At 37.9% G+C, this 144,179-nt stretch overlaps 7 protein-coding genes across 10 annotated transcripts; 6 read left to right on the forward strand and 1 right to left on the reverse strand.

Annotated features, from left to right (window-relative positions):
• The first annotated feature begins 2,985 nt into the window (after window positions 1-2,985).
• amotl2a (angiomotin like 2a) lies at window positions 2,986-12,161 on the forward strand. The gene is made up of 11 exons (XM_079431340.1): window positions 2,986-3,116; window positions 3,843-4,638; window positions 4,732-4,924; window positions 6,483-6,627; window positions 6,722-6,808; window positions 8,316-8,611; window positions 8,702-8,901; window positions 9,009-9,110; window positions 9,222-9,388; window positions 9,882-10,049; window positions 10,396-12,161. Exons 2-11 carry the CDS (start codon window positions 3,914-3,916, stop codon window positions 10,464-10,466), a joined length of 2,154 nt encoding a protein of 717 aa, XP_079287466.1. The 5' UTR covers window positions 2,986-3,116; window positions 3,843-3,913; the 3' UTR covers window positions 10,467-12,161.
• A 23,756-nt stretch (window positions 12,162-35,917) lies between these two features.
• On the forward strand, window positions 35,918-60,747 carry sap130a (Sin3A-associated protein a). 4 transcript variants are annotated; one of them, XM_079431417.1, is made up of 21 exons: window positions 35,945-36,013; window positions 36,801-36,911; window positions 37,345-37,616; window positions 37,961-38,116; window positions 38,224-38,344; window positions 45,952-46,076; window positions 47,179-47,303; window positions 47,392-47,536; window positions 48,755-48,845; window positions 48,932-49,036; window positions 49,490-49,631; window positions 49,921-50,039; window positions 50,837-51,121; window positions 51,293-51,470; window positions 51,700-51,798; window positions 53,661-54,016; window positions 55,773-56,024; window positions 58,138-58,263; window positions 58,379-58,482; window positions 58,713-58,826; window positions 59,573-60,747. In XM_079431417.1, exons 2-21 carry the CDS (start codon window positions 36,815-36,817, stop codon window positions 59,729-59,731), a joined length of 3,171 nt encoding a protein of 1,056 aa, XP_079287543.1. In that variant the 5' UTR covers window positions 35,945-36,013; window positions 36,801-36,814; the 3' UTR covers window positions 59,732-60,747. The 4 variants fall into 4 exon arrangements, with proteins under 4 accessions (XP_079287546.1, XP_079287543.1, XP_079287544.1 ...); XM_079431418.1 differs by having other exon boundaries at window positions 37,348-37,616; XM_079431420.1 differs by lacking the exon at window positions 51,700-51,798 and having other exon boundaries at window positions 35,918-36,013; window positions 37,348-37,616.
• Window positions 60,748-62,351: 1,604 nt separating this feature from the next.
• LOC306878785 (unconventional myosin-VIIa-like) lies at window positions 62,352-85,980 on the forward strand (the record flags this gene model as incomplete). Its single annotated transcript, XM_079431309.1, has 47 exons — window positions 62,352-62,369; window positions 62,960-63,061; window positions 63,146-63,292; window positions 63,709-63,893; window positions 64,771-64,892; window positions 64,994-65,136; window positions 65,260-65,373; window positions 65,604-65,757; window positions 65,855-65,931; window positions 66,011-66,130; window positions 66,220-66,362; window positions 66,886-67,096; window positions 67,253-67,388; window positions 67,480-67,643; window positions 67,785-67,922; window positions 67,997-68,155; window positions 68,903-68,992; window positions 69,072-69,166; window positions 69,243-69,327; window positions 69,420-69,638; window positions 69,733-69,942; window positions 70,037-70,246; window positions 70,344-70,511; window positions 70,733-71,029; window positions 72,847-73,004; window positions 73,085-73,211; window positions 73,340-73,459; window positions 73,865-74,038; window positions 74,130-74,357; window positions 75,047-75,214; window positions 75,327-75,444; window positions 77,862-77,988; window positions 78,139-78,293; window positions 78,396-78,577; window positions 78,719-78,837; window positions 78,918-79,074; window positions 79,341-79,492; window positions 80,871-81,026; window positions 82,130-82,235; window positions 82,513-82,626; window positions 82,890-82,977; window positions 83,461-83,570; window positions 83,682-83,867; window positions 83,961-84,077; window positions 84,166-84,249; window positions 84,474-84,593; window positions 85,506-85,980. 47 exons carry the CDS (start codon window positions 62,352-62,354, stop codon window positions 85,593-85,595), a joined length of 6,663 nt encoding a protein of 2,220 aa, XP_079287435.1. The 3' UTR covers window positions 85,596-85,980.
• Window positions 85,981-87,123: 1,143 nt separating this feature from the next.
• Window positions 87,124-93,453, forward strand: gpr17 (G protein-coupled receptor 17). The gene is made up of 2 exons (XM_079431733.1): window positions 87,124-87,156; window positions 90,681-93,453. Exon 2 carries the CDS (start codon window positions 90,689-90,691, stop codon window positions 91,706-91,708), a length of 1,020 nt encoding a protein of 339 aa, XP_079287859.1. The 5' UTR covers window positions 87,124-87,156; window positions 90,681-90,688; the 3' UTR covers window positions 91,709-93,453.
• Window positions 93,454-95,817: 2,364 nt separating this feature from the next.
• On the forward strand, window positions 95,818-115,207 carry inpp5d (inositol polyphosphate-5-phosphatase D). The gene is made up of 27 exons (XM_079431694.1): window positions 95,818-96,149; window positions 96,827-96,890; window positions 100,504-100,639; window positions 100,822-100,987; window positions 101,140-101,280; window positions 101,388-101,478; window positions 102,047-102,124; window positions 102,214-102,291; window positions 102,687-102,810; window positions 103,195-103,301; window positions 103,471-103,573; window positions 104,528-104,724; window positions 104,909-105,026; window positions 105,138-105,234; window positions 105,338-105,476; window positions 106,853-106,961; window positions 108,345-108,433; window positions 108,540-108,621; window positions 108,713-108,802; window positions 108,920-109,030; window positions 109,164-109,243; window positions 109,325-109,412; window positions 111,841-111,987; window positions 112,105-112,168; window positions 112,265-112,477; window positions 113,957-114,393; window positions 114,611-115,207. Exons 1-27 carry the CDS (start codon window positions 96,010-96,012, stop codon window positions 114,661-114,663), a joined length of 3,342 nt encoding a protein of 1,113 aa, XP_079287820.1. The 5' UTR covers window positions 95,818-96,009; the 3' UTR covers window positions 114,664-115,207.
• A 2,148-nt stretch (window positions 115,208-117,355) lies between these two features.
• On the forward strand, window positions 117,356-118,894 carry smx5. Its single transcript, XM_079432530.1, has 5 exons — window positions 117,356-117,445; window positions 117,867-117,934; window positions 118,049-118,079; window positions 118,167-118,226; window positions 118,469-118,894. Exons 1-5 carry the CDS (start codon window positions 117,443-117,445, stop codon window positions 118,592-118,594), a joined length of 288 nt encoding a protein of 95 aa, XP_079288656.1. The 5' UTR covers window positions 117,356-117,442; the 3' UTR covers window positions 118,595-118,894.
• A 7,892-nt stretch (window positions 118,895-126,786) lies between these two features.
• Window positions 126,787-133,124, reverse strand: bcl6aa (BCL6A transcription repressor a). The gene is made up of 9 exons (XM_079431976.1): window positions 133,072-133,124; window positions 129,954-130,125; window positions 129,630-129,851; window positions 128,535-129,506; window positions 128,029-128,210; window positions 127,776-127,943; window positions 127,560-127,690; window positions 127,344-127,481; window positions 126,787-127,250 (listed from the first exon to the last, which is right to left on the reverse strand). The coding sequence occupies exons 1-9, from the start codon at window positions 133,100-133,102 to the stop codon at window positions 127,107-127,109; spliced, it is 2,160 nt and encodes a 719-aa protein (XP_079288102.1). The 5' UTR covers window positions 133,103-133,124; the 3' UTR covers window positions 126,787-127,106.
• Window positions 133,125-144,179: the final 11,055 nt, after the last annotated feature.

Below are 144,179 nucleotides of genomic sequence, written 5' to 3' on the forward strand. Positions count from 1 at the left end.
TAACCTTCAGTCTTGTTCTTTCTGAAGAAAAATGCCTCTCTAGATATTACACATTCACCTTGGTGGAAAAGCAATGCTAATGTTTAAAGCCTGCATATAATTGGAGAAGAAACTGATAGTTCACATTGAAAGCCCACAATGGCAGCTACTGACACATTTTGATGGTAATTTGTTTCTGACTGTAAAAAAAAAAAAAACTTTTTCATTTTATAGCTGCACCTGGAACTAAATAATAATAGAAAATAATGAAAAATAATATGATATTGATATCTAAATTGGTGAATAGGCAAATGTAAAAAATAGCATAACCTGCTGTTTTTGCAACTGCATGCAAATTAGCTATTTTTACCATTCTAAATAAAAAGTGTGTTTATGTCTTTGCATATTTCCATAAAAAGAGACATATCTGTGCATGTGATATGAATGGAGTCCAACTGTCTACTCAACAAGTGTAGGCTTGATTTTTGCACACAGCTGCCACTCACAATATGCAGGGACTTTCTAACTTTCCAATGTGTCTTTTCCAAAGCAGGTGCTGGTGTATTCAACACACATCTGCAAAACATACTTAGGCCCGATATTAAAGATTATATAGGGTTGCATATACAATTTTCATTCATTTGGATTACAGAGTTTTAACCTCAACTAATAAACTTAATTTTGAAACAAAATGAATGATAATATATAAATGAAAGTAAGAATAGGATTTATGATATACGAATAAACCAAATGTGTTTGAAATACACAATAACCAGGTTTCTATATTTATCTCCACTAAATTACATTTTATTATATATAAACCAATCTCATAAATTTTTCATTGGATCTTGCTTGTTCCATACTTTTTAACTGATTAAATGTTAACAGATTAATGCTGATTCTGTGTTATATTTTGATGATTTTAATGATTTGTTTGTTTGGTTTTAATCTATTTTATTAATAAAAAACACAGATAATAGTAAATTAGGTGACACGTGATTAGTACATCATAAACCATAGAGTTAAAAACAGAAATGCCATAGTTAATGTCTCTTCTCTCACTTGAATACCTGCAAGCTGTACCTGTATTCAAACTAAATGGAAAACATAGAATGAAATTTGCAAATTCACAATAACATACTGACATTTCGCTAATAAATACACAACCTGTCGTAGATATATGCAATGAATTCTTCAAAAGCTGTTAGTATTTTGCTAATCACACACAAACCTTAAACTTTGTGTTTCTTTATGAACGGATCTGTCGTCTACAGCATTATGGCTTTCTACGTTATCTCATTTTGTCGTTATATCTGTTTGTACACCAAAATTGGAGCTACAATTAATAAATGTGTCATATGTGTGGTATGGTGCGTGATAAAACGAGGGTGTGCGCTGTGTGAGACAGGGTCAGGCGTGTGTGTTTGTGAATAGAGTGTTTGTGTAAAGTGTATAAGGGAGGTGTAGGGTATACGAGCAGATGGTAGACCTCTCCCCTGTAATGTCTGCTTCAGAGAGAACAATACATCTCTCTTTCTGAGGCATGATTAAGGGGTGGAAGAGGATTGCTCTCCATGGACAGCTGGTTGGCAGCATGCCTCAAACACATATACAGACACCCCCTCCCCATCATCCACACAGACACACTCAGCAATTAACTGGCACGGGCCACGGCTTAAATATTCACCAGCCCAGAGCAAACAAAAGACCTTCAAATACATTCTTCAATGGCTCATGGTCTATATTTCTCTTATGCATTTTCTGTTTCGTTCTGCTGCTTGTCATATATGTGACCCTGGTCCACAAAACCAATCATAAAGGTCTTTTTTTTTTAATTTATAGTTTCAATTTTGTACTGAATAAATAAGCTTTCCATTGATGTATGGTTTGTTAGGATCGGACAATATTTGCAAGAAAGTCTAAATATTGAGAAAATGGCCTTTAAAGTTGTCCAAATGAAGTCCTTAGCAATGTATATTATTAATCAAAAATTAAGTTTTGATATATTTATGGTAAGAAATTTACAAAATATCTTCATAGAACATGATCTTTACTTCATATCCTAATGATTTTTGGCATAAAATAAAAATTGATCATTTTGACCCATACAGTGTATTGTTGGCTATTGCTACAAATATACCCCAGCCACTTAAGACTGGTTTTGTGCTCCAGGGTCACATATTTTTAGCACATATACTTCACAACACTTCTCTTATAAAGCATCTGGTGTGTCTTAGAAGAGTAGTTCACACAAAAATGAAAAACTCATCCTAATGTTGTTCCAAACCTATATGACTTTCTTCTTCAAAAAGAGAATCACAGCATCACTTTCTTTACAGCCCCCCCCCCCCCCCATTCAATGAAAGTGGATAGTGGCTAGTCCCTATACCTGCCTAACATCTTTTGTGTTCCATAGAAGGAAGTCGTGCTTTTTTATTATGAATAAAAACTTACTACATTGTTATACAGTCTTATTTATTTATTTTAAGATAACTATCCCTTTAAGACTTGCAAATCAGGCAATATAACAATATAGTAGGTGGGTACCAGTAAAGTGAAAAATCATCTCTGTCAAACTAACACATTCATAAAAGTACAAATTGTCCATGATATTTTGTGTACATAAATCAAGTAGAATTAATGAGCGCACTGAAACATCAAAAGAAAGCGTAGTAAAACAGAACAACAAAGGTTACAGATCTCTGCGACGTTTACTGCATTCCTCTCACCGTTACAAACAAAAACGCCTTTAAGAAGCAGGACAAATGCGCACGGGGCTGAGAGTGAATGCCGTTCCGCTTGTGCCGCGCACTGACCCCTTCAGCAGCGCGCTTCTCCCTGCGCTCGCCGAGAGGAGGCGGGCCGAGCGACAAGCGGAACTGCTTTGATCCCCGAGGGACTCGCAGCCTTCACATTCCGCGCATTCCAGGGGCCGTGAACAATCGGAGCTCGGTCATTTATTAGCAGAGCCCCTCCCCTCCTGAGCTCAGTCTGCTGGAGGAGCTCTCCAGACGCACACTCAGCTCAAACATACGCATGGAAATAAAAGCCGTACCCAACGAATTGCCTTAAGGATTATAGATAAACGAGTACAGAAAGTCGTACATAACTTTTGTTCGTGATGCGATTGTGATTTGGTGAGTTTTTAAAACATTTTAAAGTAGCTTGTTGTTGTAAACTGTCATTTTTTATGACACATTGCTTGGTGTCTAGCAGTGAAGGATGCTTTTATATTGTGTGGTTTAATGTTTATTTAATACACTGAACTTATACGATAGGATTTTATGAATTTCTTTGTGAGCTATATGCTGTAAATCCTACGGTTTTGACTTATAGAATACATAAATGTTTTGTGGAAGATACAACATCTGTGGTGCCACATTCAGGTTTGACTACAATAAAAAAGAGGAGCCAACCAACTTTTATTATATCCCCTTGTTTATAATGCTCCATTTGGCATATTTCAATGTAGCTATTACTACAGTTGTGATTGTAAAATAAAGGTTAGACACTAGATAGGAATTTGTCTTTGTAGCAGGAAATACTTTTGGCAACTTTGGAAAGTTATTGGATCCTACCCAATTTTCCTTCACTTTTAATTCTAATCAAAATGTATAAACTTAAGAGGAAACCCAGTGCATATTGGGGGTTTTAGGATGGTGCCAGTGGTATTTTGGGTAAACGTGGTGTTGCTATGGGTAAAGGCAGTCAGCCTAGAAGCATGTGGAGTGAGGCACCACTCACTGGTGTTTGCTGTTGTAGAGTGTTGCAATATAGAGGAGCAATAGCAACGATTGCATTTGAAATCATTATTTAAGTATATATATATTTATTTATCTATTTATTTATTTTTTTCAAACCAGGTTCACAGTCTTGCCCAAAAAACTCTTCTTACACAGTATCATTGATTACTATCTACAAAACAAAGACTGAAATGAGAACGGCAGAGGATTCGTCCGGCACAGTGCTGCACCGACTGATTCAAGAGCAGCTCCGTTATGGGAACCCTACTGATCCTACTCTATTGGCCATCCAGCAGCAGGCTCTGCGTGGAGGCAGCAGCGGTGGAGGTGCAGGAAGCCCTCGTTCGTCTCTAGAAAGCCTAACGCAAGAGGAATCACTTTCTCCCCAGTTGTCCACCCGGCAAGAGCCCCAGGGCCAAGAGCACCAGGGGGACTACCAGCATTCAGAGAGTCCCATCTGCCACCTCTATCAGCTCCACACAGAGGAGCTGCCTACTTATGAGGAAGCAAAGGCTCACTCACAGTACCTGGCCTACCAGAGAGGTCAGGTCGGGCTTCAGCACGGCAGCCTGGAGACCCCTAGTGTGGTTGGAGGAGGCGAGCAGGAAGAGAGAATGTGGGATATGAAGCGAGAACATGCTCGCTCACTTAGCGAACACCTCATGCAGCTCTCTCTGGAGAGGAACTGTGCCCATGACAGTATTCCCATGAGCTCATCGCATAGCTACCCCCAGCTCTCTAATAACCACTCTGGTCCTGTTGTAAATGAGAGGTCGATGCATGAGCCAGACCAACGCGGTCCACCCCCGGAATACCCCTTCATGGTCAGATCCCCTGGATATATGCTTAGTCATTCACAGGAACATGGGCAGTATTACAAAGAGCCTCCCCCTGCTTTCCATTCACAGCATAACAGGTACATTCAACCGATATTTTGATCATTTGTACTACATATAGGTACATTGTAGGTGGTTTGGCATAGTAATTGTTTATTTTTTTTCTCTATCAGGTTATTTCCAACCCAATCACAAACGCCCCGCCACAGCGGCCTGCCCACGTTGACCCCTGCTGGTCAGGATGTCATTGTTGGAGGATACAGCTTCCCGGTGAACAACTGCCATGTAGAGCTGCTCATTAAAGAGAACGAAAGACTGAGAGGAGAAGTGGAGAGCTACAGCGAGAAGGCAGCAAGGCTGCAGAAGGTAAGAGAGGGCTCTTTGTTCCTTCTTAGAAACCTCCCAAAACTATTCTATTCTTGGTATGACCCCCACATTTTGCCATTGATGCAAAAGAGGCAGCCGTGGCCTTTGATTTTGATCTCAGAAAGGACTTACAAAGCATATGGAAACAAGAAATCATTGTGCGCTGGTGTCTTCTAGCTGCCTAAGGAGATTAGCCCTCTCACCGTGTAGGAATGCATGCAAGGGAGAAGATCACTACGATTTCGATTTAATTTGAAAAGCACTCATTCCTAGTGACTGAGTTCAAATTCCCAGTAACTTATTTGGCATGTGAAACAACACTGAATTTACCCATTCCTGCAATGCCAAGCATTTTTTTGGAATGTGATAATGTCATCACTTAAATACCAGAGTGTCATGCCAGAACAAGGGGAAAAAACGGGTTTCATTTGTTTGTGCGTTTGTTTTGGAAAGGTTTACGGAGCATTGCATATGTCATTAGTGGTGTAACATAGACTGAATTTCAGTTTAGATTCCACATAGTTCTTGGAATCAGAACAACTGCATTAGAACTGTGGATCATGAAGATCAAGTCGACTTCATACGAAGCAATAAATTGTAAATCAGACAACTCCAAAGGGGGAGGCCTCCCTGTGTTGTTCTGTTGCCCTCTTTGCTAGGATTCCAATGGGATGCCAATGGGAGCAGATGTCTTCGCTCATCTCAGTGTCCGTGAATGGTGAATGAAGAAGGGGCTTTGCGTAGCCCACAGCTGACGGACTGGACTGCAAAGAGCAACAACCAGACCCCACAGCTGTGGATTCCCTGACTGAATGGCACCTTTCACTTTCACTCTTGAACAGAACCCCACATGGCACCCAGGGTCCTGCTTAAGAATTTAGCTACCTACATGAAATGAATGTGTTGTTGAAGTAAAAACTTGAACTGTGATTCAAGGAAATCAGTGATATTTCCCACCTTAGTGTTTTGTAATGACAGTTTAAACCGTTGTGGAAAAATGTGCTCTTTCATGAGCCATTTTCTGCATCACAAATGCTATTCAGGTGCATATAGTGTGAAGTACTGTTCTTGTGTGTCACTTTTCCTTTGTTTCCCACGTTTGCCTTTGGCATCCCGCCCTGTAGGGAGATGAATGTGCAGACACCTGGGACTCATAAGTGTTCTTTCTGGAATGTTGATTCAATTCCCAGTCGCTGAAGAGCTCTGTGAGTGTGATTCACTTGTGGGCAAGCACCAGGAAGAGCTCAGCCAAGCACATTCCTCTCTCTTTCCCTTTCTTTTCTGAGTTGTTTTTGTCTATCTGTCATTCTTGCTCTCTGATCATTGTCTTATAATGTTTAGGTATATGAAACACAGAATAGTTGACCCAAAAATGGAAATTCTCTGGTGTACTCACCCTCATGTTGTTTCAAATCCGTATGACATCCGTCCTTAGCATAATACTTAGCACAATGCCCAACTTGTTCTTTTCCATACAGTGAAAGTGAATGAGAACCAGAAACTGATGTGTTCCTTTAGGTTAAAGATATTAAAATGCCCCCTCCCCTTTTTTTTTCAGCTCGAACAGGAGATTCAGAGGATATCGGAGGCCTATGAGACTCTTATGAAGGGATCTGCAAAGAGAGAAGCCCTTGAGAAAACCATGAGGAACAAGCTTGAGAGTGAGATCAAGCGACTTCATGACTTCAACAGAGATCTCAGAGGTAAGATGGTTCACATAGCTGAGTAATTGTCTTAAATATGAGCTACATGTTTAGGTATGAGGCGATAAATACTAATTGTTGACTCCCACATTAGACCGCCTGGAAACAGCCAGCAAACAGAGAGCAGCCATGGAAGTTGAAGACAAGAGTCGGCATGCCTTCGCCAAACTGGTTGAGCAAAGTAAGAATTCCCCTTTGCTTCACCATAAATTATCTTTCACCCAATGTGCGGACAGTGCGGTCAACCATGTGAGCAGCCCCAGCTATTCCCACTGACTTTTTATGTTTATGTTGTAGGCATAACGATGCATTCCTCTAACAATAATGCACTGCGTGGTTATCATTGATGTGATTCCTGACAAAGCGTTTGGTTTGATATATTTCTTGCTAAGCTGAAATGCTCCATAGCAAAAGACTTTTTATATTAACCAAATTAAGTGCCATTTAGGGTTCAGTGAATAGCTGGTGGGGTACATGCTGTATTCTGCATCTCAGATAGTTGCTTTTAGAATTCGACCACCAACCATTATTAACACTGGAAGTAAATGTGACCTGGATTCCAGAAATATTTTCAGGTATTTTGGGATATTCCGTCCTCCTGGAATGCTTTCCAACAGCCCCCACCTCTAGTTCAGCTTCTGAGGCCCTAAGCACCCCTTCTGATGGCCTATGCACTAGCTCTCCATTTTTGGGCATATTAGTGCTAAAGAATTTAGAGCTGTGTTAGGGTAAATTTGATTTGTTTTGCTAATCCAAATAGGGATTGTTGTTGTTCAGTATTTGAGTTGACCCTTTTGGAATGGTCTTTTTTTTATTAATCCCCAAGGATAGATGTATGAAGTGATCTTTCATTTTTGTGTATTAAAATTAGTTTACCTCCAAGTCTGAAACAGAATAGTTTTGTGCAAACAAAAAGCCTGGATGTTTAAATGTTTAAAATTTCTTGTGAGCCAACAAATAAGCATGTCCAAGCCACGATTCAGCATTTCTAATGACTTATAACGATGTAAAAGTTAACATTTATGACCTTGTGGAGCTATTTGCTTTACATGTTTACTGCCTGCCTCAGAGGCATTCCAGAGATTCAGTTGGTACAAAGACGTGCCTGTGTGTGTAAGTGGATAAGAGGAAGTCTACATTCCATCCAAAGGCATTTGTTTTGGGTTGTATAATCAGAGTAGGAGCGGAATGGAAGACTAATTGCTGTCTAATTTGTTTTCCATCTCGCAAGGCATTCAAAGTGACCTAGAAACAAGTGAGCTGGGCTTTAGTATGTCCCTTTTCAGTGAGCCAAGTCATCATGGAGCATTTCGGAATTCAACATCCCAAATGGGAATTCATTAAATCGCTTTTGTAATCTGGGAATTCTAAAGCAGTCTGCAGTGTAGGTCAAAGGACACACAGAAACTCGGCCACTCCCCTGCAAACCCAGACAGACATGTGTAAATCAAGCATGCCTCTTTTGTTCCAGACTCTTGTGGGAAGCTTATCCCCTGGTAATTGGCTAGAATGAGACTACAGCCCAGAGAATGCTCTGGACACACCCCAGTCCTACAGCATGGTCATTTATTTTGTGGCCTGTCTAACAACTAGGCATGATGAGTGAACAGCAAGCATTGCTTGTACCCTTACTGTAGTAAGTTGTCGTAGTACATCGTGGTACAATGTTTGTCTCTTTCTCTCCATAGATGAGGATCACCTTAGAGAGCGGGAACGTCTGGAAAAAGAGCTGCAGCATCTGCACGTCTCAGGAGAAGAATGGAAGAGGCGCAGAGACGCCTTGGAGCAAGCGCTGATGTCTGCTCAGACACGAAATAGGCAGCTAGAAGAAGAGTTACGAAGGAAAAGAGCTTACGTTGAGAAGGTGGAGAGAATGCAGAGCGCCCTGGCACAGTTGCAGGCAGCATGTGAGAAGAGGGAGGTGCTGGAGTTGAGATTGAGGACCAGACTGGAGCAGGAGCTGAAGAGCCTGAGAGCACAGCAGGTAAAAAAGAAGAGACATTCTTTTGTGCACCAAACTGGTGAGAAAATTATGTTTTGGGCTCGACAAGTAAACCTTTCCTTTGTCTTTCAGTGGCAGTCTCAAGCCCAGCAAACAAGTCCTGGGTCCTACTCTGACCTTAACATGCCATCTCTGCATCAGCAGCTGAGGGAGCGAGAGGAGCAGGTTCTGGCCCTGGAGGCTGACATAACCCGCTGGGAGCAGAAGTATCTTGAGGAGAGCACGATGCGTCAATTCGCCATGGATGCCGCTGCCACTGCAGCAGCTCAGAGGTGAGCAGAAGCAAGTGATCGAAGCCCTGTCTAAAAGGACAGGAAATTGGAATTAATTTGAGATGAAGCTTGTATAATCTCTTATATAACTGTAATGCTCTTTTCAGGGATACAACAATCATCAACCATTCACCTCGCCATTCACCCAATAGCAGCTTCAATGAGGACCTGCCGTCCCCTAACCACAGACATCAGGAGATGGAAAACCGGTATGTCCACCATTAAATTCTCTATCCACAAGTGGAAAGTCAATAAAAATGTGTTTACAACAATTCCAATAGTCTCCATGTGCTGTATCTCAAAGAAGTCTGTTTTGTCAGGATTCGGGCGCTTTATGCTCAACTTTTGGAGAAGGATGCCATTATAAAGGTTATGCATCAGCGGTCACGACGGGAGCAAGGCCGACCTGAGTCGCAAGGCCTACGGCCTGCTCGATCTGTTCCCTCCATCAACACGGTTGCCACAGCTAGCAGCACCCCAACCAAAGGTGAGCATAGTAGCCATAGCCAGTGGTTTCCAATCCTGCAGAGTTTAGCTCCAACCTACCTGCCTGAAAGTTTAAAGCAATCCTGAAAACCTCGATTAGATGGTTCAATTGTGTTTAATTAGGGTTGCAGCTAAACTCTGCAAGACACTGACTCTCCAGGAGCAGGATTGGACACCCCTGCTGTATGTCTATAACAAATCTGAACTAAAAATTACATACACTTTCAACTGGACAACTGGCAGCTTCTTTACTTAGCGTCTATGTAATGTCGCCAAGCAAGAATGTGCCAACTGAAATAAAATGAGTGCTGCGACTAGCCGGTGTTCTTGAAATAGTCTACATCTTTTAAAATGGAATGCATTTTGCTGTTCTCTAGAATAGATCCTCCAGAATAGTAAAGGGAGTTTACAGGATGGCAAATGTTTGGAATGTGGTGGAATGCCTATGATGGAACCGATAACTAAACTGTTTCCTTTTCCATCTGCGATTTTAGGGAAGAGCCTCTCAGATGACCAGACGGCAGCCGCGTCATTGCCCCCGTTGCCCCATCCGCTAGCTAAAACCCAGTGTCGAGACAGCAGCACCCAGTGTGAAGAACCTTCAGATGAGACCAGCTCTAAAACAGAACCTGCTCCACAATCTTCCATTGCTCCCAGTCCTGGTGTGTAAACTTGTGCATAAACTCATCTTTTCTTGTGTCACTTACTGTATTTATTTGGTATTTCTGGAGTAGTTCGATAAGTTCTGTTGATTGACACACAATGTGATAATTCTAATATGTAGTATCAGGTGACAAAGACAATGCTTAACGGTTAGAACTTATGTAATGATGGTGCACACTTGCCCTTTTGAACCAGGGTGGTTAAAGAGTAACCTGAGCACCATGTCAAAGCATCGATTGGGGAGTGAATTCAAACAAAACATAGTCAAAGTTTTGTAAAACCTCCCGCCTTGTTTGCTCTCCAGGCATTAGCCAACAAAGCTGAAGATCTTGTATTTCATTGCAGATTCCACTGCTTTCCACACACACCAGATCAGCAGCGCTGTTGAAAACGACATGGTGGAGATTCTCATCTGAAATGAAAGGGTTTTCAGCTCAATGCTGCCTGCTGTTCTTACACACAGAAGATTCTCATTGGATGTCCATCTGAGGACCAACCATATCAAGAGAATCTGTGCTTGCTATGAGAACGAGCTCGCCATTGAAGCATCAGACAGAGAGAAGAACGAATAGTGAGAGTAACCTAAAACTGATCCTCGGTGGAGGAGAGCTGAGCTCTCCTGACAGTTCCTCCACACGTTAAAGGACCGTGTTCATTCTCAGCTGGTGGCTCTCAACCTGGACTGTGAGATGTATGGTCTGAATGTGAGGTACTTGGACAGTACTCTACAGAGCTCTAATAAGCTACCACGAGACATCTTAAATGCTTATAAACACATTATATATGTTCTTTTGTATTTAAGAGTATTGCTGCTGACTGTGTGACAGAATGGAGAAATAGGAAGAAATATCCCACTGTTGTGAAACTTTTGTTTTTGCATTTGCTTTTCATTTGAGGAACAACCAAGGGCAGTGTTGTTGTTTTTTTTTAACCAACTAAGTATACCTACCCATGTAAGACTATATCCCACATTCCTAGATAAAAGCACAGACAAATATATCTCTAACTTTATGTGCTCTATGTATAGTAGATATACCATCGCAACTGCTTCATCCTTAAATATCAAGAAAATAATAGTTTGGATTGTAGGAGGCCAAATACAGTTTGAACATGTAGGCCTGGGATTAGACAATTTACCAGAATAGTTGGGTAAATACCTTCACTAGCACTCCCTTTGACTAAATTATCATTACAGTTGGCGTTCTTACTATAACTGACTGGCAGCGGGTGCTTCTCGATCCCAGATTTAAGTAGAGGAATTGGAAGCCTCCTTTTGGGGACAGTGGATGAGTACATGCTCTTTTAGTGACACTTAAGGAAGTATTACCCTTAGGAGGGACAGCGGGCTGATTTTTCAGATGCCATATTATTATTATTATTATTATTATTATTATTATTATTATTATTATTATTTTGCGCCCAGAACTGCAACCACCACACTTGCCACTGCCTCGCAGACAAGCTGGAGCTAATCTTCCCACATTCCTCCGTGGTGGAATGCCCCTGCTCAGAGGAAAAATGCTATCTGCAGTCTGACCTTTGGCCTTGTTCAAAATGGCTGGCATTTAGACTACCATCCTCTTTTTAGGATCTGTTTATTTGTGTAATGCTGCAGTAGCTGGTTCTACTGTAAGCATATGACGCTAGTTTGATTTTGTGACTCAAAGGTTTTCCAATGTAGCGACTGTGACTTGCCTTGATTTCTGAGACAGAAACTTTTCTGCCTGTTCGCAATCAAGACTACACGTGCATTATGGTGGGATAATGATATAAAAGGTTACCATGAAAACAAACATATGTCTTATATATATGGGTAATAATTATCATATCATGTTAATTTAACCTTTCTCGCTATCATTAAATGCTACTTTTATTTTCCTACTGGCTCTGATGCAATGCACTTGCTGGTCAATGCTTTGTAGTGGAGTCATGCTTGTTTTGTTCACTACTTGGACTGTTTACAGAAAGGGCTGTTTTGAAACGAGAGAATTTAATATATTTTGTGTATTATTTTACTTTTTGGTATTTAGTAATGTGAACATGCCAAAGATTTGCATTACGATTAAGTTATATAATAAAATATGAGCATTAGCAACGTGAAATGTAGATACGCAGTTCAAACTGGTTGACCCATATTTGGATGTTGCTGTGAACTTCAAGAATGGGGAATTGTTTTGTATGTCATTTAACATTTCAGTAATTTGAATAAAATTTTAATATATATCTTTACAAAGACAGTGTGTCGGCTGGTTTGTGTCTTAAATGGAAAAGACAGATGCATTTAAAGGGAAGTATGAGTGGTGTGTCCTCTTGAGATGTTTCACATGTGCAAGTCTGCGCAAGCTGCTCTTATCGGTGTCCCTTCTTTGGCATGAATGCCATCTTTCTTTCAGAGCACAAGGGAGCCTTATTCACAACAGCAAAACAATTCTGCCACCTGCTTCACTGTCTTCATGAAGAGAGGCCACATTCCAGCTTTGCTCTCAAAGCCGCAAAAAGAACATTCCTCTCATCAGGGGATGGTTAGAGAGTCGGACTCGTAATCGAAAGGTTGCGGGTTCGAGTCCCCGGCCGGCAGGGATTGTAGGTGGGGGGAGTGAATGTCCAGCGCTCTCTCCACCCTCAATACCACGACTGAGGTGCCCTTGAGCAAGGCACCGAACCCCCAATTGCTCCCCGGGCGCCGCAGCATGGCTGCCCACTGCTCCGGGTGTGTGTGTGTGTGTGTGTGTGTGTGTGTGTGTGTGTGTGCATTTGTTCACTACTCACTGCTGTGTGTGTGTGCACTTGGATGGGTTAAACGCAGAGCACCAATTTCGAGTATGGGTCACCATACTTGACAATACGTCACGACTTTACTTTACTTTATCAACCGTGCAATTGTTAAAATGGAAGACGTGGAAAAAAATTGCAACACAGACCAAACTGCTATAAATACATAATGAAAACACAATGATTAACAAAATGCTTAGAAAACAATTATGGAAGTACTACTAGCCTACTGTTTTGTGGTTTTGCATAGACATCATTTTAGCCTCTGTGAGCTCGCTTTCAACTTGAGAGGTGCATCCAAAATTGCTTACCGAGTAGGTACTACGTTTGAGGTGAAACAAACAATGCTTCTCTGCTATTCACAACTCCACTCTAATGGCATCAGATGTGCTCTTTAGAATCTCGGTGGAAGTAGTAGGTCATCTGGGTATTTTCACCTTCTTGATTTTGATTACTATGAATTCTCTTTTCATATACTGTTTTTGACCTACTATATAGTAGGTAAATAGGCATATTCGGATGCAGGTAGGATATTTAACTGCCAATTAGAGCAAATTAGAGCAAATTAGAGCTAACCAGACAAGGGTCGATCTGAACAGTTTGGAACGCTTTGCAAGCCAAATTGATTCAAAGCTTCATAGCTCAACATCAAGAGGAATTTTCCCCCGGTAGAGTAAAACATGTTAAAGCATTCCATTCCAAATGGGGCAGAAGAGAGATATCTGACTTTTCAGATAAGAAGTAGAGCTGAAATGCTGTTCTTTCCTTTTTTTTCAGCACCCAGAGGAAAATTCTTTACCTCAGATGTTGATCTTTCATAACTCATAGGCGTAGTGGAATTCTCAGTTCAGTTATATATCTTTAAATGATCAGTTTTGTCTCGAATGTTTCTCCAAATAAATGAATGTGGAGAAATAAAAACAGCCAAATGAGAATGCTGATAAAATTAAATATAGCAATATTAAATAGTTAAGTTACTAACACAGCTAGACAATTTAATGCAAATTTTTCATACTTAAAACTTGCAGGCTTCAATCTCAACACATGTTTCAGACAATATTGCAAGGTTGCTCAACTATCCCCCTTCATGGTCCTGCGGAATTTAGCAACAAACTTACCTGCCTGTAATTTTCTAGTAATCCTGAATACCTTGATTAGCTTGTGCAGGTGTGTTTGATCAGGTTTGGAGCTAAACTCCAGGATCTCCAGAGCCAGAGATGAGAAACCATGCATCACTGAGATCTTATTTAAAACCACAAGAGCAGGGTTCCTCAAATCTGGCCCTGCTCTGCAAAGCTTTGCCCCAACTCTAATCAAAGACACCCGAGCAAGCTAATCAAGGTCTTCAGAGTTACTTGAAAAGTACAGGTAGGTGATTTTGATCAGGGTTTGAACTCCAAGACTACTTGGGTCTTTTCAGAAACATTTTGAGATACCGGAGCTTCATGCAGAAGTCTCGCTTTTCATATTTAATCTCATTGCGAGTGGGTTTGTATAAGGCACAAACCTATATGAAAAATGTGCCTGGCAGAGTTTCACCTTTCTTCCCTGCTTCATCAGCAGCATTAATCTCTTAAGAACTTTGACTCCCAAGTTCTGTTCCTCAGCTGCATTTTTAAAATAGTTTTCTAAAGAATGCAGACATATGATTCACTGTAGAAGAGCAGCCTTTTTGCTGTTGGTTCCAGCCTGCCAACTCAATGCATGAATGTTTCAGGATAAACTACTTCGTAGTAGCCTATGCATTAATACGATGATCCTCACACACACCCTGAGCAACGTGATTACTTAAAAGCTGCAGGACACCTAACAGTGTTAAATAAGTCCAATGAGAAGAGGTCTGTGTGTGTTTTTCAGTGGGTTTCTGTTTCCAGAATAAATATTTTGCCTCACATACCTCCCAGGTGTGAGCTGGCATTCCATAAATGCTTTACGAGATACCTGGCTGATGGGTTTACTTGTGACAGATCAGTGTGACTTTTCTCAGCTGAAGGAGTACGCAAGGAATGCTCCTGCTGGAATGTCTCACTCCTCAGGGGGCTCCAGTACACTTCAAGGTCAACCAATGGCCTGGTGTGTTAGCAGTCACCTCCTTCCTCTACCAGAACCATCACTGTCCTTGCACAACAGCAGGTTGCTGGGCTTATAAATCATTTGTATACCACTGTGTCTTTTTTGTAACTGAAAGCTTTTCTTGTCTCACTTGAACAGTCTTGTTCATTTCTGGTGTTCTGTCTAGGTGAGAGGTCAGATTGGTGCACTGAGAGCTTCAACATCTGTTAGTGTGCATACTAAGATCTCACGCTGGTTCCTTGAAGATATCTGCAGTTTCTTCAGATGAACATGTAGTGCAATCCTATTGCTATAGGTGATGTTCATAGAGAATTGTCAGTTGATAAGTGACAGTTCACCCAAAAACGAAAATTGTCGTCATTTACTTACTGAATGACTTTCTTTCTTCTGTGGAAAATATTTTAAGAAATCTCTTGTTTATCCATACACCGAAAGTCAGTAGGCTCCAACGTTGTTTATTTCCAAACGTTGTTCAAAATATCTTTTGTGTCCCGCTCTTTACATGATTAAGTATGATAACCATCATGAAAAATGGTTCCCATTAGTGTTCAGAATAGTTTTTTCCAGTGATGCCCTCACTGACTCAGCAAATGAAAAGCACATTGTTGCTGGCCTTAACAGATGTTCCAAAGATCTTAGTAACATGTTCTTGGTCAAGGACCTTAGTAACACATACCTAGAAAAACAATTCAATAAGACAAATGTTGTGTTTTCCATCAGTTCCCAAGGAGACTCGCTGAGATTCCAAAACCTCCAGGAGTGTGGATGGAATAAATTTCCCTCACCAACTCTTTCCCCTTTCCTTTCCAAAGAAGGTTACGGCCGTCTAATTTTAAAGCCATCCTATTATGCCTCTTTTACAAGCTATAATATAAGTCTCAGGTGACCCCAGAACATGTCTGTGAAGTTTCAGCTCATAATACCCCACAGATCATTTGTTATAGCCTACCAATCTGGAACAGAGCTTTTTGAAAAACCTTTTTCAGAGGTTTTTTGGTGCGGTTTGCTTGCTGCGACTCTCTTATATGTGGAATTTCTATACAGCATCATGTGTATAGTTTTTCACGATGTATTCTGCTACTAAGTGCAATTATTTTAAAAATTTGTTATATTAATGTGAACAGATGAGCTCAACAAAACCATATAGAATTGGTTAACAACCAGTTGGTTATGTCTGTGAACATAAACAGCAGCGTTAGATCTGCGGAATGGTGGATACAACACACTACTAACGCAACTCAAGCAGGCCTGCCCAGGCCTTATATTATTTAAGAATGCTTTGGGCAGGAATTATTTAAATTCAGGATTTTGTGACATGTACGTTCAAGAAAACTCAGGACTATAATTGAAGCATTTGAGGGAGTTCAAAAACAGTTTTTACTGATATACAGAATAACTCTCATTTGGAGTGGAATTTTCCACATCTTTTTCATGCACAAACAGTACATTCTCCACTAAAGGAAGTTGAAAGTGCAAAAAAAGCATAATAGTACCCCCTTAAATTAGGTTTATGATGGAAAATACCTTTTTTTTTTTGCTGAGTATTTTTGGCACCTGTTTGAAGCCCATCTGTTTTGAATCACAAATAACATAAATGTAACGTAAAATCATTTCAACTTAAATACAGTTGAACAATCAAAACTAAGAGAGTGTAAAATACATCCATAGAAATTGAGATTAGATAGCAAACTAACAAAATAACACCGTTTGTTTTATCTGCTTTGAAACCAATTGTAAAGTCGGGTTTTGACTTACCCGACTGTACAAAAGGGCTCCACAAATGGAGGGTGTGGTGTTACTGAGTCAGGATAATCTTTTCAGACAGATGCATCTCTCCTATCTGCTATTTGAAAAGTGAGTGCTGAAGGTGGAGCAACAGGAAGTGCAAACGTATCATCTTCCTGTCATTGGGATCTGAATCCGACACCCAGCTGTTTTGTCATGTTTTATGCAATGTTCAGCTCAGAATGTGAATCTTACTAGTCACAGTGAGGTGTATTTGGGTGAGGTAAGTTTCTGTGCAGTCCGCTGTTATTAAACAACTTTAAATATTAGGTATAACAGAAGAAAGTGAAATTGCTTATTAGTCCAATTATGAAAATTTTTACTTCAAAGAAAAATGCATTAATGCATTTTGTATTTAAATAACATAAATACAAAATGCATAAATGCCATGTCCACAGTCAAATAAATACTATATAAAGACTAAAGAATAAAAACTAGATGAGGCAAATTCTAATCTCTGTCACTGTGACTCTATTCTAAAGATAGCCTAATTATGATCTGTTATTGTGCCTCCAGTCTAGAGAACATCCATCGACTTATATCAAGAGCTCCACAGGAAGGTCAGACATGCCTGATGGATGCCAGACTGATGAAGTGTTCAAATTACCTGGCAAAAGACTCAAAGCGTCTATGTTGCTGCATTGCAAATATGAATGTCATCGTGAAGCATCCGTCACCTGTATTTACGTCTATGTGTTATGAGCTGGCTTATGAAATAGCAATCAGTTTTCAAATGTTTTCATGTTTGTCAGAAACCTCTTCAGAATTCCATGCTTTCACTGAAACATGTTTATTCTCAGATACGGTTTGATTTACCCAGCATGTGATGATTTTTTTCCCCAGTAACAGCATACCATGTTAACCCAGAAAAGGTCCTTGCACTGCTATGTAATGCATGCTGTAGACAGGAATGTTCACTATGCTGTTTCACAAGAGCTCAATCCCAGTCACATACTGACAGGTGAGGATGGACAGTGTCATTTATTTAGTAGCGCACATGATATCGCCTCATGTTTGCACATGGCATGGAGAGAAAATGTGGAGAAATGGCTGCTTCTAATTGCCCCCTCAGCTTAATCTTTAGTAGGCCTACATACACATTAGAAGCCACATGCACATGATGAGTTGGATGGATATTTATGTCTTGTTGCCAATTTGCTGCATATGAGCCACAGAAGAATCCAGAATGCTCTGCAGCTGAAAAAAAAAAAAAGTTTTCCTGGGCCTGTCAAATGTGAATTACTACACACAACAAACAATTTAGGCAATGTCTGAATAAGTATAAATACCATCTACCCTTTTAAACTTGTAAATAAGCTGCTGTTTGTACTTTACCTTTTGGTACTTAATTTTGGAGTTACACTTGTGATCCTGGAGGTCAAAATTGACAGAAGACAATAAGCATAAAAAATTCTTTATCGCCTTTTTCTGTACCATGGCTTAATTTTTTTTTAACATATTTATAGAACACTGTTTTTAACTAAGAACTGAAAACTTCTGAGTTTTGGCCATTTATTTACATGACAATAGCTTTTGAGGGGCCTGAAAATGAAAACGGTTTCAAAGTGCAAAAACACAAAATAAAAACACAAATGTAGTCTATGAAAATAGTGATGTCAAGTGCATGAATTACGTTTTCAGTGCGCAGGCACGTAGTGTCTTTACAAAGGCCCAGACATCGCCAACTACTGACCTGGCATGCGTAATACAGCATTTTTAGTCGTTTTCATGCATCCATCAAGGGATAGGCTACAACATTGTTGTCTGTATGCAAAACTGCCTTTGCAAAAACACAAAAGAAAATCTTTTCCATTTTTAGTGTATCTTTGTTGTGTAAACATACCCTAAGTGGCTTAAAACTTAAATCCACGCATTTTCAGTCCTGTACACAATTTTGTTTTGTACTAACATAGCCAGTGCCACAAAAATCTCGTACCATTCTCATAAAAAAAAAAAAAAGTTTTACTGCCTGAAATGCCCATGGACTACCAGAGGCTTAATTTAGTAAATAACTAAATGATACAAGTTAATTTTCTGAAGTAAAAAAAACAACAACATTTTGTCACATATACTTCTAAAGGATGGTTGTCTTGTTTTCTGCAGCTGCCAGAATGATCTACATCTCTGAACTAAAGAACAAAGACTGAGAGTGATATCATCCCTTTTCTGACATTGATTTTGAATACTTTTCCAGGGTAAACAGACGAGAAACGCAGAGCACAAATATAATTTTTCTTGACATTTATGGATCCCTACTAAATCTGCTTTCTAAGATCGGACATACTATCGATGTACATTCCCTATCGATACTTTACTCGTACTGCGTCTGCTAAGACGCTATTAGAGAAAACTCCTTTTTTCTCCGATGATTGAAGCCTTTTCAATAACGCAGTGTAACTGCACGGCCATTGGTTCATGCAGTGAATAAAAAATGAACCAATGGCTCGTCAGAGGAGCTGCATGAGGCAACGAAGCCCAGCAGAGCCCGCCAGAAGGGGCCATCTGGCTATATAAGCGGGCATTTCACCATAGGAGGATCCTCAGATTTCTTCTCCTTCAGTGACAACTGCAAGATCTTCGTTCTGCGAGACTCAAGCCTTCGCCGTGAACAAGTCTCGCAGCGGATCAAGACCCCTTCCTGCTTGGCTGACTTCACCGCCACCCAGCCACCTTCAGCGTCTGCAGCAGCTGCGGTCTTCTGGTCCACTGCCGCTACTTGCTGAATGTCACTTCACTTCACTATCCGGCGATTCTATCAGAGCTAGGGGTGTTCGGTTCCAGGTTTTTCGGAGTCGACACCAACTCCATTTAGCGTGACTGTCCAAATTACTCTAATTTAACGGTGACATTACCTTTAAATGAGCTATGAATTTATCACATTATAATGGTCACGGGATGGCGCTATTGCCTTAAACAGCATTGATATTAAAAATACATTTACATTTAGTCATTTAGCAGACGCTTTTATCCAAAGCAACTTACAAAAGAGAAAAATATGGAAGCAATCAAAATCAACAAAAGAGCAATGCAAGTGCTATAACAAGTTTAATTTAGCTTAACGCAGTACAAGTTTTTTTTTTTAAATTAGCCTATATAATAAATAAAAAGAAAACCGATAGAATAGAAAAAGACTCAATGTTTACTTCTGTTTATTGTTTAACTGTTTATTGTGCAGGATCTTTACTTCTCACTCCTGGAAAAAGAGTTAGTACGCATGGGTCAGAGTTTGCGTGCAGGTATGCAAATTTTCCCATCAAGTTTGTTTTTATAAATCCCACCTTTTGCGTAGGAAATGGCGTACGCCTCTTTCAGGGCAGGTTTTGTGCGTACGCAACGGTTATAAATGAGTCCCCAGGTCTTTCCGCTGCATGGACAAGTCTGGCCCAGACCCCACAGCTTTTAAGGAGCTGCGCAGCACAACTGACCTGGCTTTGCGTGCCACTAAGATGATGGCTCAGGTGATCGGCAGATCTATGGCCAGCCTAGTGGTCCTCTAGTGCCACCTATGGTTGACCCTTACAGAGATCAAGGATGCGGATGAGGTCCCTTTCCTCGACTCCCCGGTCACACCTACTGGCCTGTTTGGTCCTGCGGTCGAGGATTTCGCAGAGCACTTCTCTGCTGCGCAGAAGTTGTCCCAGGAAATGTGACACTTCTTGCCAAAACGCTCCAGTCTGCAGCTGCCTCCAGTTGCCCCAAGACAGCGCCGACTCAGCAGCCCGCGAACCCCCCACCTCCAGCACCACCAGCCTCTAAGCCTGAGCCCTGTCATCGCTCCCGCTCGACCAGACATTACCCATTACCTAAACTCCAGGGACCCCGGCTCAAAATAGCACTGGACCCGGCGCCTCAGGCATCATCCTGATCTGTGGGACAGGAAGAGGAAGGGGCCAAGTCTCGCCACAGCCGGGCCACCCCCCAAGCAGCCTCTGTTGTGACTCCAAGCACCCCGTTCAGCTCCGGGTGCCGATGGCAATATGTTTGGGGTATATCCTGTTGTGAACACTGGGCCCGTTCAAATCGCGCCCACACAACCACTCATGGCGACCCACCACCCGAACTAATTCGACCCCTCACCACATGGGCAGAGGCCTGGCAGGTCATCCCCGGAGTGTCAGATTGGGTTTTGGGGATTTTAAAACGAGGCTACTCACTTCAGTTCGCTCGAAGACCCCCGCGATTCTGTTGCGTTGTCCCCACCATATTACAGAGCATGGATGCTCATTTCCTGCTCTCAGAGGTGATGAATTTACTGGCAAAAGGAGCTGTAGAGACGGTTCCACTAGCTCAGAACGAGTCCGGCTTCTACAGCGTTACTTCCTCGTCCCCAAAAAGGATGGCGGCCTAAGGCTCATCCTCAATCTCAGGCCCCTGAATCGCGCCCTCATGAGACGGCCATTCAGAATGATTACACTGATCCTCTCGCAAGTATGCCCAGGGGACTGGAACTTTTTGCTGGATCTGAAAGATGCCTACTTTCACATCCAGATAGCCCCCCATCACAGACGATTCTTGAGATTCGCCTTCAAGGGAGTGGCATATCAATACACGGTCCTCCCCTTCAGACTGTCCCTAGCTCCTCGCACTTTTACGAGGTGCATGGATGCCCTCATACTATGATGAACCCTCTCGCCCTCTCAAAGCATTTCAGAGGATGCTGGGCCTTATGACCTCCATGTCTCCAGTACTTCAGTTGGGCCTGCTTCGCATGCGGCCCCTTCAGTACTGGCTGAAACCACGAGTTCCGTCCCACGCCTGGCGTCTCAGATGCCTCCGCGTCAAGGTGGGAGCATGGCAGCTCTGGCCCCTTGGAAAGGCACTGAGTGGATGGAACTGGGCATTCCCCTGGGAATGGTCTGCAGAAGGAAGGTGGTCTCGACAGACACTTCCAACACAGGTTGGGGAGCGCTGTGCTATGGCAAACCGGCTTTCGGTCACTGATCGAAAGAGGAAGATCGGCTTCACATCCACTGCCTGGAAATGCTGGCAGTATGTTTGGGCCTTCCACTTGGACAGCATGATGGTGACGTCCTATATAAATCGCCAGGACGGTCTCTCCTCGAAGCACCTCTTCATTCTGGTACCTGGTTCATACCTCTTGGAATGGGCTCAGCTCAACTTGCATTCACTTGGTCTACAGCCCGCGGCGCAGACCCAATTTCCTGTGACATATTTATGACATTGTCCTTCCTGCAAGAGCTGTTGGATAAGGGTCGTTCCCCTTCCACGCTCAAGGTCTATGTAGCAGCCATAGCAGCCTCTCATGCTCCTATAGCTGGCCAATCGGTGGGCAGGAACAACCTAGTTGTTTTGAAGGGGTCTAGGAGGCTCAACCTGCCTCGCCGCCATTACTGCCCACGGCGTTGAGGGCTCTGAAGAGCCCTCCTTTTGAGCCGCTACAGTCCATTGACCTTCGTTCCCTGATGTTAAAAACCGCTCTGCTACTAGCGTTAGCATCGGTAAAGCATATGGGAGATCTGCAGGCGCTCTCTGTGAGCCCCTCCTGCCTTGAATTTGGGCCCAGCGACTCTAAAGTCGTCCTGACGCCAAGGCATGGTTACATACCCAACGTGCTCTTGACTCCGCTCAGAGCGCAGATAATAACTCTATCGGCACTTCCTCCTTCGGACCAAGACCAAGACTTGAATTCATTCTACCCCGTCAGGGCATTGAAAGTTTATATTGAGTGTTCCGCCCTCTTCAGGCAGTCGGAACAGATCTTTGTATGCTTAGGCGGCCGCACCAAGGGGTCTCCGGTCACGAAGCAGAGACTTTCCAAATGGATAATTGATGCTATTGCACTTGAATACTCTTCTTTAGGCCTACAATGCCCCATGGGAGTAAGAGCCCACTCAACTAGAGTCGTCGCCTCTTCCTGGGCTTGGTCTAGCGGTGTGTCCATTGCAGAGATTTGTGTGGCGGCTGGCTGGGCCTCACCATCCACATTTGCCAGGTTTTATAATCTGGACACCCGGGCCTTTCTGCATGGACGGGCAAACTCTTGTCATATAACAAAGCAGTATTTGGCATTTGCCTTCTTGTATGTTCTTGGCCCTCACTGAGTTCCGAGGCTGTACAAAATTCTCTTGGGACGATTACTCAAGGCCGGGTTGACCTCTGTGAGTTTGGCCCTATTGCCTCCTGCAGGGCTTCCCTGCACAATACTTTTGGTGCTTAAGGCGAGTTCAAGTATTAGTCGTTCCTCTAGCATAGCACGGTGGGATTGTACTGGTTCCCCCATAGCGTATTAGCAGACCCAGTACCAGTGAAGTATCGATAGGGAACGTATTCGGTTACTAACGTAACCTCGGTTCCCTGAGATACGGAAACGAGTACTGCATTGCTGGTCGTGCTATGTTGTTTCAGTCGAGGTAATCTGGGGATCCTATAGCGAAATGCCTGCTTATATAGCCAGATGGCCCCGCCCATTCTGGCGGGCTCTGGAGGGCTTCTGAGCCATTGGTTCAGTTTTTATTCACTGCACGAATCAATGGCCGTGCAGTTACACTGCGGTACTCGTTCCCGTATCTCAGGGAACCGAGGTTACGTTAGTAACGAGTATGTTTTCATTTCAGGGTTATGTATGTTTTCAAACTGTCACAAAATAAATTATTTTACTCTTGCATAACCTCTGGAACATTTGCACTGTAGCATGTGTAATGCATAACCTAACCCCCTGTCCTCATCTCATGCTTGCACATTTTAAGTTGTGATTTCTGCCCTCTCCAGGCCTTTACCACAGTTTAGAAAATTTTATTGATTTCATTAATACAATACTTTCATCTTTGATACCAACAGGGCAAATGAAGTCATGAATGTTTCAGTAGTGACACAAGAGTTTTTAACTGTTTATTGTGCAGGATCTTAGTGGATTTTTAACATGCAATCAAGCATTGCACAAAAGACCGACATTAAGCAACACTACAAGCAGAAGCTATAGATAATAATTCCTAGTTGCTTAAATACAGCCAGCAAAAGTAGGGCAAAATAAAATGTCTGGCATCCATCACCTCCCTTTCTATTTTGCAGCAGCTTTAATGTAAAAGTGAAGCCATTCATGGAAAAATCCAGAGATTACACACTGGTGGGAGACAGTACAGTGATTACAGTACAGTACAGTACTTAGTGAAGTCAATGCTCCAATTGTATGATTAAAAACTAAATGATAAGATACAATTTTGTAGATTAAGAGAAGGAGATTTCATTGATCCAAATATAGTCCCAACACATGCCTGAGATTTTGCAAGAAGCTCCTTACTTGACTGACAAAAATAGCCTCGCTCTCATCCAGGAAAACAGTTTTGACTCATGAGAGCACAGCAATGTTGCCAAACATCCTGGGTATCCTGTGATGTAATGCCCCATATGTGTGCTAGTAACATGAAGCTAAAACCATGGGATTGTTATCCATGCACTAGGATTTTTCAGGTCTAAAACAGTCTGTTATGCCTCCTAAACCCCGTTCTGGGCGTTTGTTTATGCAGACTTTATTGCCTCTTTCTAAGGAGAATAAAATAACATGACACTAACATGAGGTATTGCTTCAGCCCCAGACATATTATAGCATGAACATTTCAGAAGGGGCAAACAGCTTTAACAGCAGAGTAGAAAGTAACTGTTAAATTGTGTGGTTAATTTCACAAAAATATGAAGAAAAATTCTGTATTTTAACACTTGTTGTGGGGTTCTACAGGTCCGTAAACTTAACAGATAATGTCCTGGCAGAAACTTACCAATAACTTTTCCATTTTTCTTTGGCAAGTCAAACAGCAAGAACATGTAATTGCTAAATATCTGCTCCCTTGCAGTTTTGAATACTGTAACCTGAAGTCTATTGAGGGCTAATCATATTAAGCAATTACATTTAAGCCATTTAGAAAAAATAGTATCTAAATAGTAGTTAAAGAGTTTAATGGAGCCCACTTGATAGTTTAGACCATAACCCCTTTTGTTGGAAAACTTGATGCCAAAATCAGACTTCATTACAAACAAAATATCAGCACATGACTCTGGCTGCACATAAAAAGATATGATTGGTGAAATAAAAAAACCCAGATAACAGTTGTGTTTTATTTTGTAATATCCTTATGAGGGAACAGTGAAAAATGTCAAGAAAATCAAATAAAAAAGTAGAGTGTGTGATGCTGTTTGTCAGCCTTAAGCTCAGTTGCACAAGTATTTTCAGGAATGAAATGAATTGAGAATGATTAGCACGGCTTTATTCTGAAAATCTGTAGGAATTTTCCTAGACTTGGGCCAGACATGAAACCTGAAGCATTTGTTTTTCTGCTCCAAATTTCCATCACCAATCAACTTGAGATATTTTTGGAACATTGAACATTGCTACTATACCGCTGACACTCCAAGGTCAGGAGAAAAAAAAAAACTCCAAATCAAAATAGAGGTTAATTTTATGGAGTAGCCTAACTAAGTCTAAAATGTCTTTCAGTGAGTTTTAGCAATTGCAAAATATGTAATGCTTTATGTAACTTGTAAGGCAGTAATCCATTCTTTGTCGTTGTTTTGACATTTTTATGGCAACTACATAAATAGTGAAATGTCACAAGGGTGGTTTACAATTAAATTTTTATTACTGTACAAATTGCTATACTTCTGCAGGATTTGAACTGCTGAGTTTTTTTAATAGAATTGTTGACATATGTAGTATATATATACTGTATATAGGGTATATGGATCTATTTTAAGGAGCTTGATGATTGTGGGTGTTGAAATGTAGCCCTGAGTAATGTTTGATTATTCAGTATAGTTGTGCCATCTGGTGGACAGCATAAAATACCTTTCCACAAATAGAGTAAAAATATGGACCTTAAAATGGGGCCTAAATCTAGGTACTCTGTACATCTGCTATAGAAGTTATATGTGCCACTTGCATTTGATTTATCATATTTTGTGATACAATTTGTTTTAGAATATGTATTATGACACTTTGAAATGTTTAATGCCCCATTGAATGAAATTCTCACTCAATACAGCAAGACAACTGGTTGGTTTGGAGCAACTGTCTTATTTTACAGTTAAAGTGCAAAAAACATTTGATGGTAAACTTTATTTTAGGACTTCTATAGTAATGTAGTAAATTTACAAAATATCTTCATGGAACATGATCTTTATTTCATATCCTACTGATTTTTGGCATAAAAGAAAAATCAATCATTTTGACCTATACAATGTATTTTTGGCTAATGCTACAAATATACCTGTGCTACTTATGACTGGTTTTGTGGGCTAGGGTCACATATGGGAGGCAGAGAACATTAGCTTGTCAGTTTGTGCAAGAATACTATTTTGCTACTAGCTGTGACTATTGACTGTGTTTGCTATTTGTGTTTATTATTTGTGAATGCAAAAACAAAATGCCAACACAATGATATATCATTAATTACATACACAAACGCAGGCCTATAACATAAATATTATTGTATTATTATAAGCAAATTAAAAATAGGAGAGAATCACATGACTTACTACACCCCGAATTCCGGAAATGTTGGGAAGTTTTTTAAATTTGAATAAAATGAAAACTAAAAGACTTTCAAATCACATGAGCCAATATTTGATTCACAATAGATGGTGGTCTTTGGACCCTCAGACGACACTGCATCACTCATCGTCATGATTCTGTTATTGACATTACTAAATGTGCCCAGGAATACTTCCAGAAACCACTGTTGGTAAACACAATCTGCCGTGCCATCTGCAGATGCCAACTAAAGCTCTATCATGGAAAAAGGAAGCCATATGTGAACATGGTCCAGAAGCGCCGCTGTGTCCTGTGGGCCAAGGCTCATCCAAAATGGAAAAGGTTGAAAAGTGTTCTATGGTCAGACGAGTCCAAATTTGACATTCTTGTTGGAGATCACGGATGCCGTGTCCTCCGAGCTAAAGAGGACCTTCCAGCGTGTTATCAGTGTTCAGTTCAAAAGCCAGCATCTCTGAAGGTATGGGGGTGCATAAGTGCATAAGGTATGGGCAGCTTGCATGTTTTGGAAGGCACTTTGAATGCTGGAAGGTATATAAAGGTTTTAGAGCAACATATGCTCCCCTCCAGACGACGTCTATTTCAGGGAAGGCCTTGTTTATTTCAGCAGGTCAATGCAAAACCACATACTGCCGCTATTAAAACAGCATGGCTTTGTAGCAGAAGAAGAGTCCGGGTGCTGAATTAGCCTGCCTGCTGTCCAGATCTTTCACCTATAGAGAACATTTGGCACATCATTAAACGAAAAATACGTCAAAGACGACCACAAACTCCTCAGTAGCTGGAAACCTATATCAGGCAAGAATGGGACCAAATTCCAACACCAAAACTCCAGAAACTCATAACCTCGATGCCCAGACGTCTTCAAACTATTTTGAAAAAAAGAGGAGATGCTACACCATGGTAAACATGCTTGCCTGTAGCAGGCATCAAATTTGAAATGAGCTCATTTTGTGCAGAAAATTTTACAATTTCCCAGTTTAAACATTTGTTATGTTCTCTATGTTCTATTGTGAATAAAATATTGGCTCATGTGATTTTAAATTATTTTAGTTTTCATTTTATTCAAATAAAAAAAAAAAACGTCTCAACATTTGCAGAATTCGGGCTGTAAAAAGTGTTTTTTGGCAGTTTACCCTAACCATATAAATGCCTTTAGCAACATCAGTACTTACTGTACTGTAGAGGTGGTGATGGCGCAGTGGATAAGACACATGCCTTTGGTGTGAGAGACCCGGGTTCGAATCCACTGTGAGACACCAATGTGTCCCTGAGCAAGACACTTAACCCCTAGTTGCTCCAGAGGCGTGCGACCTCTGACATATATAGCAATTGTAAGTCGCTTTGGATAAAAGCGTCAGCTAAATGAATAAATGTAAATGTAAAATGTACTGTAATTAATTTCTTGATCTGTTTACTCTGATGATCTTGTGCTCTGTCTAGGTGCCAGTGACTGACAAAGAGATGTTTCAAGGCCAGATTTTTCCAGGGGAGAGAATTCTGCTTTTCAGTGTGCTGGTTATGGTCAGCGTTAAAATAAGAAAATTCACTGATTCAAATAATTAAATTGTTGCATTTTATTTGCAAATTATTTATTGGCAGTCAGATGGTGTATGACTTCTGGGTTTTCTTTGGATTTATTTTGATATTGATCATGTAAATACAGTATATCTTTTATTTTTTGATTATTAGACTGGCAGTTCAGATTGTAGTAGACCAACCATGAGATGGTTCTCAAGGAAATGCTCACACATCTTCACTCTCTTACTCTGTTCTCTTTTCTTTTTCTTGCTCTTTGAAACTCATTTTGTCATGTTCTCTGTCTCTCTGCAGAATGTGGCTGTCTATATTGGTTGTCCTCCTGGTATCCAATTGATGTTTGAAGTCAGTACCACTCTGCAGGAGTCTGTACATCTCTCCGTGCTCTTGCGCTAGATGTTAATTCTTTTCACACCTGGATTAAACGTCAAAAATTATCAACCAATCAGATTTTTCTACGACTGGCTCGATGAAAATACTAGGCCTACGTGAAGAGGGAACTGATCTTGGAATTTCTCTTCAATTTAATAATATTTAGTCATATCAAATGTATTTTAGAAATGGCTAGGAATCGGGTGCTTGGATGATTTATATAAAAAAACCCCAAAAGAAACTAGTTTGTCTAAACCCCTCTGAGCTTATCTAAACAAACAAACAAACAAACAAAAAAGTATATGATTCTTAAAGTTCATGTGGCCATACATGTATTGTGTACTTAGGTTTAAATAAGCATATATATGTATATATATATATATATATATATATATATATATATATATATATATATATATATATATTATATCAGAATGAGCTTTATTGGCCAAGTATGTTTACACATTTGAGGAATTTGTTGTAGTGACAGAAGCTCCACAGTGCAACAGAAAGACAGCAACAGGACAGGACACAGATAATAAAGATAATAAATATACAGTCCCCTCCATAAGTATTGGAACAGTAAAGACAAAATTGCTCTGTTGGCTGTGGAGTCAAGACATTTGCAAATATGATTAAAAGATGAATATGAGACAAAACTACAGAATGTCACATTTTATTATTAGCCGTTTCAACACATACATGTTTTAACAAATAAAAAGATCAGCACTTTTAGAGTTCATCCCACTCATTGATGTGAGCATAAGCATTGGGACAGTTAAACATAAGGCAGATATAAAAGATTAAAAGCTATTATTTAGTTGCAGGTCCCTTGCGCACAATCACAGCAGTGAATCTGTGACCCATGGGCATCACCAGACTCTTGGTCTCATCCTTTGAAATGCTTTTCCCAGCCTTTAATGCAGCCAATTCCAATTGTTGCTTGTTTTGGGGAGTTTCTGCCTTTACTCTCCTCTTCAACTGGTGAAATTCATGTTCAATCGGATTTAAATCTGGAGATTGACTTGGGCAATCTAAGACTTTCCATTTCTTTGCCCTTATAAATTCCTTGACTGAACTGGCAGGGTGTTTTTGGTCATTGTCCTGATGCAATATGAAGCACTTCCCAATGAATCTGGTGGCATTTTCTTGAATATTGGTAGGCAAGATGGTTTTGTACCCTTCCAAATTCATTCTGCTACTGTCATCATACATTAAGTCATCAGTAAAGTTGAGAGGGCCTGTTCCAGAGGCAGCCGTGCATGCCCATGCCACGACACCACCTCCATCATGCTTTACAGATGAGGCTGTATGCTTGGGATCATTGCAGTTCCCTTTTTTTCTCCACATTTTTGCTTTTCCATCACTTAGATAAAGGTTCATCTTTGTCTCATCGGTCCATAAACACAGTTCCAAAACTCTTCTGGCTCACCTTTGTGCTTTTTTTGCAAACTCTAATCTTGCCTTTCTATTTTTGGTGCTGGTCAGAGGTTTGCATCTTGCTGTGTAGCATCTGTAATTGTGTGTCAAAGTCTCCTGAGGACAGTAAATTGTCAGAGCATCACCCCAGCTTTCTGGAAGTTGTTGGGGATTTTACAGAGACGTCTTTTAGGATTCGTTTTCACAGCTTTTATGATTTGTCTGTCATCAACTACTGTTGTTTTCTCAGCCGATCAGGTTGTTGTTGGTTGCTGGTGTCGCTGGTGGTTTCCAAACTCTTGATTTCTCCATGACCTTTGTTTTTGCTAGAGCTCTAACTGACTTCTTATTTTCTTTTAGCATCCAAATTGCTTGCTTTTCTCTCAAAGTCAGCTCCCTTGTCTTCATCCTGGTTTGTGTGTGTCATCATCAAATGCAAGATTCAGAATACAGAAATAATGGATATAACTGATACGACACATTCCTTGCTTGTATCTGAAGAATTAATGCAACAGGACACAGCTGATCACTTAGAAAGGCATGTGAGGCAACTTTTCCAATACTTATGCTCACATCAGATAGGGGGATGAAACTCTAAAAGTGCTGAACTTCTTAGCTGGTAAAACATCTATGTGTTGAATCACCCAATAATAAAATGTGACATTCTGTAGTTTTGTCTCATATTCATCTTTTAATCATATTTATAAATGTATTGACTCCACAGCCAACAGAGCAATTGTGTCTTTACTGTTCCAATACTTTTGGAGAGCACTGTATATATCTTCTGATTTAAAACAGAACTAAGGTCAGATGCACTATTCCCTAAATAGCCTACTTAAGGGGAAAAGGAAAGGGAAAGGGAAGTGGTGTGTGGCCAAGTATGGTGACCCATACTCGGAATTTGTGCTCTGCATTTAACCCATCCAAGTGTACACACAGTAGTGAACATACATCCGGAGCAGAGATGTGGAGACCAAATATAACACTATAATGAATTCATCATATTTGTGATAACATCACTACAGTGTATTCTATGGGTTTAATGCATTTGCAGACAAGTGTCATTACCTATAACTGTCAACTGTATATTCACTTTTTAGAGGAGAGAGTCATTGAATGTGTTGCTAATATGAAGTGAGTTTTCATGAAAAGATAATCTAATTAAAATCAGAATTGAAAACAAAAACTGCATTAAAAAAAAAAAATTGATAAAAAAAAAAACTCCCAATAAATGTCCAAACAGCGATTCTATCAGAGCATTTAGTGTGTTATGATATCATTGTTTACAACTATTTTTGCATTTGATGTTGTTTGATTGGGATTGTTACTTACTATTGTCAAAAACTGAGAATTTATTGCAATGATTTTAAATTCAGTTGAGATATCTGACATAATATGACATAACATTGACCTTTTATATGAAGTCTTTAGAGCCATGGGCTGTTTTTAGATAAATCGAGGGGTTTGACCAACCATAGTTGGACAGAGGTTATTTATATGTACAAATCATCCAAGCACCTAATTTCTAGCTTTTTCAAATATACATTTGATTAACATTGCTAAATATTATTAAACTGGAAAGAGATGAAAGATCCATGAAAGATTCTTTGATTGTCAAAATATATCACAGAAAAGAACAAAGGCAAGGCAAGGCAAGTTTATTTATATAGCACATTTCATACACAGTGGTAATTCAAAGTCCTTTAAAAGAAAGTGAATTAATTGTCATTAAAAATAGCAATAAAAACAGGGAATTAAAAAATAATAATAAAAACAAGGAATTTTAAAATGATATAGAAATTGATTTAAAATGAATTTAAAACAGTTAAGAATAGAAAATTATTACATAAAATACAGTGCAGTCAGTTCGGACGTAGCACAGTGCTCATTCAACAAATGCACAGCTAAATAGAGTTTTGAGTCTGGATTTAAATGTGGCTAATGTTTTAGCACATCTGATCTCTTCTGGAAGCTGGTTCCAACTGTGGGCAGCATATTAGCTAAAAGCGGACTCCCCTTGTCTTGTGTGAACCCTTGGTATTTCTAACCGACTTGATCCTAATGATCTGAGTGGTCTGTTAGGTTTATATTCAGTGAGCATATCTGCAATGTATTTAGGTCCTAGGCCATTGAGTGACTTATAAACAAGTAAAAGTAATTTAAAATCAATCCTAAATGTAACTGGAAGCCAGTGTAAGGACCTGAGGACTGGTGTGATATGCTCAGGCAGCAGCGTCCGGTGAAGAGACCATTACAATAATCCACCCTGCTGGTGATAAAGGCATGAACAAGTTTCTACAAGTCTTGACTGGAAACAAAACATCTAATTCTTGCAATGTTTTTTAGATGATAGTATGCTGATTTAGTTACTGCTTTGACATGACTACTAAAACTAAGGTCTGTCTCCAGAATCACCCCACAATGTTTTACTTGATTTTTAGTTGTTTGACCCCTAGAGTCAAGGTATACATTCACCTTGAGAACCTCATCTTTGTTTCCAAATGCAATGATTTCAGTTTTCTCCTTGTTTAACTGAAGAAAGTTTTGGCACATCCAACTGTTAATTTCATCAGTGCATTGGCAGAGGGAGTCAACGGGGCTATAGTCATTTGGAGATAAGGCTAGAGGTAAATCTGGCTGTGATAGGCAATTTGCATAGCTGTGATAGGCAATTTGGTTCTTCCTCATTATCTGACTTAGTGGGAGCATATACAGGCTAAACAAGAGCGGTGCAAGAATTGAGCCTTGTGGGACTCCACATGTCATGGCCGTCCACTTAGACTTATGCTCTCCTATACTCACATAATAACCTCTCCCTTCTAAGTATGACTTGAACCATTTGAGTGCCATCCCAGAAAGCCCCACCCAGTTTTCCAGTCTCTCTAGAAGTATGTTATGATCGACAGTGTCAAACACAGCACTAAGATCTAATTTAAATTGAATTTAAGCGAATATCATTTATTATATATTTTTTATCATATATTTTTATCTTAATGAGTGCTGTCTCTGTGCTGTGATGCACTGAGAAACCAGATTGAAAATTGTCCAGGTATCCATTTGAGTTTAAGTAGTTGTTCAGCTGATTAAAAACTACCTTTTCAATAATCTTACCTATGAAAGGAAGATTTGATATGGGTCTATTGCTCAACATGGTGTTATCAAGATTGCGCTTTTTCAGAAGGGGCTTAACAACTGCAGTTTTAGGGGAGTTTGGAAAAGTCCCAGAAAGAAGTGAGGCATTCATCACTTCTAAGAGATCAGCTTCTAAACAGTTAAGCACACTTTTTAAAAAAGATGCGGGAAGTGAGTCAAGATAGCAGGTTGACTATTTAAGGTGCTGTACTATTTCTTCCAAAATTTTGCACTCAGTTACATTAAAGACAGACATAGTCACTTCTTTTTGAAATTGTGGTTGAATCTGTGTGACCTCTGCATAACTTGAGGATGTGCCAATCTCCTTTCTGATATTACTGATCTTCTCAGAAAAGAAGGAAGCCAACTCATTGCATTTGCTGTCGGAGAGCATTTCACTGGGACTCTGACTTGGGGGGTTTGTCAGTCTCTCAACAGTCGCAAAAAGAGTGCGAGTGTTGTTTAAGTTACTGTTTATAAGGTTTGAGAAGAAGGTCTGTCTAGCTGTGGCTAGTTCCACATTGAAAGCATGAAGGCTGTCTTTATAGATGCTATAGTGAATTTCGAGTTTTGTCTTCCGCCACATCCGCTCAGCTTTTCTGCATTGTCTTTTCATACTCTGAACTGCTGTTGATTTTCTCCAAAATGATTTTTGTCTGCCAGTCTTCTTGCTGACCTTTATCGGAGCAATATCATCAATAACATTCTTAACTTTTGAGTTAAATGACTCCAGGAGAAGAACAACAGGGTCTGCAGAAATGCTTGGTGTTAATGATATTGCCTTCATAAATAGCGCACTAGTGTTCTCATTAATGCATCTCTTTCTGACGGAGACAGATCTAGATTCAGTGGTGACTGAGATCAATATATCAAAGAAAATACAGAAGTGATCAGATAGTGCTACATCCTTAATAACAATTAATTAAATGTTTAGACCTCTACTGATGAGTAAATCTAGAGTGTGTCCACGATTGTGTGTGGGTCCATGCACATGCTGACTCAGGTCAAAAGTGTTTAAAACGGTTATAATTTATTTTGTTGTTTTGATTTCTGCATTATCTATGTGAATATTAAAATCCCATGTAATAGCAAAACAATCAAACTCTGAGGAAATCATTGATAACAGTTCAGTGAGCTCTTCAACAAAGGCTGGAGAATATTTTGGAGGCCTGTAAATAATGATAAACAGAGTGTGTGGAGCTCCTTTCAGCACAATACTTAGGTATTCAAAAGACAAATACTGACCAAATAACACTTGCTTGCATTGATAAACATCTTTAAACAGAGCAGCTACACCTCAACCTCTCCTAACAGTCCTGCAGACACTTATAAAATTAAAGTTAGGAGGGGCTGTTTCAGTGAGGACTGTTGCACTGCAGCTGTCTTCTAGCCATGTTTCATTTAGAAACATAAAATCCAGGTTGTTTGTGGTTATTAAATCATTGATCAGAAATTATTTATTTTTTAGTGAGCGAATGTTTAAAAATGCTAACTTGATGGAATTACATTTTGTCTCTACAGCAATCTTAGATTGATGCATTATAGGCCGCAGATTAGATGGGTCAGCCATACGGCTTGAGAAGGCCTTAGACTTTATATCACGCAATAAATACAAACATAAAAAATACAAAAATGCGCTCTCGACATTTGGCAGTAAAATAACGCCATTGGTGACGCCCTGTGTTCAATTGTGTGCAAGCAGTGCTCAAGTTAAGCAAGAGGAGTCATAGGGAATTAAATGAGAAGCACACCTTTGGAGTTATCAAAATACAAAAGAACTCTAACTGAAAACATGGCACTGTGTTCATTTATGCTCAAGCAGTGCATGATCTGTCGTTTTCAGTGTCTCGGAGTGGCTCAGCTCACAAATGCTGCTCCATACAAGCTCCATTTCTGCAAGTGCTGTGATTTTGGTTTATTTAACATATGAACATGCACCAATATCAACTTCTCAAATTTGTAATAAGAATCGTTTAAAAAATATGTTGTCATAACATGAAAATGATTAAAGTATTTTTTTTCTGTTAGCCAACGTTTGAAAACTAAGAAATTAAGACAGAATCTGCTAGTGCCATGTCATTTTATTGTTCTGCAAAAAAAAAAAAAAATTCAAACTGCAATTACATCATAAACAGGAGTTCAGCATAAAAATCATAAAGAGCACTAAGCAATACCTTAATCAGACTACTACATTTTTTGTTTGTTTGTTTAATAGAAGGTACCACTTATAAGATATTTAATAGGGTTTCTCATCTGGTTGTGGTTATGGCAAAAGCCTACATAACTTCTGTCACCTGTGGTTCAGCTCAGTTGTACACAACATAATTCACAGAGTAATTATGTTCTACTATGAAAAGGGATGTTTTAGGATTATGACCCAGATGGGCTTTGAGTGAGTGGGGGTTGGGGGGTAGAAGGAATCTTTTTGTAAGACGATGGGAGACATCCTGAAAATAAATATTTTTTTGCCTTGAGAGCAACAGAAAATTACAACTGGCTCACCTAAATCTACTTTCCCCTGTGAAATTACCCAGAAAAAACAATGCAGTCTTTGTGCCCAATATGGCCACTCATCACATTACCCATAGCAATACTCCTTAACAGTTTCACAACAGATGGAAGAAAGATATATTAACTTGAATATGTGAAGGTAGAATAAAAAGCCAGACGCTATAATACACATATACGTATGTGGGTTTAAACCTTCAATGCCTGTACACACAAAAATTATAAGTTTATATTAATTTCTATAATCTAATAATAAAAGAAATAATTCGCCTAAGAAATAAACTAAACATATAAAAACGCTGACAATTTTTCTTTTATCATTCCTTTATTTCTGTTGTTCTATTTTATTCCCTTTGCGCAAGAGAAAGAGAAAAAAAAAATGAAATAAAATGAATGAGAAATTAATGATTGGAGATAATTTGATATACGGAATTAACTTGAGAGTCTTCTGTGAAGTCTTCAGATTAAATTTCATCTAATATTTTTGCATTTTCCCAAACAATATTTTATTTATTTATTTACTTACAAATTTAATTATGCATAAACTCATTTTCATTTAGAACATTATATTTATTTATTGTTTTGTCTACCTTTCTCTGTTTCTACAAACACATTTTTTTTTTAAACTAATGTAAATATATATATATATATATTTAAGAAAAATGAAGACAAAAAACATAAGAGGGGAAAAACAATAACTTGGAGCTAATATCAAAGTCGCTTTCTTTGCTCATATGGGGGGTTTATTTTGAAATCGTTTGCGCCGGTCCGCCATTTCGTGTTTTTTTTGGTTGATGCAGTGTTCACACTATGGAGTGAGAATAGCTTCAGAGAGAGATAGAGAGAGAGAGACACACACACACGGTAGTATTTACAATGTTTCTTATTTTTTCCCTCTCATAGGTCTTATTTGTATTTGTACTATATTTCCACATTGATGTCATGCGAGAACCCCATACTTCCTGCATATAACCTGCACTTTATGAACAGATTCACATTAGCTTTTGTCAACCAGCAATAACGCCTCTGTTTTGATCTGTAACGTCTATTCTGTTATCATAGCTTGTTGACTGTTTGTATGATTTACTCGCGCAACCTGTTTCGCTTTAATGAAGTAAACATTAATGCACCAAAAGTGAGAAGTATTGCCAACATCTAACGTTAGTGCTCATCGCGCCTTATACGAATATTTGAAGTGTTGGTGGATATTACTTGGTAAAAGAGAGCGAACGGAGATTAATGTGTGGTATGTGCAATGCATCGATCGTAGTTTGCTGTTGGTTTTGTTCGATCATGCGCTTTTCGACATGAACTATCATACATGTGCCATACTGAACTCTAGAGCTGGAGTCTCAAACCCTAACGTTACTCCTGAATGGGGCCGCCATCGAGCATTTTACATCCAGCCCTAGTTAGACGCACCGCAATCGTGTATTTTAAATCTCTGGGGTTGCTTGAAAAGTACACATAAGAGTAACTTAACGTTATAGTGTAAGTAAACTCTGCTGCACAGTGGCCAGAAGCAGGATTTCACTCTTCTGCTCTAAAGCACACTCTCCGCTCCAGTTCTTTTTAAATTGTGATTTTGTCCTTGCACTTTAGTACATTAAGATAGTAAAACTGTTTAACTGTAATTGGTCTTTTCTGACAGATAATAGACACAAGATGAATTCTCAGCAGTTTCCCAGAGCTGCACTGCCTCCTCCTGGAGCTGGACCTGGACAGACGTCTACTGACAGCAGCATGCTAGGCTCACAACCAGGTAGGAGTCCAGACCGGTCGTCACTATCAAACTCAAAGTTCCTGTGGCAAAAACTAACAACTAAAATTAACTAATGCTGTTGACCAAACCCGCTTGTTACAAGAAATCCATAGCATCATCAGTTACTATGTACATATTTTTTTCTAAACAAAATTACAGTTCAAATAAATCCAGGTTTGCTGTTCTTGTTTGTAGGGCTGCAGAGTTTGGCCAGAATTTTCAGCTTTTATATCAATATGGCTATAAAATAATAAATTATTATTACTAAATAAAAATAAAAACACTAAATAAATACAAAACGAAAAGTAATATTGTAGTATTTCACTTTAAAATAATTATTTTTTTTAATTAAGAAAAATTTATATTATTTTACGTTACAACTGAAAAATTACAATAAATATATTTACCATTACTTATAAATAATGTGTTGCAGTAGGCAGTGAAGACAGCAGCCGTGAAGTGGATCACTCTCAAGATCCTCCGCCTGGCAGCAGCAGTGGCAGTGCAGGTGGAATTGCATCGTTTCGTGACGATAAGCAGGAGACGGTGGTGGTCAGGCCCTACCCACTGGTCCAAGCTCTAGGCCAGCCTCCTGCTCAGCCCCAGCATGTGCCTATCCAGCCCAGCCCTCCTGTAACTGTGGCCGCCCCATCAGTCCAACTACTGCAGGGCCAGCAGTCCAGTGTCAGCGAGGGATCAGTGAAGGTAACGCCATTTCACTTTCTTTGCTCCTGTGATTGTTGAAATATTATGTGCTTATTTGAAATGATCAGTACCATCAAAATGTATTTTACATCAACTTCATTCTGACATTTTGTTCAGAGAGATAGGGACAAAGCTAATTCTACTTATTAAATCACATTCCACATACATATTGTCACATGATGTTGTGTTATGAATTATGGTCTATCTATACACACACATTCTTTTTTTTTTTTTTGGATACTTTAAATGCTAGTTGTGAATCACCTTAACATTTAGGCAACTTGAACCCACAAATGATTTCGTTCTTCTTTTTTTTTCTTCTTCTTTTTTTGTTAATTCTGCAGGCTACCCTGAAGTCTCCTATGCCCAGTCGTCTTATAGCACCTGCTCCGGCCGTTAGCCAAGGTCATATACCTGTTCCAGCCAAACATATTGCAGTTCCCCTTGAGAGCAGCATTCCTCCAGCCTCTATACCAGTGGCAACCATCAGCAGTCAGCAGGTATGGGCACTATCACAACTATGATCTACTTGTGGGCAGGTTTCTTTAGATTACACACAGTGTGCTGATTGCAACAAACATTTTGTGATTAAATAATGTTTCTCCAGGGACAGAGTAACCTGCATCAACTAATGGCCACTAACGTGCAGATCTTCAGGGGCAGTGCACCTGCGCTACAGATTGCATCTCCTGCTCCTCCCCACACTTTCACCTCCCATCTGCCCAGAGGTCAGCAATTTCATTCATACAAAACTGACATTATTGCATAAAGGGATAGTTCATCCAAAATGAAACTCTGTTCATCATTTACTCTCCCTCTTGTTGTTCCAAACCTTTATAAGATATTTTAAGAAATGTCTTGTTGTTTATTTATTTATTTTTTTTTATATAAAATGGAAGTCAAAGGTGCAGGAGAAAGTAAGCCATACACAACGGTGAGTAAATGATGACAGAATTTTATGAAAGAATGTGTAGGCTTAGGTTCAGGGCTGTGAACCCGTTCAAGGAACGGAAACGAATGAAATTTTGACTGGAACAGAACCAGAAACAAAATCAAAATGTATAGTTCCGAACAGAATCGAAAATTTGAAATGGCCATTTACCGGTTAATAACGTTATTTTATCGTTCCATTTAATATTTGAAATGTGCTGTCAACCAACCAGGATTTCAAGTAGTGCGCTACGGACTATGCAAATGTGACACTGAAGCATCCAGCGAGTGAAACGCCCGCCCGCGCTCAGCTGTGAACTCTTCATAGGTAAGTCGCAATGGCAGTTGACCGGCGTTACAGTTTATCCGAGGATAGTGTAAGATGGATTCAACAGATCTTACGCACCTGCAGCGCTTCTGTGAACGGACAAAACCGAATAAAACTATAGGCTTACATAAAAAGGAATATATGACTATTCACTAAATATATTTTACTTAAATCGTTCCAAAGTTCCTGGAAAGAAAAACGAGACGGCAGAAAGTAGTTTTCTTTATTTTGCAAAAGCTTTACGGTTTTATTTATCTTAGTTTGCTTGACAGTTTTGAATGATGTCTTGAATCAGTATAACCAACCATTTACATTTACATTTATTCATTTAGCTGACGCTTTTATCCAAAGCGACTTACAATTGCTATATATGTCAGAGGTCGCACACCTCTGGAGCAACTAAGGGTTAAGTGTCTTGCTCAGGGACACATTGGTGTCTCACAGTGGATTCGAACCCGGGTCTCTCACACCAAAGGCATGTGTCTTATCCACTGCGCCATCACCACCCCAGCATTGGTATAGCCATATCGCGCACGCGCACACAGACACAACATATTTTTGCGACATTACAGCCTGTTCATTATCAAAGTAAAATACAGTTTAAGAAACGTATAAAAAGTTACAGTGCTCCGTTCAGCGTGACCACCACCTTGTGCTGATATAGGCCTAGCCGATGTGAAGGACGATGTTTTACGGCGATGAAAGTACAAAGCCTATAATAAATTATCCATTAGCATCCAGATACATCGCGAATATGGAAACATTTGGATTCGTGCTGAATGAGAGAGGTCGGCATCAGTTTCACCTTAAATTATTTTTTTTGGATTGAAGTTTTTATAGCCTATAGGCTATAGCCTTAAGTTTAGAGGATTTGTTGTGGAGAGAAACTAATAACTGTTTATAATGTTTGTAAACATTTTGATTTACCGCATTTTAGCCTACATCATTTTTGAATGTAATAGCCTAATAAAATGCGGCGCGACTTGTTTTTTTCCCCCAAAACGCAATTTTATACAAGTAGCGTTTTTTTTTTTTTTAACAATACAGCAAACATTTTTAAATATCTTTAAAAAATACTTTAATGTCTTTAAAGCATTAATAGGTTTTTTATTTTGTTTAGTAGCCTACATTTAGGCAAATCTAGAAAAGATGATGCTGTATTGGCTGTGACCTAAGAGTAGCGGGTTAAGAAAACGATCTCCCGCCCGCAGTTGATTTTGATATTCTAGGTATTATCAAATGGCCATAGTTTTGAGATCGCAGCGGACGTGAAGGACTATAATTCAGGGCCCGTATTCATGAAGAATTTTAATGCAAAAAGTAGCTCCTAGTGACAAAATTCTAAGAAAATTCTTAGAAATGTGGGCGTTTACTCTTAAAATTAAAGAAAAAATCCTAGTAAAGAAAAAAGTAATTCAGAAAGCATCTTAACCCTTAAAAGAGGTCTTAAGGTCAAACTTGTTAGGAGTATGGATGAGGACTTTTAAGGGGCTTAAGAGTTTCTTTAACAGCGGAGAAAATGGACGAAAATGAAGAGGGAGAAGAAATGTGTTGCACACAATGCATGACAGTGAGTTAATAAGACACTACACATTAGTTCGTGCAGGGATCATGTTTGTGACTGATCTTATTAAAGACATGCTAACATCTCAGACACCGCGCAGAATTGCCATAGCTCCAGAAATCACTACATTAAAATATTTGGCAACTGGAAAAATGCAACTATGCAGCAGTGATGATTTGGGTCTGTTACAGCACTTATTAGGCTTATATGTCTCTGTTCATTTCCTATAAAACACAGTAAATATGCAGGGCCGGCGCCAAGGGGCGTCGCGGGCCGTGCCCCCCCCCCCCCAAACGAGTTACTGTGCCCCCCCACTTTCCACCCTCTCCCCTCCTTGCTGAACGCGATCGATTTTGAAAGTGAAAGTACCGATAAAACAGCGCACATAATGCGATTGCACGCTTTAGCGAGCGTCAGCAACTGCACGAGATCACAGATTGCAGCCCCCCCACCTCCCCGACACACACACACAAAACGTGATTTGTGCCCCCCCCAGAAATTTAAATGCCCCCCGATGGAGGTGCCCTGGCGCCGGCTCTGTAAGTATGACAGCATGGTAAATAAAAAATAAAGAATATATATGCATATATAATGTGTGTGTGTGTGTGTGTGTTTGTGTGTGAGAAAGGGAGAAAGAGCGAGAGGAAAAATTCCACCTGTAATTTCAAAGTGAAGGCTTATAATATACCCTACTCTTAAAAGCACTCTTTTATTTCCTTCTTGACAACCAACCAATCACAGTCTTCAAAAGATTGTGTCATACATAGCAACGGGGTCAACCCCGCCTCCTCACTAAGATGAAAGTTTTTGTCTTTTCCTTACTCAGAGTTGCTCTCAGATCGTTCCCGAATCACTCTTAAGCTAAGACTCCTACGTAAAAGTTTTTAAGCTAAATTAAGAGTTTTCTGAGAGGATTCTTAGAATCTTTATGAATACGGGCCCAGGGCTTTATAGGTAATTAGCAAGATCTTAATGTATACAATGTTTAATAGGGAGCCAGTGCAGTGTTGACCGAACCGGGCTAATGTGGTCATACTTCCTGGTTCTAGTAAGAACTCTAGCTGCTGCATTTTGAACCAGCTGGAGTTTGTTTATTAAACGTGATGAGCAACCACCCAATAAAGTATTACAATAATCTAGCCTCGAGGTCATGAATGCATGAATTAATGTTTCTGCATTTGACACTGAGAGCATAGGTCGTAATTTAGATATATTTTTAAGATGGAAAAATGCAGTTTTACAAATGCTAGAAACATGTTTTTCGAAGGAAAGATTGCTATCAAAAAGTACGCCTAGGTTCCTAGCTGACGACGAAGAATTTACAGAGCAGCCATCAAGTATTAGTGATCTAGGTTATTACATGCAAAAGTTTTTTCTGCTAATCTTTTTTTCTGAAAAAAAAATATTTTTTTCTGAATTTAGCAGATTTAGATTTAGAAATTGCTAGTCATCCAGTTTTTGATATCAACTATACATTACGTTAGTTTTGCCAATTGGTAAGTTTCATCAGGTCGCGAAGAAATATAGAGCTGGGTATCATCGGCATAACAGTGAAAGCTAACACGATGTTTCCTAATGATATCTCCCAAGGGTAACATGTGAAGCGTGAAAAGTAAGGGGCCAAGTACTGAGCCTTGAGGTACTCCTTACTGCACTTGTGATTGGTATGATACCTCTTCATTTACTGCCACAAATTGATGGAGGTCAGATAAGTACGATTTGAACCATGCCAGTGCACTTCCTCTAATACCAACATAATGATCTAGTCTATTTAAAAGAATGTTGTGGTCGATAGTATCAAACGCGGCGCTAAGATCCAGTAGCACCGATAGAGAGATACAACCGCAATCAGATGATAAAAGCAGGTCGTTTGTAACTCTAATGAGAGCAGTCTCAGTACTATGATATGGTCTAAAACCTGACTGGAAATCCTCACATATATATTTTTTCTCTAAGAAGGAACATAGTTGTGATGATACTACCTTTCTAATATCTTTGACGGAAAAGGGAGATTCGAGATCGGTCTGTAATTAATTAATTCTTTGGGGTCAAGCTGTGGTTTTCTTATCAGAGGCTTAATAACAGCCAATTTGAAGGTTCTTTTTTTTACATATCCTAATGACAATGATGATATAATAATATTCAGAAGAGGATCTATTACTTCTGGAAGCACCTCTTTTAGGAGCTTAGATGGAACAGGGTCTAAAATACAGGTTGTTGGTTTAGACAATTTAACAAGTTTATACAATTCTTCATTTCCAATAGAAGAGAATGAGTGGAATTGTTCCTCAGGGGATCTATAGTGCATAATCTGATGCGATACTGTGGCTGACAGCTGCATGGTTACAATTTTATCTCTAATAGTTTCGATCTTGGAAGTAAAGTAGTTCATAAAGTCATTACTACTGTGCTGCTGGGTAATGTCTGCACCTGCTGATGTTATATTTTCTGTTAATTTAGCCACTGTATTAAATAAATACTTGGGGTTGTGTTTACAACCCCAGATACCATCTCTTCCTGTTTTCTTTTTGTGTACTTTTTTTATTATTATTATTATTATTATTATTATTATTATTATTATTATAGGCAAAGACAAAAAAAACCAAAAAGTTATTAACCCGTTATTTTTTCTACTCGAACCGGTTTCGTAACAGTAATAAATACAGAGGAACGCAGAAACAGAAATGTTAAAATATCGATAGTGAACCGATTTACTTTTTTTTTTTTTTTTTTTTTTTTTTCCATTTTCAAGCCCTGCTTAGGTATATGTTTTTGGACAATAATGTTGATCCAGGTTCAACTATTTTTTTTTTTCTTTTTTATATATTTTATTTGCACATTATTAATATTTTTATGCTCAAATCATAAAATAAAATGTATTATTATTTTAAGCAATACAGTTACTAAATATAAAACATATTCAATTCACTCACCAAGAGTGAAAGAGAGAGTGAAGACACATGGAACATTTTACAGTGTAAAGATCGTAATTGTAAAAGGAAAATTTACGTGCTAGATGTGCTAGGATTAAATTGTTCCTCCTTGTTTTTCTGTCAAGATTAATTTGGTTAATGTTGGAAAATTTCAGCTAACCCAACCTCTAGTTATAATATGTTGACTGTATTCTGTTTACAATAGGCTATTCATTTTGCTCCTACAAGGTTTAGCTTCTGTATGAACTGACTGTTTATTCAGTTGTTATTAGTGAATATTGCTATATTGGCTAAAGCTGACTTTGCATGTGCTTGTCATGTTTTATGCAAAAGTTTAATGTAAAATGATCAAAATGCATGGCAAACAAGTATACGACCTGTTTTTCAACTTTATTTAGCACTGAATTTGGCTTTTGGAATAACATTGTGTATTTACACACTGGATTTGTTACTTTTACAGTAGTTACAGGGCTCCAGACAAAAAAATCGAGTAAGGAGCCATTGGCTCCTATAAAAGAAAAACTTAGGCGCCAAATTATTTTTTTAGGTGCCACAGAATAAAAGTGGTTTATTTTATTATCATTTTATTTCCCCCCCCTATTTTAACATTTCAATCATTTTGTCATGTGTTTATGTCTTATCTTTTCTAGGCTTTATCAGCATTTTAATCCATTTTGTAGATGATCAGGTCGACCGGGGGACTAAGGTTCACTTAAAGTGTGAATTAAATGTCTTTTACAGCTTGAAATATCCAGTCACAAAGAATTGTTCGTTACACAGAATCTGTACCAATATCATGGACCATAAGCATCACTTGGCAACTGAGTGCAGTGCATCCTATAAATGTTGTCACGTCTTTCACACATTCAGTCTGTTTTTCTTCATTAGTAAAATGCAATTTTATAGGAGGAGTTGAATCATGTACAACAGAATAAGTAAAAATATTAATATGCAACAGCGCATGAATATAGCAAAACGCTCCTCTTTATAGTTATTTTTCTAGCTGACTGATGAGTTTATGGACACTGAGTGGTTATTCTGAGGTAAATGTATTACAATGCAATGTTTACAAGCTTTATACATTTCCTCATTTTGAAACAATGAGCTTTTACATAAAACATTTCAGTAAGTTGTATTATAGGCTTTCTTATTGCCTACCTTTTGATCATGTTCATTTCATACTATAGTAGTAAATCGAAATATATAATGGGTTCACTTGCTGCTTTAACTGAGGTGCTAAAGAGATCGCACCTGAGCATTAAGTGCGATACTCTCGGCTCGCGCGACCCGGACGCATACACGGACCGTGTGGACGCGGGGTACTGGTGTTTATATTACCCAAAGTGTGCGCTTGTGGTCCGCATTAAAGAGCACCCACACCGCATCATTTGAATTTCGTAGCATTTTAAAGCTGATACTTTGTTTATTAAAAAGTAAGACAGCACAAAGCTTTTTGCGATTACTGGATGGCAAGTGCGCTTCAAATAACAGGAAGTCCATGCATTAACAACACAGCATATAGACTAAGATCTCGATAAGAAGATCGACCGGACAAGTGTAAATGCATCTGGTTGTTGAAACCACATATGATAATTTTACTCCTCCCATAATATTAAAATAATAGACGTGTGAGAGCGTTTTATAGGCTATATGGCATGTTATAGTCAGATATGACAGCGCAATGCAACAAGCATCACCGCGGATGAGTAGCGGAGTATTTCTTCAGCAAGCGACGCGCAAACTGAATGAACCTGAAAGTAAGTCGCAGACGCTCAACACACAATCTTCTTCATTAAAAGTAGCGAGACTAGCCTATCTTTCCAGTGCTGATGCCGCGCGCTCTCTTGATATTGAAATTAGCTGATAATTAATAAAGTTATCCATTGCTTTCATTGACGTGAACTCCGTTATATTTGCATATGAAGCGGGAATTGAAGAACGGATTTATATCTGTTTTGCGAAGACACATTTATGTGGCCAAGTGTAAATGGGGAAACGTTTTAACAAATCATATAGATATCCGATCAGAGAAAATGCATGAAGTGACCAGGTGTAAACAGGCCCTTTCAGGTCTCTCTCACTGCGTTCAGCAGACTGTGTGCGGCAGAGACGAGGACTGTTTGAAACTCTTTTCAGTAAAACTTTGATGCGCATCGTCTTATGTAAGTTTAATACGTGAACATAACAAAAGATGTGAGCGCAAAACAATCGGGAAAAAAGTCCTTTCATGCAAATTATATATAGACCTCAGCAAAAACTTCACTCGCAAATTAATATTTTTGGTCGCAAATTTTAGTCGCAGTTTGGAGCCCTGAGTTAGCTAGTCTATTACAAAATATCCTTTTAAACATTAATTAAATGTGTTAATTAAGGTGTTAATTTACATCCTTGTGCTGAATTTTATAATAATGCCACAAGTAGCTTCATGCTAAAATAGATTCCAAATTATATTTTTGCTCTTGTTTGATGGTATAAATGACACACGTCACCTTTATGTGATGAAGGTGAATTTTCTGGTGTGTTTGTTTGACTTGAACTGTAACCTACTGTAAAAGTGTAATATTTGTGCTTGTGTTTCAGGCGCAGCTGCTGCAGCGGTCATGTCCAGCACTAAAGGCGCTACTGTTCTCAGACCAGCCGGAGGAGGAAACACTGGCCCTAGCCAGCCTGCAGCTGTGCAGCACATTATACATCAGCCTATTCAGGTGCAGAGGCGTCGCAACTTACTGATCGCATACAACTAGACACAACAGTCTGCTCAGATCTAAACAGCACTTAAAGTAAATGTCATGTTTAGAGCCTTGACCTTTTTGGCTCCAAGGCCCCCCATTGTCCACAAATATATTCATAGGTCACTATGACTTTTCCAGTTGTTCATGATTTATTGGATAGGGATTAAAAAAAAAAAGTATATTTTTACTCACAATTTCTGCCCCATAAAATGTTCAAGAGCTTGCTACAACTACAAAAATATATGTTCATTAGAAAAATTCTCATGGAATTTGATTAATTTACGTATTCAGCCGAGTATGTTAAAGGGGTCATATGATGTGATTTCAAGTTTTCATTTGTCTTTGGAGTATTACAAGCTGTTCGTGCATATATAAAATCCATAAAGTTGCAAAGACAAAAGTCTCAAGCCCAAAGAGATATTCTATCTAAAAGTTAAGACTAAAATGCCTTCCTAAAATGCCTCATTTAAACAAATCTACATCACTGTGTTGGAAGATTTGCATAACACCGTCCAAAATGTTTACGGAAAGAAAGCGTAAATTTTATTCTCGCTGTAGTATCGTTACCGCTGCCATTTCGTGGAGATGCTGTGTGTTTAAAAATATGGTAAGGGGCGTAACATTTCCGTCACATGCTAGAGGTATTTGGCCAATCACAAAGCACTGGATAGCTGGCCAATCAGAGCACACCTCGCTGTTTCAGAAAGGTGGTGCAGAGAGGAGCAGTGATAATGTACGGTAACGGTACGTGGAAAATAATGTTTTTTGAACCTTAAACCACGTAAACACATTGTATTACACCAAATAATGTTATTTTTAGCATCGTCATATGACCCCTTTAATCATAAGAATTTGCAACAACAGTGTTCAGTACACCAGAGAAAACCAGATGTATATATTTGCAAACCATAAAAACACATGCACAAGCAGGTTCTGTTGTTTAGTAGATTTGCTGTTGCTGCCTGTTTGCACAGTTGTGAAAGGGATGTTCAAAAACTCTGGTTCATAGATCTGCAGCATCTTTCTTTAGTTCTTGAAAGTTCTTTATATTTACCCACAGTGTCTATATTCACAGTCTCGACCTTTAGTAACCACCTCGACTGCTGTTCTGCCCACTATGGTGGCTCCCATCTCAGCTGCTAGAACCCAGTCCCCAGTCATCAACACCACTGTCACACATGCTGCAGAGATTGTTCATGGGTAAATTGTCTCTTTTAACTGATAACATCATTATACTGTCAAAATATTGTTTGATGGTGTTCCAATAATTTTGAATTTGCATTTTTAGGCGACCGGTAACCATTCACCCTCCACCAACTACCATCAACATCCAGCGTCCCCCCACTCCCCGGGACACTGCCACACGCATCACCCTTCCCTCCCACCCAGCTATTGGAGCCCAGAAGGTCCAGCCGCCTCACACCGTCACACAGGTCAGTCCTACTATGAGCCTATAGATCTAAAGTTATTTATATAAAGCAAGGGTTTTCAAACTTTTTTAAGCCAAGGACTCCATATATTATGATCCTCTGCAAGGCAACCTCTTCCTAAAATACAAAGGCAGCTACTTATTGGGCCATGTTTAAAAGATATAAGGCATGATATTATGAAGATAGCATTTTGTTTATAAAATTGTAAAATAATTTTTAATAAAAATTGTTACACTTGATTTTAAGGTGTCTTTGTTACAGTGTAATTATATAACATTATGTAACATTTAAGTACTGAGTGATATTAATGAACTACGTGTACTTACTATAGGGTTAGAGTTAGGATTAAGCCCAAAGTATACTTCACTTTTTTACGCGTATGCGAGGGACACCTGATTTTTGTAACCACGCGTACTTTGTATGCTCAGGTCGCACATGCGCACTGAAGTTATTTTGCAGTAAACAGTTTTTCCACATGGTGGCAACACTGTCCCGGGCCATTGTCACAGTAGAAAACGAAACTAAAGAGACGGACAACGACAACAAAATAGCGGACACTGCAACAACAGACACTCACATTGACAAGCACTTGTGAGCGAGAGTGTATGAGACAGCTCAGCTTTGGTTTAAAAGAGTTCAAAAATATTTGTTATCAGTTATTACTTAATGGGGAAAAATAGAGCAGACACTGAACATGGATGAAGCTTTCCGCGTTTGCGCACAACTTCAAATGGAGTATACTTTGAAAGGCTACGAGTTCGACTGTATACATACACTAGAGTACGCGTACAAAAACGAAGTATATGCTTAGGCTTTTAGGGTTCGGCTTAGGGTTAATTGCATGTAATTATGCATGTGAATATATAAAATTTAGTACATGTTTAAAATTAAACATTTTAATTAACCCCTACCATCCTTAAACTCTTCTCATCACTAAACAATGCATTTTGTACATTTCATTTCTTTAAAATGTTGCATGAACCCTCTTGTTGGCCACATGACCCCCTAGAGGAACCAATGTGCACCCACCACAGTCTCACAAAATAGAGATTGGCTGTATCAATGTGTGTGTTCATCACCTCACTATCTGCGTGTGGACCATGTATGGCACTAAATCCATTCTTCGGTAAAGCATAATGATTAAGTGGGGGCCTCACATAAAGAGCAGCCTAGGGGTCTTTTACTCATTTATGAACTTTGAGGGGTTTGTTTTGTCTGCAGAAACCAATCTTCAACACTGTGACTCCTGTTGCCGCCGCCACTGTAGCTCCTATTTTAGCTACCAACACTGCTTCATCAGCCACCACTACAGGTTACTTTTTTCCCAAAGGTTATTCACAAAGACAAAACGTTTCCATGCGGTTAATAACTTTGTGTGAACTGTGTACCCCAAAACAGGCTCTTCACCACATACCCAAATGACCAGTGGCACTATTGTCACCATGACAATGGCCTCTCACTCCTCCCATGCTACAGCTGTGACCACCTCTGCCATCCCTGTCGGTAAGGACAACCCATTCACGTGTTTATAGCATTCAAGATTATTGCTACTATTTGTTTAAAGATTCTGAATCCAATCAGAAAAAGGTTTGAGTTTCAGGGCTGAGAAAGAATGTTTAATGTAACCCTGTGTCTACACCAGATGCGAGCAGCGTGACTAAAGTCATTAGAACCCATTATAATCAGCAATACAAATCAATCCAAATTTGCTCGACCAAGCCTCTTCTCATTGACTAACGTTTGGTCGACTATTAGGGGGCATCCTCTAATTGTAGTGAGGCAGCAAACAGGATGAAGATTTAAAATTCATAGTTGATAAATTGATAGTATGTTTGATAAATGGACTGATAGTTTGCTTGATGGATGGGTTGGTAGTTTTAGATTGATTCATTCATTGATTCTAGGATTAGAATCTATGGTAGGTTAGAACTGACTTAATGTTTCTGGCCTCTCCAGCTAAAGTGGTTCCTCAACCGATTGCCCACACTTCCCCACGCATCCAGCCAGAATACCCTGGGGAAAGAACCAACCTGATTCCCATCCCAGGTCATCGCTCTTCTCCAAACCCTGTCACCATGGAGGCTCGCAGCGATAACAGGTGAAACTTCTCTAAAAACTCTTCTTGTGATGGTTAAGCTCTGGCTGTTAACCAGGAATGAATCGGGAGTGGTGTCCAATCCTGCCCCAGGAGGACCTCTGTTCTGAGTTTAGCTCCAACCCTGATTAAGGTAATCAAGGTCTTCAGGAAAAATCTGGATGTAACACCTTCAGGAGTAAGATTGGACACCCCTGAATTAATTCAACTAAACCAAAGCAATCAGTTATCAATTATCAGTAAATTGTGTCATGAAACTTGTGTCATGTTAACCGTTTGTGTTCTTCTGCAGGCCATCAGTGCCAGTGCAGTTTCAGTACTTCTTACCCACATACCCCTCATCCCCGTATCCTCTGACCCACACCTACACCCCCATTACCAGCTCGGTCTCCTCCATCCGCCCTTACCCAGGTAAACACAACACACCAGAACCTCTGTGCTAATATCTAAGGGCCTGTTTACACCTGGTCACTTCATGTGTTTTCTCTGATCGGATAGCTATCTGATTATGAAAAGATCAGGTGTAAGTGCCCTTCGAAACGTTTTTGAGGTGGATTTCCATCCGATGGCTCAAACCAATTCAGGAGATGGTCTGGGCCACATTCCAGACAAAACTGGACAAGTGTAAATGCATCTGGTTGTTGAAACCACGTATGTAAATTTGTTAAAATAATGAATGTGTGAGCGTGTTAAAGGCTATATGATTTGTTTTAGTCAGATATGACCGTGCTAATGCAACACGCATCGCCGTGGATGAGTAGCTGAGTATCTCCTCAAAAAACCGGCACGCAAACTGCAGCGAATGAAACTGAAAGACGTAGACTCTTATGTAGGGGAATTACAGGGAACCACAGTCCACAGTTTCACTCAACACACAATCACCTTCATTAAAAGTAGTGAGACTAACTTATCTTTACAGTGGTGACACTGCACTCTCTCCTATTGCGGTTTTTGATCTTGAAATGAGCTGATAATGAATAAAATGCTGTTGCAATCTGTTGCTTTCATTGATGTGAACTCTGTTAAAATTGCATATAGTGTGGGAATTGAAGACTTATATCCGTTTTGCAAAGACACAAATGGAAATGGAAACATTTTAACAAATCAGATAGATATTCGATCAGCAAAAACGCATGAAATGACCAGGTGTAAACGGGCCATAAAACATTCTTAGACCACCAACCAAGACTCTGTGCTTTATTCCTCAGTCACGGCTCCAGCTCAGAGCTCAGCTCTTCCTGCTCAGGCAGGTGTTGGTGTGGCCACCACTGTGCACTTGAACCCCATGCAGCTGATGGCAGTGGATCGCATCGGCCTGCAGTCTGCCCAGATCAGCACTCAGAACATCCAGCCAGCCTCTATGACTGCTCAAGGTATTCAACCTGCACCAATAGGAGTTCAGGGACTGCATGCCACTGCACCAATCAGCACCCAGAGCGTACAGCAGGCTCCAGTCGCCACACAACTGCCACAGTCAGAAGCAAAACCACCAGGTTAGTTTAGCGAAGCCCCATTCCTTTCAAACATATTCAGAAACTTTCATTGGAAAATTATTTTTTTAAATCCAAATTAAATAAATTTTTAGGTAATATCAAAATGGATTATATAATAAGGAATTTTATTGCTCACTTATGGTGCTGTATGTAATCTGTTTTGTTATACAGGTGTTGTTTTGGCTGAGAGTCCTGCTTTTGTCACAAATCCAATCGGGAGCACTTTTAGTGGCACACAACCAGTCACTACAATGGTGCAGACACACCCCCAGGGTGCGGCTACAGGTGGACCCACACTTGTCTCCTCCCCTCGACCTAGCATCCTTCGCAAAAAACCTGTGAATGAGGGGTGAGTCAGCTTTAATTCCACAGCCTCTATTATTGTATCATAGCATATGTATTTATGGTATGGTAACTACTGAGGGGCCAAACTATCCATCATATATGAAAAGTTTCATTCATTCACCCCCTCATTACTGGCATCCTGAGAAGTAACCCACTATCATGTGTTTGCGTCTTTAAAAACAGAGATGATGTTGATAAAATAGTGTAAGACCACTTTTGGGGTGTATTTCTAGGGCAGTGCGTAAAAGTCTGATCCCAGCGCAGCCAAGTGAGCATAACGCTGGCCGAGTGGATAGTGGGATAAGGCTCTCGGGATCCCCTCGCCCAGTGGGGTAAGCCCTGCCTGAAGATCCTTTGTTATCCTAATGAAAATAGGACAAAAGACATTGTTCCTAACACAGGGTTCCCACAGTCCTGGATGAGTGTGATTTCCAGCCCTGAGAATGAAAATTCACCCTATTTATTTTCCAAATGCATGTTATGATCTTATTGTTAATGATTAATCTATGCATATTTTTATTTGTAACATTTCTTTACTTAGATTTTTTTTATAATTTTTTTATCAAAATGTCATAACCTTCCAGTAAAATTGATCACTCTCTAATGGCATAATATTATACAGAATGTCCCCAATTATTTAATCTGCTTAAACCTTGTCCTTGCAAATAGCATTAATTTGCCTACATTTTTGAGTGCAACAACCCACACCAATGAAAAATCCAAAAAGTATCCATCTACTTTTTTCCCCTCTTTTTCATTAAAGCTGCAGTTCGTAACTGTTTTTGGTTAAAAATAATCTGAAATCAATTTATGAGTAAGTACATAACCAGCCAGTGTTCAAAACTATTGCTTTACCTTTGCCCGATTCACAACAGTAAGCTTATAATAATGTTTTCTATTTTGAGTGGTACTGGTAGGTTTTTGCGGGAAATTCGAGCATGCCGCTGCGTCATTACGTCACATCTGTAAACATAAAGAAGACGTCCCGACTAGTAGGCTATATCACATGTGAGGATGCTGCAGGTGGCGGATCGTTTATAACATTTCTCACAGCAGCTGGAACAAGTAAATTTATCATTTTAAATGACGGATTGTAATCTGGAAAGAATTATGCGTTTATGAAACGCATGTGACTGAAATTTGATTATATTCCATTTTGAAATGTTTACAGATAGCCTACGGGATTGCATAAGTTTTGTATTTCAAAATGAATCAGTTCTAAGAAAGAATAATTAGCTTTTTGGGTTAAAATAATTTATTTAAATGAAGTTCAAATGGTATGACAATTAGAGATTAGACTGTACAGAAATTGAAGTCTACATGTAACTCTAATACACAGGATATACACAGTCACGCATTGCTGATGTTTATAACAATAACAATTTGAGAACAAAGTATAATAATAATTTGAACAGTTTTTATTTGATATGAGCTAAGCGATCGTTAGATTTAATCAACATTCTAATATATTGAGATACTGGATTTTGACTTTCATGAGCTGTAAGCTCCAATCATCAAAATTAAAACAAAACAACTTTTGAAATGTCTTACTTTACATGTTATGAATGTAAAATATATATGAAAGTTTCACTTTTTAAAATAAGTTACAAAAAAATGCAGTTTCTCACGATATTCAAATTTTTTGAGATGTACCTCTGTTCGGGTCAGTACGGTATATTCCAAGATGTAGGCTAGGTTCTGTGATTCCAAAGTACAGTTTCCACACCGGTGCAGTGACTGACAGTCACACATACATCTCCTCAAAACATTAGATTCATCCGCGCCGACGCAGAACACACGTAAAGAAAATAATTCTGCAAATAACTGCACTTGGCAGGTTTCAAACAGAGATTGCAACAAAGAGGCAAAATTTACGGACTGCAGTTTTAATCATTTACACTCAGATGTGTGTTACAGTCCTGAAGAAACGATATTTCGCTATTTCTGTTTTATCACATCCAAGCAAGGATATGAAACAGCCATGGAAGTTTCTTCTTAGTTCAGTTCTGCAGAATTTCTTCTGCTGGAAATTACAAGAAATTGGGTGTGATAGCTAAAAAAATGATTTTTAAAATTCCTGTTGAAAAAATGAAATGTGGGAACCCTGTTAACAGTGCATGTGATCTGATTGTCTAAAACTGGTTTTCTGCATGCAGATCTGAATGTGTAATGTGGTTCCTCTTTCTGTAATTAGAGTGAAGCCCAAATCTGATGTTCATGTTGCAATGGCGCCCCCAGTCATGGCAACCGTGGAGGCTCTTCCGAGTCATGGAGGTGAGCAGCAGACGCTGTACACTCCTAACCAGCATCACTCACAAGCCATTCCCACCCTTCTGGCTCCACCAGCTCCAACACCTCCCTCTCAGCCCACTGCCGTTCTTTCAGCCCTGCCTGCAGCCATGGCTGTCACTCCCCCTGTGCCTGCCTCCATGGCCAATGCAGTGGCTTCTCCCACCCAGCCAGCAGCCACAAGCACGGCTGCCCTGAGCTCCACCCTTCCAGAGGTTAAAGTGAAACAGGAAACTGAGACAATGGACACTTCACAAGCAGGTAGGAGTGCTTGTCCAAAAAGGAGTCCACATATTCTTATACAGTCATAAAAGCTATAAACAATTGACCTGATGATATTGGTTAAAGGGGTGGTTGACTCGTTTTATTCTAGGCTTGATTGTGTTTTGGGGTGCAGGCTTACACGTGTTAATGCTTAGTTTTTTAAAAAACACTTTATTTTTCACATTATTTACCTTTATTCTACACTGCTCTGTCCCTTCTTCTTTGAACGCTCCGATTATTGTGTCAATGTTCCCTCAATTTTTTTTCTTGGTGAGCAAAACTTTTCTCTACTGGGCGGACATCTGAGCAAAAACATTTTTTATACCCTGTACACCCCGCACACAAAAAAGTGTGTAATTTTTAACTTTTAATGTGCTTTTTATATTTGTTTTGACCCTTGATGTAACTAAATGATGTACATTTTAGGTTACCTGAATTTTTTTTTTTACATTATAATACACTGCCATTCAAAAGTTTGGGATCAGTGAAGTTTTTAAAGAAGTTTCTTAGGCTCATCAAGGCTGTATCTATTTGATTAAAAAAAATACTGAACATTATTTCACAATACAATATTGTGAAATATTATTTCAATTTAAAATAAAAGTTTTCTATTTTAATATACTTTAAAATATAATTTATTCCTGTGATACAGCGCTGAATTTTCAGCATATTTACTCACACATATATATATATATATATATATATATATATATATATATATATATATATATATATATATATATATATATATATATATATATATATATATATAAAAATAAATAAAAAAACGTGAACATGAATTCCTTTATATAGTTATCTGGACATTGCTATGAAGTAGGCTACAGCTTGCACAATACACCTGTGTGTGACTGTAAATGTATTGGAGTTTAGTTACCATTCTGTGCCCATCCTCCTTTATTTTTAGCACTTAATGAAGCCACATGAGGATGTTTTATTTCACATGTCATTGCGTTTGCGTTGGCTCTCGTGTTGAGATCTTAAGTCCGCAAACATTGAAAGTTTTGGTTCCTACAACGACTCATTTGGCACACATCATTCTCTTTCTATGAAACCTGTAAGCCTTATTCACCGGTACTAGAATTCAAATGCGGCCGCGGTGGAAGAAGTGTTTGGCCGCGCGTGCACAGCTTAGAGGGAACATTGCTTGCGAATCCATTAGAATCGTTAGAAGACTCCTATATGAATAGATTTTATCATGCTCCCCTGGTTTTGACGGTATGGCAACAACTCTCCTCTCTGAAGTAGCGCAGCATGGCCTCACCCCTTTCGTTGCGTGTTCCCGGGGGCAGGGTTTATCAGGACTTGGGATGTCACGAACCCGGAAAGTAACTTGTAGTCCCTACGAGCCGTTTTTGTGGGCATTAAACTACCATAATTTTAAAAGACAATATCTTTGTTTGCATTGAACTTTCAGCATCGTACCTTTGCAGATATTGATTATAATCAAACAGCAACATTACACTCTAACTAAAGTTTAAAAAGTGAAATCGCAATCAGCCACCCCTTTAATTAACCATTCCTGCTGTTTTTCAAGAGCGGGTACTCTATTTACTGTATGTTCATCAAACAAAATGACGTACCTGATGATTTTGGAATAGATTTATTCAAATGTAGTTTAGATGGTTTATTATTGTGCAAGAAGTATCAGGTTATGTTGAAACACTAAATATAAAGGTGGAATACGAGAAAATAGTGAAATTACTATATATTTAGGAGTTCTCTTTTTTTGCAGTACCCATGGCTGCTTCAACAGGTCCAGCTCCATCCCTCTCGTCCCAGGCCTCCACCCTGGCCATATCTTCTCAACCCGGAGACCTCCTGCCCGGGGCCTCTCCAAGAAAAAAACCCCGCAAACAGCAGCATGTGATCTCCACTGAGGAGACGGAGATGGTGGAAACCAACAGCACAGACGAAGAGAGAGCGAGCAGCCGAGCTCCAGGAAACAGAGCTGAAAGACATGAGACTCCACCTAGGGAATATGTTGGTGAGATTATCCATGGATATATATCTACCTTTTGGAAATCCTTGAACAAATATTTGATAGATGTAGTCTGCACCATGCAGCAAAAGTCACAAAACTGATTGTCATTAATGTCAGAAACATTCAAATTGCTGATTATATAAAATTCCACATCACAGGTAATTCTTTCTGGTAAATGAAACAAACTGTTAATGTTTTAAAAATAAATAAATAATTACACCAGTGTAAGTAATCGTGATTAATTGCACCTAACAGTAAAAGGATTTTGAAAATAGCAATAAAATGTGTAATCGTAAATATATTTTCACATTGAATATCAAAATGTGAAAGTAATATAAAGACCGTATTATAAATGTTTAATGACCTTTAAGTGCTATGACTGAATGCCAGTTTCACTTAGTGAAAAATATGTGCGATATGACGATTTTTGATCGTGGACGATAAAAATGTCTCCACGATCTGCTTTTTAAGAAATTTCGTAGTATCGTGCTACAGCACACATTGTCAAATACAGTTCTGGCGCCTCCGTCTCTATGTACTGTACAACACGACATACAGCAGTAGAGTTACTCAGACAGGACACTGCACTTATTCGCGATCGCAAAAGTACATTATTTGCACACAAGCCTTGCTGGTTAAATGTTTAATTCGCGCGCTGGTCTGATGTGCGCTTTTTAAAAAGCCTGTCTAACAGCGCCTCATTACTCAACTAACTTATTTTTGAGCTAATATTGTCAAAACACACAAGGTTTACATACAGACTGAGTTGGTTATCTCTAAAATGAAAGTAAATAGTTAAGAGAGAAACAGATGCGTGCAGCTCTTAAAGGGACAGGACACTAAACATGCTGTCCACTGTCATTAAAGGGATAGTTCACCCTAAAATTTAATTTCTGTCATTATTTACTCACTCACATGTTGTCCCAAACCACTATTAATTTCTTGTGCTGAACCCAAAATAAGATATTTTGAAGAATGAGGGTAACCAAACAGTTGCTGGTCCACATTGACTTTGATAGCAGGAAAGAAAAATCCTATGGAAGTCACTGTGGACCAGCAACTGTTTGGTTTTCCACCTTCTTCAAAATAGCATTTATGTTCAGCAGAAGAAAGAAATGCATTCAGGTTTAAAACAACTTTTGAGTAAATGATGGTATAAACATTATGACAGAATTGACAGACAGATGACAGAATATTTATTTTTGGGGGAACTATTCATTTAACGTTAACAAAACACAAAGAGAAAAATCACTCACTATTCTTGACTCAAAAACTTTAATACAGTTGCTTTAGGAATCAGTCTATCTAGTGTTTTATTTTTATATTTGTTCATTAAATTTCATTGAATGCTCCTGCTAAATAGACCTATTGTACCTGAAAATAAAGCACTGTTTGTTTTATTTGTATATTATTTGTATTTGTAATGTGTATCTTTGTTCTTATTTTTTAATAAGAAAGATAAAATAATGACAAAGATTTTTATCTTCGCCCACTTTGGCCTAAATATCTGCCATGCATCTTTGTCTTTCTAGTTTGGCTGTAATGCTCAGACAACTTGTAAAACCAAAATAGTAAAACTAACATGACAAAGAATCGTGATAAAATCGCAAATCGTGATATTGCTAAAAAAAATCGTGATATGATATCTTTCCCATATTGCCCACCCCTACTTTCAGTGATACTGATGCCTCCATTACTGTAAATAGTTTTTTTTTTGTTTTTTTTACAAAACCTTAAAAACATAATAGCAACTTTTAATTTTAATTAAACGTGAAAACAATATTCACAAATTTATCAGAATAAATTAAAATAAAGATTCATACACATCTTTTTTTAACAAAGCTGTCAACATGAAAGTGATTTAATTTTGATCTACCTGCTTTAGCATTAGAAATGGCTTATAAATATGAACAATTTGGACTAATGTCAAAAATCATAAATAGGACCCATTGTTTCCTTCGAAAAGTTGCACTTGCACTAAATATTATTTTGAATATTTTGTTAATTTTATTATTTTTTCAATTTCTGTTTGTAATTGTTTAGCTGTGTACATTTGTAATACCCCCCAAAATGGGTGTACACTTGTTCATTTGTAACATTGGTTATATTTATGCAGATGAGGACGGTGTTCGTTATGTACCAGTCCGCCCCAGACCTCCCCTCACTCTGTTGCGCCAATACCGTAACCCATGGAAGGCTGCCTATCACCACTTCCAGAAGTACAGTGACATCAAAGTCAAAGGTAAGTACCTTTTGAACATTGCCTGCTTGCTCAGTTTTTCCTTGCCCTTTTTGATTATAGCATTGAATATTGTCATATTATATGAATCAAAACCACCTCGCTGCTGTCTCCTCAGAGGAGAAGAAAGGAAGCCTACAGGACATGGCCAATCAGAGAGGAGTAGCATGTCGAGCTCAGGGTTGGAAAGTGCACCTGTGTGCCGCACAGCTGCTACAGCTGGTGAGTTCTGCAGCTGATGGTGTCATTTCCACCAGAAGTCTCTACAGTTGCTCAATCACTGTGTTATATATATATATATATATATATATATATATATATATATATATATATATATATATATATATATATATATATATATATATATATATTATGCTAACTGCCTGTTATTGATGCAGTTAATGCTGCATATAGATAACATTTTAATGAATTCCTTTCTTGTTTGATCACAGACTAACTTGGAGCATGACGTGTACAGCCGGCTGACCACCCTGCAGGAAGGCCTCATCCCAAAGAAGAGAGCTGGAGCTGACGATGACCTGCACCGCATTAATGAGCTCATTCAGGTTAGTATCTCAACATTACCTACCTATGGTGACCCAGTAGTGCACAGCACAACAAAATCTCCACAACACAACGGAAACAAGCAACAACAAAACAAAATTAACACAACACAACGGAAACAAGCCACAACAAAAAGAAATTAGCACAACACAACGAAATTAGTCCTATGCGTTGTGCTGTGGCGATTTCATTGTGTTGTGCACTATTGGGCCACCGTACCAACACACGTTGAAAGAGAAATTGTGATTTTGCACCATAAATGTACACTTCCTCTTTTGCATTCATAATTTATTTTTAAGCCTGAAAACAAAATGCAACAGAACATAAGGGTCTCTTTAAATTTAAAATATAAAAATATTTATAACATTATTAAATAACAAACAATTCATTAGTTTTTTTGGAATTCTTTTCAACACTTAAAATTAAGTCATCAGTTACTCACCCTGGTCTTGTTTTAACAATACACACCCTTCTTATATCCTTCAGACCACAAAAGAAGAATGTTTGAAAAATGTAACTCTTTAGCTCATTTATATAATGAGAGTGGCGTCCAAAATCAATCTTTTTAAGAAAGACCAAAAGTACCAAAGAATTGGCACATGCAACACATAGAACACAATTTTCTTTCCCTTTAATTACAATCCTGAATTTGATGCAAAATTTGACCTATATATTTAAGAACTGGCCCAAAGCCTGTAACAACTTCACTGTAAATGCATTCATGACCTTTTGACCTGACTCTGTTCAGGGCAACATGCAGCGCTGCAAGCTCGTGATGGATCAGGTGGCTGAAGCTCGCGACACCATGATGAAAGTACTGGACCATAAGGACAGAGTTCTGAAGCTGCTCAACAAGAACGGAACTCCCAAGAAGAGCTCCAAATTAAAGCGCAAGGAGCGGGCATAGATGCCACTCCATGATATCAATCTTTGTCCTTCAGCATAATCAAACACAGGAATGCTCTTCAAAAGCTGGACCTGTCATGGTTTATCAGGTTGCTGTGCACAATCATCTACTTACTTTTACAGTCTCAAAGAGAGAGAAAGACGCTCGTAAACCATCAAACTGTTTTTACAGGAACTGCTGCTTACTGTGGATTGTCAGACTGTCCATTGGGTATGAGGCAGCCCGGTTAACCAATGCTCTTTGTTTTTCCCCTCAAGTATTTCATTTTAGAAAAAACATTTTGTTGTCTTATTTTTATTTATTTTTTTGTTGTAGAGGCTATTCTTTTTCTGTAATGGACTTTGAAGATCAGAAAGGTCATGTTTTCTAGATGTAACTTTTGTATTTCGTTTGAATCACACCAAGTACACACTGCGCACATTCTCACCGGAGTGTGCTAGCTTTCCATGTTTTGGTGCCTTGTAACATGGGGTGAAACTGTGGGATTTGTTTTGTGCATTAAATAGAAAAGTTAAAGTGAATCACTCCCAGATTAGCCAGAAATTAAGTCCACAATTAAAATATAATAGTCTTGTACTAACCAGATATGATGACCTCTAACCCTTCTAAGTTTTTTTTTTCATCACTGTAAACGTTCAAGCGCTATAGTAACTGATGATAGTACAAAGCATTGAAATGTGTACTTGAAAGAATCAGTATAATTATGTGAATTTATATTATATGAATGTGTGGATTGTTTTGTTTCAGTGTAAGAAAATTGTTCTTAATGGAAGTGACGTGGTTTTCAGTCTTTTTTTGTGCTGTTTTACAGATATAATGTTGTTCTGGGTTTGAATAATAATTTAGATGTTTTGTAATTTTTTTTTTTTTCATTCTTTTATTTTCCTGTGTGTACTCTATTATGTGCTACTGCAGTAAAACTGGATACATTTACAAAGAATCTTTAGTAAGTACATTTGGTACTAAATGCACTTCACCAGACTTCATAAATAAAAGAAATTAAGAAGTTAGATTTTGAATATAGTCACAGATGCTTTTATCCAAAGTGACTTGCGTTGATTTCAAAGTATAATTTATTAGTTCTTGCTTTCCCTGGGAATCAAACCCGTTGTGTCGTTAGTGCCATGATGTACAATTTGAGCTACAGGAAGTTATTGGGGATCTTTTTTTTTTTTTACGGAACCAATGAAACGTCAGATATACAGCAGCAAATCTGGCCTGCTCTTTCACTAGTATTTTTTTCATTATTGCTATAACATTTTCCACATTGATCAAATATATGTTTCTAATATTGTGAAGATGGTAGTAAAATGTCTACCATTTTCATTATTCAAAAATTACTAAGTAGTCTTTATGAATTACACTTAATCAAGGATGTTCGACAGATTTGTTTCAAACTAGCTTAAAAATTGCTTAGCATTATTTAAATTTTGTTATTAGTATTTCCTACAATGTGTAACAAATTAATGACCTTCATAGTGTGAAAAAAAAAAAATATTACAGGAAGCATTCATGCGTTGATTGTGAGAGTCCAGCAATTTTATCTCATCTTATTTCTTTCTGTAGGTTAAGGTCAAATATGTTTTCAGCTGATAAGGATGTACATTTAAAAAAAAGAAAGAAATCTCTATAAAGTTTATTCAGTTTATTCTTTATACTTTACATGGTTCATTCTATTAACTCTGTTGAAATAACCTGTTCTATAAACTTCCCGTGACCTGAAAACACCACAAACTCTAATCACTGAGTTCTTGCCATGAAGTTTAGTATTGACCGATGGAAATATGACTTTCCAGAATGGCTCCACCCTGGGTAACTGGTATGGTATTTACAACTTGATTGTCCTTTTATGATCAGAGCTCAGCCCTCCGTATGTTGTCACACGGGTCCAAAGGTTCAGCACTTTACTGTTAAAAAGAAAAAAAGCATTACATAAAACTGAAAATGTTCAGATTAGTAATATTGTATTTATTTCTTAATCTGTCTTAATTTTGTTCTGTAGATCGACATTTACATCACTAGTGTGTCTGTGCAGGTCTACACTGCCTTTCTGTTGCAATTTTCCTAGCGTTTACTGTAAAATACATTTGATCTTGAAGCTTTATTTTCTTAATATTCTCTGGTGTGCTTTGTGGTATTTATACCATTTTCTAATCGCAACTTTTTTCTTTTTGTTCTGATTTGGAGGACAGAGCTTCCTTGTGTTTATCATTATGGATGTGTTTGTCAGGGTGCAAAGTCAAAGTATCATAAACACCTGTTGTTCCCAAGCAGAAACCTGAGGTCATTTCTTTTGACTGAACACTCACACTGGGGATCTGTTCTGGCTTCAAAGAAGAGCGACACAAAATACTCGTAGATCAGGAGACTTCATCAAAAATCCACCAGTAAAGGTAGCTCACATTGGATTTCTTATGGTTTCAGTGGTTTGGTTTTGTCATTTTGTTATACGTCAATAGATGAAACTATTGTATTGTGCTTCAGGTAATGTGTACGTGTATGTTAGATGCCATTTTGCCTTTGTTCATAATCTCCACTAATGAATTTTGCTTGGCAATATTTGATTCTAAAAATGATCCTTTGTTCTAATTTTCAGGCTGGGGGACAAAAGGACTCCCTCATGGTGGTTTTAAGGAAGGTAAATTGTTTGAAGTATCTGGATATGGAAATTACTTTGGCGTTACCATGAGACTTTTTATTCTTGGTTAATTTTATATTAAATGATAGTTAATGTAACATTAATACAAATGAATCATCAAAATTATATTCAGTAAATATAGATGCAGTTTCTAGGCCTGTAATTTAGGACCTAGAATTCAACAAATAAGATTATAGATGATTAGATGTAATTTATTTGTATTTAATATGTAAACCTGGACTTTATGGATTATAATGCCATAGATTTATCTAATCATGGTTTGTCCTTTAGTTTAGGGTTGAGCAAATATCGAAGTACATACAATGCTGATGGTACAAATACCACTATTGTTTGATATATGTATGTATAAATAAAATGGTACAGCATAACTGTAATCATACCATGGTACTCCAAGTTACGATAATATGGTATTACCATGGTCCCTGTTCAGAAAGTCGGCATAGTATGAGCATTTTGTCTTAAAGAAGATTTAAAGTAAAGTATACTATCATCAGTTCCTTTGTCTTTATTTAGCATACACAGTTATTAATGTTAACGGTTTAATTTAAAATATTGATCAACCACTTTAGGGAGACTATGTGTGGGTGGACTGCAGTGATGGGGTCCAAGTCGGAGCTGAAGTCAGACTTTCAGACACTGGGCAACTTCAGCTCATCGACGATGAGGGAAAGGTAATATATATGCAACCAGTTTTGGTTAACTGCTGCTCTTCACTGTAGAAGTGTAGCTGATGTCTTCTATGGCATGATTTCCAGGAGCACAAGATTAAAAAGGACAACTCCCTGAAGCCCATGCATCCCACCTCAGTGAACGGTGTGGATGATATGATAAGGCTGGGTGACCTAAACGAGGCTGGACTGTTACGGAACCTTCTAGTGCGCTACAAAGAAGGAACAATCTATGTGAGTTTTTAACCGCCACTTTAGTGTACATTTAAATATATGATTTAAAATGTGAACCTAAAATAGGGAATTAAATTGTCCACGCAATTCACCAACTTCAGTTCATTCACCAGCTGTTCTTTGCTCTTCCTGTTTAATAACAGCATTGCTTCTATAGAAACAGCCAGTTCTAAGTTTGATGAGTGGATCATATTGTTATACAACAATGACGTACCCATAATACAGTAAATCCAAGATTCCACCCTGAAGTCCAGTTATATTAAAGTACAGTTCATGCACTGGGCAATTACATACTGTAGATCTCATTATAAATGTATTATTCTTCCAACTGCAAATGCTTAATAGATTTTCATCGCAGGGACTTTCTATAATCTTTTTTTAAAGACCTTGAAACAACATTTTGTTTGTTTTGACAGACATACACCGGGTCGATTCTGGTGGCAGTGAACCCTTACCAGCTGCTGCCAATCTACACTCCAGAGCAGGTGGAGATGTACACAGACCGGCGGTTGGGTGATCTCACCCCGCATGTCTTCGCCATTGCAGACAGCTGCTTCTTCAACATGAGACGGAACCGCAAAGACCAGTGCTGCATCATTAGGTCTTTCAGTCATTCATACTTGGGAGAAACTGACATTTTGTAGTTAGGGTTAGGTTAGGAGTTTTAAACTTTTGGTTGTGAAAATAAATGGACATGTCGTTGCAAACCCATTTAACTTTTTTTGTTATCCTTTATGTCTTAATCTAACTATTTATTTTAATTGTTTAATTCATATCTTAAAATGTTGATCAGCCATTTTTAGGCTCCTTCAGTCACTCATACTAGGCTGAAACTGACATTTTGTAGTTTGAATTGAAAACTTTTTGGTTTTGTACAAAAATCTGACACCATTTACTCGTGTCGTTGCAAACCCATTGACTTTCTTTATACTCATCTTGATTTAACATGATTTATTAATGTTAATGGTTTAATTCACAACAGTAAAATTTTGTTTATCTGATGAAGGATATTCTGTATAAAGTATCACAAATGATAGAAAAGTACTATAAAATGATCATAAAATGGTCCATATTACTTGAATACTATACCCTTTTGTAGCCCGTTTCAAAGCATCTGTAGATGCATACATTATCAGTAAATAACCACCAGAATTTCTCTTTCTTTACATTTCAACCACTTTTTATGACACGTATTTTGCTTTTTGTCCCATTTTTGAATGCTCCACTCCTCAATTTCATTATACTGAAAGAGTGGCCTGAATATTCTTAAAAAATTTACATTTTGAAGGGTTTGAAACTGTTTCAGTTCATAGTAGTATTGTACTGTAAATTGCAGGTTTTATGTGTTACAGGCAGCTGTACAAACACCCAGAACAAACTGGACATGTATATTGGCAACTCCAACATCTGTCATACATTCTGTCAGCATTATCTGTTTGATGTGTTCTGAGAGTGTCTGTATGTGTTGTGTCTATCAGTGGGGAGTCCGGAGCAGGAAAAACAGAGAGTACCAAACTCATGCTGCAGTTTCTTGCGGCTGTGAGTGGGCAGCGCTCCTGGATTGAGCAGCAGATTCTAGAAGCCAACCCTATCTTAGAAGGTAAAGATGTTTATAAAGAAACATAGGATGCTCCTGCATCACTCAACTTTGTAATTCCTCAGATAAGCAATTCAGTATTTACATCAAGTCTTATTTTGTAGCTTTTGGTAATGCAAAGACCATCCGCAATGACAACTCCAGCCGCTTTGGAAAATATATTGACATCCACTTCAATAAAAATGGAGCAATCGAGGGGGCCCACTTTGAACAGTACCTACTCGAGAAATCACGTGTTTGTCAACAGGTAAACCATCCTCATATGAGATTATAATTAGACTATAATGGGAAATTTTTCAGATGAAGATACAGCAAAATAAATGTAGAACTGCTTATTTGCCAAATAAATAATGGCATATGTTTGGCACAGGCCCCACAAGAGAGAAACTACCACATCTTTTACTGCATGCTCATGGGAATGCCTCCTGACCAAAAGAAGATCCTGTCTTTGGGACATGCCTCAGAATACAAATATCTCACCATGGTACTGATCATCATAAACTCCATGCTCCCACTTTCTATGTGTATTTTACATTTGTTACAATAAAGTCAATTTGAGAATGAACAGGTTGGATAAATTGACATTAAAGTGATAGTTGTGCAGCACAAAAGAAGATTGAAATATGCCTCAGTGCTTTTGCAAATGATAATCAGGGGGGTTTGGACTATCCTTCTAAGTATCATTACATTAAACATGATTATGTTGGTTTATAGGGTCAGTGCACTACATGCGAAGGACGGGACGACATAAAAGAGTACGCCAGCTTCCGTTCAGCAATGAAGATTCTGACATTCACAGAGAATGACACATGGGAAATTAACAAGCTTCTCGCTGCCATCCTACACCTGGGCAATGTAGACTTTGAAGGTGAGTAGTAATAAAGAGACATAAACTAGAACAAAACTTTCAGGTTTTTTTAGAGGGAATGCTTATTTGAGCTTTATTTCCATTTTAAATATTTAAGAAACCATTATGAACAACCTTGAGAGCTGTGATGTTCTCTCCTCTACAAATTTCAAAATGGCTGCACAGTTATTAGAGGTAATTAAAACAAATATTTTTGAAACCAATTTTGTCTGCGAGCAGCACACTCAAGCCCATAGATCTGTTTTTTTTGCAGGTGGCCCCAAATACCCTGGATGTGAGCTTGACACGGCGCTCTTTGATGACCAACAGGGAGAGTGTGACTAAACCTCTGACCTCAACACAAGCAGTGGATGGCAGAAATGCCTTTGTAAAGGTTGTTCAACTGAATGTAGTTTCAATTACTGTTTCATTTCAGTTCTAATATACTCTAGTATAGAGTTTTCATCATCCTTCTGTGTGCAGGCCATCTATGGAAGGCTGTTTTTGTGGATTGTGGAGAAAATCAACAGTGCCATTTACAAACCTCCTCCTGATGACCCCAAATACGTCCGACTTTCGATTGGTTTGTTGGACATTTTTGGCTTTGAAAACTTCAACAACAACAGGTTTGTCATATATGCATGTCGTCTTTCATGTCATTACAAAACTTCTGTGGAACACAAAACATTTGGATTTTTGAAGAATATATAACCTACTCTTTTCCTAGAGTAACACATCATAAACGTATCAAAAAAGTTGTTCGCGGTCTCCAGTGGCCATATGATAGTGGTGCAAAATAAGTCGTTGTTCTGTGAAAATCTTACTCCCTCTCACTGTAGATCTCATGATAAATATTACCCCATTATATGTGTCACAATTGGTCACAAGATATGTGAGAACCAATGACGTTTGATGCTATTGTTGCCCAACCAACAGATTTTAAGGCTGTAAAATAAACACGTTTCAATAGATAAAATATATTAATGTAGCACATGACTCCACTTTCATTATAAATGAACTTTCCGTAAATGGAAATAAATACAAGGATACTCTTCAAAAATTCACAGGGTTTGGAACTACATGAGGGTGAGTAAATTATCACTATTATTTGGAGGTGAACTATCTTAATCTTATCTGTGATTCCTGCAGCTTTGAACAGCTCTGCATCAACTTTGCCAATGAACAGCTTCAGCAGTTCTTTGTGAAACACGTCTTCAAGCTTGAACAACAGGAATATGCCCGTGAAGACATCGTTTGGAACAAGATTGAGTTTAACGACAACCAGCGTACGCTTGATGTTCTGGCCATAAAGCCTCTCAACGTTCTCGCTCTTATTGATGAAGAGAGTCTCTTCCCTAAGGTTCTAAAATATATTTGCTTTTATTTACAAATATAGGCTTTCTTTGATAATTCATAATCATGCTATGTGTGACTACCGATATCTCAAAACTGCATATCTGTAATTGCAGTCTATAAATATTAATATACAGTTTTGAACTATTTTAATTTTCTCCAGGGCACAGATGCTACAATGCTTAACAAAATGAATCAGGTTCATGCGAAGAGTGAAATCTACATGCCCCCCAAAAACAATCACGACACACAGTTTGGAATCCGTCATTTTGCTGGAATTGTCTACTATGACTGCAAAGGTAATACAGGCTATCAAAGTTCCTCACAATGTACTTTCATATTAGTTTTTGGCTTTAAAAATATCTAAAATGAAATTTACTGTGCATATAGGTTTCCTTGAGAAGAACAGAGATACTCTGAGTAATGATGTCATCCAGCTGATACACACGTCATCCAATAAGCTACTAAAGCAAATATTTCACAATGAGCTCAGCACCACAGAGGCAAAAACAAGTTCCAACCACATTATCGTTACCCCAAAAAACTCATTCCGGGTATGTTAACACCAGCTAAAGATGAATGTTGTACACTGGCATTTAGGTCATTGACACCATTTAAAAACTTAAACTCTTCTGCCGATTCAACCTGATAAAAGGATTTTCATTTGCATTACCTTTGATTTGCTATTCCTTCAGCAAACAGACACAAAGAAACGTGTGCCTACATTATGTTGGCAGTTTCGTCAGTCGTTGGACTCTTTAATGAAGACTCTAACTGCCTGCCAGCCTTTCTTTATTCGCTGTATTAAACCCAATGACTTCAAGAAGCCTATGGTAAGTTCAGTTTATTTTCTCTGTCCATTGACTCACTTTTCTTTAAGTGACCCACTTTTCTGTCTTTTTTTCAGCTCTTTGACAGGGAACTGTGCATCCGTCAACTTCGTTACTCTGGAATGATGGAGACTATCCGCATTAGGAAGGCCGGCTATCCCATTCGTCACACATTTGATGAGTTTCTAGAGCGCTACCGTGTGCTACTCAAGTCCAGTGTTTGTGACCCCAAAACTGTGAGAGATGCTTTTGTGTTGTTTGACATGAATTAAGTGTTGCAGTGGTTTCTGTAATATACATTGGAACTGGTCTTTAAGGCGCAATAAGCGATTTGTGTCAAACATAATGCTTATGTTTGACACATTTAGTCTGAATTAGACCAACCACATCAATGGCCACCAAAACCTCATCCTTAACCCTCCGCAAAAACTAGTGTCAACACTATGTCAGCAAACACCAGCATATAAAGAGCAGAGAGGCAAAGAGCGCCCTCTCATAGGCTTAAAAAAACGATAGGCCACTCTTTTGTTGTTGTCTGCAGAGTTTAGGGCTCATTACTGTGGTCATTCTGGTAGTAAGATCATTTTATGTGGTACCTATGAGTAGTTCTGTCTTGATTTTCAGTTTCCTTTCTGCCTTGTTGGTGTTTGCTGACTTTAGGTTGTTAACAATTTATTTTTTTTTTTTGCACAGTTTTGTGGATATGGGTGAGCAAATTCAGTAGCTAAGGGGAGTGGAAGTTAGCAAAATGGCTTTAGAGCGCTTTTATAAGTGTGCCAGTGTATTTTGCCATAAGACAAAATACATTTGTATTAAAGAATATTAAATATATGTTCTTCTAAATTAAGCCTAAATATGCTTCTCAAGTAAATCTTGTTTCAATATTTTTTAGATGGAAAATGAGTAAAAAATGCTAATTAAAAACATAAAGAAGTACTTTTTTTGCATTATTGCACCCATTAATATTAACTGTAATATTGAAGGAGAGTGCCAAGAAATGCAGTGAAAGCATCTGTGAGAACGTTCTGACTGAAGAGGACTGGAAGATCGGCAAGACTAAAGTGTTTCTGAAGGTACTGAGGTGAATTTTACAGGTACCATTACAGCATTTTTAAAGTTGATCCGTTCTAACGTGATTCTTTTTTGCATCAGGATTTCCATGATACTGTTTTGGAACTGGCACGGGACAGGGCTCTCAATGAGAAGGCACGTCTTATTCAAAAAGTCATGAGAGGATATAAACACAGGTAAAACACTGAGGATAATCTCCCACATTTGTTGAGAAAGTTTTCACACATTGGTTGCCATTTTGTTTTCTTGCAGGAAAGCGTTCCTTAGAAAGAGAAGAGCAGCTGTGACCATACAGAAAACCTGGCGAGGACACAAAGTTAGAAAACTTTACAGAGTGGTACGTTGTCCTCTAACTTCAGACTAACAAATACTAAAAGTTGATAGTCATTGCTTGTACATGTATGTAGAGTGTCACTTGTCTTGCTGCAGGTCCAGTTGGGTTTTGCCCGTCTGCGGGCTCAAGTACGCTCTCGTCAGATGGCCTGGCAGTATAAACGGAAGCGACAAGCAACTATTCTGCTTCAGGCTCAGACTCGTGGCTACCTGACTAGGAAGGAGTGGGCACGAAAGAGAGCGGCAGTGATCCTTCTGCAGGCTTACACCAGAGGAACTCTAGCCAGAAAAGCTGTCAATAAGATGACGAGAGATGTAGGAAGTTTTCTGATGGATAGAATCACCATTTTTATCTAAATATCTCAGGCTACATGTCATCTTCATCTGTTGCTGTCTCTGTTGTTTGCAGGCTTCCCTCTCACTTCAGGAACGTAGAGCAGAAGAACTTGCTGCTCTAGAGAGGCAAAGGAGGCTTGATGAAATTCTGCGACAGAAAAAAGAGAGAGAGGCGGCTGAACAGTTGGAATCCATCACAGACCAGGAAATGGTGGATGATATCTTTGGCTTCTTGCCTAGCATGGTTGCCGGACAGGAGGGCCAGGCACCTGTGGGCTTTGAGGTAAGAGATCAAACTTCTCCAAAAAGCACAATGTTAATGTTTGGATAGCAATAACATTAAAACCAAAAACTGCCTGGAAACGTTGTGTTTTTAGGACTTGGAGGGAAAGCGAGCGGTGCTTGAAGAGGTGGATCTGGATAATACTCCAATGATGGCGATTCCAGAGGAAGACTATGATGATTTGGATGAGTACTCGTTCTCCAAGTTTGCTTCCATGGACTTCCAGGGTGCTGCCACACCCACACACATTCGCCAGAGATTACATCAGCCTCTGCTCTACCATGAGGACGAGAATGATGTTCTGGTAAAGCCACCTTTGACTTTGACCAATTTATGATGTTATTCTGATGTGTCACATTAACAGTAGGTGCTTACCACTGCTCTTCTCTTCTTCTCCACAGGCTTCACTAACAGTTTGGTGGATGATCTTGAGATTTATGGGTGATCTTCCTGAACCAAAGACTCAGGGGGTCTCCAGAAGAGGACCAGCCTTTGTGGAAGGCTCTCTTCAGAAGGATGTGGCCTCCAGACAGGATAGACGCCTCAGCCATATGGTGGGCGTGGACCAGGTGAGGAAGCTCCTTTTTATTACATATTTTACAGCTGAAAAAAACAATGGGTCAGACTAGCTGGATGGCCAGCTAAAAACCAGCTTGGACACGCTGGGAGACCAGCTAAGACCAGCAACACAGGTCTTTTAGCAACTCAAAAAATAAAAAAGAAGAGAAGTCCTGCAGTCTTTTCTTGGAATGCAGCCTTTTCTGAAAGTGTTGATGTCTCATTATTTCAGAGATTGAGAAATACAAGAAACTCTCCGAACAGGAAACTCAGTACAGTTCCAGAAGACACTTCCCGCAACAGAAAATCTTCAACTTTTACAGACATACTGGCCCGGAACAAAAAATCTGTCCAAGATAATGGTGTTCCAAGCCGCAAACTATCTGCCATACCAGAGCAGGGTCCGAGAAACAGAAAGACTTCAACTTTCACTGATTTAATGTCCCGAAACAGAAAGCTCTCCACAGCTCCTGAGGGGCCTCAATCCAACAGAAGAACCAGTAGAAAACCATCTGTTATAACAGAAGAGGTGAGACGTGTAACTGTTGCAAATTGTTCAATGATGTGACACTCATTATCTGTTAGTTTTGATTAATTAAATGAGTAGATATATATATATATACATACATACATACATACATACAGTGGGTACGGAAAGTATTCAGACCCCCTTCAATTTTTCAGTCTTTGTTATATTGCAGCCATTTGCTAAAATCATTCAAGTTCATTTTTTTTCCTCATTAATGTACACACAGCACCCCATATTGACAGAAAAACACAGAATTGTTGACATTTTTGCAGATTTATTAAAAAAGAAAAACTGAAATATCACATGGTCCTAAGTATTCAGACCCTTTGCTGTGACACTCAGTACCCACTATATATATATATATATATATATATATAATATATATATATAATATATAATAATATTCATACTGAACTGTTTCGGCACGGGTCTTTCGTATGCGTTGACGTGATCAGCTCCGGTTCCCGTGTCTGAGTCGTAACACACCACAGGCTTGTGCAGAGAGGAGCGCGAGTGAATGCGATCATTCCTTCCTCTGTAGGCTACTACTAGTTTTAATGCAAATAAACATGACTGAACATCTCATGCCTCATGTAATTACTCAATCAGTGTTTCAACCGTGGAAAGACGTCAACAAAACAGCGTGGAAATAAAATGTCACGTAGACATTTACCTCAGCAAGTCATCAGTGTCCACAGCTTGTTAGTTCACTAGAGAAATGAAGTCTAGAGAAGTGCATTTCGCGAAATATTACACTATATACTCATTATATTTTACTAAACCTGTTAGTCTTAAATTAATCTGTTATGAAACATGCTATGACAGCCAGTGTGTAATTGAATATATTATAACAAATAGCCTAGAAATTTTTGGTTAATTTAAAAACTGCATTATGTGCAATTTACATGCTTGAATACAATTTATTTTAAAGTTGAATGTTGATCTTCTATTTAAAAATAAATAGTAATTAAATTTAAGTTTGGGTTAAGTTGTTAGGCCTAATTGTAACCTTATAATATAAAAGGGCTCCCTATAGTTTTAAGCATAAGCTGAGGTAGATTTTTATCTCTTAAGAAAATTTAAACTATAACTGAATGTATTTAAAGAAAGAGCAACTTCAGTAAACCACTGTTTATAAAAAAATTAAATTAAAAAAAGTTTAGTTTTTCCCCCTGCTGAACCGAAATCATACAGAACCGTGACATTAAAACCGAGGTACATACTGAACCGTCATATTTGTGTACCGTTACACCCCTAAAATATATATATATATATATATATATATATATATATATATATATATGTGTGTGTGTATGTATATAATTTTTTTTTTGTAAAAAAAATATTAATTTAGACTTTTTCTTAAGGTAATTTATTCTTATATCAAGTAATTTGACCTGTTTAAGACAAGTTTAGTTCAGGTTGTAAAATGTCAAAAAGTCAGGAATTTTGAAAATAGAGTTGTTAAAATATGTGCAGTCACGTGTATTTAGGTGTAATAAAAATTTTACTTTTTACTTGATGGTTTTACCACATTTTTAGAGAATTGAGAATATTGAAGCTGTTCTGCAAAATGGTATAAAAGTTTTTCAGAACCATATGAAACCAACATGAATACATTTCTAAGAACCTTTCACATGCGTTTTAAATTAAATTTTCATGAGTCTTTATTCCTTTTCTTATTTGTCAAAACAAAAGCAACATTAACACAATTATTTAAAGCCAATGCATTACTCTATTATTACAGCATATCTTAAATGGAACAAACAGATGAATGATTTATAATCTTTATAATCCCATTAACTCTTCATGTAAAGGCAGAGGATGGGACTGAAGTTCTCAAACAACCCACTGTGCAAACTATTAGCGAAGAAGATGAAATAAACGCAGATGGACTCACCCTGGACCGGCCAATGACATCTCTTGAAAAGTTGCATATCATTGTTGGATATGCCATTGTCAGACGTGACCTCAGGTTGTTAATTATTTAAAACCATAAGTCATCTATTGCTTAGTTGTAAGATGTATTAAGTCCTTAATATCTTTCATTGTTAGAGATGAAATCTACTGCCAGATCTGTAAGCAGCTCCAAGAGAACCCAAACCGCGGTAGCTTCTTCCGTGGCTGGATCCTCCTTTGCATCTGTTTGGGCATTTTTCCTCCTTCCGAGCGCTTCATCAAGGTGAATAAAGAACAGTCTTCCTTATTAAACTCTTTGGTTCATGATTTCAGTATTTCTTTATGAAGTAATTTGTTTGAAATTGTCTCTATATTATGTAGTCCTGAATGTGTTGTCTCATCTCCTCACAGTACCTGCAAAGTTTTCTTCGTTTTGGTCCTGTGGGATACGCGCCCTACTGTGCTGACCGACTGAGGCGCACTGTTGCCAATGGAGTGCGTACAGAGCCTCCCAGCTGGCTGGAGCTCCAGGTAAAGACAGTTATGTCCCATTCACAAATACAGTGTTTTTGGGCTGAACAACCTGCCATAGCTTTTCAAAATTGTTGCTACTAAAAATTAGATGTCAGTTTGGACAAGGAATCAGTTTCCTTGTTGTTTAAAATGAAAGGGAAAGGATTTGTAAATGATGCTTTCAGGACATGGATCGTGTGTGTTCCAGTGTTTCCATTGCTACTGCTCATTTAGATCAAATTATAAACTTCTGAATATCATCATAATGATGGCAGCTCATTGAAAGTAATGACTTCTGTTGCGTTGTTGCAGTAAATTGCTGTATGCGAGAAACCCCTTAGCTCTTTATTCTCCTATGGTCCAGTAACAAATATCTACCATAGATTTGAAACTATAATTCATGCCCTCACTCTTTAATCACAGGCCACCAAGTCCAAGAAACCCATTGGCATCTCAGTAACTATGATGGATGGCAGGACTATCAGTTTGCCTGTAGATTCTGCCTCTACATCTAAAGAGGTCTGCCAAATGCTCTCGCATAAAGTCAAACTTCAGGACACATTTGGCTTCTCACTTTACATAGCTTTATATGACAAGGTATGAAGCCCTCACTCTCAAATTAAGAGTTTGAGTCAGATTTTCAGTATTATTAGAATTTAAGACATGGTATTGTGCTCCCTCTTTTTAGGTGTGGTCCCTAGGTAGTAGCCGTGAGCATGTGATGGATGCCATCTCTCAGTGTGAGCAGGAAGTGAAGAGGAAGGGTGGGCAGGAGCAACATGCCCCTTGGCGTCTCTTCTTCCGTAAAGAGATCTTCACACCTTGGCATGACTGCAGCCAGGATAACGTCAGCACAGACATTATCTACAGACAGGTCATCAGAGGCCTGAAAGCTGGAGAATACCAGTGTGAGAAGGTGTGCTAAAGACCATGTTTGGTATCAGTTGACCAAAAAATGAAAATTGTCATCATTTACTCCCCCCTCGTGTCATTGTATGAATTTCTGTCTGCTGTGGAACACAAAAGAAGGTAATTTGAAGAATGTTGTCAACCAAACGGTTTTGGATACCATTGACTTCAATAGATTTATCGACTTAAGAGAAAAATACTATGGAAGTCAATAGGACCCGAAACCGTTTGGTTACCAACATTCTTCAAAATGCCTTCTTTTGTGTTCCACAGAAGAAAGTCGTACAGGTTTGGAATGACTTGAGGCATAGTAAATGATTACAGAATTTTCATTTTGGGTGGACTATGCCTTTAATTTATTTGTGTGTACTTATTTTTTGGCAGTTATCTCAAAGTTTTTTAAAGGTGCATTCAGTGAATTGTCATATGTTTTGCTGATTCCTACAGCAGTCGTCAAGAACTTGGACTTTTAGCAGTGTGAATTCAGCATCAAGCCAATTCAGTAGTTTCCCGTTACCAGTGCCAATGTAGAATTGTTTTATTCATAGTCAGACAATTACTTTATCCAGTGGGTGAAAGAGTCCAATAAAAGGGGTTATTGAGATAAAATTAGTATTTTTTTCTGATCTTATCCCACAGTAGTGGACCACATCATGTCATTGATTCTATGGCATTTCACCTTTGTGTTTGTATCAGGAGGAAGACACTGTTGCGCTTGCAGCAAAGCACTTCTATGTGCAGTTTGGATCAGACATGAGTATGGAGAATACTAGGACTGTAGTTAAAGAGTGCATTAACTCAAAACTACTGGAGGCCAAGTCAGAAGAAAAGTGGACCCAGATGCTCAACACAGTATATGCGCAGGTACAGATGTTTTTGTTATTGCTTATGTTAAAACAAACTAATAAAGCTTTCCACCTGTTTGAAAGTCAAAGCATTTGACAAGAATTTGTCTCTTTTTTTTTTTCTTTGTTAGGGCCCATTAATAAACTCTCGGATCAAGTCTGATAAAGTCAAAGCAGAGGTGGTTGACTATGCTCGTCAAAAGTGGCCAATGCTCTTCTCCAAGTTTTTTGAAGTTGCCAAGTTATCTGGTATGTACATACTAAGATGAGTATTACACTACTGTTCAAAATTTGGGGTCAGTAAGAGTTTTGAAAGAAATTAGTACTTTAAATACCTTTAACTATAAAAATGACAGAAAAGACAATTACAAATTGTTTTCCATCTCTAAATAAATGTTTATTTTAACTTTCTATTCATCAAAGAATCCTGAAAAAACGGTTTCCACAAAGCAGCATATTTGTTTTCAGCATTTATAATAATACAAAATGCTTCTTGAGCACCAAATCAGCACATTAGAATGATTTCTGAAGTATTATGTGACACTGAAGACTGGACTAATGACTGCTGAAAAGCAGCTTTGCCATCACTGGAATAAATTACATTTTACAATAAATTAAAATATAAAAGTTATTTTAAAGGGTTAGTTCACCTAAAAATGAAAATTTTGTCATTAATTACTTACCCTCATGTCGTTCCAAGCCCATAAGACCTTCTTCGTTCATCTTCAGAACACAAATTAAGATATTTTTGATGAAATCCGCGAGTTTTCTGGCCCTCCATGGACAGTAATGCAACTGACATGTTCAAGGCCCAGAAAGGTAGTAAGGACATCGATAAAATAGTCCATGTGACATCAGTGGTCAAGTCACCTTTATTTATATAGCGCTTTTAACAATACAGATTGTGTCAAAGCAACTTTCCAATATCAAAATAGGAATATAGTGTCAATAATGTAAAATGACAAGATTAAACACTAAATTTTCAGTTAAAGGCATTTCATTATTGAATTCAGTGATGTCATCGTCCAGCTCATTTCAGTTTAAATAGTGTCTGTGCAATCAAGTCAACGATATCGCTTGAAATGAAGTGTCCCCAACTAAGCAAGCCAGAGGCGACAACGGCAAGGAACCAAAACTCCATTGGTGACAGAATGGAGAAAAAAACCTTGGGAGAAACCAGGCTCAGTCGGGGGGCCAGTTCTCCTCTGGACAAACGAACCAGCAGTTTGTTCCAACTGCAGCAAAGTTAGATTGTGTAAAGGACTCATCTGGTTCCCGAGGTCTTGTCTCGATGGCCGTCTAGGTGATAAGGTCTTCACTGGGGATCTGTCCCTGGGGCTCATCTAGGTGTCCTGATCTCCACTGACGTTCAGGACTGTAGAGGTCATCTCTAGGTGCTGATCCACCATTTGATCTGGATACGGACTGGATCCGGGTGAGTGGTTCGACCGTAACTTTATGAAGCTACGAGAATACTTTTTGTTTGTCAACGTACTCTTGTGAAAGCGAAGTAAGAGAAGTAATTGTTGAATAAGGTTATTTGTTTTCTTTGTGCACAAAATGCATTCTTGTAGCTTCATAAAATTAAAGGGAAAGTTCACCCATAAATGAAAATTTTATGTTTATCTGCTTACCCCCAGGGCATCCAAGATGTAGGTGACTTTGTTTCTTCAGTAGAACACAAACGAAGATTTTTAACTCTAACCGTTGCAGTCTGTCAGTCATATATTGTCAATCAATGGTACTCACAGCTTTGAGAGAAAAAAAAACATACACAGACAAATCCAAATTAAACCCTGCGGCTCGTGACGATACATTGGGGTCTAAAGACACGAAACGATCGGTCTGTGCAAGAAACTGAAAAGTATTTTTTTTTTTTTTTTTACCTCTGATCCACCACCTATCTCTCAAATGGACCATTGACACTCCTAATTGAGATTGTAGATAGACTGTCAATAGTCCATTTGAGAGAAAGGTGGTGGTAATGCACTTATAAGTCTGTGAACCGCCATAAAGCAGGAAGAAGAAGACGCGTCACACGCCGGATATTGTAAAAAAACAATATAAATACTGTTTAGTTTCTTGCACAGACCGATAGTTTCGTGTCTTTAGACCTCAATGTATCGTCACGAGCCGCAGGGTTTAATTTGGATTTGTCTGTGTATGTTTTTTTTTTTCTCTCAAAGCCGTGAGTACCAGTAATAGTTGGAGTTAAAAATCTTCGTTTGTGTTCTACTGAAGAAACAAAGTCACCTACATCTTGGATGCCCTGGTGGTAAGCAGATAAACATCACATTTTAATTTTTGGGTGAGCTATCCCTTTAAGGTTAAACCACTGATGTCACATAGACTATTTTTATGATGTCCTTTCTACATTTATGGGCCTTGAACTTAGTAGTTGGAATGACATGAGGGTGAGTAATTAATGAATTCATTTTTGGGTGAACTATCCCTATAAGTCGCACTAATATTTCACAATGTTACTGTTAAATCAAATATCGAATGCAGGCTTGATGAGAAAAAGAGACTTCTTACCAACCCCAAATTTTCTGAACAGTAATGTACATTGCAAATTACATAATTTCCACAACTAATGCAGAATAATATGAGCAAAAACTTTATAAAACTGGATAAATGAGATTTAAATTTGTCATTTCAATATTCAGGTCCTCCTCTACCAAAGAGCAAGTTCATCTTAGCCATTAATTCAATGGGAATAACGTTCCTAGATGAACGAGAAAAGATTCTCTTTGTGCTGTCTTACCCAGAGCTCACCGGGGTCAATGCTATCAGGTGAGTTGGACACCAGTTAATGTTTGTCGGCTTTGTATCATGTTGTCTTGTCATTCACAAGGTTAAAATATGATATTTTTGAATTTAATTAATATGTCATACCTCATAATATGTAAATTCCCTATATTCTCCCTGCATCGTCTCCTCCAGAGAAAGGAAATGTGTGTGTTTGCTGACTCTGAAAGGAGACTTCACACTGAATGCAATCACGGCCACCGAAATCTCAGATCTGGTAGCCATGTTCCTGGCAGGCCTGATACAACGTTCACAATATGCCGTGACCCTACAGGAGGTTAACAGACAAGGTCAGAACAGGAAATATGCTGTATAAATTTATTATTTGATTGTTCATGATCTATGATTTGACTTGTTTTTGTCTAATGAAAAATGGTTTGGATGTTTTCAAGATGATAAAACATTTCTCAGCTTCAAGAAGGCAGAGCTCATCTCCCTCATTAAGGATGATGAGTTTTCTGTTGCCCGCGGCTGGTTGAAGGGTAAGAATGAGCGGACAGGAGAAATTGGTGCAGTCCCAGCAGATGCTGTCTTGATTCTTCCAACTCTTACGAAGCCGACAAATGAAGTCCTGGTGAGAACTTGAATATGTTTTTTCGTGCTTTTCGATGACGTTCTAAGTTCTTTAGATCTGTAAAGGTCTATATATAATGGAATATTTGTCATAGTTGTGTTGGTAGCTAATGCATTCTGACTTTTTGCACTGTTTTTTAAGAGCCTGATCAGCTTGTCTCCAGATCAAAGAAAGACCATCATAGACAACACTGTAAAAGGAACCATGACTGAAAGAGTGGCTCCTTCAACTCTAAAAGATTTCTCTGTTGAATATTTCAGGTACTTGCAGAAAATGTTTGACTAAATTCTTAAATTCAGAAGCAAACATGAATGACCTGTTGTTTTTGTCATTGTCACAGGCAGCCCATCAAAGATGTCCACAGACAGGTGATCTCTAAGAATGCAGCACCTGAGAGGCTGTGGGTCAACTCCAGAGAACCCATCAGACAGCCCCTGCTGAAGAGACTGGTGGGCAATCCAGATTTAAGCCCACAAGCCTGCAATGCCTTCACTGATATCCTTTGACACACATATTTAAGCCTTTATCATTTATTGCACTCATATCTTTGAACATTGCCTATTGCCGCAGTTGAGCCCTTATATTTACCTAATACATATCTAAATGTAATAATGCATAAAGCTGTAGAACACGGTAGCTGTTGTAGTTTGATATAGGGTTACATAAGCACTGATCCATAAGTGAAACTTACCAGCTAACTTGGTTATCCAGGTAGGATACGACCAAGGAAAGTGCTGATTCCTTGACTAAATAGTGTGCACCTATTCTGAAGTATATGGGTGACTACCCCACGAGACAGGTCCAGAGCCCCATGGAACTCACAGACCAGATCTTTGGCCCACCTACAGAAAATGAAGAGCTCAGAGATGAGATCTACTGTCAGATCATGAAACAAATGACCAGCAATAACAACCGGTAAACAGCATTACATGCTCAAAGTCAATACTGCATTGTCTATTGAATGCCTGTACATTACCACAAAAGTTTGGGGTCTGTAAAGAAGTCACCGAGGCTGGATTTATTTTACAGAAATCCAGTTAAAAAAAAACAGTAATAATGTAAAATATTAATGTTACTCCAGTCGTCAGTGTCACATGATTCTTCAGAATTATTATAATGTGCTGATTTGGTTTTCAAAAAAACATACTTTTTTTTAGAATAGACCGTGATTCTTTGATGAATAGGAAGTTCAAAAGAACAGTGTTTATTTGAAATAGTAATCTTTTATAACCTTAACATTATTTACGATGTAAGATGTATTTTATTTATATTTTATTAACATTATACATTCTTTACTGTTACGTTCGATCAATTTTATGCATTTTTGTGTAATAGAAGTATTAATTATTTTTAAAAAATCTTTCTGACCCCAGACTTTTGAATGGTAATGCACATGCAAGCAATAAATAAAGAGTAATATCTAGTGCTGTCAAATGATTAATTGAGATGAATCGTATCCAAAAATAAAAGTTTTTGTTTACATAATATATATGTGTGTACTGTGTATATTTATTATGTGTATATATAAATATACAAACATATAGCATATATTTTGAAAATAATTACGTGAATTTACATGTATATATTTATATTCATATAATTTATATCACATAAATTTTTTCTTAAACGTATACATGCATGTGTATTTATATATTCATAATAAATATACACAGTACACACACATATATTATGTAAACAAAAACTTATTTTGGATGCGATTAATCGTTTGACAGCACTAGAATATCTGTAGAAATCATAATCACTTGTGAACTTGATACAAAGATGCACAGTTTCTCAATAATTCTGTACAGTTTTCCTTTTGGGATTGTAGTTGCATCAAAGTCCGCTTGCCCTTAATAACGGTGAGGGGGAACTATGCAACATTTAACCTTTTTTCTTTTAATAAGCTTCTTTTTTAAGTTTGATCTTTTAACCAAAGAAGCTTTAGATTACTGCTATACAGTTAGTTTGAAGTCATCCAGTCTTTAAATCTCCTTTTCAGCACAGGACCATACAGTTATACTTTTTCATTAGGAAATTAAATAAGCAATGGTCATTTAAGAAAAACAAAAACAAAAAACATGTAAGCTTTCGTGTTAGAAACCATAAACCACTGTAGTCTCTAGAATTAGAGACTACACTTTTAGACATTAGATACTCTGTGAAACATGCGGTTTATGGTATATATGCCATTTCAGATGCTATGTTTATAATTACATTAGTTTATAATAAATAAATGACTGTTACGTTATTATGGTAAGTTGACATTTATAAATGTTCTTTTTTTAATCAGGTACAGTGTGGAGCAGGGCTGGCAGCTGCTGTGGTTGTGCTGTGGTCTCTTCCCACCCAGTAACTCTCTGCTGAAACATGCTCAGCGTTTCATTGAGACACGCAAACGAGAGCCATTGGCCACAGACTGCCTCCAGAGACTGCAAGGGGCTCGGAGGTATGGCCAGTATTTCACAACATACGTTTAAGCATATTTTATTTCAACCCAAACTTTTATCATTACATATGAAATCGCATTGCTTTACGGGTATAACAACAGGAAGAAATGCAACGAATGAACAGACTTTATGGATTGATCATACATTCCTAAGCTTTACTATCATGTGAGTTCAGTGATAGAATCACTAAAAGCTAATGTTTAAGTCACTGTAAAAAAAGCTTATGAGAATAAAGCCTGTATTGATTTTTACTCTTTGAACTTTGGCTGGCTTACCTGAGAGCTATAACCTATTGGAGCTCATCTCAAACAGCATGTGTGTTATATTACTGGACTGATATAAAGCATGACTAGATAAACACCCTATTAGCAGATGATAACAGTTTAACATGTTTAAAAAAAGCTTGGCTTATTTACATGTTCTAAAACGACATTGCATATGATAGCCACTTAACACAGATGCTTTCATATTTAATATAACGTAATCAAAAATAGTTTCTAGGTACTAGTTGTCACGGTTTGGTTTCTGTTTAGTTTCCCTTTTGCCCTTATTTGGTTTTTCCTGTTGTAGTTTCCTGTTATTAGTTAATCATCGTTCATTCTGATCACCTGTGTTGTATTAATTATCTCGTTTGCTCCTTTGTTCCCTGTTCTTTAAAAGTCCTGAGTTCTCCCCTATGATTTGTCAGATCTTGTAAGTTTGTAAAGTGTGTTGATGATTATTAAAAACATCCGTTTCTTCCATTCCTCGTCGTGCGCTTCCATACTACAACACCAACACGTAACACTAGTAATTCAGTCTTTTAAAATCACACACTATTAGCGCAGCAACACCTCTCCTTTTAGCGAGCTAACCTTTGCCAGACTTGTGCAAATGCCAGGAAAGTGTCAGCACTGAGTGATAGGATAGTACAGAATTTACAGCGGCTTCATCTGGTACTGCAACTGTTCAAAGACTTCCACATTTGGGAAACACTACTGTAGCCCTATAGTTGAAATGAGTCCACAAGCTGGGTCACAGATGACGAGAACTACATTGTTGATTTGGTGAGATAGTATGTTTACGGTGTGTAAGATGACATTTGTCATTGTTTTTGTGCTAGAATGGAGCCCAGAAAGCTTCCACCTCACCAGGTAGAGGTTAATGCAATTCAACAAAACAGCACCCAGATCTTCCACAAAATTCAATTCCCTAATGACTCTCAAGAGGTAATGCAACACACAGTGCATGGATCAACACTTTTTTTTTTTCTGCTCCCCAGTCGGGCACTAGTGCACCATCTTTTTTTTTTTTATTGAAGTGCCCTACAGTAGTAGTTTGCACCTCAGTAACTTTTATAATGTTCAAAATGCTGAAAATAATAGCACTTGAATAAACATGAAATCTAGTCAATTTGTTGCCAATGCCAGCCAGTCATGCTTTTTATTCATGAAATATAAATATAGTGTCCCTGAAATTCTTTTTTTTTTTCACCCTTCTGTACAGAATTTTGAGGTGGCATCCAACACCAAGATAAAAGACCTGGTCCGGACCATTGCTACTAAACTCATGTTGTCCTCAGCTGAAGGTTTCAGCCTCTTTGTGAAAACTCCTGATAAGGTTTGTGCCCGGGCTACCATGATTTATATTTAACAGTCATGGCTGTAAACACGTTCAGGCCTTAAACCAATAGCTTAAGAACTGACCTTTTAAAAATCATATGTTGTTATATCTTAGTCTGATTATTGGGAGAGACATTGCCACCTCAATGTCTACAGTGGTTACAGCTCTGCCAGTGATCCCATGTCATGTCCTTTCATTTTTCAAGTACATTTTTACATAACCTTTGTCTGTATATAAATCTAGCTTTTTCTTTCTGTCAGGTTCTGAGTCTGAATGAAACTGACTACTTCTTTGACAGCCTGAGACAGATAACTGACTGGTCCAAGAGAGGAAAGAGAGTGAATCAGGGTAAGTTTTTGATAGCTTTATTAGGTGTTTTTTTTTCACTGATTGAGGGGTTGTTTACATGACACCATTTTCAACTAAAAACTTTTTGCGTTTTCTGTTCATGTACACAACAATTGCGTTTTAGGGGGTTCGAAATGCAAGTTTTTGTAAACTATTCTATTATTGTCTCTGTGTAAGAAAAGAAAAGTGAATTTGTGAAAATGGTGACATGTTTAGTCTATAGGTATGTGCGCAGGCTTGTGGTGTTTCTTTACAAAGTTACATCGCCAACTACTGGCCTGGCATGCATAATACAGCATTGGTAGACATTTTCGCGGCTCCGTGTGAATGGGGATCGTTTTGACAATATTGTCGTCATTGACCATTTAGTACAATGTTGTCGTGTAAACGTACTTTAAAACTAACAAGTTTAAGGCAGTCACCATTGTTACATAGTTAAGTCAGATTCAAAACAACTGCTGTTGCTTATACTGTTTTAAACAGCGGGCGGTCCAGTGAATGTCTCTTACACAGTTTTCTTTATGAGAAAACTATGGTTCAACATTATCCCAGGTAGAGATGTGGAGGCGGATCTCATCTTCCATTATCCACAGGTACTGGCAATCTGTGCCATGTTCTTAAAAATGTTTCATATAGCTTTCCTGTAAGCATTGAAGAACTTTATTAGTTATATAGTATTTTTCCATATTGCTCACACCATCTAGGAGTTGCCCAAGTACTTGAGAGGTTATCATCGTTGTACCAAAGAAGAAATGGTGATGCTCGGCTCGCTACTCTTCAGAGTGAAAGTGGACAATGATAAAACTCAGTTTCCCATGATTCCTAGGATGCTTAAAGACCTGGTGCCTAATGACCAACTTAAAGCCATGTCTGCTGATGAATGGAAAAAGGTCAGTTCCAGTACACTGCATTCTGTGCATTGTTAGTGTATAAGTAATATTATGCTTCTGAAGTGTTTCTTATTCATAACCATTTTCCAATAGCACATTTTTGCGGAATACAACAAGCAAACTGGCACGACTGTGGAGCAGGCAATAATTGGCTTTTTAAAGATTGTCTACAAATGGCCCACATTTGGCTGTGCCTTTTTTGATGTGAAAGTAAGTAATTCGAGTTTGCAGCACAATAATGTTTTTGCCAATATTACTTAAAGAAAAACTGTTTATAAAATGATTCTTGATATTACAGCAAACATCAGAGCCCAATTTCCCTGACATTGTGAGGATTGCCATTAGCAAACAGGGCGTCACTGTCATTCACCCCAAAACAAAGGTATCATCCATTGATAACTCTTTTAAACAAGCTTTTTTGTCTGATTTTAACTGCTTATCATGTGTTTCCCTACGCAACATTTGTATAACACCTCAAATGAGTGTTCCTGTAAGCTTGAATGTAAAATTACAATGTCTACTTAAAATATTAATCATGTACTGTATCGTAACTATGTCTCTACTTTTAATTTTGTTGAACTAATTGAATTCAACTTCTGTTTTAAGGACATTCTGGCAGTGCATCCATATAACAAAATTGCAAACTGGTGCAGTGGAAGCACATACTTCCACATGACTGTAGGAAACCTTGTCAGAGGGAACAAAATCCTGTGTGAAACCTCCCTGGTAAGTGACACAGATGTGGCTTTTTCCGGTCTTCAGTGTCACATGATACTTCGAAACTGATTCTATTATGCTGATTTGGTGCTCAAGAAACATTTCTTATTATTATCAATGTTTTTGCTCCTTAATATTTTTGTGAAAACCATGATACACTACCATTAAAAAATTTGAGGTAAGTAAGATAAAAAAATTAGGATAAGACAAATTAACATTTTTATTCAGCAAGATATTGTGGCATAAAATGATTATATTTCAACTAAATACTGTTTTGAACTTTCTTTTCATCAAAGAATCTTTCCATAAAATTATTTAGCAGCAAAACCTGTCTATAACATTGAATCAGCAAATTAGAATGATTTCTGAAGGATCATGTGACATTGAAGACTGGAGTAACGGTGGCTAATAATTCAGCTTTGCCATCACAGGAATAAATTACATTTATATTAAAATATATTCAAATAGAAAACAGTTATTTTAACTGTAACAGTAAACCAGTATATGTGTGTGTGTGTGTGTGTGCATGTTTATGTGGTTTATGAGGACACAAATTTGTATAATGACATGGGTATGACAGAGGTATTACAATATGAAGGTGGTTTATGAGGACACTGCCTATGTCCCCGTAATTCAAAAGGCTTAAAAAACATACTAAATGGTGTTTTTTTGAAAATCTAAAAATGCACAAAGTCTCCTGTGAGGGCTACGTTTAGGTGTAGGGTTGGTGTAGGGCAATAGCACACACAGTTTGTTCAGTATAAAAACCATTACGCCTATGGAGAGTCCCCATAAACCACCAACGTGTGTGTGTGTGTGTGTGTGTGTGTGTGTGTGTGTGTGTGTGTGAGAAGATTTTTGCCATTTAAAGCATAATTTTTCAGATCATAAAATAAAATAATTTTATCCTGTGTTCATAAGGGCTATAAAATCGATGACCTGCTGACTTCCTACGTCAACATGTATCTTACTGAGAAGAGAGGGCAAAGACGGAATCAACACTTTGACTAAAAACAACAGACCAGCAATGACTTCACTGTGCCTTTCTTTTAAATACACATATTCACATCATATACAAACACACATTCACATATAAAAACACAACCAATGAGAAATGTAAAAAACAAACATGAATTTATCAAACTAAATAATGGTGTGGATTTATTGTTCAATGTGATATGCTATATATACTGCAAAATGTGTGATGCCAACTGTTGTAATAAAGATTTAAATCTGTTTTTCTCAATATGCTGCCAGAATGTGAAGACTGTAATTTCAGTCAGATTACTGGTTGACTAATATTTAATGATATAAATGAATCATTAGTCAGTGGATCATATTATTGATGCATTTGAGTGAAATTGTTAAATAAATGACTACGAGGTGATTATTTGCCATAGAGCTCAATGTTTTCTGCGTGTTTTCAAAATTGGAATTCCATAAGCCTTATGCTTAAGTTGTTTTGTCCTGTTTAAAAGCAAACTGTTTTAGCTCTTGATTCTGACAGAAGATGAATTCTTCTCTGGTTAACAGTCATGTTACACTGTGCTTTGCCCCCAGGGCAACAAAGTCTCGAGGGGCAGCATATAATGAGGCTTGGAGATGTCCCAATTAAGACTCGGCACTGTATTATTTAGCCTATTCTGGTAAAATAGAGGCAACTATATAGTGGGCTTATTCATTAAAGCGAACTACATTAGCATATCGTTGAAGACGTGCCCAGACAGAAGAAAAAGAGATGATGTGTGTCCTACACAGCTGTGATCTTCCAGAATGAAAGACAGATTATTGCTCTTGCTGTTCGCTCGGGGCTCCACATCTGTCTGAGGATCACGTGCCCTTATTTTTGCCCTCTGCTGCTCCAATGTATGATGCCCCAACAGTCCACAGCAGGGACCCGAGAAACAAGGACCCCAGTCTGTTATTCTCTGTTCTCGCCTTTGTGATTTCAACTCAAATTTCTTCTCACTCATTCCCTGAGTTCCAAGGGGCCTCGTCTGTCTGGCTTTGCACAGTCTACAATGGATAATCTCTGGTCTTCATTCATAAACTGCCGCATTAAATGCTCAGTTCATCTTCTGTTTATTGATATGGTTGAAGGAGGGGGGTTTCGGAAGGGTTGGGGGGAATTGTAACCTAAAGGCACGCTAGTCCCCGTTGCTATGGTCCCCCACCGGCTCCACATTGCGAGCAAGGCATGCCATTATTCTCCCCCTGTCGAAATGTGCCGCTTCTTCTGACTTGGGTTATTGTGAGCGCACAAGTGGCCCTCAGAAGAAAATAGCATTGCAAAGAAAGGCTGAGGTCAAGGGTCACATTAGAGCCTTCCCATCGCAAACCGCGTTTTTGTGATCAAATTTGTTGGCGACACAAAGAGGCACACTATCGTATCTCAAACACAGCTCAGCCTGAGAGAGTAGTCTCTGGACTCTATTAAACTCCACTGCCGCTCAGTAGAAGCTCTCGCTTTTCAGGCAGCTGTAAGAACGTGCAGGCAGCAGAACTCTCTCTCCTCTCCTCTGCTCTGCTCAACTCCTTCACTACTGCACTGGCTGTTGAGGGATCAACACTGGTGAGTCTATCATTGGCTTCATTTACTTTCAGTGTCTGCTGTCTGGCTTAATTGAAACTTGTTTGCATTTTTAATTATTTGTATACAAACATTTTTATAGAATGGCCATATTTTGTTTTCCAAGTTTGTGCAAGCCATTTAATCTATTTATTTTTATGTACATTCATTTTTGATTTAAATATATATATTTTTTTTAAATAAAATGATTGCATTGTTTTCCTAGTTTACATGCACGCCATTTAAACTATTTTTATGCACTTTTTCTTTTTATTATACTGTTCTTATTCAAAGTGATGCCATTTAAACTATTATTTTTATGTACTTTTCTAGGCTTTTCTGCAAAATGTAAAGCAACAAAACTTTATTTATTTTATTTTTTTCAAATGATCATATTGGGGTTTCCTAGTTTATGTGCATGCCATTTTAACTATGTACTTTTATTGCATATATATTTTATTGCATTCAATGTGAGGTTATTGGTTAGAGAAGAAACTCTTTAAAAGTTCATTTTAGAACTGCATTAAGGTTTAGGATTAGTTGGCCAAGATTTGCTCTGCTTGAATGAGCAAAGTCAAAATCACTTCAGAGAATCAGCGATAAAAACATGTAAAACAGGAAATTTTGCACTGCGTTTGCTTTCTTGTGGTCATATTTTATGGTTTTGTCTATTACTGTAAAAAAAAAAAAAAGTTTCCTATGGCTGTGTTTTACCTTAAGTTCTGGAAGCATGTTGGTCTACGTTCAGCTTTGGTTAATCTGCAGTGTGCCTTACGCCTGTGATTACTTCTGCTTCTTTTGTGTGATGTGGTATAGGATCATTAGCGTCACATTGCAACCCAAGCTTGACCCCCACTTATTTCTTTAACATAAAAGTGATTCTGTATTGTTGCTAGCCTGTGGAGAAGCCTTGTTCTTCAGACATTTTGGGTTTGGAGCATGTTTTCCAAGTCGGCCACAGAACACTTGGACTGGTGCTGCTGGATTATAGTTTTTCCATTTGAAATTCTCATATTTTGTCAGAGTAAATGTGTTTTTAATGAACCACACGATATAGTTTCATACACACACCAGAGAACCACCAGAACCATTTATTAACATCTGGATTTCTCAATTGCTACTTTTTTTCTCGAAGCACAGTTCAGGACAGCTTTTTGTTTTGTAGTTCTCCACTTTTATCTGTTTAAATTACTGAAGGTTTTGGCTTGTTCTGGGACTTGAGGATTTTCCTCCCCCTCAGTTACAAATCCTGCAGCACTTTCCTATGGCAGGATCTTGAGACACTCCTTTGTACACACCTACTTTGTGTTTGTCTCTTATTGTTCCAACTCTAAGGAGAGGATATTGTGAAATGTTTTGGTAGCATATTTTAGTCATGAAGAAAGACTCTTAGTACTTAATACAAATTGAATTTTTCAGAGAAGTATTCCAAAGGGTGCGTACTTATTCCTTGAAAATGTGAGTTTATTTAAAAAAAAGTCTGAATGTGTTCTTCAGTATTTATTTTTTATTTACATTTATTCATTTATAAATATAATTGTTTTGTGGGAGTTGCACCACATGACATCGAAACACCTGAACTACCAAGGGGTCTTCTCTGTTTGTTTTTTTCTTTTTCTTTCATATTTATGCTTATTTCTGTGTTAGTTGCACCACATGAATATTATTTGGCAGTCACAGGTGCTTTTTTTCATATTAAGTTTTCATATTAATTTCATATTTTGTTGAAGTAGGCTATTAATCTTTTTTTTATGTTTCTTAGTTTATGGCAAAATATTTAATATTATTCATAGTTGTGAATTTTATGTCCCCAATAAATTTTAATTATGAAATAAAAAAAACATGCTCATCATAGATGTTGCTATATATTTATTTCATTTTATTGTATTAGATCTTGACAAAACACCATGACATTGAAATCATTTAGAAATGTATTGAAATAGCAACCTTCTGTTATGCAATATTCATAATGATATTTTGTATATAAAAAAAATCCCTTCTGTCAGCTACAGCTCTAGTAGTAACAGGTGAACATCTCCCCTGCTTTGAACCTTTCTTAAAAAGGTCTTCAGCTTATCCCTGCAGATGCTTCATTTGGCCTGATTATTAATAGAGAACTGTTATTGGATGGCGGGCTAGAATGAATGCCTCTTCCAAACAGAGTTTGCTCTTTGAATCTGAGGCAGACTGCCCTGTGCACACGCCAATGATTTGACAAAGCAGAATGCCATGAGGCCAGCTGGCTTGGACTGTAAGCAGATAGCCAGGAGTGGCTCTGGTGTGGCCACCGGATGCACCAGCACCTTCATACAGCATAGCGCGTGTGGAGGTGCGATGTGTAGTCAACTGCTCCATAGGGACATCTGCTCAGACCCCCGAGACACACAAATATCTAAGCATCTGAATTGCTGCCAAACACCCAGACAGCTGTAACACTCCCTCCCTCGCTACTCAAAGTGCGTGGAGAGGAAACCATTTACTGCTGCTGGAATAAAATGTTTTACTGTATCGCTGCTGCGTCCTTTGCTCCTTTTTTGTAAACATGTTTTGACAATGGTCAACTTTGGAAACATATTCCTAAAAGCAGGTGCAATCTTGTTCTTTTCTGTTGATTTCTTATAACAACTTTTTGGGTTCTATCAAAAATCAACTTGTATGTAGCATAGGTTGGTTTGGATATATATTGGAAGAGTGTACCAAACATGGACATTTTTGTTGATCTATCAATTTTTAATGCTTTTTTTTTGTTTTTCACAATTTTAATAAGTTATAGCCAGCATGGCTGCTGCTCCCTACATAGAAATTATACTTAAATAAGCTTTCCATTGATGTATGATTTTTTAGGATAGGACAATATTTGGCTGAGATACAACTATTTGTAAATCTGGAACCTGAGGGTGCAAAAACAAAATCTAAATATTGAGGAAGATACTTTTAATACTGTCCACATTAAGTTCTCAGCAATGCGTATTACTAATCAAAAATTAAGTTTTGATATATTTATAGTAGGAAATTAGCAAAATATCATGATTTTTTACCTAATAGACCTAATAGATTCTTTACCTAATATCCTAATTATTTTTAGCATAAAAGAAAAATGGATAATTCTTACCCATGCAATGTATTGTTGGCTATTGCTACAAATATACCTGTGTGACTTATGACTGGTTTTGTGCTCCAGGGTCACACACACACATATATATGTGTATATATATATATATATATATATATATATATATATATATATATATATAATATGTATATGTATGTATGTGTGTGTGTGTGTGTGTGTGTGTGACATTGGCCTTACTGTTCCAATACTTTTGGAGGGCACTGTATATGTATATGTATATAGATGTGTGTGTATGTATGTAGGCCTATATGGTTTTACATGTATTAACTGAATATTTACATGTTCATAAATTCCAAAATAAAATGGATATATTTATTTTATATTTATATTATCAGTTAAATTTAAATTAATTTAAACAATTAATGAAAATGTTTTTCTTTTCCTCTGTTTGCAGTTACAAAAATGGAGTCTCCCCTGACAGAACTTCCCACCTTGCTGTCCAATCAATCGATGGAGAGCTGTCCACCTGTGGACAATACAGTGGAGAACATGATCTTTGGATTCTACTACATCATAGTTTTCCTCCTGGCACTGAATGGCAATAGCCTTGCCCTGTGGATCTTCGCCCGCCAGAGAGGCAACTCTTCTCCAGCCAATGTATTTCTGCTTCATCTCGCTGTGGCCGACCTGTTTTACGTCTTCGTTTTACCCCTCAGAGCCACTTATCATTTAACCGGGGGACACTGGCCGTTTGGTGAAATTCCATGCCGTCTCGCGGGCTTCTTCTTTTATGTCAACATGTACGCCAGCTTGTACTTCCTGGCCTGTGTTGCTGGCGATAGATACCTTGCTGTGGTACACGCCGTACGCTCCCTCAAGGTCAGGCGCCCTCGTTACGCTCACATAGCCAGTTTTGCACTATGGGCTTTGGTGATAGTGTCTATGGCGCCCCTACTGGTCACCAAGCAGACTGCAGAAGTCAATGGCTCTACTGTATGCTTGCAACTGTACAGAGAAAAGGCCTCACGGCGCGCTCTCGTCTCTCTCGCCGTAGCCTTCACACCACCTTTCTTTGCCACACTGTCTTGCTACCTGCTGATAGTGAACAGTCTGCGGAAAGGTTCAAGGCTGGAGCCGGCACTGAAACTCCGAGCGCTTCGCACCATTGGTCTGGTCATGCTCATCTATATAGTGTGTTTTTTGCCCTATCACTTAAGCCGTGCAACCTTCATCCTGGGTTACGGACACCCAGACTTATCCTGCCAAATCAAAAGAGGACTAGCCCTGGCTAACCGGCTTACTTCCTCTCTAACCTGCCTGAATGGGGCTTTGGATCCCCTGGTCTACCTGTTTGCAGCTGAGAAGTTCAGGGGAAGTGTTCGCAGGATTTTCTGCAGAGACAAGTCGGGGGGGTCCTGCGCTACAAGCGGGGACCTGAAAGGCACACATGAGAGCTCTCTGAGCGCAAAGTCTGAGTTCTGAGCAAGCACTTAAAATCGTACAGATGGTATGAATATTTTTCATTGGTTTTAATGATTCGGCCTACACTTTCTGATAGTGTAGGGTCAGTTAAAGGCCAGAAAGCCTTATGTATAACCAACCATTTGATTTGGACATACTATATGTAAGTTTAAAGATCAGTTTCAAAATCACTTTGATGGTACACTCATTTCTAATAAGGTGAATGGCTTCTGTTTTTTCCCCCCTAATGTCTGCTCTAGGAGTTTTTGGTGAGTGGGTACGAAGGCCAGATTGCTTTATAAATGCATGTGCACAGCTATCCACTGTAATTACCACAGTGATATTAACGAATTTCTCTCACTTAAAGTGGATACAAGTAAGAATTTTCATGTATTAATCACTTTTTATTGCCAGTGTGTAAAAAGTTGTAATGACACTTTAAAAACCGAGACGTTCTCCGACTTCCTAAGTTGACTATAAAAGCCTGTGGATTGATTTTTATGTTAAGGTCTCAATCATAGACTGTAGGTCTCAGTCTCAATACATTTTTACCGGAAATTAAAAGCACGTGACATTTACGCGCGTTCCCTAAATATTCCGTTCCATGATGACACATTAAACAAAGGCTTATATTCAGTTTAGTGCTGAAAAAGAACTATTGTGTACTGTTACGTCAATCTATCATACAAAAAGGGGATTACTTCAAAATATAGTCTAAGTCTATAGTCTCGCTCTCATTTGTTGCGTAACGTTAGGCTATTTGTTTTATTATTGAGAGGAAAGGCAAAGCGCTCCCCACATTAATGTTACATAGGCTATTCATCGCAAGGTCGCTCTCAGCTGCATGGATGGCGTCTGGATGTTCGTTGCAACGGTATTTATAAACATTTTTTTTTTTTTGTCTGCAGTTCACTTAACAGCTGTACCCGTGAAGGTTTCCGAATTCTACATACAGACTCTTTTAACTGTAGGTGGCGCCAAAGTTGCAAAAATACACAAAACTACATACAGTTGCTTTAAAGTTAAAGTTATTCAGGACATGTGGCTTCAAGTGGCTGATGCATATATCAATCAGTTGCCAGAACACAGAGGTCGGAGACTGTGGTAAATTGTGTATAAAACTGTGTGCTGCCTTTTGAAAAATTAATGTTGTGTTTTTATTAGCATATTACCTGTTTGCTAATGACATGCTCTGACTTTGCACTGACTTCATTAGTGCACATTCTTAACAAATCATTGTGAAACTAATGCATTTCATACTAATGCATTCTTTGCGTTAAAACTAAACATATAATCATTTTTAACGGCCCCCAGGGGGTTTTCTGGTTATAGCACTCTCAAGCTGTGGTAAGAATGTGTGAAGGTTATCAAACCAGTGTGGAGTCGAAATGAATACTACTTTTTTTTGTTTTTGTTTTGTTTTTTACATTCCTTGACGGCTATGTGTTATTAAGACTATTTTAGATGCATGCACACTTCATACTATATAGTCAACTAATATTCTTAATGTACCTTTTATAGTTTAAGGTACGTAAGTACAGAATTTTTGTTGGCATAAAATACTGTTTTTGTTTTCATGTGTTTAAATAAAATTGGTATGTATCATTATATTATTTTAGTTACTGTTACAAGCTGGTATAAATGGATTTTATTTTTGGTGTCGTCATATTTCATTCATTTGTTTTTTCTGTATATCTCTAGTCAAATCCATCGATGAGTCAATTTGTTAATGCATTTAAATCAGCTGAATAAATGTAAATAAATTTAACCTCAAATGGTTATTTGTGTTTTTTCCCCCCCCTTAGGCATCAGATGCATTTTGGTGATTGCAATAATATACCCCCTATTCTCACTTACCACTAAAGTGACAGAGAACTTTTGTCACATCTCATACAGCTTCCATTAGTCTTCATAACACTTGACTTTTTTGAGTATCATCTCATGTGACATCTGCTAGTGACAATAGGCAGAATCTTGTGAAAACGTACGTTATCTACAGAATGCATCACACACGCTCTGTCCGACCACACTGTGACTGTCACCGCTGAGCTCTCATTGACAGCAGAACATAACCGCTTTCTTTACGGCTGTGTGCAAGATGGAAACCACCAGGCTAAAGCGACTGTGGCACTATTCAGGTTCTCTTTCACATCATGTGACTCAAACTATGAGCTGTCAGCAGATTATTTTCTCTCTCTCTGTCTGACTCTCTCTGTCTTTGCTTCTCTTTCCTATATTTGTGCAAGGCTTCCTGTCCATTAACGTAACAAGGCATCGTCACAGAGAGTGAGAAAGAGAGTAAGTGGGAGGGAGAATTACTGTAATGTGTGTGTGTGGTGTAGTGTATATTACTCAGGATTACTTTAGAGTACTTATCATTACGATCAGAAAACAAAACAAAACATTTACAAATGAAACATCTGATTTGAACACTTTTTTTTCAAAAGAGGTTTAGCAGAAAGATTGGTATAATGACAAAACACAAATTTAAACATTTCATTTGAACTTTTTTTTTTTTTTTTTCCAAAACAAGTGTAGCAGAAAGTTTCGTACAGTACAATCATAAAACAAAACAAACTTCAAACATTTAATTTTACTATTTTCTTTCAAAACAAGTTTAGCAGTGAATTTACACTGCTCTTTTCCATTCACCGTGAAATTAGAAGGTGGCCAGGAGTTGTCAAACTCCAAAAATATCTAAATGCACTAGAAAAGTAGGCCATATGAAAGTGGGTCTTCTGAGGCTAAAGTATGCAATAGCTTTGCAAGAGTAAAAAGCCCAAATTTAAGATGCTATTCACTGATAATCTTTCCCCCATGCAGTTCTCAAACCTCCTTCATGTTGATGTATATTCAAACATGGCACATCAAACCCAGGTTTAAGTCTATTAAGTCTATTTTTTTCTTTTCTCATGTGTCTCAGGTTTGCATGGAAAAGAGCAGTGTGCACATCTTAACATTTCATTTTGTGTTTGATGACTAAATGATAATAGAATTTTCATTTTGGAGGAACTGTTTCTTTAAATACATCTCGAGTTACTGTACAAGGTCGGAAAAAATGGGCAAAGGTTGTACCTTTAGGGGCACACCAGCATGATTCTGGGGAAGTACCCTTAAAAACAGCTTTGTACCTTATCTACTCCTAAAATGTGCAAATTAGTACCTTGGGGTGGGTCTGCTAAATGACTAAAAGTAAAGAGTGTAAAGACCATCGACTCCTCCGGGCTAGGACACCGGCAGAGAATATAAGTATCGCTTTTTATTTTTATTTTATTTATTTATTTTTTCCCTTTTTATGTTTACTATTGAAATGTTGTTGTATGCATTTGTCAATTATATTTAATTTCTGTATTTTCTTAAATGGGTGTGTATAGAGTATTTACAGAGTGTTAACTTTTAGTTTTAGTTACTTTTTCTTATTTGTAAGTCGCTTTGGATAAAAGCGTCTGCTAAATAACTAAAAGTAAAGTAAGTAATATGTATCTTTAAGGGACTACTGTTTACATTTTAGGGTACTGCCTAAGTGACGAGCTGTTTTACCCCTAAAGGTACAATTTTATTTATTTATTTATTTCCGAGAGTGTATTACCGTATTAAGCGTACACCTGCATTAAAAGGGAACTTGCTCCATCATGTCATGTTTACTGAACTTTCACATTCTTGTACCATCAACGCACATCTAATATAAATGCAAATGCTGATGCATAACTGAAGATGTTGCAAGTGTGCTCCAAAAGTCACTTCCCTTTCAGGACCAGTGGTTTGGTCAAAAATATAAATTCCTAATCTCTCAACAGAGCCTTTCACACTGTAAATGTTTATCTACATTTCTCTACTTTACTTTATGGCTATTAAGTTGACACTTGCATTGGTTGTGCTCTTCATAGTTTTGGTTAGCAGGGTTAATCATTGATGTTGTATGAAAGAATGTACTGAAAACTCCTACAGTGCCACATGCACCTTTTTCATCTCTTTTGTGGTGAAAAAAAAGGTGTTAGGGCCGTGTGAACAAGCCTGCTGTTCGGCCTCCTCTCTTGCTCACTCTCTGTGAGTTTTTAAACTCTGTGTGCACAGAATAAGGAAGTTCACCCTTGTGTTTGTGGCAGCTTCCTTTTTGCAGCTTTCACCCCACTAACAGGAAGAGAGAGAAACAGCAAGCCTAGAGCCAGACAGAGCAGGAGCGGCTATCAGTTCTAACAACGCCATGAAACAAACCGTGAGACTCTGAAGGTGGCCTCATGTTGATCTGCTCTTGAAAACTTGCCGGGCACTAAATAACCTGGGTGTCTTCAGACTGAGGAAGGGAAAAGTCTTTGGAAAGGATGTTTTCTCACCAGCCATGGTACCATGGCAATATCACTCGGTCTACAGCAGAGGACCTCCTCTCCAAAGCAGGCAAGGATGGGAGCTTCCTCCTGCGGGACAGCGAATCCATACAGGGAGCTTATGCCCTCTGTGTTCTGTGAGTATTCCTGCAGTTCATCTCAGATGAAGGGGCACATATGCTGTCACTAATATTGTCGATGAAAGTTTTGGATCTTTAAGTGTGTTCGAGATATATATTTGCATTGGATCATTTGCATTGAGTCGGTCATAAATGCATCATATCAAACATACTCAGTTTTGCAGCACTGGCAATACAACCTTATTTGTGTCAAATATATATAAACATGAAGGTTTTTGAAATCACGTATTTTAGAAATGGCTTCCTTCTTCCTACTTTGGGTGCATATTGTCAAATTAATTACCAGGTAATGTGTTACTACATACAAACTGTTTCCAAAAACTATATTATAGTTGTTGGTATCAATATACAAAACAGAGGCCTATTTGTTTGCAAACTGACCTTAGTTTCCTTGTATGTGAGTTCAGGTGAAGTGTTTTGCAAATGTTTCTTTAAATTATGCAGTAAAAAAAAGTTTACGTTTATGTTCAGTGTGATTCCTTGTACAGTGAGATATTAACAAACAGCTTTTGACTGAGACTGAAGGAAGTTGGTAAGGGGTTTCCTCATAATTGCCGCTTCCTGCAGAATGGCCCGTTTCACTGTTTATGTTCATTTTGTGATGTATATAAGATATGTTATTCTTGCATTATTTATGTTGCAGCTATGCAAATGACCTTCTCATTCTTTTGCAGGTACCAAAACTGTGTGTATACCTACAGAATATTACCAAACGAGGATAAAAAACTATCAGTCCAGGTAAGAAATTCTCTATTTTGTACCTGGTAGACGTTGCTGACATCTGGTGTTTCATTGGCTTGAAGCGTCCTGCAATAGTTCTGCTTTCATACTCGCGCAGACAGGTGTTGCGTGCGCTGGAAGACTATTCTGAGCACTGAGGAATTTCTGCTTGTGACGTCAAGTATTCGAAAGTTGCCAGAACGATGTGTTTAGTTGTTTTTGTGAATATATAAAGCTTTTATGATGGCTCTGAAAAGTATTTGGCCACTTAAATCATGAAGCATAAATCACAGTAAAAATGAAGCAATTTCGTTCATGGAGTACAAAATATCAATCCAAGTGGCATCTGCAAATATCTAGAGATATTCTCAAATCTAAATTCACGTTTAACCCATCGTTCCCGCTCAATTTTACAAGTTAACCACAGGTCAGGTTGATCACCTCTATGTTCTATTAAATTCTGACAACTGGAAAATGTTCACATTTTGTCTCCTATTTGAAAAATATGTTGTTTATTTAATTTGGAAGCTTCTTTTTTTAAATGTTTTGCTTAAGAAAAGTGTGTTTCATTCAAATAAATGCCTACGTTTTATTACAATGAAATTCATACGTTTTTTATTTGATTTAAGTATTTTATTTTAATTTTTGGCATTTATTATTAATTTATTTGAATTATTTGACTCTTTCTGCAACACCATTCATTTCCTGGCTGCACAAAAATGGTGGTCAAGTGAAAAAATAATAGAATAAAACCACAAAGAGCAAAACGTACACTGCTAATTACGTGTTGTGCTCATAGTCTGCTGGTCACTTGACAAAACACTGTCCGTCTTTATGACTAGTTGCATAGAACATCTGGCATCATACAAGCCATTTACTATCTTGTGCTTGGATATGAATATGTGACCTTGTGACAGTTGGCTCTTCAGCTGCCGAAGACTCCCTGAGAGCGTTGTGTAGGCGTCTTGTCTGTCAAGCTAGTATCTATTATGTACACTGCATTAAAGCAAGCATTGGTGACTGTGCAGCTGCAAAACCAATTGGTGGTTTTATTCGAGCTATTATACTTGTGACATACAAAATAATGAAAGCAAAATGGGTGACCTTTGACTATAATTTGCATTGTTCTCTCTCAGAGTTACATTTCGAAGTAACCTGCACTCAAGGGACAGGGGCTAAACCGAAAACTGTAGAGTTGTGCAATGCCCTTCAATGTCTTTCTACCACAGTTCTTCCTCTTTCAAGCCTGCGTTGCAGCACTGGCTCAGTTTTAAATTATCCATCAGCGTGGGTGTTAAGCAAACCACAGGGTTCCTCTTGCACCCCGCCTTGAAAGGAAAGTTTCAAAAAAGTGTCATATTATTGAATTAGATTTGATAAATTCAAATTCAAATTTAAACCATAGTATGAGAGCGTGGCAGGTTTTCATGCTAAGATTACGCTCGTCGTTTGTTGTCAGTCGGACATCTTGTGATTGGCCATGCTAAGATGGATGATGTTTAAATTATTTTGTGCGCAGTACTAAAAAACGCTGCCATTTTCCCTAACGTTTCTTCTTGGCCAAATAAATGACTACGAAGAGACTTTCATATTACAATTAGGGACTATAAGTTTTGATTGGCTTACAGACAACGAAGTATGTACTATAAATGGGCTTATTTTGAGACTGTGTGGTTTTCCACATCAGATACCAATTATTAGATCATTGTTTTTGGTATTTGTTGTTACTATGTGTCAGATTGCATATGGTCATAAAATTAGAATATCATGAAAAAGTTGATTTATTTCAGTAATACCATTACACACAGACTGATATATTTCAAATGTTTATTTCCTTTAATTTTAACGATTATAACTGACAACTAATGAAAGTCCCAAATTCAGTATCTCAGAAAATTAGAATATTGTAAAAATGTTCAATATTGAAGACCCCTGGTGCCACACTCTAATCAGCTAATTAACTCAAAACACCTGCAAAAGCCTTTAAATGGTCTCTCAGTCTAGTTCTGTAGGCTACACAATCATGGGGAAGACTGCTGACTTGACAGTTGTCCAAAAGACGACCATTGACACCTTGCACAAGGAGGGCAAGACACAAAAGGTCATTGCTAAAGAGGTTGGCTGTTCACAGAGCTCTGTGTCCAAGCACATTAATAGAGGGGCGAAGGGAAGGACAAAATGTGGTAGAAAAAAGTGTACAAGCAATAGGGATAACCGCACCCTGGAGAGGATTGTGAAAAAAAAAAACCATTCAAAAATGTGGGGGAGATTCACAAAGAGTGGACTGCAGCTGGAGTCAGTGCTTCAAGAACCACCACGCACAGACGTATGCAAGACATGGGTTTCAGCTGTCGCATTCCTTGTGTCAACCCACTCTTGAACAAGAGACAGCGTCAGAAGCATCTTGACGGGACTGCGGCTGAGTGGTCCAAAGTTATGTTCTCTGATGAAAGTAAACTTTGCATTTCCTTTGGAAATCAAAGTCCCAGAGTCTGGAGGAAGAGAGGAGAGGCACATAATCCACATTGCTTGAGGTCCAGTGTAAAGTTTCCACAGTCATTGATGGTTTGGGGTGCCATGTCATCTGCTGGTGTTGGTCCATTGTGTTTTCTGAGGTCCAAGGTCAACGCAGCCGTCTACCAGGAAGTTTTAGAGCACTTCATGCTTCCTGCTGCTGACCAACTTTATGGAGATGCAGATTTCATTTTCCAACAGGACTTGGCACCTGCACACACTGCCAAAGCTACCAGTACCTGGTTTAAGGACCATGGTATCCCTGTTCTTGATTGGCCAGCAAACTCGCCTGACCTTAACCCCATAGAAAACCTATGGGGTATTGTGAAGAGGAAGATGCAATACGCCAGACCCAACAATTCAGAAGAGCTGAAGGCCACTATCAGAGCAACATGGGCTCTCATAACACCTGAGCAGTGCCACAGACTGATCGACTCCATGCCACGCCGCATTGCTGCAGTAATCCAGGCCAAAGGAGCCCCAACTAAATATTGAGTGCTGTACATGCTCATACTTTTCATGTTCATACTTTTCAGTTGGCCAACATTTCTAAAAATCATTTTTTTTGCATTGTTCTTAATTGATATTCTAATTTTCTGAGATACTGAATTTGGGACTTTCATTAGTTGTCAGTTATAATCATCAAAATGAAAGGAAATAAACATTTGAAATATATCAGTCTGTGTGTAATGAATGAATCTAATATACAAGTTTCACTTTTTGAATGGTATTACTGAAATAAATCAACTTTTTCTAATTTTATGACCAGCACCTGTAATTGGGTCAAAACATTTGCTTAGCATCAAGACGTACTGTAAGTCAAATCAGGTGACTAAGAGCTTATACTCCAAAGTCCTTTGAAAACAGTGGCTTATAAAACCTATTTGGCACCAACTGAGCACTTTTTTTAGAGAAGCCATGCAAAATGAAGAAATGCCATGTCCCGCAATTTGTTTCTGACAAAGGAAGAGCAAATAAGAGAGGCACTGGAAGTATTACTGAGGGTGTTGTGCATGTTTAAGCAAATAAGGAGTTTTTATATCGTAAAAGGCCATAAATTTGGTATATCTTGTTTAGTCTTCAGAATAGCAGATCTTTCGTGTTCATCTTCTTGCAGGCATCAGAGGGAGTTCCTATTCGGTTTTTCTCTCTGCTGCCAGATCTGGTGGAGGCGTATTATAAGGAGAACATGGGTCTGATCACACGTCTTCAATATGCTGTGCAGAAAGAGGAGGAACCGGAGGAGGAAGCAGGTAAGTGAATCACAATAAGCTTTGACCATAGATTCGTGTCTGTTTCGAATTTTCGAATTAAATTTTTTCATTATTCATCATAATTTCTTGACCCCATTGTATGTTTGGAGACTATTTCACAATAAATGTAAGCTTTGAATTCAATTTTTTTCATTAATTTGGTCAAATCTCCGTTTCTACAGAGCCAGTTAGTTTGCCGCCTCAGTTGCCACCGAGGAATATCACAAGTAATGAATGTAAAGACAGCCATAGTGACTTGCCTAGAGGAACCGATAGGGGAACTGAGCTTGCCTGCCTCTCCATCTCAGACACCTATTTCCAGCGTTTGCAGCAAATCGACATATCAAAGTACGCGATTTATCTATCTTACTTTATTCAGTGCAATTTCTTGTTAAATACATTATGATTTAATGATTTTGGGCTGATTTAGACTAATTTAGAGTCACTTTAGTGAGTAGCACTGTTCTGGCGTGTTAATGATTTTGATGTTTGATATCCAGTCTACCAGAGGACCATCAGAAATCCATCCAGGAGTATTTCCGCACTTCTGTGTGTCTGGATGCAGAGCAGGCGCAGAATGGCAACCCTACTCTGCCCCACTTTAAAAAGCTCACACAGAGTATCTGCAAAAACCTAAACAGGTACAAATAGTGTGAAAAATATATCTTGAAACACTTGGATGCCCTTTTGAATTTTATCCATTGCGTATGTAATCAACTTTAACTGACATTCCTTCTATTTTTTGTAGTGAAATTGCCCGCACACTTCCAAGTCTTGAGGCACTGCAGAAAGTTTTGGATCAACCGCTGTCTCCTGGAGCTGGGAGGCTAAGGAGTCAGGTCAGTAAGAATGAGTCGAACCAGGAAGTGTCGTTCCTGATTTCAAATTTCCACCCTCCTGAAGTGACAGTTGATTCTGTCAGTGTCTGTGTAAAAATATAAAGAATTTACAGGACAAAAATAATAATAATTGGAAGTTAGAAAATGCAATCAAAAATCTGATTTAATGCACAGCTTTTTTTTGTGTGCGTGTCAAAACCTTGGTAGTCAGATAGCTTGCAATAACAATACATTTTGTAATTGACTTTTTACTGATTCACACAATTTAGAGGTACATACTACATTTCAAAATAAGTTTCATTTGTAGCTGATAAATATTTGAATATTACATCCAATTTTGAGACACATTGCTCAATAAACCATTCAGTTAAAGACGTTAGAACTAAACAAAAGTATTACAACACTCCATTTCCCCTACAGACAAGTGAAGAAATCAAACAATGAGAAACGACAATCAAATACTGTATTTATATATATATATATATATATATATATTAGTTAATTTAATTTAATTTAATTTCGCCCCAAATTTCTAAAAATATATCTGTTGGTTTTACTTCTTTTTCAGCATTCTGGAGATGCAAATCAGTCTGTGGCTTTCAAACTGGAGCAATTGACTAAGCTTATATATTCAGTAGAAGACAAGGTATTGCTGTTTTTTGTTTATGGATCACAGCAAACATGACAATATTCCTACTGAAAACTTTATTGTAGACTATCACATCTTCTTTACAGACCAAGCATGCTGTGTTTGAATCTGTGGGATATGATGGAGGGCACAGAAAGTCACTTATTCCTCCTGTGATATTCGAAGTAAGAAAGTCAATTCAACAATATTTATTAAATATAAAGGAATGTAATTATTTAGTAGATTAACACAAGTATATGCAAGTGTATATACTGTATGTTGTTTGATCACTGTTCGTATTCAAAGTGAAAGTCATAACCTGTGACCTCCTTCCTGCTCGTAATGATGTCATGAAAATTAAAGCATGGACATTTTCACTGCTGCTGCTTTGCTCTCCAAAACCACATGCAAATTATAAAGAGTCTAGTTTGCCTATGTGCTAGATAAGAGATGACGTTTGGATTGGTTGCCTTTGCACACAGTCATCATAGAGAACCTTTGTAACGCTATTTTAGGTACAACAGAAATACTGCACTTTGTTTGGCTGTTGTGTTTATGTTGTCCTTTTCTGTGCTAACAGGTAAAATGCGACTCCCTTGGTATTTCAAACAAAATGTACCTCAAAGTAGATGTGGACGGCGGGAAGGTTTACTTCAAGAAGTCCAAAGATGGACCTGAGGACAAATATTATGTGCACAATAAAAGTATGCTGAACCATTTCATCACTAATACAACCACACAATTAATGACAATGTTTCAATATAGATGAGTCTGCAGGGCTTTATTGCTAAATAAGCCTTGATAGGAAGATTGGAACTCAGACGCAAAGAGGTCTTCATCCTGAAGGGCTGCGATAACTAAATAAGTTAAAGTAATGCAAGTTAAAGTTATGTAAGACAAAAGAAGTCACAGAGAAACAATGGTTTTAAGAGACAACTGTCACATATACAGCTTAGTGATGGTCAATATATAAAAAACCTGTGATGAACCAATCAGAATCTAGTATTCCTGAGAGCTGTGTAACCAAAATGTGTGAAATCACCTATTAACTAATAAATAATGGGAACATGGCGAATTCTTAATTTCAGTTTTGCAGTTGGTGAAGTCACAGAAGATGCACAACAGACTAGTACTGGTGGTAGAGACAGAAAAGGAAAAAACCCAGCGCAAAGACTTTGTCTTCGATGACACAAAGGTAAAAATCCTACTGCTAATGTTACACTAACGATAAAAAGTTTTCAGATGGAAGTTTTTTTAGGCAGCCACAAAAATGAACAATATGAGCCGAAATATACTGTTTCCATATTTTTACGTGTTTTAATGTGACTTTGTGTGTAACTGTGTATCTCCAAACACATTTTTAGAAAAGAGAAGGCTTCTGCCAGCTTCTACAGCAGATGAAGAACAAGCACTCAGGAAAACCTGAGCCGGATATGATAACCATTTTTGTTGGCACCTGGAACATGGGTAAAATACATTTAGTCAACCTTTACATTTATTTAGTCCAAAAAAGCTTCTCAAATTCTCCTCAGTTCTGACTATTTTTTGGAGCATTGTGAAAAAGAACCCTTTAGCATATTTTTAAAAAGAGTATTTACTACGGAAATAATATACTTTAAAAGAATCTAGTTAAATGCTAAATAAATGTAATGTTTTTAGACATTTAATGGCATGTTATTTACAAATAAACAAATGTAATATAGTTTAAACTTATATTAAATGCAATGAGCCGATTGCTTTTTTGACCCTTATTTTGACCAACTTAAATTGTCCTTGAAATATAGTTGAAGTGTACTAATGAATGTACTGAAAAGCATGTATGGTAAACTAAAATACACTTTAATTGTGTTCATTTCTATGTATACACTCACATATACATTTCTATACTATAAATGTAATATCAAGCAACACACTACAGTTAAGCTTATAATCAAGTGCTTTATATGTGCTTAAGTGTGTTGTCAACACTTCAAATAAGTGTCTTTAAAGCATGCCAAACTATTATTATTTAAAATTTACTGTAAAATACAACTTTTAATTTGACGTTTTTACAAAGTAAACTTTTTAAGTGTACACAAGTGTTACAAAAAGTCATGCAAGTGTACTCTCTTAAGTACACTTAAGTAGCCTTTTATTTTATTAATATTGTATTGTCTGCAAATATATATTTTTAGATATATATATATATATATATATATATATATATATATATATATATATATATATATATATATATATATATATATATATATATATACTTTTCAGATTTAAAGTACACTATTAATAAAGAGTAAGCCTTGTATAATATGCTTCTTCCCCTAATTTCCAAGTACTGACATTTATATGGTATAAAATATGAAGTTTACTGTAACTAGAGATGAAGTGAACTGTGAATTTAAGTGAAGTGAATTGTCCTTTTAGGAAATGCGAATCCACCTCAAAACATCACTTCTTGGTTCCAGTCAAAGGGTCAGGGAAAAACCCACGATGACACAGCCAGTCAAATCCCACATGATATCTATGTGATTGGGACACAGGAGGACCCGCTGGGAGAGAAGGACTGGATAGAGACAGTTAGGGGAGCCCTTAGAGATATAACCAACATTAGCTTCAAACCGGTAAGTGACACAAAACCCATCATGAAGGCTTTCAGGTGCCTTATGTTGTTTGCATATTATGCTAGATCATTCTTTTATTCTCAGTGGAGAAATGCCATGAAATGAATATCTATTTTATGTAAATGTATTGAATGACCTAGCATATAAGTCAAATGATGACAGCTGTGTGTTTGGTTTTTAACAGATAGCCACTCAGACACTGTGGAGTATAAGGATTGTGGTTCTAGCCAAGCCGGAACATGAGAACCGCTTCTCTCACGTCTTCTGTGACAGTGTTAAGACTGGCATAGCTAATGCTCTGGGTTTGTTTAAAGCTTTTTTCCATAAAAAAAATTAGGAATCATAAAACTAGCAGTGTACCGCTCTTCCTTGTACATCAAAAGCTGATTGTGTGTGTATGTGTGTGTTTATAGGGAATAAAGGAGCAGTGGGGGTGTCTTTTATGTTTAATAGAACCTCCTTTGGGTTTGTCAACAGTCACCTGACCTCAGGAAGCGAGAAGAAGCTCAGGTGAGCCACAACCCAAAAACATTTTTGTGTGACAAATGAGACATTGACATATATTACACAAGAATAATAAATAATTATTAACTTATTACTGTACCTTTTCCAGACGAAACCAGAACTATGTTAGTATTCTGCGTTTTCTGAATCTGGGAGATAAGAAAGTTAATCCTTTTGACATCACACATCGCTTCACACACCTCTTCTGGCTGGGGGATCTGAATTATAGGGTTGACTTACCATCACAGGTAGGTTAAAATGAAAGTTCATCAGCATATATTCAAGCATGTTGCATGTTGTAAATACTTTGCATGTTTTTTTTACTGTAAATATACTCAAAGTTGCATGTTTTACATTTACATTACATTTACATTTATTCATTTAGCTGACGCTTTTATCCAAAGCGACTTACAATTGCTATATATGTCAGAGGTCGCACGCCTCTGGAGCAACTAGGGGTTAAGTGTCTTGCTCAGGGACACATTGGTGTCTCACAGTGGATTCGAACCCGGGTCTCTCACACCAAAGGCATGTGTCTTATCCACTGCGCCATCACCACCCCAATGTTTTAAAAATGTAGCGCTTTTCTTTTTGTTTATATCAAAGTGATATAAAAAAATATTTAACTTATTATTATTATTATTTAATGCCTGTCAAATGCAAACACAAAACAAATGATCTGTCCATAAAAGAAGCTGCTTTTCTGTTTTGTATCAGATACTAATAATATGTCTCTGTTGTGATAATTTACAACATGTTTTATCACAAAAGTAATTCATGCTATAAAACAAAGGACTTGATATCAAGTTGACATGTCCTGCTTTTAGAATTATGTTTGCTTATATTTTGTGCTGTCAAACGATTAATCGCATTCAAAATAAACGTTTTTATTTACATAATATATCTGTGTGTACTGTGTATATTTATGATGTATATATAAATACACATACATACAGTATATATTTTGAAAATATTTACATTGATTTATATGTATATATTTATATTCATATAATTTATATTATATATAAATATATTTCATATATAAACATACATTTTTTCTTAAATATATACATGCATGGGTGTGTATTTATATATACATAATAAATATACACAGTACACACACACACACTATGTAAACAAACTTTCATTTTGCGATTAATCGTTTGACAGCACTACTTATATCATGAGCTCATATGAATTGATAGACAACATGGAATACTTGTACTTTTACTAAATCGTTTGTCACACCACAAGACCATTTATAATGGTCTTGTGGAGATATTTTTTCTATAGTTTAACTTATAAATGAAATTTCCACTGAAATTCATTTTAAATCATATGAACAAGTGCCTTAAGGTTAAAGAAAAGAAAGCAATCCAACAAAAATAGACGAATCCCTGCTATAGCTCGCAAATCTTATTTTAATACAATGTTTTTCAACATTATGCATCAGCTACCCACATTATGATACTTTGAGGCATAAGCTGCCTTTGTGGTTTGGAGAGTGTAGTTGTATTCAGAGCAGGCAGTTCCTCTATTAAGCCAGAGCTGTCACGTACAGCGGCTCCTGACGTCAACTGACAGGAAAAGACAGAACTTTTGCAAAGTTGTTTGCTTTTTGCAGGAAGCTGAGAACATTGTAATGAAGATCAAACAGCAGCAGTATCAGGAACTCCTGGCCAGAGATCAGCTGAACATAGAGAGGGAAGAGGAGAAGGTCTTCTTAGACTACGGTGAGAGCACTTGTGCATGATTGTAATTTCCACTATAAATTTTGACAGATTTAGATTACTCAACTACAAGGTTACTCAGTGTCCATTCTTAGGTAGTCCTAGCCAAAACTCACACATTTAGTTGAGCCAATGTTGCTATGTCTGGCCAGTCAGAGAAACCGAGCAGTGTTGAAATTTCCAGAGCCACAATTTTTACACTTCCACCTATGAATGGCTCACTTAGCATTTCTCTACAGAATTATTCTCTACAGAATTATTATGGAAAAGGGGAGTATTTTAAGTTTTTAAGTATCAAATATCACAAACATCAACACAGGACCACCTTTTGAAGTTTAGGACCAAGTTTAGGAAGTTTATGCTGTTAACTGGAGGTTTACTAACTGTAATCCAAACCATTCTTTGAGGATTTTTATTTATGTATTTATTTTACAATTTGTATTGTCCTTCTTGCCTTTCCAGTGGGGCTAAGCGCACTGCCTATGATCAAACTACTATAAAGGGTACTATCAACCAAAATTAGAAGGAACATACACTAGCTTGGGGTCTGTAAAATGTTTTAAAATGTTTTTGAAAGAAGTCTCTTATGCACATGAAGACTGCATTTATTTAATCAAAAATACAGTAAAAACAGTAATATTGATAAATAATATTACAATTCAAAATATCTTTTTCCTATTTTAATATATTTAAAAATGTAATTTATTCCTGTGATGGTAAAGGTGGATTTTCAGCAGCCATTACCCCAATCTTCAGTCACATGATCCTTCGTAAATTATTCTAATATGCTGATTCAGTCCAGTTTCAATTTAGAAAAGTTGTCGGCATCGATAGCCTTGTGGGCAGTTCAAATCCCGACTCGAGGACCTGTCCTGTCCTGTTATAATTAAGGCAAAAATGCCAAAAATGAATCTTTAAAATAAGTTAGAAAAACAGTCGTGCTGCTTAATATTTTTGAAGAAACGATCATTCTTTTTAGGATCATTTTATAGAAAGTTCAAAAGAACTAGAAATCTCTTGTAGGGTTAGGGTTAGGGTTATCACGAAAAAATGCAAAAACGTCCAAAATTATCCTACTGACCCCCAAATTTTTAACTACAGAGTAGAAACATGGGTATTTATGGTATAAATGCCACAAAGGCATATTATGCCACATTTGATGTAGCTTGATGTTTGTATGCCACTGCACTACTATTTAAATGTTTTTTATATGTAAATGTGCTAGATAGATGTATAGCCACCTACTTCTCTTTTAACATCTTTCAGCATCTTCATTTTCATTTTTGACCCCCCCCTCCCCCCCCCATTTTTCCATTCCGCATGTTTTTGTACTCAAGACCACATGCCATCGTTTTTAATCTTTGTTTCTTATGTTATATTTTACAGAGGAGGAGGAGATAACATTTGCCCCCACTTATCGTTTTGAGAGAGAGACACGGGAAAGATATGCCTACACTAAAGCCAAAGCCACAGGGGTACAGTGTGAAAGCCATAATCCATGTCAACAACCTTTTGAAAGTTGTATTTTTTTAATTTAGTGATGAAAATTCTCTTTACATAAATATTTGATCTCACAAACAGACAAAATACAACTTGCCTTCATGGTGTGACCGTGTGCTTCGCAAGTCCTACCCTATGGCGCATGTGGTTTGCAACTCATATGGTTAGTTCATTTAATATCAAATGCAAGTTCCAGTAAAATATTAACGCAGTTAAAACATTACATTAACCAAAATCACTCTTTGACATTTCAGGATGCTCTAATGACATCATGACAAGTGACCATTCCCCTGTATTTGCCACATTTGACGTTGGGGTGACTTCTCAGTTTGTCTCCAAAAATGGTATGATCTTGAAAATATTTAATTTTGACAACAATCCCCTCCTTTAGATATAGAACTGTTACATCCTGCCAACTGTCTTGTGCTGTTGCACGTACTAATCGTTTTTGCTCTTTACAGATCTCTCAAAGGATGCTCAGGGTGCTATAAAAATCATGAACTGCGTGGCTGTTCTTTTGACTAAATCAAAGACCAAGTTCTTCATCGAGTATCACTCAAGCTGCTTGGAAAGTGAGGAGCCATTGCCATTATACTTTCAATTATTATATCATAAATGATCACAAATCATTTGAACCCCCCACTTTGTTTTTTGTAAGAACAAATGAGTTACAGTGAAGTTAAATACTTCCAATTCAATTTCTAGAATTTGTAAAGAGTCCTGAAGGAGAAAACCAAGAGAACACAGAGGGCTCGATAAAAGTACGATTCAGCGGACAAGTTGAGGTAAAAGCCTTGTTTGATAAAACATATACATTTAAAGCTCAGCCACCACGTTTACATAATCTTTGTGAAATTGCTTTGCAGCTCACACCCATAATTGCGGACCCAGAATACCTCCTTGATCAGCACATTCTAATCTGCATTAAATCTACAGACTGCGATGAGTCATATGGTATGTTTACCTTACATGTGTGAATTTATATGCTTGTAATTTGAGCTGGCTAGTAGCTCTCATTATTGCTCATTGACCACTTTGCAAGCACATAATTTTTTGAATATGGTTCATATTCTGTTTAAAATAGTCAAGATTAACACTATAACAGAAACCAACTGTTGTTGTTGTTGCTGTGTCCAAACTTGCTCACTTGTTCTCCAATCAGCACATGGCAATTGAGTGCACTTGGCTATATCAGTAGGAGTGAAAAAATGAAGCAAGACATTTTACACTGACATATTACACCTTTCACTAGAATGCTGGAGCTGTCACAACATCATTCTCCCATAGATTACTATAGAAAAACAGTCATAGGTAACTTAACTTTACTTAATTACACATACCTGCATGCCATCATTGTCGTTTCATTGATGTTATATTGAAATAAATATAGATGAATAGGTTTTCCATGGTTAACCTAATTTGTGTTTGGAATCAGAAAGATTTTTTTTTTTGGTCTTATGCTCATCAAAGTTGCATTTATTTGATCATAAATACAGAGAAAAAACAGTATTACATTTAAAATAATAGTTTACTATTTTAATATACTTTAAAACATAATTTATTCCTGTGATGTAAAGCTAAATTTTCAGCTTCATTACTCCAGTCTTCAGTGTCACATGATCCTTCAGAAATCATTCTAATATGCTGATTTATTATCAATATTGGTTTTCGCTGCTTAATATTTTTGGAACCTGTGATATTTTCTTCAGGATTCTGTGATGAATAAAAAGTAAAAAAGAACAGCATTTATTTATAAAATAAATCTTTTGTAATAATATACACTTCACTTTTTTTTTTTTTTGAAAGGATTTTTTTTTTTCATTAAGGATGTGTTAAAATAATAAAAAGTGATGATAAAGACGTATATTGTTAGAACATGTTTCTACTTTGAATAAATGCTGTTCTTTTTAACTTTTATTCATTAGAATCAAAGAAAAAAGTATCACAGGTTCCAAAAAAAATTAAATAATTTATATCATAATGTGACACTGAAGACTGAATTAATGGATGATGAAAAGTCAGCTTTGAATAAATTATATTTTACAGTATAGAAAATACTCAATCAACACAGACTCAGCACACCTGAGAAATTGATAGGTACGTAGGAAAAACACTCCAACAACGATGTCGAACCCAATCAATAAAAAATATTATCCCGCATACTATCAGTCCATGCTAAATATAGAAATGTATTACAAAAAACAGCGACGTTTCAGTCCACTGACCTTCATCAAGCATATGTATACTATTACAGACAAGACATTTAAAAACAGTCACCACCAATGAATGTAATTGACACTACATGTGGACCAATCACCAACTCATACGTCATGACTAACAAGGACTCAAATATCCAATAAAGTACTTTTCAATATTACCCATAAACGTTGTTCCCTTAAGGGACATATGCATATGCTTGATGAAGGTCAGTGGACCGAAACGTCGCTGTTTTTTGTAATACATTTCTATATTTAGCATGGACTGATAGTGTGCGGGATAATATTTTTTATTGACAGTATAGAAAATAGAAAACTCTTATATTGAATTGTAATAATATTTCACATTACTGTTTCTTTTCTGTATTTTTGATCAAATAAATGCATCCTTGATAAACAGAAGAAATGTCTTTAGAAACATTAAAAATCTTACTGATCCCAAACTTTTGAATGGCAGTGTGTATTTAAAAAAAATAGCCACCAAGAATAAACACATAAGTAAGTGTATTTGTTGAATGTACTTCTGTATGTTGTATCTTGAACTGGTTCTGTCCATGCAGCTATATTTATATGCACCACAACTACTGGGATATTCCTGTTGTCAGGATTGTGGACTGTTTTGTGTGTGTTTTGCTCTCCATGTGTTCCCTGTGACCCAGTTTCTCCCTCATGTTGATTGTTAATTTGATTCCAGGTGTGTCTCGTCTTCCTCCCTGATTACCCTGTGTTTATAAGCCCCAGTCCTTTCAGTTAGTGTTTGTCGATTCTTGAATGTCTTGTGCTCTATGTTCCCCGTTGGACTATTAAAGACTCTAGATTTGCTAAGTTCCTCGTCTCCTTGCTCCGTGCTTCTTGGTGAAGTGTGACACCTGTAAACATGTAATCAGAATATTCCAAATGAACTGAACAAACGTTGAATGTTCTGTCAAGAAGAAGTTTGTTCAGTCACAGTGAGTATTCCGAATAAGCTGTTAGCATGACTCAAAATTCTGATTAATACAGACATATGCCATTTGTCATATTCAGATTTCAAGAAACTGGAATATTGATTTAATCAGATTACAGCATGTGTGTACATGATGCTTATGTAATTGGAATAAGACAATAATCTGATTAGTATTGGAATATTCCTATATCTAATCAGTCACGCTGTGCTCTGTCTGTAGGTGAGGGTTGTGTGGCTCTGCGTTCTGCTGAAAGCTCTTACACCGAGTTCTGTATCAAACTCACACATCATGGTGAGCGCACAGGTCGGTTAACAGGTGGCATTCAACTTCCCAAATCTGATGGAAAACAGACAGAGAAGCTTTATGGTGAGTGCACAGTTTGTTTCCGTACAGCAGAGCCAGTTCAAAATTGTGCTATAACGCTTTCCTCCCCGAGTATCGAGGCTATGTTCCTTTCCTCAAGATTATGTTTCTTTATTCCAGATTTCATTAAAGTCGGAGATGACCCAGGAGCTGGTAAAGGCAAATCGGGAGATAATACCAAAATGTAAAATATTTTAATCTTCCCTCTTTTTTACTTTGACATTCTTCACAAAGCTTAGATTATGCTTGTACAAATAAATAACTTAAACATTCTTTCAAGGTCTTCTTCAGTCCTCGCCACTGATATAAGTAACCCCAGTTATATGGGTGTAGGCTACAAGAGCAATAACCAGGCAGACAGGAGCCCCAGCAACATTATGTCCCCAAGAACAGGGCCATCCTCAAAAGACATGACACATGGCAATCTCTCCCCACAAAAGAGTAGTTATGACCATGGTACATCCAGCCCAACTACAAAGACCTCAAACCCTATGTAAGTATTCACCTTATTTTTAATTTCAGAGCAGATGCAGGCATATGTGACCCTGGAGCACAAAACCAGTATTAAGACGCTGGGGTATATTTGTAGCATTAGCCAAAAATACATTGTATGGGTCAAAATTATCCAATTTTCTTTTATGCCAAAAATCATTAGGATATTAAGTAAAGATCATGTTCCATGAAGATATTTTGTAAATTTATTACCGTAAATATCAAAACTTAATTTGATTAGTAATATGCATTGCTAAGAACTTAATTTGGACAACTGTAAAGGCCTTTTTTTTAATATATTTAGATTTTTTTTTTTTTTTTTTTTTCACCCTCAGATTCCAGATTTTCAAATGGTTGTATCTCGGCCAAATATTGTCCGATCCTAACAAACCATACATCAATGGAAAGCTTATTTGGTCAGCTTTCCGATGATGTATACATCTCAATTTTGAAAAACTGACACTTAAGACTGATATTGTGGTCCAGACTCCAGGGTCACATTTGTAACATGAATGTGCAAGACGTCCAGTGTCATTTGCTTCCAGTTATCTATAGCAGTACAAAACAGCTTGGTATTGCAAACTAGTATTTCTTATAATATTGTTTTAATGCATTGCTGTAATTGTAAACATACTGGTTTTGCCGTTGTTACACTTATTTATCTACAGTATAGTAGCTAATGAATTGGAAATCTCACATTCACAGAAAATAGCTTACTTGTGGATATAGATAGATAGATATGAGAGAGAGAGATAGATAGATAGATAGATAGATAGATAGATATGAGAGAGAGAGATAGATAGATAGATAGATAGATAGATAGATATAGAGAGAGATGTAGATAGATATAGAGAGAGAGATATATGAAGATAGATAGATATACACACACACACACACACACGTTTATCTCCTTTAAAATTCTGGTTCTGATTTATCTCATCAACATCCTTTAGGTCATCTGACAAATGTTTTTAATTTAGACAAGCATAGCAAAGGTTATCTTTGTCATTATGTAACACTCGCTTAAAGTTAATAATTAAAAACACTTAATTTTAATAACACCGTAACACAATACACATAATACACAAAACTAATAACACAAATTTCAAAATGAATTATTTTTTAGATGGTATATTATAATGTTGTGATGCCTAAATTCATTTGTAAACTATTTAAAACAATTAATTTGATTTTAGTGTTTTTTTTATTTCTTAGAAAAATAGTATAGAATTTTAAAGTGCCTTTTTTAATTTAAAAAATCACACAATTTTAATAATGCACTCCTAATATATTTTTATACATTTAAATGAATGCTTATACAATTTTCTGTCCGTTTGAATTTTAAAATGTTGATCTGTTACTAATACCAATTAAAATATTATTTTTGATGACTGCTTGTTATAAGAAGAGCTGACAGTTTGCATCTTTTATTATAGATTGATCAACTAAATTACATGTTTGTGGTTATTTTTGGTTTTAGATCTGAGGATGGGCAGCCTCCAGAGATGTTTGACAATCCCCTTTATGGCTCAATGAGTTCATCGCGAGGAAGTAAGGACCATCTCCCTCCTCCAGATGCTCACTTCTCCTTTCCCAAAACAGACCTTGATGCTGACCGCCAGCACCCTGTTCCGACCCCTCGCTTACGCTCGTTCACCTGTTCAGAAACCAAACCCCATTCATCATCAGCCACAAACACCATGAGCAGTGGTCTACAACCCCAGAACATCACTAAGAAGCCAGTGGTGCCTTCTCGCTCTGAAGGGGGCATGACTGGGCCTAATAGACCTCCGGTGCCTATAAAGTCTCGCTCTGGGCAGCCACAAGAGCTTCAACCAAAGCCCAGAGACTACAGAGACAGCTCTGAGCTTCCATCCAAGTTACGGCAACAAACCAGACAAGGCCAACCCAAAGACGGTATGATAGCTACAGTATATTCTCCACATTCATTCTTTGTGGATAACAGTGGATCGAAACTGACATCGGTCATCGGTCAACTGACAGCGAGCTGCAAGGGCTGTGTGTAAACAGCTTGATTATAATGTTTTGAAATGTCTATTTGTGAAATTTGCCTTTATTTAATATTCATTTAAATACCTTTCCCTTCTCTTTCAATTGCAATGTCTGTCCTCAGGGCATCATGAGACACAACCGCCACAGCTGAAGATGGGTCGGCCATTAAAATGATTTTCTACTGATGCGTCATGGCAAGAGAGCTGTCAGCGCTGGTGTGAGCTTCATATCTGATACTTGAGACTCTGTAGTACTGGGCATAAGACATAAGCTCTCGGAGTACTAAAATGAATAAATGTAAACAATAGCAAGACAAAGAACTTGCAATATGGATATTGATTTTAAAATGATGAATGTTTCACAGTTTGAATGTCACTGCATATCATAAATAGTGCAATCATTTCTATCAGCTTCTGTTTAAACATTTTGTTGCTCAAAACATTTTTATTAAAGAGAAGATTGAACAGTTGAAATAGTTTAATAAAACAAATTGTTGTACAGTTTTTTTTTTTTTTTTTTTTTTTTTTTTTTTTTTTTTTTTTTTTTTTCCTTTTTCCATCGTGTTATACAATATGTGTCCCTGCCTGGAGCACAAAACCAGTCTTAAGTCGCTGGGGTATATTTGTAGCAATAGCCAAAAATACATTGTATGTGTCAAAATTATCCATTTTTCTTTTATGTCAAAAATTATTGGGATATTAAGTAAAGACCATGTTCCATGAAGATATTTTGTAAATTTCCTACCGTAAATATCAAAACTTAATTTTTGATTAGTACTATACATTGCCAAGAGCTTCATTTGGACAACTTTAAAGGCAATTTTCTCAGTATTTAGATTTGTTTTGCACCCTCAGATTCAGATTTTCTAATATTTGTATCTCGGCCAAATATTGTCCTATTCTAACAAACCATACATCAGTGGAAAGCTTATTTATTCAGTTTTCAGATGATGTAGAAATCTCAATTGGTAATCAATCTTGCTTCTCCGATTCAAATTAGACCAATATAGCATGTCACATATATCACCAAAATAAAAAATAAATTAAAGTTAGGACTACTGCTACGCTACGCTATCTTGTAAGTCTACTCTAAGAAGTTTATGCAACTACAGGGCGAAAGTTATATGGGCCGTAAAATAGGGCCATTCCACCGAAAGGGTGCCATTTGTTTCCAAAACTCTTCAGAAAAAAAAAAAGACTTTGTTGTTATATGCATGTGTTAATTTTATTTAATTTCTTTATTTTCTTAAATATGTGGGTAGATAGTATTTATAGAGTTGTAACTTTTTAGTTTTAGTTACTTTTTCTTATTTGTAAGTCGCTTTGGACAAAAGCGTCTGCTAAATGACAAAAGTAAAAAAGTAAAGAGTGTAAAGACCATCGACTCTACCGTGCGACTCCACCGGGCAGGGACACCGGCAAGGGATAGTAGTAGCTTTTTATTTAATTTTTTCATTGATATGTTTATTATTGAAATGTTGTTGTTATATGCATGTGTTAATTTTATTTAATTTCTTTATTTTCTTAAATATGTGGGTAGATAGTATTTATAGAGTTGTAACTTTTTAGTTTTAGTTACTTTTTCTTATTTGTAAGTCGCTTTGGACAAAAGCGTCTGCTAAATGACAAAAGTAAGTAAAGTAAGTAAAGTATAAAAGGACAAAACGTTGAGAAAAAGATGAATTTTCCAATTTATCTAGATTAATATGGATGTAGCCTAATATTTACACGAATAAATCTGATTACACTTACTCCTGTTACTTTTACTCAGTTGCTATATATGAGTATAGGATATATGAGTAACAGGATTGAGATTTTAGGATAAAATTAGCAAATACATATAATGGAGCCACATGGAGTACATGCTAATATTATGAGAATACTCAGCAAATTATAGTGATTCACCACAGATTTGTATTTTTAAAATAAACAAGTAACATCTAAGAAATAATTTAGGTAACAGGACAATATATTTATAATGACGCACCCAGCCACCGTTACAATATCATCAAATATACAGAAAAGAAAATAAGATCACATGCTTTTGATCATTTCATTGCCTTCAGAAGATCCAGATGTTGCAATATTACGTTGAAAATGTGTCTTGTGGAATTGTCCCAGTTTTTTAGAGGGGGAAATGTGTTAGGGTAACAGGACTGAGTGAAAACCTGGGGACACGATTAAAATGTGTATTTTATCCAAAATATTATACATTTATTTTGAAATAAATGTATTTAAAGTAAAGATGGGATATGGAGGTACACAAAAATGCTAAATAAAAATGATTTCTGAAGGATTTTACACATATTTAATGTTAAAATTTAGCGTTAGACACTGGGGACATGTACAAATGCTATATTTTCAGTGTTTTAGGTAGTTTTTAATAATTTTTTTAATTATATATTTTACATTTGCAGTTAGATTAATGTGCAGGACACTTTGCTTAATAATAAAATGTATTTTATAGTTCATTTTTATGCATGTTTGTACCTATAATGTCCTGGGGACAGAAATGGCACCCATTCGGTGGAATGGCCCAATAATTTTGCCCGTGTTTTGTTATTATTTGCCTCCATCTGCTGGTGAAAGGGCGAATTACCAGAGATTCTCCTATTAAAGGAGGGCCAATGGGACAACGGGATGTTTGCTAGTAAAGCCGTGTGGATACAGTGAAAGTTCATTTCTGGCATTCATTTATTTTTTTATATACATATTTTATATATATGTAAAAAAATATATATATATATTATATAAGATTTTTTTCGTTAATAGATTATTTCCTATTCCGTGTTTGTATGACATTTTCCGCGATGCGTAACGTTACAGATGACGCAGACATCCTCCACCAATGGGAGCGTTGCATCTTCATTTGTCTAGCCAATAGAAGCACGAGGAAGGAACCCGGTAGCTCTTTTTGATGGCGTATGTGATCTGAAGCACAAACCCGCGTGAAAATGGTAAGTGTTGTTGTTTAGCAATAACAAACAGTGCTTTCCGTTAAAAAAATAAACAATTTTGCAGTGACCAAATAAATCTGTTTGCAATATTTAAAACGTGCACACCACTGTTGGCGAGGAATTAATGATGGCAGCAGCCTGCTAACGGCTAGCTAACTTGTCCAATCGCAAACAAATTTGTATTGTTATTCTTTTAATTACATTTCAAATCGACACCGGATATTTTTTAATGTTTTCGCATAGAGTCATTTAGAGCCAGTGTAAACTGCTTTTAGTGAATGCAATTAGATGGCTTCGTTCATTGTGTATAACGTTGTACTGTATTTCACATCTTTAATCATATTTTCATATCGTTTGATCAAGTTTTATTCTTATATCAGGCCTTTATTTGAATGTAACATTCAAACTTTTAATTCCTCAGCTCTTCTACTCGTTCTTCAAGTCCTTGGTTGGCAAAGATGTTGTGGTGGAGCTCAAAAATGACTTGAGGTAAGTTAAGCACTTTCCTTTTAATATAACGTTACCACGGCCTTTTACAATATAGTATTGTGCACAGTGTAATTTATGTGGTAACTCATTACATTCTTAATGTCAATTTTGCAGCATCTGTGGAACCTTACACTCAGTTGATCAAGTATGGCTGCACATTCCGCTTTATTGAAATACAAGCAAATATTGAATCAATTTCAGTTTAAAATTTAAGCATGTTCTTCTTTCACAGTATCTGAACATCAAACTGACCGATATCAGTGTCACTGATCCAGAGAAATATCCACACATGGTGAGAATTTGTAAAGTGTGTTCTTTGTTCTAGATAAGGAAGTGTGCATACCGTTTAAACCCCGATCACTCAATATAAATTGATAAAGAGAAGTAAAACTTAAATATCAGAAAAGAACACTTGTTGTCTGGTCTATGCCTAGAACCTCAGTCTGTCATGTATGAAATGTCATATTGAATTTGAACAGAGAACACCTTCAGGAGAACAATGACTATATTTGACTTTATTATTGTTCTTTTTAGTTGTCGGTGAAGAACTGCTTCATCCGTGGATCAGTAGTGCGATACGTTCAGCTTCCTGCGGATGAAGTGGACACACAGCTGCTACAGGATGCTGCACGCAAAGAAGCTATGCAACAGAAACAATAATGTTTACATTTGACAATAGTTCTTTTTGTTGGGCTGTTCACAAGCATCGTCTGTGGAGCCTTGTAGGTTAAATGCATTTTTTTCTACCTGAAACTTATGTAAAGTTTTTTTTTTTCTAGATATTCATTTACCTCTGTTGTCATATGAGGCCCATTACTGAGTGGGAATGACTTTGCGTTAGTAGTGGTTTTGTGCTTTTTAATAATGTTTGGAAGGTTCTGTATTGCATCCAAATGACTTTTGTTTTAGTTAAGTTCTTCAACCTACTAATACAGGAATAAAGTATTTTCTTCCACGGTCTACTTTCTGTTATTCTAGTTCAGATGTAAATTATTTGTTTTAAGTCCTATGTATGATATATTATGAGACCAACCAGTGTCACTTGTTGCTTCACTTTCCATTCACAAATCCTCTCTTGTGGCCTCATGCAATCGTATGTGCTCTTGAGAGTCTTGCTGGAGATTACTTTTTAACCACTCCTTTATGAATACTTTGAATTTGGACGTTCCACTTGTCTCACATACAGTTTTTGGCCTACTGTGTGTATATATAGTAGGGAAGTATGTGATTTTGGATGCAGCTAAAGCATATGTTGCACAGCTTAAAATGTTTATATAGTGGTTAAGGTGTAGGAACAATGTGTATGTAAAGTTTTTATTTTTAGTGTTTATTTTTCCTTTGTACAGTGTAGTGGAGTACTGTATTTTAAATGGTTAGAAGCTATTTGGCATTGTGCTCTAAAACAACAAAACATCATAAAATTAATTTTTTTTTAAATTTATTAAAGTGATTGATCCATTCATCTTTGTCAATATGCAACTTATTTACAGTGTTCTAAAAGTACTCCTTGGGACTGTGGATAAGATTTTTTATGACATTGCTATCAACTAGTTTCTTCCTAAAACTGTGAAGCATATTTATTTGACACACACAAACCTAATGCAACATTTGGCTGTAGCAGTGTGTTGCTTCATTTTAAAGTTTGTTTAAAAGTTTATTGTATGTAGAAATAATCGCATTTTTTAACGGTCTCAAATTTATACAATTTTAGCATGTTAATGTTATGAGCACCTTTTAACAGAGTGTCGAAGGATTCGCTCATTAGCTCACCAATGAACTTTAAATGGTTAATTTGGTTGAACCAGGTGAAGCACAAAATTGAGACAAATTGCTATCAGCCGTTTGTTGATTTTCCATTCGAGGCCTTACTGACACGCTCGCAGGTTACATTTAAAGTAAACATATACGGAGTTTAATGAGAATGGTAGGTGTTATATTTCTCCTTTTTATAACAGAGTTTCTGGTTCTAAAAAAACTCGGCGTGTTCTTAGAAGCGTTTTGACGTTCCGCGTCATTTCGAGTTCCTAACGCGCCCGTGATCTCCACAAAAGGATACGTTTGGCAGCATATTTTTATTACGACTGCTTTTCTCGGTTTTGTTTGTTCGTGTTTTTCATAGAGGTTTATTACAGTTACTACCATGTGGCATTCGAAAAGCACTATGGGTGTCTACTTAAGTCATGAATTGGGGACGGTATTGATTTCTGATATACTAATAATACCAGACAGGTTCCAATGGTGCTAGGTGTTTTCAGGAGAAATACATGAATGAGAGCTTTGACATGGATGAGTGTTGCTCTGAGCTGCACCACGGCAAAGTAAGTTTAGAGATGGATAAGTGTGTCATCTATTTAATGATTAGCAAATCTTCCTTGTCTTGATGGCTTATTGCTTTGTCGATTTAGATGGACGAACGCGTTACCAAGAGTTCAGCGCTAAACTCTATACTCCAAGAGCTGTTAGATGAAAAGGTAGTGTTTTCTAAATAAAATGGCTGTTACTTTTTTTTTTTTTTCTTAAGTGATCCATTTTTTACCTCTTGTTTCTTAGATTTCTACTCAGAGGAAAAATCATTGGATACTTGGCCCTGAGGACCTCAATGATACACTTGTTTATGATTTTGAGATTGAAGAAGCGGCCTGAGCTTTGTATTAATGCCTACATGGTGTTGCTTTCACATATCAATAAATGCTGCAGGTGAAAGTATAGCTTTTAAAAATCGCATCAGCTAATATTAACTTGTAAATAAAGTATATATATTTACATACTGTGTAAAAATGTGTGTGCAAGTTGTGTGTACTTGGAGGTCCTCACTATTCAAACATGTCCTCACTGATATAGTGAAACCTGTTGAACCAATAGTGAGCTTAAGTAGCTCTTAAGTTTAAAAGCCCTGACTAACATAGTGAAACAAATAGGTGTTTATGTAGGCCTACACCATATTTTAGGGGCAAATCTGTACATTGATCTGACAAACCGGCAAAACCAACATTCAAATTGCAAGAATATTTTCAATTATGGTTAGGTATAGCTGTGATGTATATGAAAATAGTTTATTGAATGGAAAAATGTATATAGCCAAGTAAATGTGTGAATTAGATTTTGCCTATATCAGGGGTCACCATGCTTGGTCCTGGAGGGCCGGTGTCCTGCAGAGTTTAGCTCCAACCCAGTTACACACACCTGAACCAGCTAATCAAGGTCTTGCTAGGTATACTTGAAATGTCCAGGCAGGTAGGAGCTAAACTCACAGAGTGTGGTGACGCCTGGCCTATATTGTTAGGAGCAGACTTTTTTCCCCACAGAGAAAACTTGCACAATTTGAAAATGTGGAGATGTTTGGTTTAGCAGATAAACAATACTGGCTCAGTATAAAAACAAAAGTCTATGGAAATTCTCCACTATGGTAGAAATATGTTTGTTTCACTCAGAGCTATATTGTTGCATTTTTGTGTTATATTGGTTTTGAAAAAGGAAGCAAAAGAATCTCAGACCTGTTCCAGAGTAACGCAACAGGATCTGATACTTTTTATGGTTTATAATGCAGTTTTCTGATCCCTCCTCCCAACCCCTAACAATGGCTTTTATGTTGCAGACTTGTACTATATGGCCGCCTTAATAACTTTTAGATGGATAATGATGTGTTCAGTCTGTATAACACTACACAGTATGCACACTATACAGTAATGCAGGGGTCATCACCAGACTAGGCCCTGGAGTGAAGTGACATTCAGCCAAGTATGGTGACCCATACTCGGAATTCGTGCTCTGCATTTAACCCATCCAACGTGCACACACACACAGCAGTGAACACACACACCGTGAACATACAGTGGGCAGCCATTTTATACTGCAGCGCCCGGGGAGCAGTTGGGGGTTCGGTGCCTTGCTCAAGGGCACCTCAGTCGTGGTATTGAGGGTGGAGAGAGCGCTGGACATTCACTCCCCCCACCTACAGGAGGGCTGATGTCCAGCAGTGTTTAGCTCCAATTTGCCTAAACACACCTGCCTGGAAATTTCAAGTATACTGAAACTTCAGGTGTGTTTGATTAGGGTAGGAGCTAAACTCTGCGGGACACCTGCTCTCCAGGACCAAGTTTGGTGACCACTGCAGTAATGGTACTATAATGTGCGGACTGTAAGTCTGAGCATCATTTGTGCAGTCAAAATCATTTTGGCCAATGGTTTAAATATCAGCATGTTGAAGCGGTGTAGATCTGCTTGTTGTATAGATGGTGCAGTTTGTCACCTGTTGACTACATGAATTAGTAGTACCTATATAAAATTAAGCAAATCTCAATGAAAACTCTGTAGCTGAACCGTTCTGGGGTGCGTTTCCCAAAAACAGTTCCGTCATTACCAATAGAGTTCGATGGAACTTGCCACCACAGTTAACTAACGATGCTTTTGGGAAATGTACCCCTGTTGTGTTGAACTACTGTGGTTCATTCTTTCTTTGTGATTCTCCAGTCCTGTTTAAGGAATTGATACAACAGAGGTATGGAGCTTCCAGTGTTGCTTTTCACTACCCCAGCTTGTGGTGATTTGGTTCCCTGCTTTTTATCTTGACTCTCTAACAATTCTGCTATTGTTGTAACATGCAAGCCTTCCCGTATATATATATGTATATATATATTATATACACTGCCGCTCAAAAGTTTGGGATCAGTAAGATTTTTAATGTTTTTTAAAGTTTCTTCTGCTCATCAAGGCTGTATCTATTTGATCAAAAATACAGAAAAAAATATTTTGTGAAATATTGCAATTTAAAATACGTTTTCTATTTTAATATATTTTAAAATATAATTTATTTCTGTGATCAAAGCAGAATTTTCAGCATCATTACTCCAGTCTTCAGTGTCACATGATCCTTCAGAAATCATTCTAATATGCTGATTTATTATCAATGTTGGAAACCGCTGTGCTGTATATATATTTAAAGAAATTACTACTTTTATTCAACAAGGATGTGTTAAATTAATAAAAAGTCAAAGTAAAGACTTATACTGTTAGAAAAGATTTTTATTTTGAACAAATGCTGCCCTTTTTAACTTTGTATTCATCAAAGAATCAAAGAAAAAATATCACATGTTCCAAAAAACAATATGAAGCAGCAGAACCGTTTCAACAATCATAATAAATCAGCATATTAGAATGATTTCTGAAGGATCATGTGACACTGAAGACTGGAGTAATGATGCTGAAAATTCAGCGCTGTATCACAGAAATTATATTAAGTATATTAAAATAGGAAACCAATATTAGAAATTGCAACAAGATTTCACAATATTAGTTTGTTTTTTTCTGTATTTTTGATCGAATAAATCCAGCCCTGATGAGCAGAAGAGACTCCCTTGAAAACATTAAAAATCTTACTGATCCCAAACGGCTGTGTATATATGTGTGTGTATACAGTTGAAGTCAAAACTTTACATACACCTTCCTGAATCTGCTAAATGTTAATTATTTTACCAAAATAAGAGGGATCATACAAAATGCATGTGATTGTTTATTTAGTACTGACCTGAATAAGATATTTCACATAAAAGATGTTTACATACACTCACCGGCCACTTTATTAGGTACACCTGTTCAATTGCTTGGTAACACAAATTGCTAATCAGCCAATCACATAGCAGCAACTCAATGCATTTAGGCATCTAGATGTGGTGAAGACGACTTGCTGAAGTTCAAACCGAGCATCAGAATGGGGAAGAAAGGGGATTTAAGTGACTTTGAACGTGGAATGGTTGTTGGTGCCAGACGGTCTGGTCTGAGTATTTCAAAATCTGCTGATCTACTGGGATTTTCACGCACAACCATCTCTAGGGTTTACAGAGAATGGTCCGAAAAAGAGAAAATATCCAGTGAGCGGCAGTTGTGTGGACGAAAATGCCTTGTTGATGTCAGAGGTCAGAGGAGAATGGGTAGACTGGTTAGAGATGATAGAAAGGCAACAGTAACTCAAATAACCACTCGTTACAACCAATGTATGCAGAATATACATCTCTGAACGCACAACACGTCGAACCCTGAAGCAGATGGGCTACAGCAGCAGAAGACCACACCGGGTGCCGCTCCTGTCAGCTAAGAACAGAAAACGGAGGCTACAATCCGCACAGGCTCACCAAAATTGGACAATTAGAAGATTGGAAAAATGTTGTCTGGTCTGATGAGTCTGGATTTCTGCTGCGACATTCAGATGGTAGGGTCAGAATTTGGAGTAAAGAACATGAAAGCATGGATCCATCCTGCCTTGTCTCAACGGTTCAGGCTGGTGGTGGTGGTGCAATGGTGTGGGGGATATTTTCTTGGCACACTTTGGGCCCCTTAGTACCAATTGAGCATCGTTTAAACGCCACAACCTACCTGAGCATTGTTGCTGACCATGTCCATCCCTTTATGACTACAGTGTACCCATCTTCTGATGGCTACTTCCAGCAGGATAATGCACCATGTCACAAAGCTCAAATCATCTAAGACTAGTTTCTTGAACATGACAATGAGTTCACTTTACTCAAATGGTCTCCACAGTCACCAGATCTCAATCCAATAGAGCACCTTTGGGATGTGGTGGAACGGGAGATTCGCATCATTGATGTGCAGCCGACAAATATGCAGCAACTGCGTGATGCTATCATGTCAATATGGACCAAAATCTCTGAGGAATGTTTCCAACACCTTGTTGAATCTATGCCATGAAGAATTAAGGCAGTTCTGAAGGCAAAAGTGCGTCCAAACCATGTACTAGCAAGGTGCACCTAATAAAGTGTCCAGTGAGTGTATAGTCCACAAGAGAAAATAAGTTGAATTTATAAAAATGACCCCGTTCAAAAGTTTACATACACTTGATTCTTAATACTCTGTTGTTACCTGAACGATCCAAAGCTGTTTTTTTTTTTTTGTTTAGTGATAGTTGTTCATGAGTCCCTTGTTTGTCCTGAACAGTTAAACTGCCTGCTGTTCTTCAGAAAAATCCTTCACGTCCCACAAATTCTGTGGTTTTCCAGCATTTTTGTGTATTTTAACCCATTCCAACAATGACTATGATTTTGAGATTCATCTTTCCATACTGAGGACAACTGAGGGACTCATATGTAACTATTACAGAAGGTTCAAACGCTCACTGATGCTCCAGAAGGAAAAACCATGCATTAAGAGCCAGGGCGTGAACACTTTTTGAATTTGAAGATCAAGGTAAATTTAACTTAATTTGTCTTCTGGAAAACATGTAAATATCTTCTGTAGCTTCTGAAGGGCAGTACTAAATGAAAAAATATGATGTTTAGGCAAAACAAGAAAAATGTACTCATCTTCATTCTGTTCAAATGTTTTCACGCCCCGGCTCTTAATGCATGGCTTTTCCTTCTGGAGCATCAGTGAGCGTTTGAACCTTCTGTAATAGTTGCATATGAGTCCCTCAGTTGTCCTCAGTGTGGAAAGATGGATCTCAAAATCATATAGTCATGGTTGTTTAACTGTTCAGGACAAACAAGGGACCCATGAACAACTATCACTAAACAAACAAACAAAAAAACCCGCTGTGGATCGATCAGGTAACAACAGAGTATTAAGAATCAAGTGTATGTAAACTTTTGCAAGTGCTTTGATGGAAGTGTGGAGGAACACCTCTCAGCAAGAACTGGCAAATGTGGTTCAGTCCATGAGGATGAGATGTACTGTAGGACTTAAAGCAGCTAGTGGCTGCAAAAGATATTAACAGCGGCCTTTGTTCAGGGACTCATTATTCCATTTCTGCTCATCTAATGCCTGTGAATCTTGTTCCATTTGTCTCAGTTGCTTAAGTCATTGTTAAAACATTTACACAAGAAATTTGCTGGAAATAAAAGCAGTAGAATGCAAGAAGATAATTCTTTTTTGTTGAGTTCAGAATAAAGAGGCTTTACACACGTTAGACATAGAAATCCAGTACTTTTATTTTACATTCATACATCTATATTTTACAGTAAGCTTAATGCATTTTTTATTTTTATTTTAAAAAGCCCAATCCCAAAACAAGTCCTGAAGATGTATAGCTCACGCAATGAGTTGCATTTATTCTTGAAGTGTGTGAAAAGCATTTATAAAGCACACATGCATCCTTCTGTCACAAAAACATTCTCGCATGTTTACACACTCAAAAAGGGGAAAAAGGACATGTGTTGCCCTTCAGTTGTACCTTAGTAGAGCTGGGCTGAATGAAAAGAAATTCAGACACCATTGAGAAAGGCACCTTGAGTACACAGTGTATACACAGACGAAAAGAAAAGAAAAGAAAAGAAAGACAATAGTATAACCTTTTACATAGCTTCTAGAACAACGACAAAACTGTAAACCTTCACTTGCCAAAAGAAACAAAAAGTCACGTTTCTATACAAATACATCTGAAGCAAAATATCTCCTTGGTCATAACATAGCAGTACCTTTTCTTTTTTATTATTATTATTATAATCAGTATTACTTTTGGATGCATATGTTACCATGTAATTACAGATCGGCTCTGCCAGCAGAGAGCAATCTTGATGTAAAGTAATTACACTTTGTCACAATATTTTTGCAGTTGCCTACATAGTGAAAGTTTATCAGTGGCAACCCACCTCATGCATGTTTTCCATTTGAGAGAGCAGCCATTATTCTCAAAAGTACACGACAAAAACCAAGTAAGATATTCAATTCTATAGTCACAGGAGTTCCTCTTACAAGACAGGTCGTTCCAACATAGTGTAACCTGTACATTTATATGTATATATATAAATAAAAATCTATAGACACACAATTCTTTGCGAGAAATGTGTTTGACTTAAAATATTCCAACCTCAATCAAAATCCCCAGCTTTTTTTTTTTTTTTGTTAGAAAATACTGTATTTTCAAAAACCGGATTTAAATGTTTTACATTCCATCCTTCCAACAAAATAAAGCTTTTTTAGAAGCTCAAAACGTAAAAACACTCCCAACATTAATATATATATGTAAATATAAACAATAAAGTGACTACAAGAGACCATATTGTGGTTCTCTGTTCAAATGTAGAGGAAACCCGTTTAGACTGGCATTTCTTGCCAGTGTTTTTTTTTTCCTTGTCCGATTAACACAGTGTGGCACTAAAATTTTGAATGATTGTACAAGTCAGGTCATATAATGCCATGGTCAGGTCTGCCCCTAAGTGCCTTCTCAGCATGCCTTCGTTAAGTCGGTCGGTAGGTCTGTCGAGGACATGCGATACTGGATCTTGGTGTTGGTGATTGCGCCGTGCTTCTGCCGCAGGTGTAACCGCAGCTGACTTTTGTGACGAAAATGCAAGTTGCATTTCTCACACTGAAAAGCAAACACGAGAACAGCGTTTAGGGTGAGGATGAACACTTTTGCACTTTACAGATACAGTTATTCTATCACTCTGTATGTGCTTACATGATAGGGCTTTTCTCCCGTGTGTATTCGCAGGTGACTTTTCAGCGTCTGCAGATGACGGAAACGAGTGCCACAGATCTCGCATGGATATGGCTTCTCTCCGGTATGAATGAGAACGTGAGCCCGAAGGTGAGCAACCTGTGCAAAGAGGTCATGTTAGTCTTACAAATGTCTTTTTCTATATCTGTGCAATTGACTGTAACTCAAAGCACTCACCTGCACAAATCTAGCGCCGCATGTCTCGCACTTGTATGGCTTTTCTCCTGAGTGAATTCGTGTGTGGGTTTTGAGGTTAGCTGGTCTGTTGAACTGAGCCCCGCAGATATTGCATCTATACGGTTTCTCTCCTGCAGCACAAATAAAAGGAGGTTAAGCAAAACATTGTACGTTGCAGCCAAAATGACATTTGTAGCAGCGGCTGTTTATTTTTACCGGTGTGAACTGTTTTGTGACTGGCAAGGTTTCCCTTGTAGCGGAATGCTGCTTGGCAACGGTCACATTTGTATGGCTTGTCGCTGTGGACCTGAAGCGTGTGGCGTTTCAAGGCTTCCTCCTCTGCAAACTTGGAGTCGCATTCATTACAGAAGTATGTTCCATTTTCTTTGAGGCAAAGCAGAAATGGTTTTAGGTTGGTTTTGGAAGATGCAAACAGGTTTTTAGGAAACTATTTAGAAAAGTATCTCACCACAGCTGGAATCGGAGTACTCCGAGTGCATCTCAGACATCTCCTCGGCCAGACGCGAGGCGGACGTGTTGGGACAGACGTCAGAGTGCTGTGGAGACTGGGAGCCACAGGACGAGCATTTTAAATGGCTCATATAGAGAGAAGAGTGGCTGTCGCTGTTCCTCTGCGATCCCTCTAAAGTTCTGCGGAGGAAAACGCCACATTTTAGGTCTGCAGAGAAATTCATTCTAATTTTTTTTTATAGGATATTGAATGAATTTCACACATTCCTGCTAAGAGGTAAATCCTCTGTGTGCTTTAAGAGGATTGGAATGGATGAAGCAAAATTCAATCTGGCTTTGTGGAGGTGGTTGTGGGTGGAGAACTGTTCCACAAAATATTGACAAACCTGCAGTTCTGAACTTTATTGCATTAGGAAACGAGATCTTCTAATCGGTTTCTGTACACAAAGGATTGACACCTTTTCGGCTGTTTAAAAGAATCAGATTTCCTTCTGAAAAACTCACCTGTTGATAATGTTGTTGAGGCGACTGGCCTGAGGCACGGTGAAGTCCTCGACTTGCTCGCTGATCTTTGTTGTCGCCTTAGAGTCGGGATGTTCAGAATCAACATGGTGAAGAAAAGCAGACAAGCCCGGCCTCTGCGGGGAGTGCATTCCAGAGTCATGAGGACTGGTCTCCTCCTCCTTGGAGCTCTGATTGAGAATAATGAATTTGTATTTCTTCCAGTTACGAGCTTTAGGGTCTTGAGTACCTTGAGAGGTTGGAGGTTGCGAGGATTGCGCAAGGGCGGCATTTTTGCTGCTGCTTGATTCCGTTGGGGAATTGGGCTGGCAGTCTGATTTGAGGGGGCTCTGCGGACTGCTCATCAAGGTTTTACGCCCATTAGAGGATATGCCCATGGAGTAGTGTTGGTGGCTCAAATGCTCCTCTGCCAGGGAACTTTGCTCTTTCCCAGTCTCCCTCTGCTGCTGCTCCTGGGCCAAGCTGGTGAAGCCGTGCTTTCTGGAGCTCATCCCAATCGAATGGACCACTCCCTCCAAGGTCTCCCGCTTCATTTCCTCATCCCTTCCCAGCTCTCTCGAGGAGTATGAACTGACATGGCAAGCGGCTGAGCTCCCGCCAATAGCGCTACGGGTGAAATCGGCCAGCACGGGGTTGTTGCCATCAGCCGGCAAGCAGTGTTTGTGATGGATGATGCCTCCCTTTGAGAAGTCTGAGAAAGTGTTTTTGGTATCTGTCAGCTTGCAAAGAGGAAAGGGAAAACCTTGCATGGGAAACTGGCTGTAAAGGTACGAGCTGTTAGGACTGTTGACCCCGTTAAACATGCAGACACCATAGGGTCTCCCATCTCTGAAAGTCGCTGCCCGTCCAGGAACGTTTTCCAGCACCTCATGGGGTCTGTAACTATGAACGTCTTGAGGTAAAAGCAGGGGACTGACCAGAAAGTCCTCTCTGGGAAGTTTGATGGAGGAGTCACTGCATGGAAATATGGAGCAAATTAAAAACATCTGCTATCTGTCATTCAAGTATAGCACTTTCAACTTGGCATGTTGTATAATTAAGGACTTGGGTGAAATTTATGAACACAGGAAAATATACCTGGACTTTATGAATCTGTGGCAGGTGTCAACAACGTGGTCCATCTGTAAATAGATGGCTGTGTTCATGATGGCCATGATGAGGCTCTCCTTCAGTGCGAGACGTGAAGTGTACATGAACTCCAGAAGGATTGCGAAACCCTCTGGGTCGACCTTCGGGTCCAGACTGATGGCGTTCAGGTTACATTTGTGTGAATCAGTAAAGATTGAGTAGAAGAGTCCACTGTGGAGAAAATATGATTTTAGTAAGCTTTTTGGGGTCACAAATGAACACATTTCCACTACAAGAAAGCATGCAACAAATCCAAATAGTCTTCAATTGCACCTGCATGCCATGAGGACCGTTTTGTGTGCTCGAAACTGTTGTCTGTTGACCAGAATCGTGACATCTGTAAGGATATCTCTGCTACGCAGTCTGTTCAGGTTGAGCAGAACATCACTTGCATGACGCGTGAACTGGATGCAGCTGTCGGCTGCACAAGCCATTTTTTCGAGATCTGGTAGGAAACAAAGTGAACCGTGAATGATGTAATCAGTGCTCACTGAACAACATGCGCTAAAATCAGAAAAGTTGGGTATTATTCTTACATCACAGAAATCTTTGAAGCTCATATTAGCTGTTTAAAAACTTCAGAAACAAAGGCAATGCTGTTATTCTTTGCTTTTTTAGGGAGGTATGTCAAAACATCTATTAAGAATATAGTTTTAATCCCATTATGCATCAAAAATTTGTCAATGTGTACCTCCTCTGCTTTTCTTTTGACAAAGGAACACAAAAGGAGACGCTATGGAGAATGACAGCCTCACTCGCCATTCACTCTTATTGCAACTTTTTTTTTGGATACAATAAAAGTGAATGGTGACTGAGGCTGTCATTCTGCCTGACATCTCCTTTTATGTTCCACCAAAGAAAGAAAATCATTAGGGTTTGGAACAACACGAGGGTGAGTAAATGATGACAGACTTATCATTTATGGGTGAACTATCCCTTTAATCTGAAAATCAATTACATGTATAGTTCTCAAAGATGCCGCCAAATTTCCCACTCTCTCCGGTAGGTGGCGACAAATGATTGACGTCCATCCACGTGCAGTTCTGTTAGGTCTGAGAATCATTTTTCTTCCCACCTAAAATAATCTTTTATCTGACAGCATTATCCTTCAAGTTCACTGTTGTAATTAACTTTTAGGCACTTTGCGAGGTTAGTCACAGAAAATATATTTATCTTAATATGTAGCCTACCAAGTTCACTGAAATGTGCATTTACACAGTTCTTGCCTTTTGAAGAAAATTGCTTCTTTCCCTGCGATTTTAAAGTCTTTATGTGTGGTGAATAAACTAGAATGAGTCATGGGAAAAGTCGTTAGGCTGTTTATTGCAGTACTGTGGACCGATACACTTCACTATTGAGGAATGTGTGTAATAACAGACAAAGTGGAATAGTCAACAAACACCCCAATAATTATGTTAATACTGTAGAAGAGTTTTTTATTTATATATATATATATATATATATATATATATATATATATATATATATATATATATATATATATATATATATATATATATTATTTTTTTTTATTTTATTTTTTTTGTGAGAACACGTTTTCTGCTTTCCAAAGTTCAGATAATGAACGGTTCTCCCAGTCACATCTGGCGCCTCGACACAAATATAGTTTCACTGGACGCCTTTAAATAGTTAGGCGAACATTTCTCACATGTTGAACATTCAGTATTAGAGATTTTGTTTCCATTTGAGCCTACATAACATCAACATCCCCGACCGCGCGCTGTCATGGTGCCAAAGCAGCTTATTCAGTAATGCTCTTGTGAGGAGGCAAACGCGCAGATGAGCGGGATTTTAACCACTGGACAAACAAATAAAAATGACACACTCAGAAACCCATCATAACGCCTGAATACACCAGCTCTTCTCTGAAAATGTTTTCTACTGATCCGAAGAACTTTTGTAGCCTCTCTGATGTCATGTTCTGAACAGCTAGTTCTATTCCGTCAGTTCTTTAAGAAATCTAAAGTTTTGTGTCCACGAGATGTCACCCAGAGACCGTTTTGATGTTCAGCGATGCAAAACGACACCGACACCTGCAACTCGCATATCAAGTCATATTTGGCAATTTCGCCGGCATTTGGCGATCTTAAATCAATCAACTTCTCACGAACACAGAAAAGTGTCATATGGCAGAGCACGCGCGCTCTCTGTTGACCTCTTATTTCTCTCGCATTCTTGCTCTGTTTCCATATTGTTAAGCGTTAAATCTTATCAAACACTTTTACCCTATGTAAACTCAACGCCATTAAATGTGCTCATTCCAGGAATAGAGCCCGATTCACAACACGCAAACAGCGGAGCCACTCGCTCAGTGCCAAGCAGCACTTTAAATATATATAAATATATATTTTTTAATCTATGTCTGTTCATCCATATGCATATATACATCTTTCTAATATGCTGCATTTCTGACGAGAACATTAAAACTCATTTCAAAATGAAACGCCCAACACACTTGCGACAAATAACAAATATATACACATTTGAAATGAAAACACGAGTCCTGAGAAACTTGTGCAGGTCTGCTGCGCTCGCGCTGTTACAAGTGACAGCAACCGCAGGATGATACAAACTTTCCTATTGCATCTCTACTGCCAAACACCGTTACATGTCATAGTAGTTCAGCTCAATCTGCCACTTTATGCACTTTGACCAAAAAACAATAATGACAATGTCAATGATGACATTAATGGGTCTCTGCGCTACAGAAAGAAATATATATATATAAATAAATAAAACAATAACAAATGGCAAACACACGCTCAACAATGTTGTACAACCAAATCAGAAACCATCTCTAAGCTTGGGATGTGATTTATGACAGCATATGAAAAAAAAAAAAACAATGTGCATGGCTTCAGGACAACAAAACCAAAACATCTAGACTAGAGAAAGCGCGAGCGAGAGTGCAAACTCCGGTTTCTGAGCGAACTCAGGGTTTTAAAACATGCACCGAGATAAAGAGAGAAATCGTCGGATGCATTGGTTAACGCTTCTATCTTTCAATTTAACCACGATCTACAGCCCCCGGTTTATAATCTTAACCCCCATGTGCTATTTAGCCAACTTTGAAAGCTGTCTTCGAGAAAAAACTCGCACCGCGTCTAAATTTTCACCCCTCTGCTGTCTGCACATACTATTTACAACCCCACGATCCCGCAGTGAGGTTCATGCAGGACGACCTAAACTGCCAAAAGTATTTCCACCAAGACAGACCCACTACATAAACACTGCTCTAAAAACTGTCCGCAAAAACACCTAAAAATCAGCCGAGATAAACATTTAACCATAAAATCCAATAAAACAGCCTAATGAACATGTGTGAGTAATGGCAACAGCGCGCCAGAGGAAAAGAATGTAAAAAAATCACCTGGTAGTGCTTTCCTAGAAACTCCTTGCATCACCACTTCTAAGAACCCCAGTTCTAAGAATCAGGAGAGCTCAATTCTCGGAATTTGAGCTGGCGACCATACCATTTGTACAGGACAGGGGAGTGTCATATTTTGCCTTAAGTTTGTATTTCTTCACTTATTGTCAATATTTTGATTTCACACTGTTACACTTTAATAATTAACAACACTGTTTTTGATTTCGATATTTAAAATGTAAATTAAAGCATCGAATTAGCGTTATGATCGAGAAAAATAGTTGCGTTCAGTGTGTAATTCCTCCTTCCTCATGGATGCGTCCAGACCGAGACGGTCACGTGGCCAGAGAAAGTGGCTTACGTATGTTGTCTCTTTAGCCCAGCCTCAAAATACTCAGAACTAATTTGCTATTCCATGACATAAGCAAAGTCCATTCGTTGCCTTTCCCTGTATTAAACCCACGGCCATAACCTAGTCTATACAGAGCATATCTGGAGCGCTTATTCACACGGACACATTTTGTTTCTTTTTTTCAGTGATATTTTTCCCCTAACATGTTATCTCTTCAGTGCCGTGGACCTGCTGGCCAGTGTGCATAAGGGTTTGTTTGACCGGGATTATATATATTATACGGACATTGTCGTTAATTCATTAGAATTTTTTACTTTGATTCTAACTTCTTTGTTCTCGTCGTGGTTTGTCTGTCACATGTGTATATAACCGGTAGTACTGCCCTTAGTAACGATTATCTGTCAGATTACATGTCGATAAATGTGTTTGGAGATCGATTGAAGTAATTGTGCTTGAGAGGAATATTGATGAATATTTATTTTACTTCTATTAAAAGCCACTTCGTTTCGGAGTTGTGCGATATCAATGGTGTAATTGTCAGGAGGCAGCTGAGTTGAAAGTAGAAGCTTACAGCACCGGTACGTCTCGTGTAGTCTTGTAAAGATGCCAGTGACAGGCGACGAATTAATCTCATTCTTACGCATAGCTCTGCATTACTAAACCATATTTGTAGAGCCGTGCTTTCTGTGCGCATTAATTGATGTCACATTCTCTGCTGTTGAAGTATTCATATCCGTCACGCTCAGAAAGACAAAAACAGCAGTTCGTACAAAACACTTGTTGTTTAGGCCCACGAATATGATGTTATTATTGCTTAATTACACGTGATGCGGTTGGTTTCTTTTTCATAAACTACGTTGTTCTTAATTATGTCGTCATAAAGTATAAACTATTCTTTAAAAGTGTCGAAACTTGAACACGTCAATTGAAATGAACCTGCTCGTGTTCACAGGTTAACCTCAGGCTGCTGTAGTAGCCTTTAGGTCACACATATTATTTTTAAGAATGCATTTTAGTATTTTTACACCTTCTTTTCCTGACAATGCTTGAAAAATGAAATAATTAAAATGAACAAAAGCTCTGCATATTCTGACATACTCCTCAAAGTTTCACTCGTCTTTTTTAGTTCGTTATTCTTATTGTTGGCATTAATGCATCTATTGTCGTTTATTCTGTCATCTGGTGAGACTGTGTTTTTGAGAAGCAACTGTCAGAAAGCATAAGGAGGAGACGACATGTCTGTTTTTCTTTAGCATACTCTCTTCCTCTTCCAAGCGAACACATTTCTAGCTTTTTTCCCCCCGCATCTCTAATGTACTAAACGCGTAAAGTCAGTTCTGGTCCAAACGCACGTCAGGCGTCGTGTTTTTTCAACCAACTGCAGAAAACACTCGCAAAATCTCTCTTTAGCCTCTTTTAAAGTCTAGAACGGTCTCTGAGTTTTCAGATTCAAAGACAGCAGTAGTTAACTGCATCCCTTGAGACACACTATCACCTCATTAGAATCCCTGATAAAAAAGTAGTTAAATGGACTCATCGGATGCAGTGGATAAACAGCGGATAACCAGTTCGGATAACACTGGCTTTGATGTTTGTGTGAAAAACAGACACTTCTGTTTTTGCACACATTTTTACCATTAGCCTATATTTTAGTAGATATATTGTTTTTGATTATTAATTACATGTTCTTGCTCTCAGGTGATTTATTATTATAAGGTAAAATTCTGAGTAATACCGTTGAACAACATGAACTTAATATGTGAATATTCCCTGGGGCAGTTTATACTCTCACATTGTTATTGCTACTGCAATTAATTATATTAGGCCTATGTAATATAGGTAACGTGGATTCTGGGATGCAAGGAACTTTTCTGCTGGGTTGTAAATTTTGACTGGCTTGTAGTTTTTGGAATTTGTTTTGCTCTGGGCATTTTTACATCTCAGGCCTGTTTGCAGCACAGCTCAGGGAGTAGATTTTGAGATGATGTTCTTTCATGCTAATGTGTCAGCATGAGTTTACATTAGAGTCATGATGAAGATTGCTTGTAAAATTGTTGCTGTGGAAAAACGATCAAAATTAACAGCGCAGAACAAGTTTTATACTATTAAAAGCTTGTTCTTGCTTCACATCGATTTTATCTTTTACAAAATGTGTTTATAATAATCATATGATATATTTGTTACTTGCTCTTGTGTATTGTACATAGTTTTTTTTTTTTTTTTAAACTGTGGAATTCCTGTAGATCCATAATGACAATGATAATAAAATAGTTTTTACTGATGTCAAGTCTGTGATTTGCTTTTTCTGAAATGAAGTTTTTGTGTGCATATGCATGTGTAGGCATTTATCTATTGAGCCGTGAATACATAAGCAGAAAATATGAGCTGAATATTCATAGTATAGAGGGAGGAAGAACTCCCATTTTTATTTTAACTTTTACTTCTGTTCTGTAAAGCTAACTTTTACTGAACAGCTCTGACCTACATGTGCTACTTTTTACATAACTATCAGCTGTTTTAAGTTTGAGCAGTCAAGAGAATTATCATCAGGATATTTGCATGTTTTGTATTTCTACCTTAGTAGTTTCTCTTTAGTTCTTCAAGGAAAACATTAAGGGGAAATGCAACAAGTAGATTTTAATATTTTTTGGGAAATGCAACAAGTAGAAGTTTTGTAGTGTGAAACAAAATACTGGATAATTGGAAGTAAAAATCAAGCCACTTGGCAAAATCACTCGATCTTTTTAATCTTCATTGCTTTCTTCACTTCAGATTTACTCAGCCAGGTTTGAAAAGTCGACTGCTGAGTGATTCGCTTTCTGATTTACTCACCTGGGTAACTTCGTCTGTGGCTCCAGTTGGGGGGAACTGGTCCGTCCTCCCTTGAGCCGTTTATACCCTGATACAGAAGGAGCATCTGTTGGGCTGTGGTGGAAAAAAACGAAGAATTTCAGTGCACATGTCCCCCCCCCCCCCCCCCCCCCCAGCAGATTAATTGTATTTGTCTGGGTTTAGTTGGTGCCTCTGTACTTTTTGCAGCCTTAATATTCCGCTGATTAATTTGTCATCATAAATGAGAGATTAGGACTTATTGATTCTGATGCCATGAAGACCAAAAGACACATTATATTCATATATAATGTCATCACGTACTGGACCTTAATTTATTATCCTTTTTATTGATACACTTTATCTGTTTATGACCTAATTGAGTGTTATAGGCCCACATCCATGTATGCCATTTATCTTTCAACAAAAAATGTCATACTTAAATATACATGCATATATTCTAAATATATTTAATAAAAATGTCTTTGCAGAAAAAAAATCAACTGTACTTACTTAAAGGGGTTTTCTTTTTCTGCATGTGTGAAGAGGGTTTGCTATTTTTATAAACAAATCAGAATATAAATTGAAGAAGATCAGGTTTGTATTTATCGTTTTTCCTACTGTTTGTCTCTGTCTCAGTCTTTTTGTGTTTCATTAGTGTCTTGCTTTCTGCTTTGCATAATATTAATGCAAACATATGATGTAATATGTATCGTGAGGGGAATTTTTTTGTTTTTGTAAATCTGCTGGATAGCAACAGTGTCAGCATTGCACTGTTTGGGTACATGAAATGGTGGAACATCAACAGAAAAAAAAAAAATCAAAAACACTCCTGAACTCTTGTGACACCAATGCGTGACTCAAAAGAAAAAATTCTCACAAAGTAGTGAGATGGAGATCAAATCAAGAAAGTGAAAAGGTGACAGAACCTGACATATAGTTTTCCTTTCTGACTCTTGGAGTTTTGTTTCAAAACAAGGTCTATCAAAAAGTTGTGACTTCAACTTGGAATCTCCACCTAATATACATAAGCAATGTAATAAACATGTAATAGTTAAATATACCCTTCTAATATAATATTTAATGTGCTTTTACACTTGCAGCATGTAAATGCTATCTTTCATATATCCAGTAGTATTCAAGGTATCTCGCAAGAATCTGTAATCTTTACTAAAATTAAATCTTTACCTCATAATTACACTGAAAGAAATGTGCCGCTATTGTTGAAGTGTAACAATACGAACTGTACGACAGGAAAACATGTTCCAAAAATAGTTTGCCTCTGTGCTACGTTGGCTAGTTGTACCCCAGATTGTGTGGGCTGATTTTTTAGAACGGAGGTGGAACAGACATGCAAGATGGAACGCCTCTATACTTTCTTGTGAAAATCATGCCTAGGTAGTCATAATAGAAGCATAAAGCGACAGCATGAATATTTTTGACTTCCTCATAACAGCCCACAATGTAGAATTTAATTTCAACAACAACCCACATAAAATGCATTTAGTGTTGTGAAGAGGCAGAAGTCATTTACTTTCCTCAGTTTAACACTGATTGACCTACTTTATTTTGGCCTGAGGAGAAAATTGAATCAACGTAATAAATTGATTTTTCTGACCCACTAATATATTTTACCAGCTTTGATTCAAGTGTGTTAGTTTAGAGAACATCTAATTGTTGTCGATGGAACAGGACAGCTTAAGACAAACTCGTCTTGATGGATTTCTGTCTGACCTAAAGCTGTTCTCACATTAAGTCAAATTTAGCTGATGTCAAGCACTTAAAGGTACAGTGTATCTCAGTATATCCCATCCATGATGACATTTTTTAACAGCTTGTTTATAACACACATTTAAAATTCTTATATAATATAAAAACTCTGATAAATTGGTGTAGGTTTCATATAGTTTATATACCAGTTTATACCATCTTAAAAATGTCATGTGGTGTAACCACAGCGTGAATACATGTGAGTGCACATCTTATTTTATATTTTACAGTTTGTTTGTTTGTTTAATTTTTACACATATCATAACTTTTAAAGTTTTTAGGAAGTCAAACCCCATGACAGTTTAGGGGATGGACCTTCCTTGCCTTGTCCTGAGAAAATCAAATTGTGTGATAAATTAACATGCTCTCTTCACGCACCACATGACTTTGATTTGTTGGATTAGTTTTTCATATAATAATTAGCATTGAAGCAGTTTTGTTAAAATAATTTATTTTATTATATATATATATATATATATATATATATATATATATATATATATATATATATATATATATATATATATATATATATATATATATATATATAATATAATATAAAATATAATAATACATTTTATTTTTATGATTAGGCCAAACTACAAAAGCTTTTCTTTTGAAGAATTTATTTATTTAATTATGAACATTTTTTTTCTCTTCATAGTTGTACTACACCGACTTTATGCACCCCAAAAGGTACATATAAAAGTGAATTTTAATACTTAAATATTTTAATATTGTAAGCATAAAATGCATTTTTAATGTATTCATTAATAAATGAATAGAATAAAAAACATTGACCCCCTACTTTAATGTATAGTTATGGAAAACAAGATTCAGCCAAAAGAAGTGAGGTTTTCAGCCAAATTATGCTGGTAATTAAATGCAGCATTCCTTGGATACTTCCCCCCCAACTTTCACATAACTGCTGCCTTCATAATAAAAAAAAAAAACAAAAACAAAAAAACCTCCCCTTTCCTTAATGGAATCATACGGATATCCACCCATCTGGATCCGGCGCCCCACTAAAACACCCCAGGTGTTCGCTAACCAACAGGGGAAAGTCTCTTAAATAGTTAAGGCCCTCCTTCACAGCAAGCACCGATTCAGCACTGCCAAACAAAGAGCATGTTGAGCTTCAAAACAAAGAGCAGCGTCAACTTTATTTCAATCCACTGGAGGGTTGTTTAAGGCCCTCCGATATGGTTTTGCATAATACACAGCCGTAAAAGCATCCAGGAGTTTGTAGAGAAATGTGTAATTTAGCATGGCCCCCTGCAGTGCCCAACCACATGTGCATGAGATAATTACTGCAAAACCTTGGCAAACTTTTAGCCAATGAATTCCACACAAAAATAAATGACCCACTTAGAAAAGCACGGTGAAGAAGGGGAGCCTTGATCGATACTCCATGTGTTACACAAACCGTTAGCAGCTACTGAGCAACAGGTGTGAATGACATTGTTAGGTTAAGGTGACATCACTGGGTTGTTCCCAGGCCACTCTGTGAGTGATTTCTGTTAGATTTCTGTTAGAGAGGGAAACGAGCTAGTGATGACAAGACTTTACAAATACTTATTCTTCAATATGAGTCGGAGACGTTTACTACTATTCCAGTCTGTTTGAACGGCAATAAGCCGCATTGGCAGTGACCGTCTGTTCTGTTTTAACTTTTACTTACAAGTTTAAAACAACTGCCTGATGATGCTGAATGGGCACAATGTGCTGCCCATTAACATTAGCCTGAGCGCCGGAAACTGCCCTAAAGTCTTTTCTACATGAGCGGCAAATTTTTACCCCCATCTGATAGCAACTTTTTTTTTTTTTTTTTTTTTTTGCCAGCTTCAGCCTTCATTGTCAGCGAAGTCTTGAGCCAAGCGTGTTCATCAGAGGAATGATGCAACGGAGCTGTAACACGGTGCGGATCCGCTGTTAGCAAGTGCACTGAGGTCCTTTTAGTTCTTTATTATAAAAAGACTGCTTTTGGGTTGTGAATAAAAATTCTAAAGGAAGCTTTTTCTTTTCTAAATTCCATAGAGATAGAAGACGTGTCACATGGATAACCAGTTTTTAAGATCAGCAATTTAATGCAGTTTATACTGGTATCACACTTTACTTTAGCACTTTACTTTTTTGTATTTATATAAAAACGTGTATATATATATATATATATATATATATATATATATATATATATATATATAATATACAGGGCTGGACTGGGGTTAAAATTCAGCCCTGGACAAATCTGGCCCATTCGGCCCACAAGTACCTCGTGAATGTTTTACTGGGTTATAGGGCCTTAAATTGGAGTAAATAAATGAATAAATAAAACAGGACAGAAACAAATAATGATAGATATTACTGAATTCTTAATAATGAACAATGCATTTTTGTCACATAGAAAGGAACTTGACAGTAAAGCAATTATTTTGAACTAAAATGCAGAAAATGTACTGCTATTAAATTGTCATCATTTCCTCACTCTCATGCTGTTCCAAACCTGTATGACTTACTTTCTTCTGTGGAACACAAAAGAAGATAATTAGCAGAATATTATCAAACAACTTTGTTTACCCTTGATTTCTACTGTATTCTACTCTTTGTATACTGTACAGAAATTTATTGAAATTTTGAATGACATGATGATGAGTAAATGATGACCATTCTAATTTTTGGGTGAACTCTCTTTAAGAACTTTAACATTAGTAAATAGTTAACATCTAATTTATATAAGACACTATTTAAACATTTAAAGAGAAAGAAGCTATTAAAGCTATTCTGTTAAATTATCCTTTGCCCTAATGACATTTAATGTAGTTCATAAAATCCAGAATTTAACCCTTTCGCGCGTGAGTTTAAAATATTCTAGCTGAGCCCCCAGCGTGAGTTTTTTTCAGGCGACTGTTATTTTAGAATGTTTAGCCTTATTGTTTCCATGGCGACACGTCATGCTTGTCATGTGACACACTGCAGTCACAATAGCGCTGTATGACACATGGATTGCTTTTATTTAGTTTTTCCTTTTATATTAAAAATATTCATAAACATGCTCACTATATTATGAAATATCTGTTATTCAGATTCTGAAATATGTTCAAGTAAATGTTTTTGGCAGTTTAAAATTTTTTTTAATGACCGTGTTAGTTGATCTGTACCGGGTGATGGGTGCCGCCATATTAGTTTGCGCTGAATCCGAGCTGTGGGATTAACAACATGTAAATTCATCCTCTCCTCCCAAAACACGTTAAAGTCAGTCTCCAGTTAAACTGGGAGAAGAGCAGAGTAGACTTTAAAGTTATCTACACAATCTGTAAATGATATGAAGGGAAGTCGTGGCCTAATGGTTAGAGTCGGACTTGTAATCCAAAGGTTGCGGGTTCGAGTCTCCGGCCGGCAGGAATTGTAGGTGGGGGGAGGGAATGTCCAGCGCTCTCTCCACCCTCAATACCCCGACTGAGGTGCCCTTGGCACCGAACCCCCAACTGCTCCCCGGGCGCTGCAGCATAAAATGGCTGCCCACTGCTCCGGGTGTATGTTCACGGTGTGTGTGTGTTCACTGCTGTGTGTGTGCACGTTGGATGGGTTAAATGCAGAGCACGAATTCCGAGTATGGGTCACCATACTTGGCTGAATGTCACTTCACTTCACTTCACTTCACTGATATCAATAAAACATGTTGTCAGATTATATTTGTAAGGATCATTATTGTTGCTTCCATAGACATCAGCGCGTATTTTACAAACTTTAAATGTATGGTTTTGCTAGTACTTAAGTGTATTTAAATATCTGAAGCCTAAAATATGACAAGCGCTCAGCGCGTCCGATCTGGCTCCGAGCCAGCCAACGCGGGAAAGCAGATTTGAATTCAGCAGTTGATGACGTGACGCACTGAACGTTCTAATCACACCGGTGTGATCGTACGCTCCAGGGACCAGCCAAGACCGTACGTGCCAAAGGGTTAACTGACTCTATTAGTAAGATGGTGGTCGCAACAAGTAAAACCATGGTCCTGTCACAGATTAGCCAGGCTCCCACACCAGGCAATCACAACGCACACCATCACCTGAATTCTAATTACACACACCTGCATGGCATTTGAGCCTCATCACCCAGCACTATAAAGCCACACACCTCACTGCACTCAAACGTCTGGTCTCGTTCCTACATGCTATCACAGCGGCTTACCTGTTACTTACCTGCCTGTCTACTTACCTCTTGTGATCCCTCCAGCGTTGTGTCTCTCCGTCTCCTGGTTCCAGTTTTGTCGTACGATCTCCTGTTAAGCAAGTCTTCATCTCACAGTGAGGTGTGTGGTTCTCTCAGCGTCAACGAGTTCCTGTCAAGACAATTCAGTCCAGTTATCCACTCATCTCTTCATACAAAGTATATTTGCACGTTATACTAACCATCTCATCATCCGTTGATTGCTCTGCTGTCAATAAACAGCACTGCTTTGAACTAATCCTTTGTGTGAAGTCTGTTTCCCTGACAGAAGACCGGACCAACACCGAAGGTGCAGCATGAGCAATCCCGACCCCTTCCAGGAACTCGTGGACACCCTCCGACGAGTCCTTGTTCCATCACCACCGCCAATACCACCGATCACCTCACGAAACCAGTACCACCACTTCTTCTATTTCCGTGATCTCCAGTCCCATGGCCAGACCAGCGCCCTTCTCTGGTGTGGCGGAGGAGTTCAACGGGTTTTTCCTGCAGTGCTCGCTGACCATAGAAGTGCAACCGCATCCGTATCCCACCGAAAGATCCAAAACAACCTTCATCGTTTCCCTCCTAACTGGCAAAGCGCTCCAATGGGCTGAAACTATTTGGTCACAATCTGGTCCCGTCACTCAATCATTCAATAGTTTCATAACCCACTTAAGTGAAGTCTTTGGTCGATCTTCTGGTGATCCCTCCATCAGCGATCAGCTCTATCATCTCCGCCAGGGAACCAGATCTATCCACGAATATGCCCTTCAGTTTAGGACCCTAGCGGCAGCCAGCGGATGGAATGAGTGTTCCCTTCTCACCACTTATCGCCAGGGTTTGGAGCCCAGGTTGCGGTTGCAGCTCGCCAGCTATATTCAACAGTCCATCCGATGTTCCACACGTATGCAATCCTGTTTTGCTGAACAACCACAGTTAACCCGTTGCTGTACTCCCCTTCGCTACCCAGATGGTAGTCACCCTCCAGAACCAGTTCATGAAGCCATGCAAACTGATAATGCTCATCTGTCTTATGCTGAGCGGCAGAGGCGGCTGAATAATGGATTATGCCTGTATTGTGGAAATAGCGGGCATGTAAGATCCACATGCCCTCTTCGCCCTCCTCAACTTTTGGTGAGTGTCATTCAACCCATCACTCAAAATATGAAGCCGCTCACAACTGTAGTATTGCTTACTACCCCCAACATATCCATTCCAGTCCAAGCCCTCCTTGACTCGGGGTCTGCCGGGAACTTCATATCAGGGAGCCTCTGCTGCCAACTCAAACTCTCAACTACTGCCAACCAAACAATCTACCAGCTCCAATCGATAACTGGGAAACCCATTGGTCGAAGCAGTGTCCGATTCAGCGCCGGTGTCGTTCAACTGAGAGTGGGTCAGTTACATGAAGAGAGCATTCACCTACTGGTTCTGGAGGGAGCACGAATGGATATCATTCTCGGGCGTCCATGGTTTGCACAACATGAACCTCAGATCTATTGGCGCACCGGAGAAGTCCTGAAGTGGGGCAATCAATGTTTCCCAGACTGTTTCCCCAGTATCCCGCAACCACTCCTTCGACAGACTCAGATTATAAATGTGAATTCTACCTCCATTGATATACCCACCTGTTATGCCCCCTTCAGAGACATCTTCTGCCCGAAGAAGGCCTCCCAATTACCTCCTCATCGCCCATGGGATCGATCTCGTACCAGGTGAGCTAGTGCTCAAGGGTAAAATATACCCATGGTCACTTCCCGAACAGAAGGCCATGGAGGAGTATATTGATGAGGCACTTAAGCAAGGTTACATCCGCCCTTCAACCTCCCCTGCTGCTTCGAGTTTCTTTTTTGTGGCCAAGAAGGACGGAGGCTTGTGGCCTTGCATAGATTACCGGGCACTGAATAACATTACAGTCACGTTCCGTTACCCACCTCCTCTCGTCCCAGCC

Source organism: Barbus barbus, assembly GCF_936440315.1.
Source record: "Barbus barbus genome assembly, chromosome: 13".
Lineage (NCBI taxonomy): Eukaryota > Metazoa > Chordata > Actinopteri > Cypriniformes > Cyprinidae > Barbus > Barbus barbus.

What these genes read in the sequence shown, in the direction of transcription:
- bcl6aa (XM_079431976.1), bottom strand. Translation starts at nt 133,102, where the DNA reads ATGCAAGGAGTTTCTAGGAAAGCACTACCAG. An exon ending in ACGGTCCTCATGGCATGCAG is followed by an intron (nt 129,852 to 129,953) that starts GTGCAATTGAAG and finishes TTTTCTCCACAG; the next exon opens with TGGACTCTTCTACTCAATCT. An exon ending in CACAGATTCATAAAGTCCAG is followed by an intron (nt 129,507 to 129,629) that starts GTATATTTTCCT and finishes ATTTCCATGCAG; the next exon opens with TGACTCCTCCATCAAACTTC.
- gpr17 (XM_079431733.1), top strand. Translation starts at nt 90,689, where the DNA reads ATGGAGTCTCCCCTGACAGAACTTCCCACCTTGCTGTCCAATCAATCG.
- amotl2a (XM_079431340.1), top strand. Translation starts at nt 3,914, where the DNA reads ATGAGAACGGCAGAGGATTCGTCCGGCACAGTGCTGCACCGACTGATT. An exon ending in TTCCATTCACAGCATAACAG is followed by an intron (nt 4,639 to 4,731) that starts GTACATTCAACC and finishes TTTCTCTATCAG; the next exon opens with GTTATTTCCAACCCAATCAC. An exon ending in AGGCAGCAAGGCTGCAGAAG is followed by an intron (nt 4,925 to 6,482) that starts GTAAGAGAGGGC and finishes TTTTTTTTTCAG; the next exon opens with CTCGAACAGGAGATTCAGAG.
- smx5 (XM_079432530.1), top strand. An exon ending in CCTTACACTCAGTTGATCAA is followed by an intron (nt 118,080 to 118,166) that starts GTATGGCTGCAC and finishes CTTCTTTCACAG; the next exon opens with TATCTGAACATCAAACTGAC. An exon ending in CAGAGAAATATCCACACATG is followed by an intron (nt 118,227 to 118,468) that starts GTGAGAATTTGT and finishes TGTTCTTTTTAG; the next exon opens with TTGTCGGTGAAGAACTGCTT.
- sap130a (XM_079431417.1), top strand. Translation starts at nt 36,815, where the DNA reads ATGAATTCTCAGCAGTTTCCCAGAGCTGCACTGCCTCCTCCTGGAGCT. An exon ending in GCTGCAGAGATTGTTCATGG is followed by an intron (nt 47,304 to 47,391) that starts GTAAATTGTCTC and finishes TTGCATTTTTAG; the next exon opens with GCGACCGGTAACCATTCACC. An exon ending in AAAAAACCTGTGAATGAGGG is followed by an intron (nt 51,471 to 51,699) that starts GTGAGTCAGCTT and finishes GTGTATTTCTAG; the next exon opens with GGCAGTGCGTAAAAGTCTGA.
- inpp5d (XM_079431694.1), top strand. Translation starts at nt 96,010, where the DNA reads ATGTTTTCTCACCAGCCATGGTACCATGGCAATATCACTCGGTCTACA. An exon ending in ATAAAAAACTATCAGTCCAG is followed by an intron (nt 96,891 to 100,503) that starts GTAAGAAATTCT and finishes ATCTTCTTGCAG; the next exon opens with GCATCAGAGGGAGTTCCTAT. An exon ending in AGACTGCGATGAGTCATATG is followed by an intron (nt 109,413 to 111,840) that starts GTATGTTTACCT and finishes CTCTGTCTGTAG; the next exon opens with GTGAGGGTTGTGTGGCTCTG.